Source organism: Heterodontus francisci, chromosome 29 (assembly GCF_036365525.1).
Source record: "Heterodontus francisci isolate sHetFra1 chromosome 29, sHetFra1.hap1, whole genome shotgun sequence".
Lineage (NCBI taxonomy): Eukaryota > Metazoa > Chordata > Chondrichthyes > Heterodontiformes > Heterodontidae > Heterodontus > Heterodontus francisci.
This window is the reverse complement of record NC_090399.1, coordinates 16,167,703-16,311,881: the sequence shown is the minus strand read 5'-3', so window position 1 is coordinate 16,311,881 and position 144,179 is coordinate 16,167,703. Positions and strand designations below refer to the sequence as shown.

At 48.6% G+C, this 144,179-nt stretch overlaps 1 protein-coding gene across 3 annotated transcripts; it reads right to left on the bottom strand.

Moving 5' to 3' along the window:
* Nucleotides 1-44,602: 44,602 nt before the first annotated feature.
* LOC137346163 (PHD finger protein 1-like) lies at nt 44,603-130,008 on the bottom strand. Of its 3 annotated transcripts, XM_068009514.1 has the most exons (17): nt 129,805-130,008; nt 119,308-119,480; nt 110,030-110,201; nt 108,271-108,481; nt 103,025-103,106; nt 99,686-99,781; nt 95,194-95,291; nt 93,790-93,938; nt 91,442-91,537; nt 78,155-78,223; nt 72,667-72,790; nt 71,539-71,606; nt 68,723-68,872; nt 65,907-66,030; nt 61,055-61,146; nt 57,822-57,914; nt 44,603-45,349 (listed from the first exon to the last, which is right to left on the bottom strand). In XM_068009514.1, exons 4-17 carry the CDS (start codon nt 108,445-108,447, stop codon nt 44,980-44,982), a joined length of 1,788 nt encoding a protein of 595 aa, XP_067865615.1. In that variant the 5' UTR covers nt 108,448-108,481; nt 110,030-110,201; nt 119,308-119,480; nt 129,805-130,008; the 3' UTR covers nt 44,603-44,979. The 3 variants fall into 3 exon arrangements, with proteins under 3 accessions (XP_067865615.1, XP_067865614.1, XP_067865616.1); XM_068009513.1 differs by lacking the exon at nt 110,030-110,201; XM_068009515.1 differs by lacking the exons at nt 99,686-99,781; nt 110,030-110,201.
* Between the last annotated feature and the right edge of the window lie 14,171 nt (nt 130,009-144,179).

The window sequence follows — 144,179 nt, the reverse complement described above, 5'->3', positions numbered from 1 at the left end:
GCAACAAAGTGGGTCACTCCAAGCCAGAATGCTGGAGGTTAAACGGAAAGCCAGTGGATTTAATAGGTCTCCACAAGGGTGGTCCCAAGGAAGATACCCCAGTATAGAGAGTAGCAGGACTGGACAAAATCCCCAAGAGTTACCAGAGTTTTATCCTGGAAGGAACGGTGTCCCCCTACCCTTACCCTGAGATGAGCAAGTCCATTGTACTGCTCAGGGATACAGCGGCCACTCAGTCCTTAATGTTAGAGAACAGCCTAAGCCTTCCCCCTGAAACCTCCATGAAAAGCCAAGGCCATAACCAGTGGAGTGGGAGGAGGTTACCTGTCTGCACCCCGCCATTGAGTCCACCTATGTGCAACCTAGTCTCAGGCCCTGTAAAGGTCGGAATTGTCCCAGAAGTACCGATAGCAGGGATAGACATCCTGCTGGGAAATGACTTGGCTGGTGAGAAGATAATAGCAACCCCTAGAATCCTAGACCTGCCCAGTGAAACCAGGGAAACTGAACAACTACAAGAGCAAGTGCCAGGGATCTTCCCTGATTGTGTAGTGATTCGGTCCCAAGCCAGACAGGCCAGATTAGTTGAAAGGGAACCAGTGCCCCAGCTGGATGAGCCGGAGGTTTGGTTAGCTGAAACTTTCTTTAAGGACCCATCTGAAGGGGAGGAGGTGCTCAGCCGAGCCTCCCTAATTGACGCCCAGCAGGCAGATCCTGAAATAAAGTGCATAGCAGAGACTGCTTGCTCTGAGGCAGAGGCCACCCCAATCCCTGAGCGTTACTACTTATGAGATAGGGTAGTAATGCGAAAGTGGAGGCCTCCTGGGAGACTTGCGGAGGAGGAGTGGACAGTGCTCCACCAGATTGTAGTGCACCCAAAATACTAGCCAGAGATTTTAAGGATAGCCCATGCTATCCCGATGACTGGACATGTGGGTACTCGGAAAACTTTAGCCCGAGTGAGTAAACACTTTTTCTGGCCTCGCCCCTGGTCTGAAGTGACCGAATATTGCAAAACCTGCCATGCTTGCCAGGTTGCAGACAAACCCCAGGCTACAATTAACCCGACACCCCTTAAACCCATCCCGGCATTCAACGAGCCCTTTGGCCAAATATTGATAGCACCACGACCCAGAACCAAGCCCAGTCAACCGAGGGTGGAAATACCTGAGGGCAGCCAGGAGGAGTCAGTCGAGGAGGAGGAGACCCCGGTTGAAGCCCCGGGCTACCAAACTGGCAAACGCCGAAGTCTTAAAAGACTTAACCACCCGGCTGACACACCTAACGCACAAACAGCAGGAGGACGTGTCCACCCTGCTAAAAAAACTCAACGCGACCTGTAAAGATCAGCCAGGGTGTACCACCCTAGCTGATCAGGACATGCCACCGGTCATGTGGGACTCCTGCCGCCTGAGCCCCGACAAGCTAGCCGACGTTGGACAGGAAATCCAGTACATGCTGGATAAGGATGCAGTTGAGCCTGGCCGAAGTGTTTGAAGCCCCCTGTTGTCCTGGTCCCAAAGCTGAATGGACCCTGCGATTCCCCTGCAGACTCCTTACCACCCTGCAGAGCATGGATCTACAGTCCAAGGTGTGCATCTGATCCGTTATCAGACGAGCGCTCATACAGAAAATACAACATTAATGGACAGTCACAAAGTGGAACCAACATACATTGTCCATAATTTTCCAGAGACGTGTGAAAACACTCCGACAAAGGTGGCACTATCAAGGCTTTCCCCAGTGATCCTGACTTGCTGTCCAGTGAAACCATATCTGTAATTAAAGGTGTGCTTCAACAGGACTGAGGGGACCCGTATAAAGAGAGAGTACCTGGAGCAGGAGCACATTCACCAAAAGCCTGCTCGTCAACTATCTGGGATGGAGATGGATCTGAATCCATCAATCAGTTCATCTGGCTTGGTGAATCTGCTTGTACATACAGCCACAGAAAGAGCACAGACCTACCTGAATTTTATCAGAACAGTGTCAAGCAATCAGAACAGAAATTGAAGTCATTAAACCAGGGGACAAATGGGATTTGCTCTTTTCCTGCTAGTTCTGTCACTGTACCTGTACCTGACAATATTCGGGAAGAAATGCTGAAACCAGGAAGGTCTGCTGACAACCTGCCTTCCAGAAATCATTCCCCTGTATTAGATACTAATGTTCTGCAGCTTGGGGAATCCATGTGGCGCTGTATGGATTTCCGAAAGCTGGTCCAAAACTTTAGCACCCGAGCCGCCCCACTGATAGAGGTATTGATACAAAAAGCAAAGGTGATACGGACAGAGGTGTGACAGGAGATGTTTAAAAAATTGAAAGCCATCTTAGTGAATGAACCCATATCAGCTCCCCCAGACTTCAGAAAGCTTTTAAGTACGAATGGGTGGGTGAAAACCCCTTTACTTCTTTACTTCTTTTCAATGAAAAAGATGTAAAGAAAGAAATGAAATAGAATTCATATTTTTCCCCGTGGGGTCAAGGTGTCACGCATGGATGCTGTTACGACCAGGTGAAAAAGTTATCTAGGGATCTTTTGCTGTCTTCACCTGGTCTTATTGTAACAGGGTTTAATTTTAAACACACTGTGTTTTGAGCTCCCCCTTTGTTCACCACTTTACAATTATAAAGCAAAGAAATGAGCACAAACAGGCTTTCTTAGGTTTAAGGAAGGAAAATGAAATTTATTAAACCTTAAACTTAAACTCTAATATGGTTAATGCCTACGGATATACGACGTGCCCACGCTAGTATGCACATGCGATATACACATGCAAATAGGGACAGAAAAGAGCAGAAGAAAATTAAATGGAGAGGTTTGAGGCAATTTCAGAAGAGTTTCTTGTTTACTGTGCTTTGAGCTCACTGTAGTCCTTTTGTAAGTAGTCTTGCTTTTCGTTGGGTTCCAGTATTCTTCTTAAACCTTGTTCACTGTAGGAGACTTTTCTCTCTTGGGGTTCATGTGTCTTCAATGGTTTCCGAAGCTGGTGAGAGCGAGATGAGAGTAGACAGGAGAGAGGTGTTCTCAGTCCAGGAGAAAAGTGCTTTCGGAGTTCAAAATCCCTGTTGGAAGCTTAAATTCAAAAAAACTCCAACAGTCAGTGAGTCATGTGACCACACTGGTCCGACATGTCTGTTTGTGTATTCGGCCATCTTAGCAGATAACCTGGAATGCTAGCCTGTCCATCTTCAACGTCTGGTAATAAAAAGTCCATTGCGGATTAAAGTGGAGCAGGGAATAGCCCCTTTGTCCTCTGAAGTACTTTTCTGTTGATATGCTAATGTCTCCCCAGCCAAAGTCTCCAATTTTTTTTAAAGAAAGTTCTTTCTTCACCAACAATAGTTTAAAATCAATGTTCATGAGGAAAAATTTATTTTTCCTCATTCTTGGCAGATGGGGGGCTTGCCTGACAATGCAAACCCCTTTTGTAAATTTTATTTTTGTGCATTTAAGCATGAATGTCAACCGCCATTTTATCCATCATGTTTAAGTTTGTACTTCTTGTTCCGATTGTCAAATTGGAGGAGAGAGATCATGTATAGCTTGTCCATGAGCCACACTATCCAACCTGCTGAGTTTGCAACTGTAACAATTGAAGGTACAGCTTGTTCAGTTAGACAGCTGCCTTGTGCCACCTAGGGTCACTTCATCCTGAGACATTTCCCTGAAAGCTCTCTGCAAGAAGCAGAACTGTCTTCAAGCTGCATTGACTTCTTTCTCGAAAGCCTTTTCAACAAGAAAAATTAAAGAGAAGCCACACTTTGATAAATCCAGCAAGAAACAAACCAACTCGAAGACGAGCTGCAGTAACAGCAGAAAAGGTCTGATTTCTACTGGTTTCCTCTCCATCCAAAAAGAAGGTGTATTCAGCAGTTTAGCTGTCTCCATTGTCACCTTTGAGAGTGCAAAGAAAAAGAAATTTGCAAGAGGAGATATCTCCAACAGCCCCTCCCCTATTCGGCATTTCTATTCAGTGATCTCCAATCTGTAGATTTTTTTTGATATTCATAGACACTAGTTTTAACTAAAATCCCTATTAGCTAGTAGTTAAGATGAGTTTCTATTTAATAAATGCCCTTGCCTTTTTTTTGCCTTTAACCTTTCCCTGAATGTTTGTAAATGTGCGTGGCGAAGTTAAACCCCCTTCCTGAGTTTAAGAGTGTGTTAATAAACCCTATTTCTTTGTTTTAACTTTAAAATCCATGTTGTTGAAGTGGTCATTTATTATTAGGGTTCAAGGGAGGGAAAGAAATTCAATTACTGATCCATTTACTGACAGGTGGTTGGAATAATGGAAATTTGTACAGAAGAAAAAGTGTTTGTAACACCCTTCATAATTTTAAAGATTTCTATTGGGTCAGCCATCAGCCTTCTCTTTTCTAGAGGAAAGAACCCCAGCCTGCTCAATCTTCCTGATAGTTGTAACCTTTCAATTGTGCTTTCATCCTTGGAAATCCCCATTGCACCTTCCCCAGTGTCTCTAAATGCCTTTTGTAATGTGGAGCTTAGAAGTGTGCACAGTGTGAATAGTTCTTTAAGTGTGTGTACAGTGCTCTAAGTGTGTGCAGAGTGCTCTAAGTGTGTGAATAGTACTCTAAGTGTGTGCACAGTGCTCTGTGTGAATAGTACTCTAAGTGTGTGAACGGTGCCCTATGTATGTGCACAGTGCTCTAGAAGTGTGTACAGTGCTCTAAGTGTATGTGCAGTGCTTTAAGTGTGTGCACAGTGCTCTAGAAGTGTGTACAGTGCTCTAAGTGTGTGCACAGTGCTCTAGAAGTGTGTACAGTGCTCTAAGTGTGTGCACAGTGCTCTAGAAGTGTGTACACAGTGCTCTAAGTGTGTGTACAGTACTCTAAGTGTGTGCACAGTGCTCTAGAAGTGTGTACAGTACTCTAAGTGTGTGAACAGTGCTTTAAGTATGTGCACAGTGCTCTAGAGTGTGTACAGTACTCTAAGTGTGTGTACAGTGCTCTAAGTGTGTGCACAGTGCTCTAGAAGTGTGTACAGTGCTCTAAGTGTGTGAACAGTGCTTTAAGTATGTGCACAGTGCTCTAGAAGTGTGTACAGTACTCTAAGTGTGTGAACAGTGCTTTAAGTGCGTGCACAGTGCTCTAGAAGTGTGTACAGTGCTCTAAGTGTGTGAACAGTGCTTTAAGTGCGTGCACAGTGCTCTAGAAGTGTGTACAGTGCTCTAAGTGTGTGAACAGTGCTCTAAGTGTGTGCACAGTTCTCTAGAAGTGTGTACAGTACTCTAAGTGTGTGAACAGTGCTTTAAGTTCGTGCACAGTGCTCTAGAAGTGTGTACAGTGCTCTAAGTGTGTGAACAGTGCTCTAAGTGTGTGCACAGTTCTCTAGAAGTGTGTACAGTACTCTAAGTGTGTGAACAGTGCTTTAAGTTCGTGCACAGTGCTCTAGAAGTGTGTACAGTACTCTAAGTGTGTGCACAGTGTGTGCACAGTGTTCTAAGTGTGTGCACAGTGCTCTAAGTCTGGTGCGCAGTCTCCGAATACAGGCAGAGGTCAAATGAGGGAAACCCAACTGTGAATTAGCTCAGCTGAGCATAGTGGCCACTCCCCAGGGCTAAAGACATTTAAAGATGGACACAAAGTCATGTCCACATCTAAATTGGCCCAGATTTTACATTCAGCAGCGAAGGAACTCCGCTCAATGTTCAACATGCTGACGGCTGCCCACGAGGTTCGGGAAAGAGACTTGCTCTAATCCAGTGTCTGATGAAACCCAACACCCTGCACAGGACATCTGTGAGCAAGTAACAGTGTGACTCTTCAACCAGCCAGACTGAAGAAGCCTTACACAGACACACAGGGAAGAATTTTACCAGCTCCGTGGCGACAGGCTGGAGGTGGTGGGGAGAGGGTGGGGGGGTGTGATAAAGTGATAAATGTCTTCCCACTGGCGGGCAAATTTACTTGGGGCAGTCGGGCAGCAGGATCAGAAACACACGGAATGGTGAGGGGGCAAAGAGTTAAGGCTGTTAAGCAGCCAATCGGGAGCAACTTTGCAGGACTTTTTAAATTTTCCACGGGATGCCCCATAGAGGGGGCAACAGTTCAGCATCAGGTGAATCTGGGCTGCAAGTGCAGCCATTGATCGCAGCTGCATTGTCAAGCAGGCGGGCTGAGGTTTGACCTAAGTGAATGTTTGTACACCTGGAGGGATTGCAGAGTGTGAGGCCCAAACGGAGGGCCGTTGCTGGAAGGGTGTCTCCCAGGTCAGCGCTAAGGGGGTTGAGAGCCTTTGAGCTGTGAAGGCTGCAAATCCCAATGGGTGCTCTACACTCTGAGTTTGACTCCTTCAGTGAGGAGGAGAGTGGGGGAGAGAGAGAGAGACCGGTGAAGCCACACAGAGTGGGGCTGCAGTGGCCAGAGGAGCAGCCGTGTCATGCGGGTGAGGTGGGAAGTGGATGAGGAAGGTGCATAGGCACAATAATGTGAGTTCATGTCGCAGAAGGTGCTATCCAGCAGAAAGGGTTTACAGACAGAGTCTTGTCTTCATTCAGATACTGGAGCACGCAGTATCTCCAAAGACTGCGTCTGTCCAGGCAATTGGTAGCAGACCTCTGCGGAATGCTGGAGGAGGAGTTGAAGGATGTGGTGGTCACCCATTGCCTGTGGTGTCCGTGGCACTCAACTTATGTGCCTCAGGATCATTCCAGGGATCGCCTGGAGACATCTCCCAGTCAGCAGCCCAACACTGCATCAAGCAGGTGATGGATCCCGTATACCAGAGGGCAGGCTCGTACATCAGGTATCGCACTGATCAGGCCAGTCAGGCCGAGAGGGTGATAGGATTGGGTGCCATTGCTGGATTCCCTCAGGCTCAGGGGGTAATCGGCTGCAGGCATGTGGTCATCAAGGCTAACAAAGGCGCCTTTGTGAACAGGAAGGGATTCCACTCACCGAATGTGCTGAATGCGGCCGTCACAAAAGGATCCTGCGGGCCTGTGCGCAGTTCCCCGGCTGCCACGACTCGTACATCCTGAGACAGTCCCAGGTGCCTCGGCCGTTGAGGCCAGCCGACCGCCATGGTGGATGGATACTGGGTGACAAGGCGGGGGTGGGGGGTGGTGGGAGGGGGGGGGGGGCGCTCTAAAGACATAGCTGCTTATGCCTGTGCGGAACCTCAACATAGAGGCAGAAGACACCTACAACCGCTGGCATGTGACTACAAGGGCCACCATCGAGCATGCCATTGACCTTCTAAAAAATGAGTTTCGGATACCTAGATAGATCTGGGGGAGCCCTGCAATACGCCTTATGAAGGGTCTCACGTATCGTGGTGGTATGCCTCACACTGTACAACCTGCCATTCCAGAGGGCAGCAGCATTGGAGACAGATGACCACATTGAGGGCACTGCCTCCAGGGAGGAGCAGGATGAGTTGGCGTAGCTTTGAGACACGACGGCCAATAGAAATGTACCCATGGGTCCGATGTCCCTGGGCATTGGCACGCGACTCACTCATAAGCACGTATTTCTCCCCAGAGGCTGTTAAACACCCCTGGAGGCAAATTGGTTTCCTCCCTGAGGCTGCCTGGTGGTCTTTCATGAAACTCCACTACCATCTCAGTCATGACATCATTCCAAGGGATACATTCGTCACTGCCCTCATTCTGCGCACACTTTCTCATGCCCTCCAACTGAAGTGTTCACCATCTGGTGACCGTCCACTGGTGCAGAAATGAAGAGATGAACCATTATATAATTCACGACAAGAGCTGTAAAATTGCACAAACGTCTAACATATTGGCATTCAGCAAATAAATATCACCCAGTGAGATCCACCCCCCCCCCCCAGACCCCCGCCAAGTGCTACGAGGTGGATTTACCTTCTGGGTGTCCCGACACGGTGTTCTCCAGGGTCCACCATCAACGCAAGGAAAGCCTTAAGAAGAGCCCTCATAAGCCTCAGGCAGCCACTTTGAGCCTTTCAAGGTGCACCTGCCCTCCCTTGCTTACCTGGAGTGGTTCAACATCTGGCAACGGGTCCTGGACTCTCGCCAAACATCGCTCAATGCAGCTCATGGATGAGGCTCTACTGTCACCACCTCTGTCACTTGCTTGTGCGGGTCTGCACCATGCTCACCAGCTGGCGCCACCCTTTCTAAACACACATCAACGCCCACTGACATGAGTGTATCTGCACCGGTGGAGGGTACGCTGGGCTGATATGACGCTGTCTCCTCAGATGGTGGGTCCCCGAGCGGTCTCCGTCCCTCATCCGCTACAGGACCTGCGGGAGAGACAAGAGTGACGTTAAGGGGTTGCGCTTTCAACCAGCTACAACTGCCTGTCTTTGATCAGGAGCTCCCTGTGTTCATCAAGACCCACAGAGGTGCCACAGCTAATACTCGTCAGAAGGTTTGATGCCCGAATCCATTGTGTTACTCACTCTCTATGCTGTTCCGACTGACCACTCCAGTCAAAGCCCCCAGTCAAAATATACGATTCTGATTGTGGTGGGACCAACGCACTGTTAATTCAATCCTGTCACTCCACAGATTGCCTAACATATCATTTAAAATTTTCCAATATAAAGAAAGACCCAACCAAATTGTACCATCTATTAACCCCCGATGAGGCTAACCAAACCAGTTGTCTTTAAATCAACAAATTAACTCTTTAATTAGAAAAACGAAATTTTTAAACACTATGAAGATATAAACAACAATTAAAATGGAAAAGAAATAGAATCCTTGCAAATTTACAGTCCAATGTTGCTTGAAGTCCTCACAGAATGTTGCTTGAAGTCCTCAGTCATCCGATGAGGGAAAAAAGGTTCTTCCACAGTAGAACAGTCCGTAGTCTAACTTCAGCAGTAGGTGATGCTTTCCTTCTCCAGCAAATTTCAACAATTAACAACTTGCAAACACTTTCAATAGAATCAATCTGACTTTAGAGTTTTTGAGGGATAAAAGATTGTCACAGTCTAACTTCCTTTTCTTCAATTTAAATTACCAGAGATCTCTGGTTTGGCTTGACTTTTTTTAGAATTTTGAGAGCTAATAATTAAACAGACTAAATTTCTCTTCCTTCAGTTTAAATGGTTGAGAGCTCTTTTTCCAGGGGCTGTCATTACAGCTGTCTGTGTCCTCTATGTCTGTGTTCTGTTAGAACAAACTGTCTTCAACTAAAAAGCCAGTTCAAAATTGAATTGTAACAAATGTATTGCTTAATACTCACTCCCAGTGGCTGTATCTATGGTAACGAGAATGCACCCTTTGAATCGCAGTCTCCAAATGGGTGTTTCTAGGGAAACGAAAATGCACCTTCCTATAACTCCTGAGGCTTGCTGATTCTTAAAGCAATACTGATCCTTTGCAAGCCTTAAAGGCAGACCGCATATTCCCCAGAGAAAAACTACCAGGACCATGACAACGGGCTCCACACCCGCCTCGCCCTCCGTGACCAGTCGTCCTGCTGCAACGCATCCTATCTCCAGTGTTTCCTCCTCCATCACCGTCACTACAGCAATGAAGGGGACACCACCTCCCATTTGTCACCGCTCCCTAGCATTGTGAGTGCGCGTCTCCTGCAAATAAATACAGACACAGTGTCACTCTTGTCTCATTGCCTTGTGCTTGACTCTCTGTGCCACTTTATATGTCCAGCATCACAGCACTGGGAGGCCTGCTGCAAGCAGCCACTCAACCTTGTCAATGCAGTGCTCACCTCTGACTGACCGTGGGCCTCTCAACGTGGTCGCTGGTTCCCTGATCATGCCCGGTGCATGGGTCAGCCAACTCGCCTCACGTCGCGTGGACATCATTTAAGACAGGCAGGGCTGCGAGCTTGTAATTATGAATACCACTCACCTTGCCTGACCGTACCAGGTCGTGGAATCGCCTCCGACACTGCAGCCGCGGCTGCTAACTTCCTCAGCCCCTTCCAGCCGTACCTTCTTCATGAGCCTTGCTGGTCTTCTCCTCTTGTCCACTGGAATAAACACCTCTCTCCATTCCCTTGCTGCCCAAACCGTAGAGCCAGCCTTCCTTTGACCCAAGCCATTCCCCCACAGCCTCCCTTGTTCAGCACCCCTTTCAATACCCTCTATGGCCAGGATCTTGTGCAGGCGGTGGGGATTCTGCTGCCAGGCCGAAAAGGTGGAGGGGGGGAGCTCTCGCCTCGGCCTTTTAGTGCTCCGCCCACCCCCCCCCACCACCCTTCCAGACCCCCAGCACGATCCTCAGTTGCTCCGGAGGTGAAGTTACTGGCACGGGATCTCCATCCCTTTAAAGAGGCCCCCTCCCCCCGCTGCTGGTTAGATCCCAGGGGCGGCAGGAAGAGGCTCTTCAGTGCCTGTTAATAGGCCACCTAAGGGCCCCCATTGACCTCTGGGCGGGAAGGCTGCCATTGGCCTATCCTTCCCCCAGCAAAATCAATTCGCTAAAGGGTGGCAATGGGCCTTCCGACCCCTGCCACCCATCGCGATTCTATGGGCCCCCCTCCTCCCGGCCTCCATCTCAGGGGGGCTCATAAAATCCAGCCCTATGTATGCACCCTGAGTAAATGAGGAAGTTGGAGTGAAAGGTCATGCAAAGTTACACATGATGTTCTGTTCGTGGGATGTGGGTGTCGCTGGCCAGGCCAGCATTTATTGCCCATCCCTAATTGCACTTGAGAAGGTGGTGGTGAGCTGCCTTCTTGAATCGCTGCAGTCCGTTTGGGGTAGGTACTCCTACAGTGCTGTTAGGAAGGGAGTTCCAGGATTTTGACCCAGTGACAGTGAAGGTACGGCGATATAGTTCCAAGTCAGGATGGTGTGTGACTTGGAGGGGAACTTGCAGGTGGTGGTGTTCCCATGCATCTGCTGCTCTTGTCCTTCTAGTTGGTAGAGATCACGGGTTTGGAAGGTGTTGTCTAAGGAGCCTTGGTGCATTGCTGCAGTGCATCTTGTAGATGGTACACACTGCTGCCACTGTGCGTCAGAGATGGAGGGAGTGAATGTTGAAGATGGTGGATGGGGTGCCAATCAAGCGGGCTGCTTTGTCCTGGATGATGTCGCACTTCTTGAGTGTTGTTGGAGCTGCACCCATCCAGGCAAGTGGAGAATATTCCATCACACTCTTGACACTCTGGTTAATGGTGACCCCCAGGATGTTGATAGTGGGGGATTCAGTGATGGTAATGCTATTGGACGTCAAGGGAAGATGGTTAATTTCTCTCTTGTTTGAGATGGTCATTGCCTGGCACTTGTGTGATGTGAATGTTACTTGCCACTTATCGGCCCAAGCCTGAATGTTGTTTTGCATATGAACAAGGACTGCTTCAGTATCTGAGGAGTCACGAATGGTGCTGATCATTGTGCAATCATCAGCGAACATCCCCACTTCTGACCTTATAATGGAGGGAAGGATGAAGCAGCTGAAGATGGTTGGGCCTCGGACACTACCCTGAGGAACTGCTACAGTGATGTCCTGGAGCTGAGATGATTGTCCTCCAACAACTACAACCATCTTCCTTTGTACTAGGTATGCTTTCAACCAGTGGAGAGCTTTCCCCCTGATTCCCATTGACTCCAGTTTTGCTCGGGCTCCATGATGCCATACTCGGTCAAATGCTGCCTTGATGTCAAGGGCAGTCACTCTCACCTCACCTCTTGAGTTCAGCTCTTTTGTCCATGTTTGGACCAAGGCTGTAATATTGCATGCTGCTTATGCTGTTTGGCATGCAGGTAGCCCTGTGTTGTAGCTGCACCAGGTTGACACCTTATTTTGAGGTATGCCTGGTGCTGCCCCTGGCATGCCCTCCTGCACTCTTCATTGAACTAGGGTTGGTCCCCCGGTTTGATGGTGATGGTAGAGTGGAGGATATGCCGGGCCATGAGGTTACAGATTGTGGTTAAATACAATTCAAGTGCTGTAGTATGTGCCCATCCAATGACTGGCTAAGTTTAATGTTAGGTTAAAGGTTGAAGTTAGAAAGATAGGAACCAACATAAAGGAGAGTGATTCACGAGAGTAATTTTGGTAAAAGTCCATTTTGCAGCATTCGTGCCCAGTTTCAGAACACCCTGGGACCTGGTCAGTGTGAAGAAATCAGGGGCCAATTTTAACCTAACCTTCCCGGCAGTAAAAGGGCGGAATTGGGGGCAAAGCTGGTTTTACCCCCGCGCACCCCACCCTCCCGCCCTGATTTTACTCTCCGTTGAAGTTAATATCAGACACGGGGTAAAACCGCGGTTCCGCAGGGGAAGTCCCGCCCAGTGAGTTTGGCTGAACCTACCCTCCAGGGGGTTGAAATTGGTCGCGTGAAACGGGAGATGGTGAATCGGCGCTCCCCCGATGGAGGGGTGGTGTAAAACCGGCAGCCCATTCACTCCCCGCCATCCGAAGTCCAACATCAACCTACCCCTTGTTCCTCAATGAGCTTCCTGCGTCCTCACACATAACTGCCAGCATAACCCTCCACTACATGTCAACGTAAAGCCAAACTGTGTCGCACCAGCAGGAAATGGGCAGTGCCAGGGGCTCACAAACTTTCAATGCTGAAAATTTATGCCAAGATAGCGACTTCTACCCTCTGACCCAGAGGTCAGGTAGAAACCGTGGACTATGTACTATGACATTTCAGAAGTGTCTACACATGCGCTGGGACTGCAAGCAAAACAGTACATTGCATGAAGATCTTTGCCTCATTTTCATGGCACATGGTGATGTTTAAATGTTAAGTAATTATTTCTAATTATAAAATGGGCCTTAATGCAAAAACTAGCTAGTGTAGTGTGCCAGGAAAAACTGAAGCATATAAATTACCATTAAATAAGGAAGTTACATTTGTGTAGCGCCTTTTATGCCCTCAGGAGGTCCTAACCCACTTTACAGCCAATGAAGAGTACTTACTTTTGAAGAGTACCCACTGTTGTAATGTAGGGAATGCAGCGGCCAATTTGTGCACAGCAAGATCCCACAAGCAGCACTCTGATAATGACCTGATCATCTTTTTTAATGCTGTTGGCTGTGTGTTGGGGAAGAGATCCCCGGCTCTTTCTCAAAATAGTACCATGGGGTCCTTTACATCCATGTGAGAGTGCGGAATGAAAGACAACACTGACAGTGCAGCACTCACTCAGTAGTTCCTTCTTCCTCCTTCTTAGGCAGTCCCTCGGGAACGAGAATGACTTTCTTCCACTCCAGGGTTGTGGGTCCTTAGGTGTCTGAATAGTCCAATTCTGGATCCGCACACTCTGCCACAGGTGGGGCAAGTGGTGTTTGGTGAGGTGAGTGAATGGAATGCTCGATTTTCTGAATGCTCCTTCTGCTGTTTACACTTGGTCGCTGCCTGCGCATGTCGGTGTTGTTCAAACTGGCTGGCACCATCCCGGATGCTCCTTCTTCATTCTGGGCGGTCTCGGACAAGAGATTCCCATGAGTCAGTGGGGATGTGACATCTTTTCAGGGAGGCTTTAAGGACATCCTTGTAGCGTTTCCTCTGCCCTCCTGGTAACCTCTTACCGTGACAGATTTCGGAGTAGAAAGCTTGGATAGGGAGTCTTGTGTCAGGCATGCGGACGATGTGGCCCGCCCAACATAACTGACCAGGCATGAACAATGTCTTCATACTGGTGATGTTGGCCTGAGAGAGGACACGGATATTGGAACGCCTGTCCTGCCACTGAATTTGCGGGATCTTGCGGAGGCACCGCTGGTGATATCTCTCCGGGGACTTTGAGATGTCTGCTGGACAGTGTCCATGTTTCCGACGCATGCAGGAGTGCAGGTAAAACCAAGGCCCTGTAGACCATGAGGTTGGTGCCAGGTTTGAGGCCTTTGTCGTCAAACACTCTTTTCCTCAACAACCGAGGGCTTCCCTGGCACACTGGAGGCGATGCTGAGTTTCATCGTCGATGTCTGCCCTTGCTGAGAGGAGGTTCCCAAGGTATGAGAAGTGACCCACATTGTCCAGTGGTTCTCCGTGGACCTTGATAACTGTGGGGTGGTGTTGCAGTGCGGGAGCAGACTGGTAGAGGACCTTTGTCTCCCGGATGTTTAGCTTAAGGCCTGCACTGTACTGCACTGCGGGTATTAGCTTCAACTTTGTGCTCAGGTGTCTGGAGTGGGGCAGAGGTGAGAGTGATCTTCATTGAGCCACAGCGGACAATTGTTTGCAACATTAGCGCCTAAACTTTGAACTTGTTTGTAGGATATTATTTGGGGTGGCTATGTTTAAATGGCTCAAAGATTTGTATCCTAACATCCTACATGATAAGATCTAGGCTGCTTATGTGACCAATTGCTCATAGATTGGAATAAACTATTCTGGTGTAATTCCATACAATGGGTTGAATTTTACCAGCCCCTCGACGCCGTAGATCACAGCAGGGGGGTCGGTAACATTCTGTGGGCAGAGACCGGCCGCGACATCGAGAAAGGCCTGCCACAGATTATCAGCGTCGGGGGGACCTCGGTGGCCAATGGACAACTCCGGATTTTTTACTGAACAGGCAGCAGCCACGTGCCGTCCCGTTCACGATTTGAAAACATCGGCAGGTCCTCAGAGACAGTTTCGTGGCAGAAGGTAAGTTCCTTTTCAGGGGTCCCACTCTGCATTCTTAAAGGGAGGAGGGAAGGGGGGTGACGGTATTACAGGGGTCTCACTCTGCACATTGGATGGTAGGAAGGAAGGGGGCTATTCAGGGGTCTCACTCTGCACACTGGAAGGGAAGAGGGAGGGGGGATATTCAGGGGTCCCACTCTGCATACTGGATGGTAGGAAGGAGGGGGGATTACAGGGGTCTCACTCTGCATACTGGATGGTAGGAAGGAGGGGGGATTACAGGGGTCTCACTCTGCACACTGGAAGGGAAGAGGGAGGGGGGATATTCAGGGATCCCACTCTGCATACTGGATGGTAGGAAGGAGGGGGGATTACAGGGGTCTCACTCTGCATACTGGATGGTAGGAAGGAGGGGGGATTACAGGGGTCTCACTCTGCACACTGGAAGGGAGGAGGGAGGGGGATATTCAGGGGTCCCACTCTGCATACTGGAAGGGAGGAGGGAGGGGGGAATACAGGGGTCTCACTCTGCACACTGGAAGGGAGGAAGGAGGGGGGATTACAGGGGTCTCACTCTGCACACTGGATGGTAGGAAGGAGGGGGGATGACAGGGGTCTCACTCTGCACACTGGATGGTAGGAAGGAGGGGGGCTATTCAGGGGTCTCACTCTGCACACTGGATGGTAGGAAGGAGGGGGGCTATTCAGGGGTCTCACTCTGCACACTGGAAGGGAGGAGGGAGGGGGTCAGGGATTACTGGAGGGAAAGCTCTGCAGGCATGAAGGGAGATACTGTGTACCTTCCCTCCATAAACAGTGTACACTCTGTGTTTGTAGGTGTTTGTGTTTGTGAAGGAGCAATGGCATTCCAGTCACCCTGTGTGTGGGGAGGGTGCCAGAAAGGGTAGGAACATGAAGGTTACATGGATGGTGGGGGCAATCGATTCAGCAGGTAGGATCTTGATGTGGTCATGCTGTGCCACTCTGAGTGTTGGCCAAGATGGGCAATGCCTTGGCACGCCACATAGTTGACCTATGAAAGCAGCTGATGTACCCGTCAACACCAATCCCTGCCCTGTTAGGAACCTTCGAATACATGAAGGGTTCAACTTAATTATTCATACAGAAATAGGTATGGCTCATCCTACATTGTATGATCCTCCATTCCTGAGGATCTGTATGCGCCAGAGGCAAAATCAACAGGCTGGTGCGATCCACGTAGAGGCCCTCGGTCGTGAGCAGCAGCCCCAAAGGGGAGCTTTCCATTACGGTTGTCATGCATCTGCAGGCCCCACATGACATGCCATCAGATGTCAGAGCACCAGTGTCAGAGGCATGTATAAAGGGTGGTGATACGTCTCCGTGCCCTGCTCAAGGATGACCTGCAGCCCATGGGCTCCGGTGGACATCCCATGCCTTTGTTCCTCATCGTGGCAGCGGTTCTCAAGCCTGACGCCTCTGCAGCCTTTCAGGGGCCCACCGGAGACCTTTGTGGGGTCACACAGTCAGCAGTGCACCGCTCTATCAGGGAGGTCACCAATGCCCTGCACCAGAGGGTCAGTGAGGATGTCCGCTTCAGGACGGACTCTCACAGCCAGGCCCAGAGGGACAGTGTTCTGGCACCATTGCCGGAGAACCATAGGTTGTAATGTTCATAGACTGCACTCATGTGGCCATCAGGCCTACTGGCAGGCTACCACCTGCAAACGTCACTATTAAAGGAATCCTCTCAATCTAGGTGAAGTTGGTATGTGAACACCGCAGATGCATCATGCAAATCTGTGACCGCTTCTCAGGCAGCTGCCATGATACCTGGGTCTTGCGCCCGTCCCAGCTGCCACCGCTGTTCACTGAACTGGCTCAGATGGAGCGGTGGCTTCTTGGAGATAAGGGCCATTCTTTGCAGATGTGGCTCCTGACACCAGTGAGAGAGTCCACCACTGCTGAAGAGGAGAGATACAACGCCAGCCACTAAGCTACAACAGCCACCATTGAGCAGGAGATCGGCCTGCTGAAAGAGCACTTCCAATGCCTGTTTGGATAGGGTGATGCCCTGTACTACGGGTCGAAACCGCCAGCCCCTTTCTTTGCTGCTCTGCACAACTACGCACCCAATAGGGGCCAGGCCTGGCATGATGAAGAGAGACAGCAACAGGATTCCTCCTCGGACTATGAGGACGCTGAGGACCTACAACATGAAAGACGCATGGGAGGGCAGGTGACACCCAGGCTCTGCACGCAGGGCTATCAGTGAGCCTGGGACGTACGGAAGTGGCTTATCAGACAAAGGCTCTCTGCTCCAGAGGAACTAACATGAGCTCTGCAAGCCACACATCACCCTCGCTCACCTGCTGTGCACCAGTCCACATCTGCAGCATCCCTGTGTAAACCATTAGAGGCAGCAGCTGACTGAGCCAATGGCCATGTCATTGCATCCATGGAGACGCTCATGAGTAATGGTGGCATGGCAGTGATGTTATTGCATACGTTGGCTCTCCTGAAGGGCCAACGGTGCAAAGGGATGTGACATTAGCGCTACATGTTGGTACACATCATTCACACAGAGAAAAGGATACAGGTTGGCGAGGAGCATTTAGTGAAAGATGTATTTACATTGCTGTGACACCCGTGCATTCCCATTTGTGTCAGTGTGTTCTCTGTAACCTCTGTAATAGCTTTTATGGTATATTTAAGTCTTATGTCCTGGAATGTGCAAAATTGAAGATTATTCACCCAGGTGCAGCACGCCTACAAGAAGGATTGTTACACTTGAGTGGGAGAAGAGGATCGCAACTTCACAGGACGCTGGGACACAGCAGGGTAAGTATGTGGCAGCAAAGCAGAAAGTGCTGGGGTAACTCAGCAGGTCAGGCAGCATCTGTGGAGAGAGAAGCAGAGTTAACTTTCAGGTCTGTGAACTTGGACAAGTTAACTCTGCTTCTCTCTCCACGGATGCTGCCTCACCTGCTTTCTGCTTTGCTGCCAGATTGACAGCAACCCCACTCTTCGGCAGTCGGGTAAGTATTTCTTTGACAGCTGTCAGGAAGCAGGTGTGGGGCACTTCAAATAGGGTCCAGCACCTGCTGCCCAGCTGTCAGAACCTCTCTCACCGCGCCGAATGTCCCGCCTCACCCCACATAATATGAGGAGGGCAGCTCGGCTCCGTGATGCTAATGAGCCCCCACGTGTAATATCAGGGGGGCTTTGCAGCGGCCACTAAATGTAGACACCCCGCCGCTCAGGGCAGGCCAGGGCTGGATTTTACCGACACGTCAATGCCGCAGGTCGCGGCGCAGGGGCCGGTAAAAATGCTGCAGGGAGAGGCCTGCATCGACCCGCGACATTGAGAAGGGCCCGCCGCATATTACCGGCAAAAGGGGGACCTCGGTGTGGCCGCCGCACCCACCCCCCAAACCACACCGCCTGGCGGCAGGCCCTTCATCTCCATATGCAGATCGGCACAAAATAGATGCCAAATAACTTACCTGCCGTCCCACGCCGATTTTACGGCCTGCGTTCGGCCTTCGGAGTTCTGAGGCGAGAACCTGGTTGGGAGGGCGGGGCATAACAAAAACGACAGAGTGGGAAGGATGGGGAAGCAAGGAAAATAAATGTAATTGGTTGTGTGAATGGTGGGAAGGAGTTAGAGGCCAGATGTTAGAAGGTGGGAGGGGGGAGAGTTCAGGTATTTGAGAAATCAATGGATGGTCATTTCAGGCAATGAAATGACCATTGGGGGTGGGGTTGGGGAAGGACCTCCATTACATACTTTTCTATTGAACACAAGTCACCTATCTTTTCAATTTAAAGATTGAAATTAATTGTACAGGCTTAAAGCCCTTTAAAAATGGCGCAGAGGCGGACGCTCCATCCCCACTGTTTGGATGAGGCCCCGCATGAACTTTCGCGGGGAGTGCCTAGCGGCCGCTGTATACGGACACCGTGCCGAGTTCAAACGGCGCTGCTGCAGAGCACGGTGCTCGAGTAAAATTCAGCCCTGAATATCTGTGGGTTATCCAGTCTGACACTGTTAATATCTGTGGGTTATCCAGTCTGAAACTGTTAATATCTGTCGGCTATCCAGTCTGAAACTGTTAATATCTGTGGGCTATCCAGTCTGACACTGTTAATATCTGTGGGTTATCCAGTCTGACACTGTTAATATCTGTGGGTTATCCAGTCTGAAACTGTTAATATCTGTCGGCTATCCAGTCTGAAACTGTTAATATCTGTCGGCTATCCAGTCTGACACTGTTAATATCTGTGGGTTATCCAGTCTGAAACTGTTAATATCTGTGGGTTATCCAGTCTGATACTATTAATATCTGTGGGTTATCCAGTCTGACACTGTTAATATCTGTGGGTTATCCAGTCTGACACTGTTAATGTCTGTGGGTTATCCAGTCTGATACTATTAATATCTGTGGGTTATCCAGTCTGACACTGTTAATATCTGTGGGTTATCCAGTCTGAAACTGTTAATATCTGTCGGCTATCCAGTCTGAAACTGTTAATATCTGTGGGTTATCCAGTCTGATACTATTAATATCTGTGGGTTATCCAGTCTGACACTGTTAATATCTGTGGGTTATCCAGTCTGAAACTGTTAATATCTGTCGGCTATCCAGTCTGACACTATTAATATCTGTCGGCTATCCAGTCTGACACTATTAATATCTGTGGGTTATCCAGTCTGACACTATTAATATCTGTGGGTTATCCAGTCTGATACTGTTAATATCTGTCGGCTATCCAGTCTGACACTATTAATATCTGTGGGTTATCCAGTCTGACACTATTAATATCTGTGGGTTATCCAGTCTGAAACTGTTAATATCTGTCGGCTATCCAGTCTGAAACTGTTAATATCTGTGGGTTATCCAGTCTGAAACTGTTAATATCTGTGGGTTATCCAGTCTGAAACTGTTAATATCTGTGGGTTATCCAGTCTGATACTATTAATATCTGTGGGTTATCCAGTCTGAAACTGTTAATATCTGTGGGTTATCCAGTCTGATACTGTTAATATCTGTGGGTTATCCAGTCTGAAACTGTTAATATCTGTGGGTTATCCAGTCTGATACTATTAATATCTGTGGGTTATCCAGTCTGAAACTGTTAATATCTGTGGGTTATCCAGTCTGATACTATTAATATCTGTGGGTTATCCAGTCTGACACTATTAATATCTGTCGGCTATCCAGTCTGACACTATTAATATCTGTGGGTTATCCAGTCTGAAACTGTTAATATCTGTGGGTTATCCAGTCTGATACTATTAATATCTGTGGGTTATCCAGTCTGATACTATTAATATCTGTGGGTTATCCAGTCTGAAACTGTTAATATCTGTGGGTTATCCAGTCTGACACTATTAATATCTGTCGGCTATCCAGTCTGACACTATTAATATCTGTGGGTTATCCAGTCTGAAACTGTTAATATCTGTGGGTTATCCAGTCTGATACTATTAATATCTGTGGGTTATCCAGTCTGATACTATTAATATCTGTGGGTTATCCAGTCTGACACTATTAATATCTGTCGGCTATCCAGTCTGACACTATTAATATCTGTGGGTTATCCAGTCTGAAACTGTTAATATCTGTGGGTTATCCAGTCTGATACTATTAATATCTGTGGGTTATCCAGTCTGATACTATTAATATCTGTGGGTTATCCAGTCTGAAACTGTTAATATCTGTGGGTTATCCAGTCTGATACTATTAATATCTGTGGGTTATCCAGTCTGATACTATTAATATCTGTGGGTTATCCAGTCTGACACTATTAATATCTGTCGGCTATCCAGTCTGACACTATTAATATCTGTGGGTTATCCAGTCTGAAACTGTTAATATCTGTGGGTTATCCAGTCTGATACTATTAATATCTGTGGGTTATCCAGTCTGATACTATTAATATCTGTGGGTTATCCAGTCTGAAACTGTTAATATCTGTGGGTTATCCAGTCTGATACTATTAATATCTGTGGGTTATCCAGTCTGATACTATTAATATCTGTGGGTTATCCAGTCTGACACTATTAATATCTGTCGGCTATCCAGTCTGACACTATTAATATCTGTGGGTTATCCAGTCTGAAACTGTTAATATCTGTGGGTTATCCAGTCTGATACTATTAATATCTGTGGGTTATCCAGTCTGATACTATTAATATCTGTGGGTTATCCAGTCTGAAACTGTTAATATCTGTGGGTTATCCAGTCTGATACTATTAATATCTGTGGGTTATCCAGTCTGATACTATTAATATCTGTGGGTTATCCAGTCTGAAACTGTTAATATCTGTGGGTTATCCAGTCTGATACTATTAATATCTGTGGGTTATCCAGTCTGACACTATTAATATCTGTCGGCTATCCAGTCTGACACTATTAATATCTGTGGGTTATCCAGTCTGACACTATTAATATCTGTGGGTTATCCAGTCTGACACTGTTAATATCTGTGGGTTATCCAGTCTGAAACTGTTAATATCTGTCGGCTATCCAGTCTGAAACTGTTAATATCTGTGGGTTATCCAGTCTGAAACTGTTAATATCTGTGGGTTATCCAGTCTGAAACTGTTAATATCTGTGGGTTATCCAGTCTGATACTATTAATATCTGTGGGTTATCCAGTCTGAAACTGTTAATATCTGTGGGTTATCCAGTCTGATACTGTTAATATCTGTGGGTTATCCAGTCTGAAACTGTTAATATCTGTGGGTTATCCAGTCTGATACTATTAATATCTGTGGGTTATCCAGTCTGATACTATTAATATCTGTGGGTTATCCAGTCTGATACTATTAATATCTGTGGGTTATCCAGTCTGACACTGTTAATATCTGTGGGTTATCCAGTCTGACACTGTTAATATCTGTGGGTTATCCAGTCTGACACTGTTAATATCTGTGGGTTATCCAGTCTGACACTGTTAATATCTGTGGGTTATCCAGTCTGACACTGTTAATATCTGTGGGTTATCCAGTCTGACACTGTTAATATCTGTGGGTTATCCAGTCTGACACTATTAATATCTGTGGGTTATCCAGTCTGACACTGTTAATATCTGTGGGTTATCCAGTCTGACACTATTAATATCTGTGGGTTATCCAGTCTGACACTGTTAATATCTGTGGGTTATCCAGTCTGACACTGTTAATATCTGTGGGTTATCCAGTCTGACACTGTTAATATCTGTGGGTTATCCAGTCTGATACTATTAATATCTGTGGGTTATCCAGTCTGACACTGTTAATATCTGTGGGTTATCCAGTCTGACACTATTAATATCTGTGGGTTATCCAGTCTGACACTGTTAATATCTGTGGGTTATCCAGTCTGACACTGTTAATATCTGTGGGTTATCCAGTCTGACACTGTTAATATCTGTGGGTTATCCAGTCTGATACTATTAATATCTGTGGGTTATCCAGTCTGATACTCTTAATATCTGTGGGTTATCCAGTCTGATACTGTTCATATCTGTGGGTTATCCAGTCTGACACTGTTAATATCTGTGGGTTATCCAGTCTGATACTATTAATATCTGTGGGTTATCCAGTCTGATACTATTAATATCTGTGGGTTATCCAGTCTGACACTGTTAATATCTGTGGGTTATCCAGTCTGACACTGTTAATATCTGTGGGTTATCCAGTCTGACACTGTTAATATCTGTGGGTTATCCAGTCTGACACTGTTAATATCTGTGGGTTATCCAGTCTGACACTGTTAATATCTGTGGGTTATCCAGTCTGACACTATTAATATCTGTGGGTTATCCAGTCTGACACTGTTAATATCTGTGGGTTATCCAGTCTGACACTATTAATATCTGTGGGTTATCCAGTCTGACACTGTTAATATCTGTGGGTTATCCAGTCTGACACTGTTAATATCTGTGGGTTATCCAGTCTGACACTGTTAATATCTGTGGGTTATCCAGTCTGATACTATTAATATCTGTGGGTTATCCAGTCTGACACTGTTAATATCTGTGGGTTATCCAGTCTGACACTATTAATATCTGTGGGTTATCCAGTCTGACACTGTTAATATCTGTGGGTTATCCAGTCTGACACTATTAATATCTGTGGGTTATCCAGTCTGACACTGTTAATATCTGTGGGTTATCCAGTCTGATACTATTAATATCTGTCGGTTATCCAGTCTGATACTCTTAATATCTGTGGGTTATCCAGTCTGATACTGTTCATATCTGTGGGTTATCCAGTCTGATACTGTTAATATCTGTGGGTTATCCAGTCTGACACTGTTAATATCTGTGGGTTATCCAGTCTGACACTATTAATATCTGTGGGTTATCCAGTCTGACACTATTAATATCTGTGGGTTATCCAGTCTGACACTGTTAATATCTGTGGGTTATCCAGTCTGACACTGTTAATATCTGTGGGTTATCCAGTCTGATACTATTAATATCTGTGGGTTATCCAGTCTGACACTATTAATATCTGTGGGTTATCCAGTCTGACACTGTTAATATCTGTGGGTTATCCAGTCTGACACTATTAATATCTGTGGGTTATCCAGACTGACACTGTTAATATCTGTGGGTTATCCAGTCTGACACTATTAATATCTGTGGGTTATCCAGTCTGACACTGTTAATATCTGTGGGTTATCCAGTCTGACACTATTAATATCTGTGGGTTATCCAGTCTGACACTGTTAATATCTGTTGGTTATCCAGTCTGACACTGTTAATATCTGTGGGTTATCGAGTCTGATACTGTTCATATCTGTGGGTTATCCAGTCTGTCACTGTGAATATCTGTGGGTTATCCAGTCTGATACTGTTCATATCTGTGGGTTATCCAGTCTGTCACTGTGAATATCTGTGGGTTATCCAGTCTGACACTATTAATATCTGTGGGTTATCCAGTCTGATACTATTAATATCTGTGGGTTATCCAGTCTGACACTGTTAATATCTGTGGGTTATCCAGTCTGACACTGTTAATATCTGTGGGTTATCCAGTCTGACACTATTAATATCTGTGGGTTATCCAGTCTGACACTGTTAATATCTGTGGGTTATCCAGTCTGATACTATTAATATCTGTGGGTTATCCAGTCTGACACTGTTAATATCTGTGGGTTATCCAGTCTGACACTGTTAATATCTGTGGGTTATCCAGTCTGACACTGTTAATATCTGTGGGTTATCCAGTCTGATACTGTTCATATCTGTGGGTTATCCAGTCTGTCACTGTGAATATCTGTGGGTTATCCAGTCTGATACTGTTCATATCTGTGGGTTATCCAGTCTGACACTGTTTGTTCATATCTGTGGGTTATCCAGTCTGATACTGTTAATATCTGTGGGTTATCCAGTCTGACACTGTTAATATCTGTGGGTTATCCAGTCTGACACTGTTAATATCTGTGGGTTATCCAGTCTGACACTGTTAATATCTGTGGGTTATCCAGTCTGAGACTGTTAATATCTGTGGGTTATCCAGTCTGACACTGTTAATATCTGTGGGTTATCCAGTCTGAGACTGTGAATATCTGTGGGTTATCCAGTCTGATACTGTTCATATCTGTGGGTTATCCAGTCTGACACTGTTAACATCTGTGGGTTATCCAGTCTGATACTGTTAATATCTGTGGGTTATCCAGTTTGATACTGTTAATATCTGTGGGTTATCCAGTCTGATACTATTAATATCTGTGGGTTATCCAGTCTGATACTGTTAATATCTGTGGGTTATCCAGTCTGATACTGTTAATATCTGTGGGTTATCCAGTCTGACACTGTTAACATCTGTGGGTTATCCAGTCTGACACTGTTAATATCTGTGGGTTATCCAGTCTGACACTGTTAATATCTGTGGGTTATCCAGTCTGACACTATTAATATCTGTGGGTTATCCAGTCTGATACTGTTAATATCTGTGGGTTATCCAGTCTGACACTGTTAATATCTGTGGGTTATCCAGTCTGATACTATTAATATCTGTGGGTTATCCAGTCTGATACTGTTAATATCTGTGGGTTATCCAGTCTGACACTGTTAATATCTGTGGGTTATCCAGTCTGATACTATTAATATCTGTGGGTTATCCAGTCTGATACTATTAATATCTGTGGGTTATCCAGTCTGACACTGTTAATATCTGTGGGTTATCCAGTCTGATACTATTAATATCTGTGGGTTATCCAGTCTGATACTGTTAATATCTGTGGGTTATCCAGTCTGACACTGTTAATATCTGTGGGTTATCCAGTCTGATACTATTAATATCTGTGGGTTATCCAGTCTGACACTGTTAATATCTGTGGGTTATCCAGTCTGATACTATTAATATCTGTGGGTTATCCAGTCTGACACTGTTAATATCTGTGGGTTATCCAGTCTGACACTGTTAATATCTGTGGGTTATCCAGTCTGACACTGTTAATATCTGTGGGTTATCCAGTCTGACACTGTTAATATCTGTGGGTTATCCAGTCTGATACTGTTAATATCTGTGGGTTATCCAGTCTGACACTGTTAATATCTGTGGGTTATCCAGTCTGATACTATTAATATCTGTGGGTTATCCAGTCTGACACTGTTAATATCTGTGGGTTATCCAGTCTGACACTGTTAATATCTGTGGGTTATCCAGTCTGATACTGTTAATATCTGTGGGTTATCCAGTCTGACACTGTTAATATCTGTGGGTTATCCAGTCTGACACTGTTAATATCTGTGGGTTATCCAGTCTGACACTGTTAATATCTGTGGGTTATCCAGTCTGACACTGTTCATATCTGTGGGTTATCCAGTCTGTCACTGTGAATATCTGTGGGTTATCCAGTCTGATACTGTTCAAATCTGTGGGTTATCCAGTCTGACACTGTTAATATCTGTGGGTTATCCAGTCTGATACTGTTAATATCTGTGGGTTATCCAGTCTGTCACTGTGAATATCTGTGGGTTATCCAGTCTGACACTATTAATATCTGTGGGTTATCCAGTCTGATACTATTAATATCTGTGGGTTATCCAGTCTGACACTGTTAATATCTGTGGGTTATCCAGTCTGACACTGTTAATATCTGTGGGTTATCCAGTCTGACACTGTTAATATCTGTGGGTTATCCAGTCTGATACTGTTAATATCTGTGGGTTATCCAGTCTGATACTGTTAATATCTGTGGGTTATCCAGTCTGACACTGTTAATATCTGTGGGTTATCCAGTCTGACACTATTAATATCTGTGGGTTATCCAGTCTGATACTATTAATATCTGTGGGTTATCCAGTCTGATACTGTTAATATCTGTGGGTTATCCAGTCTGACACTGTTAATATCTGTGGGTTATCCAGTCTGATACTATTAATATCTGTGGGTTATCCAGTCTGACACTGTTAATATCTGTGGGTTATCCAGTCTGACACTGTTAATATCTGTGGGTTATCCAGTCTGACACTGTTAATATCTGTGGGTTATCCAGTCTGATACTGTTAATATTTGTGGGTTATCCAGTCTGACACTGTTAATATCTGTGGGTTATCCAGTCTGATACTGTTAATATCTGTGGATTATCCAGTCTGATACTATTAATATCTGTGGGTTATCCAGTCTGATACTGTTAATTTCTGTGGGTTATCCAGTCTGATACTGTTAACATCTGTTCGTTATCCACGTTCATGTCTGTGGCTTTTCCTGTCTGATGCTGTTAATATCTGTCGGTTTCCCATTCTGATGCTAATATCTGTGGATTATGCAGTCTGTATCAATATCTGTGGGTTATCAAGTCTCGACTGTTCATATTTGTGGAAAATCCAGTTGTCACTATTGATAGCTTTGGGTTATCCAGTCTGACACTGTTAATATCTGTGGATTACGCAGTCTGTTACTATTAATATCTGTGGTTTATACAGTCTGAAATTGTTACTATCTGAGAGTTTTCCCTTCCGACACTTTTAGTATCAATGGGTAATCCCGTCCATCACTGTTACTATCTGTGGGTTATCCAGTCTGGTAATGTTAATATCTGATGGTTATCCAGTCTGGTACTGCTAATATTTGTAGACTATCCAGTCTGTCACCGTTAATATCTGTCAGTTATCCAGTCTGACACTGTGAATATCTTTGCGTTATCCAGTCTGAAATTGCTTTCGATTAAATATCATGGGCACGCGGCTGAAATTCACCAATGTGTGAACAAAAGACAGACTCGCATTGATTTTGTGCTTTTCACATCCTCAGCATGTCACCAACTGCTTTTCAACCAATGGCGTACTTTTTGAACTGTCATCACTGTTGTAATGTCAAAAACGCGGCAGCAAATTTGCCCATTGTAAGATCCCACAAACGGCAATGTGATCATGACCAGGGATATCGACCAGGGCACCAGGGAGAAATCTCCTCCGCTACTTCCAAACGGTGACATGGAAAAAGACAAACAAGGCCTTGGTTTAATGGCGGATCTGACAGTGCAGCACTCCCTCGTGGCAGCACTGGGAGTGTCAGTCTGGATCACCTGCTCTAATCTCTACAGCGGGACTTGAACTTTCCAACTCAGGGGCAAGAGTGCTCCACCTACCTGGCCGGAACGCTGAATAGGGAATTCCTGAATATGACTGTGCCCTGTTTGAATTAACCCTTCGCGAACCAACTGTTCCAGGCTTCCTGATTCAGTTGGTTTTTTCTTTAAAAAAAACAGATTGGGGCAGTTTTCACCTTCCGTCAGTTGACTGAGGTGCAGAAGGAGGGAGGAAAGGCTGCAGACATAAGGCTTGGCACGCTTTGTAGATGAGCATGAATTGGGGAACCGGCGTAAGGACAGAGACAATGTGTGAGTGGGATTTAAGTGGGTTAGGATGTGACTGGCAGAGATTTGGCAACAATTGACGATATGGTTTCAAGTAGATTGGGCAGAGAGGGAGCGAAGACAGTCAACATTGTGAAGGTAGAAACAGGCGTTCATGGGTGATGGGCTCGATTTAGGTGTTTCCGTCCCCCACCACCCCCACCCCCCGCGCCAGTTTCAAACAGGAAAGCGGCAAGGGTTGGAGTTGGCGGCCAAGGGAGCTGAGAATTCTGGCTTGTCCACATCATAAAGTCAGATGGGCAGGGTGGGGGGAGGTGCGAGATAGTGATGCGGTCGAAGGAAGTGTTAGAGTGACAGAGTCAGGCGCAAGAGGCACAGTCAGTGTGCAAGGAAGAGGCCACCAGGTGGGTGAGGAAGAGGAGAGATGCGAGGATGGATCCTTTGGCAGCACCAGCTGAAAACCTCCGCATGCTTTGCCAACGAGCCATCGATGGGGCAGGAATAGGACGTAGTCTGCATCATGACAGGGCTGTGGAGGAAGAGGGAGAGGGTGACCATTGTGAAGCGGTCAAGAAGGGATAATGTGCCACCCATTAATGTGCCATTATTCACCACGCCCAATTTTCCCTTTCCGCCGACTTCAATTGTCAGAAAAATCAGACAAGATGCATGCTGGGCGGCTGATTTGATGTCGCTTGTTTAAGGCCTCGGCGCAAGGTAAGACAACCTGATCATTGCAGTTGCAGCACGTTGTCCCTTCTTTGACACCTCCTGCTGAAACCCTCACCCATGCCTTTTTACCTCGAGACTCGACTATTCCATTCTGGCGCAGGACCATGATAGGGGTCCCCTTGTCCTTAACTTCCAACCCACCAGCCTCCACATTTAACGGATCATCCTCCCCTATTTCCACCACCTCCAGCCTGATGCCACCACCAAACACATCTCGCGCTCCCATCCACGACACCCACAAACACTCCCAACACCTTTCCCATGACACCTTCCTATATAAGCACATTGCCTCATCAATGACCTTCCTTCAATCATAAGGTCAGAAGTGGGGATGTTCGCTGATGATTGCACAATGTTCAGCACTATTTGCGACTCCTCAGATACTGAAGCAGCCCATGTCCATATGCAGCAAGACCTGGACAATATCCAGGCTTGGGCTGATAAGTAGCAAGTCACATTCACACCACGGGTGGGGGGAAAAAACTGAAAAGTGACGTCACAGGAAAGCTGTGACCTGATTGGCTGGTCGGGAATTTGTACTGAATTTGAAAATAAAACATTGATAAAAATTGATTAAAACACTAATTAACTAATTAATAAGTAGAGTAACTAAACCAGAGGGAGGAGATTACTGTATTTAGTTAGCATTTAATATCTATAGTAGAAATCGAGCACTCGGGACCATATAGTTAATTATAACAATTTAGTAAGGATTTAATAAGTATTTATTTATTTTATATTAACTAACTAACTAATTAGTGCTAGAAATGTCAGTTAGAGGGGTGAAGTGCTTCACCTGTGAGATATGGGAAGTCCGTGACGCTTCCAGCGTTCCGGGCGACTACATCTGCAGGAAGTGTACCCAGTTGCAGCTCATCACAGACCGCATGGATCGGTTGGAGCGGCAACTGGATGCACTTAGGAGCATGCAGGTGGCGGAAGGCATCATAGACAGGAGTTTTAGAGAAGTGGTTACTCCCAAGGTGCAGGCAGATAGATGGGTGACCGCTAGAAGGGGCAGGCAGTCAGTGCAGGAATCCCCTGTGGCTATCCCCCTCTCTAACAATTATACCGTTTTGGATACTGTTGAGGGGGATGGCCTATCAGGGGAAAACAGCAGCAGCCAGAGCAGTGGCACCACGGCTGGCACTGTTGTTCAGCAGGGAGGGACAAAGCGCAGAAGAGCAATAGTTATAGGGGACTCTACAGTCAGGGGCACAGATAGGCGCTTCTGTGGACGTGAAAGAGACTTCAGGATGGTATGTTGCCTCCCTGGTGCCAGGGTCAAGGATGTCTCTGAACGGACAGGGGGCATTCTGAAGGGGGAGGGTGAACAGCCAGACGTTGTGGTACACATCGGTACCAACGACATAGGCAGGAAGAGTGATGAGGTCCTGCTGGGGGAGTTTAGGGAGTTAGGCAGAAAGTTAAAAAACAGGACCTCGAGGGTTGTAATCTCGGGATTACTCCCTGTGCCACGTGCCAGTGAGGCTAGAAATAGGAAGAAAGTGCAGCTGAACACGTGGCTGAACAGCTGGTGTAGAAGGGAGGGTTTCAGATATCTGGACCATTGGGATCTCTTCAGGGACAGATCGGACCTGTACAAGAATGACGGGTTGCATCTAAACTGGAGGGGCACAAATATCCTGGCTGTGAGGTTTGCTAGCGTCACTCGGGAGGGTTTAAACTAGTGTGGCAGGGGGGTGGGAACCAGAGCAGTAGGACAGCTAGTGAAATAAATGAAGGGGAACTAGTAAATAAGGACAGTAAGACTAAGAGGAAGAGCAGGCAGGGAGATGTTGCGGAGAACAGTGGGACTGGTGGTCTGAAGTGCACTTGTTTCAATGCAAGAAGTATAACAGGTAAGGCAGATGAACTTAGAACTTGGATTAGTACTTGGAACTATGATGTTGTTGCTATTACAGAGACTTGGTTGAGGGAAGGACAGGATTGGCAGCTAAATGTTCCAGGATTTAGAAGCTTCAGGCAGGATAGAGGGGGATGTAAAAGGGGTGGGGGAGTTGCATTACTGGTTAAGGAGAATATCACAGCTGTACTGCGGGAGGACACCTCGGAGGGGTCATGCAGCGAGGCAATATGTGTGGAGCTCAGGAATATGAAGGGTGCAGTCACGATGTTGGGGGTTTACTACAGGCCTCCCAACAGCCAGCGGGAGGTAGAGGAGAAGATATGTAGACTGATTTTGGAAAGATGTAAAGGTAACAGGGTTGTGTGGGTGGGTGATTTTAACTTCCCCTATATTGACTGGGACTCACTTAGAGCTAAGGCTTGGATGGGGCAGAATTTGTAAGGAGCATCCAGGAGGGCTTCTTGAAACAATACGTAGATAGTCCAATTAGGGATGGGGCCGTACTGGACCTGGTATTGGGGAATGAGCCTGGCCAGGTGGTTGAAGTTTCAGTAGGGGAGCATTTCGGGAACAGTGACCATAATTCTATAAGCTTTAAGGTACTTGTGGATAAGGATAAGAGTAGTCCTCGGGTGAAGGTGCTAAATTGGGGGAAGGCTAATTATAACAATATTAGGCAGGAACTGAAGAATTTAGATTGGGGGACGGCTGTTTGAGGGTAAATCAACATCTGACATGTGGGAGTCTTTCAAATGTCAGTTGATTAGCATCCAGGACCAGCATGTTCCTGTGAGGAAGAAGGATAAGTTTGGCAAATTTCGGGAACCTTGGATAACACGGGATATTGTGAGCCTAGTCAAAAAGAAAAAAGAAGCATTCGTAAGGGCTGGAAGGCTAGGAACAGACGAATCCCTTGAGGAATATAAAGACAGTAGAAAGGAACTTAAGCAAGGAGTCAGGAGGGCTAAAAGGGGTTATGAGAAGTCATTGGCAAACAGGATTAAGGAAAATCCCAAGGCTTTTTATACGTATATAAAGAGCAAGAGGGTAACCAGGGAAAGGGTTGGCCCACTCAAGGACAGAGAAGAGAATCTATGTGTGGAGCCAGAGGAAATGGGCGAGGTACTAAATGAGTACTTTGCATCAGTATTCACCAAGGAGAAGGACTTGGTGGATGATGAGCCTAGGGAAGGGAGTGTAGATAGTCTCAGTCATCTCATTATCAAAAAGGAGGAGGTGTTGGGTATCTTGCAAAGCATTAAGGTAGATAAGTCCCCAGGGCCTGATGGGATCTACCCCAGAATACTGAGGGAGGCAAGGGAAGAAATTGCTGGGGCCTTGACAGAAATCTTTGCATCCTCATTGGCTACAGGTGAGGTCCCAGAGGACTGGAGAATAGCCAATGTTGTTCCTTTGTTTAAGAAGGGTAGCAAGGATAATCCAGGAAATTATAGGCCGGTGAGCCTTACGTCAGTGGTAGAGAAATTATTAGAGAGGATTCTTCGGGACAGGATTTACTCCCATTTGGAAGCAAATTGACTTATTAGCGAGAGGCAGCATGGTTTTGTGAAGGGGAGGTCGTGTCTCACTATAATTTGATTGAGTTTTTTGAGGAAGTGACAAAGATGATTGATGAAGGAAGGGCAGTGGATGTTATCTATAGGGACTTCAGTAAAGCCTTTGACAAGGTCCCTCATGGCAGACTGATACAAAAGGTGAAGTCACATGGGATCAGAGGGGAGCTGGCAAGATGGATACAGAACTGGCTCGGTCATAGAAGACAGAGGGTAGCAGTGGAAGTGTGCTTTTCTGAATGGAGGGATGTGACTAGTGGCGTTCCGCAGGGATCAGTGCTGGGATCTTTGTTGTTTGTAGTATATATAAATGATTTGGAGGAAAATGTAGCTGGTCTGATTAGTAAGTTTGCGGATGACACAAAGGTTGGTGGAGTTGCGGACGGTGATGAGGTTTGTCAAAGGATACAGCAGGATATAGATCAGTTGGAGACTTGAGCGGAGAAATGGCAGATGGAGTTTAATTCGGACAAATGTGAGGTAATGCATTTTGGAAGGTCTAATGCAGGTGGGAAGTATACAGTAAATGGCAGACCCCTTAGGAGTATTGACAGGCAGAGAGATCTGGGCGTACAGGTCCACAGGTCACTGAAAGTGGCAACGCAGGTGGATAAGGTAGTCAAGAAGGCATACGGCATGCTTACCTTCATCGGTCGGGGCATAGAGTATAAAAATAGGCAAATCATGCAGCAGCTGTACAGAACTTTAGTTAGGCCACACTTAGAATATTGCGTGCAATTCTGGTCGCCACACTACCAGAAGAACGTGGAGGCTTTGGAGAGGGTACAGAAGAGGTTTACCAGGATGTTGCCTGGTCTGGAGGGCATTAGCTATGAGTAGAGGTTGGATAAACTCAGATTGTTTTCACTGGAAAGACGGAGGTGGAGGGGCGACATGATAGAGGTTTACAAAGTTAAAAGTGGCATGGACAGAGTGGATAGTCAGAAGCTTTTTCCTAGGGTGGAAGAGTCAGTTACTAGGGGACATAGGTTTAAGGTGAGAGGGGCAAAGTTTAGAGGGGATGTGCGAGGCAAGTTCTTTACACAGAGGGTGGTGAGTGCATGGAACTTGTTGCCGGGGGAGGTGGTGGAAGCAGGTACCATAGAGACGTTTAAGAGGCATCTTGACAAATAGCTGAATAGGATGGGAATAGAGGGATATGGACCCCGGAAGTGCAGAAGGTTTTAGTTTAGGCAGGCATCAAGATCGGCGCAGGCTTGGAGGGCCGAATGGCCTGTTCCTGTGCTGTACTGTTCTTTGTTCTTTGTTCATCCAAGTGCCAGGCAATGACCATCTCAAACAAGAGAGAATCTAACCATCACCTCTCGATGTTCAATGGCATTACCATCACTGAATCCCCACTATCAACATCCTGGGGGTTACCATTGACCAGAAACCGAACTGGACCAGCCAATAAATTGTGTGGCTACAAGAGCATGTCAGAAGCTGGGAATCCTGTGGCGAGTAACTCACCTCCTGTCTCTCCAAAGTCTGTCTCCCATCTACAAGGCACAAGTCAGGAGTATGATGGAATACTCTCCACTTGCCTGGTTGGGTGCAGCTCCAACAACACTCAACACCATCTGGGCAAAGAAGCTTGGCTGGCACCCATTCACCACCTTCAACATTCACTCCCTTCACATAGTGGCAGCAGTGTGTATCATAGAATCATAGAAAGTTTAAGGCACAGAAAGAGGCCACTTGGCCCATTGTGTCTGTGCCGGCCGAAAAACAATCCACCAATTCTAATTGTGTATTCCTTTACTTTGTTTGACCTCCCCAAATGCATCACCTCACACTTCCGCAGGTTGAATTCCCATTTGCCACTCTTCTGTCCATCTGATCAGACCATCAATATCTTCCTGCATCCCACAGCTATCCTCCTCGCTATCTACAACACAGCCAATCTTTGTGTCAGTTGAAAACTTCTTGACCATGTCCCCTACATTTACATCCAAATTGTTAATATATACCACAAAAAGCAGGGGACCCAGTACTGAGCCCTGCGGAACGCCACTGGAAACAGCCCTCCAGTCGCTAAAACACCTGTCAACAATTACCCTTTGTTTCCTGCTACTGAGCCAATTTTGTATCCACCTTACTGTATTTCCTTGTCAAAAGCCTTGCTAAAATCCACATAGACCACATCAACTACATTATCCTCATCTATCTTCCTTGTTACTTCAAAAAATTTGATCAAGTTGGTCAAACAAGATCTTCCCTTAACAAATCCATGTTGACTATCCTTGATTAACCTGTGTCTTTCCAAGTGACAGTTTATCCTGTCTCTCAGAATAGATTCCAATAATTTGACCACTACTGAGGTTAAACTGACTGGTAATTATTCGGTCTGTCCCTCGCTCCCTTTTTAAACAGAGGTACAATGTTAGCAGTTCTCCAATCCTCTGGCACCACACCTGTATCCAGTGAGGATTGGAAAATGATCAGACCTTCTGCTATTTCCTCTCGCTTCTTTTTACAGCCTAGGGTACATTTCATTCTGCCCTGGCAATTTATCAACTTTCAAGGATGCTAATCCCATTAATACTTCCTCTCTCCCGATGTTTATCACATCCAATACTTCACACTCTTCCTCCTCAACTACAATATCTGCATTGTCCCCCTCTTTTGTGAAGACAGATGCAAAGTATGTGTTGAGAACCATACCAATATCTTCCACCCCTACAGATAGGTTACCTTTTTGGTCTTTTATGGGCCCTACTCTCTCCTTAGTTATCCTCTTACTCTTAATGCATTGATAAAACATCTTTGGGTTCACCTTGATTTTGCTTGCCAATATTCTTTCATGCCCTCTCTTTGCTTTCCTAATTTCCTTTTTGATTTTACCCCTCCACTTTCTATACTCCTTTCGGCTTTCTGTAGTATTGAGTTCTCGGTGTCGGACATAAGCTTTCCTTTCCTGCCTTATCTTACCCTGCAAACTCCTTGACATCTCACCGTTTTTCTTAGTGGAAACATGTTTACTCTGAACCCCTTGAATCTCCCCTTTGAATGCCTCCCACTGTTCTGACACTGATTTACCTTCAAGTAGCTGTTTCCAGTCCACTTTCGCTAAATCACTCCTCGGTTTAGTAAAATTGGCATTGCCCGAATTGAGCATTCTAACTCCTGTTCTATCTCTGTCCTTTTCCATAATTATGTTAAAACTGACTGAATTATGATCACTACCACCAAAATGCTCTCCCACTGCCACTCCTTCCACCTGCCCATTTTCATTTCCTAAAACTAAGTCTAAAACGGCGTGCTCTCTTGTTGGACTTGCTACATAGTGGTTCTCTTGAATGCACCTCAAGAATTCTGCTCCCTCAATTCCTTTCACACTAAATCTATCCCCGTTAATATTGAGGTAGTTAAAATCCCCTACTATTACTGCCCTATTGTTCTTGCACTTCTCAGAGATTTGCCTTCATATCTGCTCTTCTATCTCCCTCTGACTGTTTGGAGGTCTATAGTATACTCCCAGCAGTGTGACTGCCCCTTTTTTGTTTCTTAGCTCAATCCATTTGGCCTCATTTGATGAACCTTCCAATGTAGCATCCCTCCTCACAGCTGTAATAATTTCCTTGACCAAAATTGCCACTCCCCCTCCTTTCTTATCCCCCTCCCTATCGCATTTGAAAACCCTGTAACCAGGAATGTTGAGCTGCCATTCCTGTCCCTCCTTAAGCCATGTTTCTGTAATAGCTATGATATCATACTGCCACGTGTCTATCTGTGCCCTCAGTTCATCTGCTTTATTTGCTATACTCCTTGCATTGAAATAGATACCCTTGAGCACTGCCAAACTTTTTTTTTAAATTCTCTAACCTTTGTTTGCTCTGTCTTCCAGACTCATATTAATTTTCCGCTTTCCATTTTCATTTCTGATTTTGTCCCAGCTGAGTCTACCCTCAGGTCCCCACCCCCCTGCCAAACTAGTTTAAACCCTCTCCAACAGCACTAGCAAAACGTCCCGCAAGGAACTTAGTCCCGGCCCTGTTCAGGTGCAACCCGTCCGGCCTGTACAAGTCCCATCTCCCCCAGAGCCGGTCCCAATGTCCCAAGAATCTGAATCCCTCCCTCCTGCACCGTCTTATCCTTCTATTTCTATACTCGCTTGTATGTGGCTCTGGGAGTAATCCGGAGATTACTACTTTTGAGGTCCCGCTTGCTAATTTCTTACCTAGCTCCCTAAATTCTGACTGCAGGACCACATCCCTCTTTCAACCTATGTCATTGGTTCCAATGTGGACCACGACTGCTGGCTGTTCACCCTCCCCCTTCAGGATGCTCTGCAGCTGCTCAGTGAAATCCTTGACCCTGGCACCAGGGAGGCAACACATCATCCTGGATTCACGTCTGTGGCCACAGAAATGCCTGTCTGTTCCCCTGACTATTGAATCACCTATCACTATGACTCTTCCAGTCTTCCCTGTACCCCCACTGTGCAGCTGCGCCACCCGTGGTGCCATGGACTTGACTCTGGCTGCACTCCCCAGGTGAAGCATCACTTTCCTCAGTATTCGGAACTGAATACCTGTTGGAGAGTGAGATGCATTCAGGGGTCTCCTGCACTACCTGCCTGATTCCTTTTGACTGCCTGGCAGTCACCCATTCCCTCTCTCCCTGCATACTCTTAAGCTGTGGGGAGACCACGTCTATAAACATGCTATCCACATAGCTCTCATCCTCATGAATGCACCGCAGTGTCGCCAGCTGCCACTCAAGTTCCAAAACCCGGAGCTCAAGCTGCTGCAATTGACAACACTTCCTGCACAAATGGTTCTCCAGGTTATGGGAAGCATTCTGGAGCTCCCACATAGCACAGGAGTTGCACACTCGAGGTTGAAGCACCCCTGCCATTCCTTTATTTATTAGTTGACCCTTGGCTACTGCTAAAAAAAACCTTACCAATACTACAACACCTTGGAATTATTAATAAAATCTTACTAGTACTGATAAATCCTACTAATAATCAATACAGTTCACTAGATAAAATAAACCTTACTCACAAAAGATAATACTCACCCGCTACTCACTTCTTCCTTAGTATTAATACTTAATTTTTACTCTTTTTTAGTCTGCCAGTTGTTAAGACGCTATAACCTAGCTTTTTACACACCCACCCTAACAGTGGTGTACTCACCCAGCTATTTACTGATACTCCCTAACAGCAGTTACTCATCAATCAATCACTTTGCAGCTTTCCTGTGATGTCACTGTTCACTTTGTTTTCAAACTCCGGTGCTCCTGGACTCTCTCTGCTGCTCTCCCGGAAGGTAAATGCTCTAGGCCATGATCCTCAAGCTGTATTTAACTGCTCCCCGCTCCGTGTTCCTCCCATAGGTCCACTCCTGTCCGCTTCTCTCCCGGAAGGTAAGTGCTGTCGGCTGCAATCCTCGGGCTTTATTTAACTGCTCCCTGCTCTGTGTTCCTCCTGCAGGTCCATTCCACTGCTTTCCCAGAAGGTAAGTACTGTAGGCCGCAATCCTCGGGCTTTATGTAACTGCTCCCTGCTCCATGTTCCTCCCGCAGGTCTGCTCCTCTCCTGGAAGATAAGTGTTGTTGGCTGCGATCTTCGGGCTGTATTTAACTGCTCCATGTTCCTCCCACAGGTCCGCTCCTCTCCCGGAAGGTAAGTAGCGTTGGCTGCGATCCTCGGGCTGTATTTAATTGCTCCCTGCTCCGCGTTCCTCCTGTAGGCCCACTGCTCTCCCAGAAGGTACCATCTACAAGATGCACTGCAGCAACTGTCCAAGGCTCCTTAGACAGCACCTTCCAAACCCGTGACCTCTACCACCCAGAAGGACAAGGGCAAAAGATGTATGGGGACACCACCAAGTTCTCCTCCAAGCCACACACCATCCTGACTTGGAACTATATTGCCGTTCCTTCACTGTCACTGGGTCAAAATCCTAAAACTCCCTTCCTAATAGCACTGTGGGTGTACCTACCTCACGTGGACTGCAGCAGTTCAAGAAGGCAGCTCACCACCACCTTCTCAAGGGCAATTAGGGATGGACAATAAATGCTGGCCTAGCCAGCGACACCCACATCCCATGAACGAATTTTTAAAAAAATCTAGTGTACTGTATTCACTGCTCACGATGTGGTTTCCTGTACATTGGGGAGACCAAACACAGACTGAATGATGGCTTTATGGAACACTCCATTTAGTTTGCAAGCCTGACCCCAAGCTTCCAGTCACCTGTCATTTTAATTCTCCATCCACTTCCACTCTGACTTCTCTCTTTTGGCCACCAACACCATTCCAATGAGGCTCCAACATAAGCTTGAGGAACTGCACCTCCGCTTTTGATTCAGCACTTTACTGCCTTCTGGACTCAGCATTTCGCTCAACTAGTTCAGACCATAACCGCCCCCTTTTTTGGGGGGGGGGGGATTTCAGCTGTTGATGATTTGGTTTACATCTCCTCTAGACCCATCCTTTGTTTCTTTACTTGCCCTGTTTTCATCTCCTTTGGCTTGCACCATCACTCCTTTTGTCATTAAATCTCTCCTATCAGCCTACCACAGAACTGGTTCCGATGAAAGGTCACTGATCTGAAACGTTAACTCTGCTTCTCTCTCCATCGATGCTGCCAGACCTGCTGAGTATTTCCAGCACTTTCTGGTTTTATTTCAGATTTCCAGCATCTGCAGTACTTTTCTTTAATGTATCCCCAGTGTCTGGTCTTCAGGAATGGCTGGTGAAGGTGCCCGTCGCATTATAAAAGTATCACAGCAGTTGCCAGGATAACTGTACTTGGAAATGGCGGAATGGCAATGGCTGCACTCACGGGGCAGCAGAACACTTTGAGCGAATGACCATCCCTCGCTGCTATTTGGGCCACGTCCTCACTGCTTGGTGCTCCGATGGCCGGTTGGGTAAAGTCCAGAGCCCTTTGGTGCCCTCGGCTCTGCCGACTGCCCTGCCCTGCTGAGATGCATCCATAGGTGAACTGGAGGGGGGTGGGGGGTGAATTTGCCTCAGTGGCAACATTCCCTCTTGCGGGTCAGGAGGTTACGGTCTGGGAATACTGGGCCATCTTCCAGCTGGGATACCCGGGTCCGATGGAAGCCAAGTGGCCATCTTGGACCCCCACCACCACATCAGGCCAGGTCTCCTAACTCCCGGTCCAGATACAAGTCGGAGAATGAGCTAATGGGTGGAAATTCAGTGGGAGAAACGGGTCGCTAGGGAAGGAGGAGGAGTGACTTGACCAGCTCTACTGAGCAGTACCTGATAAAATGCTAGGCCACTGACTATACAGCACTGCAGCGGTGCCCTGCGCATAACCGGAAGGACCCTGGTGCACAGAATGCCAGTTAGTGCCCTCGCTCCTACGCACTATACAGTTACCTTCTGGGTGATGGTTTATGGGCTGGAGTCAAGATGCTCTACAATGCACGGAGGGCTTCTGTGTAGCCTCCTCAATCAATGCTCCTCCGGCATGTCACTGTTAAGAATTGCAGCTTATCGTAGGTCGCTCAGCTGCCATTTCACCCTGCTCATTTACGTCCCGCGTGGTTCTCCACATGAACAGGTCAAGCCGAGCCAACATCAACCCCAAAAAAAGGCAACTGGAACCAAAATCGGCATCGACTGGATACACCCACCTTGGAGCGGGTGCAGTGCAGATTCACCAGAACGTTACCAGGGCTAAAAGGGTGAAATTACTTGGGAAGGTTTAATAGACTAGTTTTATATCCCATTGGGTATAGATTCAGGGGTGATTGAGGTGTCAAAGAGGATTAGATGCTACAAAAATTGGCCATGTGATTGATAGGGACTGGTCAGGTAGAAAAGTGGTAAATGGAATTCAACCCGGAGAAGTGAGGGGTAATGCATTTGGGGAGGGTAATCAAGGCAAGGGAATACACAATTATTGGTAGGATAATGAGAAGTGCAGAGAAGCACAGAAACCTTGGAGTGCATGTCCAGAGATCCTTGAAGGCAGCAGGACAGGGAGATAAGGTGGCATACCGAATACTTTCCTGTTTTGGCCAAGGCATAGTTTCAGGACAGGGATGTTTTGCTGGAACAAAACGGAAAGCTTCCACACCATTCCAAAGCCATCCAATAGAATGAACAAATATAGCAGCTTACACAGAGGAAAAAAAAAACTCCATTTTACAAAATAAATTTTACACAAACAAAACAAAAACTTTATTTTTATAATCTATATATATATTTATATTTATATATATATGTGCGTGTGTGTGTGCGTATGTGTAGAATTTTTTTTTAATGACAGATAATAGCAAAATAATCTTTTCTCCCATAAGGGCCTTAGGCATCTGGAGAACAGATCTGTTGTCGCCTTGGTGTCTGGCCCATTGCACCAACTTTAGGCTTGCATTCAGTTAAACAGCTGATACAGAAACAGACAGGGGTGAGGGATGCGGGTGGATGGGAAAGTTAAACAGCCTCACATTTCAACATCTGCAAAAAAAATAATCTGAACAACGAAAGACCAGCAGCCTAACAAAACCCCACCAATAGCACTGTGGAATTACCCCCAACACCCGTCCCAGTAGCACTGTGGAATTACCCCCTAACACCCATCCCAGTAGCACTGTGGAATTACCCCCTAACACCCATCCCAGTAGCACTGTGGAATTACCCTCTAACACCCATCCCAGTAGCACTGTGGAATTACCCTCTAACACCCATCCCAGTAGCACTGTGGAATTACCCCCAACACCCGTCCCAGTAGCACTGTGGAATTACCCCCAACACCCGTCCCAGTAGCACTGTGGAATTACCCCCAACACCCATCCCAGTAGCACTGTGGAATTACCCCCTAACACCCGTCCCAGTAGCACTGTGGAATTACCCCCCACCTGTCCCAACGGCACTGTGGAATTACCTAACACCCGTCCCAGTAGCACTGTGGAATTACCTAACACCCGTCCCAGTAGCACTGTGGAATTACCCCCTAACACCCGTCCCAGTAGCACTGTGGAATTACCTAACACCCGTCCCAGTAGCACTGTGGAATTAACCCCTAACACCCGTCCCAGTAGCACTGTGGAATTACCCCCTAACACCCATCCCAGTAGCACTGTGGAATTACCCCCTAACACCCATCCCAGTAGCACTGTGGAATTACCCCCCACCTGTCCCAACGGCACTGTGGAATTACCTAACACCCGTCCCAGTAGCACTGTGGAATTACCTAACAGCCATCCCAGTAGCACCATGGAATTACCTTCACCACACGGACTGCAGAGTGAAGGAATCTCCACCAGCGCCTTCTCAAGGGCAACTAGGGAGGGGCAGTAAACGTCGGCCTTGCCAGCGATGCCCAGATCACGAAAGGGAATAAATTCAGACCCAGTGCTGTGGGTATGAGAGCTCTGAACCACCCAGTCCCCCTAGAGCTAAGGTTTCACTTGTTCGTGCAGCAGTTCAGACAGTGCTGCACTGCCGCCTCCTGCTGGCTGCAGTAAATACTACATGGGGAGAGGGGGGGTGCGGAGCGAGGGGAGGCAACCTGCCACAAAATTGCGGGTCGTCCCCCTTCTCTGTAACATGGGGCAAACTCAGTTTCCTGATCCCAAGTCGATCTCCTCCCATAAGGCACAGAGGGGGACGGGGAGAAGAAAAACAAGACTGCGGGCGTGGTAAGACAATACTGCTGCAGAAGCTAACCAGAATGGCGTGGTTATCCTATCAGGAAAGGACGAACAGGCTCGGTGCCTTTTCTCTTGAAGAGAAGGCTGAGGGGTGACCCGATAGATGCCTTTAAAATTATCAAAGGTTTTGATCGGGTAGACATAGAGAGTTTCCACTTGTGGGGGAAAACTAGAACTCGGGACCATAAGTGGAAGATAGTCACCAAAAAAAATCCAATACAGAATTGAGAATAAACTTCTTTACCCACAGAGTGGTTGAGGTGAACATCACAGCTCTATGGAAGCAGAAACTAGAAAAGTACAAGAGGGAGAAAGGAATAGAAGGATATTAGACGAGGAAGGATGGGAGGCATCTCAAGTGGAGCTTAAAGCCAGCACAGACTGGTTGGGCCACATGTTTCTGTGCTGTCTGTTCTCAGTAATTGTACTGGGACCGTCACACTGCCTCGTTGACACAGAGTGTGGTTTGCTGAGCTAACACTGGACCACCAACAGAAAAGCAGCATTGCCGTGACAGCAATGTGCCGAGTGACGCCATTGCAACCCTCCACCACCCCCCCAAACAGCAAATGGGCGAGGGCGGCAAAATCGGTGCACCCAGAGGATTCACTGGAGACTGGATTGCTGCTGAGCGGGAGGGGCCCCTTGGTTTGAGGCATCATGTCGCCCACAGTAGAAATGGATTTTAACCCTTTACTGTCATACCAGCCTCGCCGTCACCAAGGGGGAATCGTTCCCTGAAGAGCTCAGTGGATACGTCTCGTACTTTGCGGAGAAGGGGGCGGGGGAAAACAAAAAAAAGCAGGTGGCTTCATTCTCCACATCTCTACTCAGCGTTTGCAGAGATGAACGGAAAATTCAAAAGGGAGAAGCTAAATAAAGCTGACTGACAGTAAACGTTCTGAAAAACCTCTTGCTCAACTCTTGTACTTTGCACTATATTCTCAACTGCTTCCCCCAGTATCACCGCAAAGCAGCAAATGCTTCAGACTGGCTCGCTGCTTCAAACTGCACTCGGCGGAGAAAGGAACTGAGCGAAAGGGAAGATGAGTCAAGAGGGAAATAGAGATAAATGGACGGAGAGACAAAAAGGGAAATGTGACAGATCGAAAAAGGAGTGAGAGAATGCGAGACAAAAGAAAGACACATGTGCAAGCAGAATGTCAATGCCCAGAGAGAAGGGAACAAGACAGATTATGCAGAAAAAAGTGGTAATGAGAAAGAAAAATTTCACACCAAAAAAGCGGAGCAGAGAGGGGAATGAGAGAGTCAAAGAAAGAGAGGGGAAAGCGGAAACAAGTCATGAGCTGAAGAAAAACACAAATACCTGCAGAACGAGAAACAATGGGAAGGAGAAAAAGAGAAAGACAGAGAATGAGAGAAAGAGGAGAGAAAGCGAGAGAGGGAGAGAATGAGAGAAAGAGAGAGAGAGAAAGAGGGAGTGAAAGAAAGAGAGAGAGAAAGCGAGGTAGAGATAGAGAGAAAGAGGGAGAGAAAGAGAGAGAGAAAAAGACAGAGAAAAAGACAGAGAAAGTGAGAGAGAGAAAGAGAGAGAGAAACAGAGAGAAAGAGAGAGATAGAGAGAGATAGAGAAAGAGAGGAGAGAGAGAGAGAGAAAAGAGGGGAGAGAGAGAAAAGAGTGGACAGAAAGAAAGAAGGAGGCCAACACAGAGAAGGCACACAGCAGAACACAGGGCTATTCAATGGGTGATAATGGAAGAAAGTGCTTTCAAATTCAAAATAAAAGCAAAGATTAATTTACAAAAGGCCGCCGTGGAGTGAGAGACTGGCATAGTCCGACACACACCGGCCAGGAACCCCAGCACAGTCCGACACACACCCGCCAGGAACCCCGGCACAGTCCGACACACACCCGCCAGGAACCCCGGCACAGTCCGACACACACCCGCCAGGAACCCCGGCACAGTCCGACACACACCCGCCAGGAACCCCGGCACAGTCCGACACACACCCGCCAGGAACCCCGGCACAGTCCGACACACACCCGCCAGGAACCCCGGCACAGTCCGACACACACCCGCCAGGAACCCCGGCACAGTCCGACACACACCCGCCAGGAACCCCGGCACAGTCCGACACACACCCGCCAGGAACCCCGGCACAGTCCGACACACACCCGCCAGGAACCCCGGCACAGTCCGACACACACCCGCCAGGAACCCCGGCACAGTCCAGCACACACCCGCCAGGGGCCCCGGCACAGTCCGACACACACCCGCCAGGGGCCCCGGCACAATCCGACACACACCCGCCAGGGGCCCCGGCACAGTCCGACACACACCCGCCAGGGGCCCCGGCACAGTCCGACACACACCCGCCAGGGACCCCGGCACAGTCCGGCACACACCCGCCAGGGGCCCCGGCACAGTCCGGCACACACCCGCCAGGGGCCCCGGCACAGTCCGGCACACACCCGCCAGGGGCCCCGGCACAGCCCGGCACACACCCGCCAGGGGCCCCGGCACAGCCCGGCACACACCCGCCAGGGGCCCCGGCACAGTCCGGCACACACCCGCCAGGGGCCCCGGCACAGTCCGGCACACACCCGCCAGGGGCCCCGGCACAGTCCGGCACACACCCGCCAGGGGCCCCGGCACAGTCCGGCACACACCCGCCAGGAACCCAGGCACAGTCCGGCACACACCCGCCAGGGGCCCCGGCACAGTCCGGCACACACCCGCCAGGGGCCCCGGCACAGTCCGGCACACACCCGCCAGGGGCCCCGGCACAGTCCGGCACACACCCGTCAGGAAGCCCAGCACAGTCTGACACACACCCGCCAGGAACTCCAGCACAGTCTGGCACACACCCGCCAGGAACCCCAGCACAGTCCGGCACACACCCGCCAGGGGCCCCGGCACAGTCTGACACACACCCGCCAGGAACCCCGTCACAGTCCGACACACACCCACCAGGAACCCCGTCACAGTCCGACACACACCCGCCAGGGGCCCCGTCACAGTCCGGCACACACCCACCAGGAACCCCAGCACAGTCTGGCCCACACCCGCCAGGAACCCCAGCACAGTCCGACACACACCCGCCAGGGGCCCCGGCACAGTCTGGCACTCACCCGCCAGGGGCCCTGGCACAGTCTGGCACTCACCCGCCAGGGGCCCTGGCACAGTCTGGCACTCACCCCCCTCCCCCCCACCAGGGGCCCCGGCGCAGTACAGCACACACCCGCCCCCAGGGGCCCCGGCACTGTCTGGCCCACACCCACCAGGAACCCCGGCACAATCTGGCACACACCCGCCAGGAACCCCGGCACAGTCTGGCACACACCCGCCAGGAACCCCGGCACAGTCTGGCACACACCCGCCAGGAACCCCGGCACAGTCTGGCACACACCCACCAGGAACCCCGGCACAGTCTGACACACACCCCCCTTCCCCCCCCAGGGGCGCCGGAGCAGTCCGACACACACCAGCCCCCCAGGGGCCCCGGCACAGTCTGGCCCACACCCACCAGGGGCCCCAGCACAGTCCGACACACACCCGCCCCCTCGGCTCACAGTGCTCACTACAACATCAGCCAGCTCTCCTATAGTTACACTTGCTCTGTGAGGTTAAAGCTGATCGTCAGTCCCCAAGACTGGTTGGCCTGTCTGCATGAGCACCTGCTCCAGGATCCTATGTATAGAGCAAAAAGGGATCAAGCCGGTCAAAGACCTCCAAAGATTAAAAACTGCGTGCGTCTTAAAACCCAACTCCCCGGCAACAATCGCTGCCCGGGATAGAAGGAAGCTGCTTTAGGTTGGCACTTGGCTCCGTGCCCCCCTGCTGCCCGCTGGAAACGCCCAGCCTCCAACTGTGTGCTAAAATATGGAGGAGCCGCCCCACTCCACGAGGTACTGCACTTTGTTGTCCAGCGTGAGCCTGCGGGCAAGGATCCGCACCGTCTCACCCCGTGCCAGCCTGCCCATCGCCCCAAAGTAGCTGCTGACCGACGAACGCAGGTAGGAGAGGGGCAGGTCATCCTCACTGGAGTCGCACTGAGAACGGGCGTCCATCTGATTGTCGGAGCCATCCTCCTCCTCCTCCTCCTCTTCATCGCCGCCCTCCTCCTCTTCCTCCTCCTCCTCCTCCGTCTCGACAGGATCGAGTGGGCGCTCGTCTGCACCCTCCTCGCCATCCGATAGCCGGCCGCCGCTGCCGATGGTCTTAGCCTGACTACCCGAGTTCTCGCTAAGGGAGACAAGAGGAGAAATGGTGATTAGTGAATCAGGATGGTGATAGGGTAATGACTGGCACCGCAACAGATATTAAATACACACACGAGTGTTATACCCCTCTGACACACACTGCATTTTATATACAGAAGTGTTATGCCCCTCTGACACACACTGCATTTTATATACAGAAGTGTTATGCCCCTCTGACACACACTGCATTTTATATACAGAAGTGTTATACCCCTCTGACACACACTGCATTATAGGAGTGTTATACCCCACACTGCATTATATAGAGGAGTGTTATATCCCTCTGACACACATGATCGTATATGTATATATATAATGCACTAAGAACTAGGAGCAGGAGTAGGCCATCCGGCCCCTCGAGCCTGCTCCGCCATTCAATAAGATCATGGCTGATCTTTTCGTGGACTCAGATCCACTTACCCGCTCTCTCACCGTATCCCTTAATTCCTTTATTATTCAAAAAGATATCTACCTTAGCTTTAAAAACGTTTACTGAAGAAGTGTCAACTACTTCACTGGGCAAGGAATTCCATAGATTAACAACCCTCTGGGTGAAGAAGTTCCTTCTTAATTCAGTCCTAAATCTGCTCCCTCTAATCTTGAGGCTATGCCCTCTTGTCCTAGCTTCACCTGCCAGTGGAAACATCCTCTCTACTTGTATCTTATCTATTCCCTTCATAATTTTATATGTTTCTATAAGATCCCCCCCTCATTCTTCTGAATTCCAATGAATATAATCCCAATCTACTCAGTCTCTCCTCATAAGCCAACCCCCTCAACTCCGGAATCAACCTAGTGAACCTCCTCTGCACCCTCTCCAGTGCCAGTACATCCTTTCTCAAGTAAGGAGACCAAAACTGCACACAGTACTCCAGGTGCGGCCTCACCAGTACCTTATACAGCTGCAATATAACCTCTCTGCTTTTAAACTCAATCCCTTTAGCAATGAAGGACAAAATTCCATTTGCCTTCCTAATTACTTGCTGTACCTGCAGACCAACCTTCTGCGATTCATGTACAAGGACACCCAAGTCCCTCTGCATAGCAGCATGCTGCAACGTTTTACCATTCAAGTAATAATCCTTTTTACTGTTACTCCTACCGAAATGAATGACTTCACATTTATGAACATTGTATTCCATCTGCCAGACCTTTGCCCACTCACTCAATGTATCTATGTTCCTCTGCAAAGTTTCACAGTCATCTAGGTACACCACATCCACTGGGTCCCCATTGTCCACCTTGCTCGTAATGTCATCATAGAATTCCAAAAGATTTGTCAAGCATGACCTGCCCTTCATGAACCCATGCTGCGTCTGCCCAACGGGACAATTTCTATCGAGATGCCCTGCTATTTCTTCCTTGATAATAGACTCAAGCATCTTCCCCACTACAGAGGTTAAGCTAACCGGTCTATAATTCCCCATCTTTTGTCTACCTCCCTTTTTAAAGAGTGGCGTCACATCTGCTGTTTTCCAATCTGCTGGGACAACCCCAGAGTCCAGCGAATTTTGGAAAATTACCATCAGTGCACCTGCTATTTCTCCCGCCATCTCTTTTAGTACCCTGGGATGCATTCCATCAGGGCCAGGAGACTTATCAATCCTTAGCTCCATTAGCTTGCCCAACACTACCTCTTCCGTAATAATGATTGTTTCCAGGTCCTCACCTACGTTCGTCTCTTTGTCAATTACTGGCATGTTATTAATGTCCTCCACTGTGAAGACCGATACAAAATACTTGTTCAATGCCTCGGCCATTTCATCATATCCCATAACTAAATTCCCCTTCTCATCCTCTAAAGAACCAACGTTTACTTTGGCCACTCTTTTTGGTTTTATATATTTATAGAAACTTTTGCTATCTGTCTTTATATTCTGTGCTAGTTTTTTCTCATGTTCTATCTTGCTTTTCTTTATAGCTCTTTGAGGTTTTCTGTTGACCTTGAAAGTTTTCCAAATCTTCTAGTTTCATGCTGTTTTTGGCCACTTTGTATGCCTTCTCTTTCAATTTGATAGCCTCCCTTATTTCCTTAGACACCCATGGCAGATTACCCCTTTTCTTCCAGTTCTTCCTTTTCACTGGAATATACTTTTGCTGAGCACTTTGAAAAATTGCTTTGAAAGTCCTCCACTGCTCGTCAACTGTCCCACCATAAAATCTTTGTTTCCAGTCTACTTTAGCCAAGTCCTCTCTCATTCTATTGTAGTCCCCCTTGTTCAAGCGCAGGACCCTGGTATTGGATTTTATCTTCACACTCTCCATCTATATTCTAAATTCAACCATACTGTGATCACTCCTTCCAAGAGGATCCCTAACTATGAGGTCATTAATTATTCCTGTCTCATTACACAGGACTAGATCTAGGATAGCTTGCTCCCTCGTGTTATACCCATTCGCGATGCTGAGGAGGTCGTGGATAGCACGTTTAGTGAATTGGTCACACCACAGATTAGGATTGTTGAGGGAGAAAGGGAATGGGTGACCAAAAGGCAGAGAAAGAGCAGGAAGGCAGCGCAGGTGTCCCCTGCGGTCATCTCTCTCCACAACAGGTATACCGTTTTGGATACTGTTGAGGGAGATGGCTCACCAGGGGAAGGCAGCAGTAGCCAGGTTCATGGCACCGTGGCTGGCTCTGCTGTTCAGAAGGGCGGGAAAAAGAGTGGAAGGGCTATAGTCATAGGGGATTCGATTGTAAGGGGAGTAGATGGGCGGTTCTGTGGTCGAAAACGAGACTCCCGAATGGTATGTTGCCTCCCAGGTGCACGGGTCAGTGATGTCTCAGATCAGCTGCAGAACATTCTGAAGGGGGAGGGTGAACAGCCAGTTGTCGTTGTGCACATAGGCACCAATGATATAGGTAAAAAAACGGGATGAGGTCCTACAAGCAGAATTTAGGGAGTTAGGAGCCAAGTTAAAAAGTAGGACCTCAGAGGTCGTAATCTCCGGATTGCTACCAGTGCCACGTGATAGTCAGAGTAGAAATGAAAGAATAGTCAGGATGAATGCGTGGCTTGAGAGATGGTGCAGGAGGGAAGGGTTCAGATTTTTGGGACATTGGGACCGGTTCTGGGGGAGGTGGGACTATTACAAATTGGACGGTCTACACCTGGGCCGGACTGGAACCAATGTCCTTGGGGGTGCTTTTGCTAACGCTGTTGGGGAGGGTTTAAACTAATGTGGCAGGGGGATGGGAACCAAATGAGGTCAGTAGAGAGTAAGGATGTCGTAACTAAAGCCTGTAAGGAACTAGATAATGAAGTCAGCGTGACTAAGGGAAAGAGTAGGTAGGGAGCAGATGATGAAAGCAAAGGGACTGGTGGTCTGAGGTGTATTTGTTTTAATGCAAGAAGTGTAATAGGTAAGGCAGATGAACTTAGGGCTTGGATTAGTGCCTGGGAGTATGATGTTAATGCTATTACTGAGACTTGGTTAAGGGAAGGGCATGATTGGCAACTAAATATCCCAGGATACCGATGCTTCAGGCGGGATAGAAAGGGAGGTAAAAGGGGTGGAGGAGTTGTATTACTGGTCAAAGAGGATATCACAGCTGTGCTGAAGGAAGGCACTATGGAGGACTCGAGCTGTGAGGCAATATGGGCAGAACTCAGAAATAGGAAGGGTGCGGTAACAATGTTGGGGCTGTACTACAGGCCTCCCAACAGCGAGCGTGAGATAGAGGTACAAATATGTAAACAGATTATGGAAAGCTGTAGGAGCAACAGGGTGGTGGTGATAGGAGATTTTAATTTTCCCAACATTGACTGCGATTCACTTAATGTTAGAGGTCCAGATGGAGCAGAATTTGTAAGGAGCATCCAGGAGGGTTTTCTAGAGCAGTATGTAAATAGTCCAACTCGGGAAGGGGCCATACTGGACCTGATGTTGGGAAATGAGCCGGGCCAGGTAGTTGACGTTTCAGTAGGGGACTACTTTGGGAATAGTGATCACAATTCCGTAAGTTTTAGAATACTCATGGACAAAGACGAGAGTGGTCCTAAAGGAAGACTGCTAAATTGGGGGAAGGCCAACTATACCAAAATTCGGCAGGAGCTGGGGAATGTAGATTGGGAGCAGCTGTTTGAAGGTAAATCCACATTTGATATGTGGGAGGCTTTTAAAGAGAGGTTGATTAGCGTGCAGGAGAGACATGTTCCTGTGAAAATGAGGGGTAGAAATGGCAAGATTAGGGAACCATGGATGACAGGTGAAATTGTGAGACGAGCTAAGAGGAAAAAGGAAGCATACATAAGGTCGAGGAGGCTGAAGAAAGACGAAGCTTTGCAAGAATATCGGGATTGTAGGCACAATCTGAAATGAGGAATTAAGAGGGCTAAAAGGGGTCATGAAATATCTTTAGCAAACAGGGTTAAGGAAAATCCCAAAGCCTTTTATTCATATATAAGGAGCAAGAGGGTAACTAGAGAAAGGATTGGCCCACTCAAGGACAAAGGAGGAAAGTTATGCGTGGAGTCAGAGAAAATGGGTGAGATTCTAAACGAGTACTTTGCATCAGTATTCACCGAGGAGAGGGACATGACGGATGTTGAGGTTAGGGACAGATGTTTGATTACTCTAGGTCAAGTCGGCATAAGGAGGGAGGAAGTGTTGGGTATTCTAAAAGGCATTAAGGTGGACAAGTCCCCAGGTCCGGATGGAATCTATCCCAGGTTACTGTGGGAAGTGAGAGGAAATAGTTGGGGACTTAACAGATATCTTTGCAACATCCTTAAACACGGGTGAGGTCCCGGAGGACTGGAGAATTGCTAATGTTGTCCCCTTGTTTAAGAAGGGTAGCAGGGATAATCCAGGTAATTATAGACCGGTGAGCCTGACGTCAGTGGTAGGGAAGCTGCTGGAGAAGATACTGAGGGATAGGATCTATTCCCATCTGGAAGAAAATGGGCTTATCAGTGATAGGCAACATGGTTTTGTGCAGGGAAGGTCATGTCTTACCAACTTAATAGAATTCTTTGAGGAAGTGACAAAGTTGATTGATGAGGGAAGGGCTGTAGATGTCATATACATGGACTTCAGTAAGGCGTTTGATAAGGTTCCCCATGGTAGGCTGATGGAGAAAGTGAAGTCGCATGGGATCCAGGGTGTACTAGCTAGATGGATAAAGAACCCGCTGGGCAACAGGAGACAAAGAGTAGCAGTGGAAGGGAGTTTCTCAAAATGGAGACGTGTGACCAGTGGTGTTCCACAGGGATCCGTGCTGGGACCACTGTTTTTTGTGATAGACATAAGTGATTTGGAGGAAAGTATAGGTGGTCTGATTAGCAAGTTTGCAGACGACACTAAGATTGGTGGAGTAGCAGATACTGAAGGGGACTGTCAGAGAATACAGCAGAATATAGATAGATTGGAGAGTTGGGCAGAGAAATGGCAGATGGAGTTCAATCTGGGCAAATGCGAGGTGATGCATTTTGGAAGATCCAATTCAAGAGTGAACTATACAGTAAATGGAAAAGTCCTGGGGAAAATTGATGTACAGAGAGATTTGGGTGTTCAGGTCCATTGTTCCCTGAAGGTGGCAACGCAGGTCAATAGAGTGGTCAAGAAGGCATACGGCATGCTTTCCTTCATCGGACGGGGTATTGAGTACAAGAGTTGGCAGGTCATGTTACAGTTGTATAGGACTTTGGTTCGGCCACATTTGGAATACTGCGTGCAGTTCTGGTCGCCACATTACCAAAAGGATGTAGATGCTTTGGAGAGGGTGCAGAGGAGGTTCACCAGGATGTTGCCTGGTATGGAGGGCGCTAGCTATGAAGAGAGGTTGAGTAGATTAGGATTATTTTCATGAGAAAGACGGAGGTTGAGGGGGGACCTGATTGAGGTGTACAAAATCATGAGAGGTATAGACAGAGTGGATAGCAAGAAGCTTTTTCCCCAGAGAGGGGGATTCAATTACAAGGGGACACGAGTTCAAAGTGAAAGGGGAAAAGTTTAGGGGGGATATGCGTGGAAATTTCTTTACGCAGAGGGTGGTGGGTGCATGGAACGCTTTGCCAGCGGAGGTGGTAGACCCAGGCACGATAGCGTCTTTTAAGATGTATCTAGACAGATACATGAATGGGCAGGAAGCAAAGAGATACAGACCCTTAGAAAATAGGCGACATGTTTAGATAGAGGATCTGGATCGGCGCAGGCTTGGAGGGCCGAAGGGCCTGTTGCTGTGCTGTAATTTTCTTTGTTCTTTGTTCTGACACACACTGCATTATATATATAGAAGAGTGTTATACCCCTCTGACACACACTGCATTATATATAGAGGAGTGTTATACCCCTCTGACACACACTGCATTATATATATAGAGGAGTGTTATACCCCTCTGACACACACTGCATTTTATATAGGAGTGTTATACCCCTCTGACACACACTATAGGAGTGTTAACGGTTACTTAACAGCCTTCGCCCACCTCCATGCAGATTTTGTACATGGAAAGCGGGCGTCCTGGAGCCTGGAAAAGCCACCTGTGAAAACCAGGCGGCTGCAATCGTCTGGGGGATGGGTGGGGCGGAGCGTGGGCCCTGCCCAATTGAGGGCCACTCCTGCTAACCCAACACACCCCCTTCCTCCCACCCAACCACCCTTGCCTGGCTGGAACCCGACTGATTGGCCCTGCAGGGCCAGCGGGAGCGGGGACAAAGAGTTGCCAGTAGGAGTCCCGCCTCGGGACAATTAAAGCCTGGGGACCAGTAAAAACACGGGACGGATCCCAACACGAGGCCAAAGCAGGTTCGTCACCAACCTTTCACTTGGTGGCCGGCTCCCGTCCACCCAACGTGAAATGCCGGCCACGTGTGTTAAATAATATATACAGCAGTGCTATACCCCTGGAACGAACAGTGTGTTATATCATATATACAGCAGTGCTATACCCCTGTAACGAACAGTTTGTTATATAATATATACAGCAGTGTTATACCCCTGTAACATGCAATGTGTTATGTAATTTATACAGGAGCGTTATATAACACACTGTGTGTTAGGGGTATTACAGTCCTGTACATATCATATAACACACTGCGTGTTGCAGGGTGTAATACATTATATAATTATATAATGCACTATGTGTTACAGGGTATAACGCTGCTGTAACACAAAGTAAGTGATATAATATCTACAGGAGTGTTTTTCCCTCTAACACACAGTGTGTTAGATAATATATATTGGAGGGTTATACCCCTGTAACACACAGTGTGTTATATAATATATACAGGAATGTTATACCCTGTAACACACAGTGTGTTATATAATATATACAGGAATGTTATACCCTGTAACACACAGTGTGTTATATAATATATACAGGAGTGTTATACCCTGTAACACACAGTGTGTTATATAATATATACAGGAATGTTATACCCTGTAACACACAGTGTGTTATATAATATATACAGGAATGTTATACCCTGTAACACACAGTGTGTTATATAATATATACAGGAGTGTTATACCCTGTAACACACAGTGTGTTATATAATATATACAGGAATGTTATACCCTGTAACACACAGTGTGTTATATAATATATATTGGAGGGTTATACCCTGTAACACACAGTGTGTTATATAATATATACAGGAATGTTATACCCTGTAACACACAGTGTGTTATATAATATATGTAGGAGTGTTATACCCTGTAACACACAGTGTGTTATATAATATATGTAGGAGTGTTATACCCTGTAACACACAGTGTGTTATATAATATATACAGGAATGTTATACCCTGTAACACACAGTGTGTTATATAATATATACAGGAGTGTTATACCCTGTAACACACAGTGTGTTATATAATATATACAGGAATGTTATACCCTGTAACACACAGTGTGTTATATAATATATACAGGAATGTTATACCCTGTAACACACAGTGTGTTATATAATATATACAGGAATGTTATACCCTGTAACACACAGTGTGTTATATAATATATACAGGAGTGTTATACCCTGTAACACACAGTGTGTTATATAATATATACAGGAATGTTATACCCTGTAACACACAGTGTGTTATATAATATATACAGGAATGTTATACCCTGTAACACACAGTGTGTTATATAATATATACAGGAGTGTTATACCCTGTAACACACAGTGTGTTATATAATATATACAGGAATGTTATACCCTGTAACACACAGTGTGTTATATAATATATATTGGAGGGTTATACCCTGTAACACACAGTGTGTTATATAATATATACAGGAATGTTATACCCTGTAACACACAGTGTGTTATATAATATATGTAGGAGTGTTATACCCTGTAACACACAGTGTGTTATATAATATATGTAGGAGTGTTATACCCTGTAACACACAGTGTGTTATATAATATATGTAGGAGTGTTATACCCTGTAACACACAGTGTGTTATATAATATATACAGGAGTGTTATACCCTGTAACACACAGTGTGTTATATAATATATACAGGAATGTTATACCCTGTAACACACAGTGTGTTATATAATATATACAGGAATGTTATACCCTGTAACACACAGTGTGTTATATAATATATACAGGAGTGTTATACCCTGTAACACACAGTGTGTTATATAATATATACAGGAATGTTATACCCTGTAACACACAGTGTGTTATATAATATATACAGGAATGTTATACCCTGTAACACACAGTGTGTTATATAATATATTCTTCTTTCTTCTTCTCCTGTAACACACAGTGTGTTATATAATATATACAGGAGTGTTATACCCTGTAACACACAGTGTGTTATATAATATATACAGGAATGTTATACCCTGTAACACACAGTGTGTTATATAATATATGTAGGAGTGTTATACCCTGTAACACACAGTGTGTTATATAATATATGTAGGAGTGTAATACCCTGCAACACACAGTGTGTTATATAATATATACAGCAGTGTTATACCCTGTAACACACAGTGTGTTATATAATATATGTAGCAGTGTTATACCCTGTAATACACAGTGTGTTATATAATATATACAGCAGTGTTATACACTGTAACACACAGTGTGTTATGTAATATATACAGGAGTGTTATACCCTGTAACACACGGTGTGTTATATAATATATACAGCAGTGTTATACCCTATAACACACAGTGTGTTATATAATATATACAGGAGTGTTATACCCTGTAATACACAGTGTGTTATATAATATATACAGGAGTGTTATACCCTGTAACACACAGTGTGTTATATAATATATGTAGGAGTGTTATACCCTGTAACACACTGTGTGTTATATAATATATGTAGGAGTGTTATACCCTGTAACACACAGTGTGTTATATAATATATGTAGGAGTGTTATACCCTGTAACACACAGTGTGTTATATAATATATACAGCAGTGTTATACCCTGTAACACACAGTGTGTTATGTAATATATACAGGAGTGTTATACCCTGTAACACACGGTGTGTTATATAATATATACAGCAGTGTTATACCCTATAACACACAGTGTGTTATATAATATATACAGGAGTGTTATACCCTGTAATACACGGTGTGTTATATAATATATACAGGAGTGTTATACCCTGTAACACACAGTGTGTTATGTAATATATACAGGAGTGTTATACCCTGTAACACACGGTGTGTTATATAATATATACAGCAGTGTTATACCCTATAACACACAGTGTGTTATATAATATATACAGGAGTGTTATACCCTGTAATACACAGTGTGTTATATAATATATACAGCAGTGTTATACCCTGTAACACACAGTGTGTTATATAATATATACAGCAGTGTTATACCCTGTAACACACAGTGTGTTATATAATATATGTAGGAGTGTTATACCCTGTAACACACAGTGTGTTATATAATATATACAGCAGTGTTATACCCTGTAACACACAGTGTGTTATATAATATATGCAGGAGCGTTATACCCTGTAACACACAGCGTGTTATATAATATATACAGCAGTGTTATACCCTGTAACACACGGTGTGTTATATAATATATACAGGAGTGTTATACCCTGTAACACACAGTGTGTTATATAATATATACAGCAGTGTTATACCCTGTAACACACAGTGTGTTATGTAATATATACAGGAGTGTTATACCCTGTAACACACGGTGTGTTATATAATATATACAGCAGTGTTATACCCTATAACACACAGTGTGTTATATAATATATACAGGAGTGTTATACCCTGTAATACACAGTGTGTTATATAATATATGTAGCAGTGTTATACCCTGTAATACACAGTGTGTTATATAATATATACAGCAGTGTTATACCCTGTAACACACAGTGTGTTATGTAATATATACAGGAGTGTTATACCCTGTAACACACAGTGTGTTATATAATATATGTAGGAGTGTTATACCCTGCAACACACAGTGTGTTATATAATATATACAGGAGTGTTATACCCTGTAACACACAGTGTGTTATATAATATATACAGCAGTGTTATACCCTGTAACACACAGTGTGTTATATAATATATGTAGGAGTGTTATACCCTGTAACACACAGTGTGTTATATAATATATACAGCAGTGTTATACCTTGTAACACACAGTGTGTTATATAATATATATAGGAGTGTTATACCCTGTAACATACAGTGTGTTATATAATATATGTAGCAGTGTTATACCCTGTAATACACAGTGTGTTATATAATATATACAGCAGTGTTATACCCTGTAACACACAGTGTGTTATGTAATATATACAGGAGTGTTATACCCTGTAACACACAGTGTGTTATATAATATATGTAGGAGTGTTATACCCTGCAACACACAGTGTGTTATATAATATATACAGGAGTGTTATACCCTGTAACACACAGTGTGTTATATAATATATACAGCAGTGTTATACCCTGGAACACACAGTGTGTTATATAATATATGTAGCAGTGTTATACCCTGTAATACACAGTGTGTTATATAATATATACAGCAGTGTTATACCCTGTAACACACAGTGTGTTATATAATATATACAGCAGTGTTATACCCTGTAACACAGTGTGTTATATAATATATACAGCAGTGTTATACCCTGTAATACACAGTGTGTTATATAATATATACAGCAGTGTTATACCCTGTAATACACAGTGTGTTATATAATATATACAGGAGTGTTATACCCTGTAACACACAGTGTGTTATATAATATATGTAGGAGTGTTATACCCTGTAACACACAGTGTGTTATATAATATATATAGGAGTGTTATACCCTGTAACACACAGTGTGTTATATAATATACACAGCAGTGTTATACCCTGTAATACACAGTGTGCTATATAATATATGTAGGAGTGTTATACCCTGTAATACACAGCGTGTTATATAATATATACAGCTGTGTTATACCCTGTAACACAGTGTGTTATATAATATATACAGCAGTGTTATACCCTGTAATACACAGTGTGTTATATAATATATACAGCAGTGTTATACCCTGTAATACACAGTGTGTTATGTAATATATACAGGAGTGTTATACCCTGTAACACACAGTGTGTTATGTAATATATACAGGAGTGTTATACCCTGTAATACACAGTGTGTTATGTAATATATACAGCAGTGTTATACCCTGTAACACACAGTGTGTTATATAATATATACAGCAGTGTTATACCCTGTAACACACAGTGTGTTATATAATATATACAGGAGTGTTATACCCTGTAACACACAGTGTGTTTTATAATATATACAGGAGTGTTATACCCTGTAACACACAGTGTGTTATATAATATATGTAGGAGTGTTATACCCTGTAACACACAGTGTGTTATATAATATATACAGGAGTGTTATACCCTGTAATACACAGTGTGTTATATAATATATACAGGAGTGTTATACCCTGTAATACACAGTGTGTTATAATATATGTAGGAGTGTTATACCCTGTAACACACAGTGTGTTATATAATATATACAGGAGTGTTATACCCTGTAACACACAGTGTGTTATATAATATATGTAGGAGTGTTATACCCTGTAACACACAGTGTGTTATATAATATATGTAGGAGTGTTATACCCCTGTAACACATGTTAAGCACATGGAGAGCATGAGGCAGGGATTTTTGTCCAGTTTAAGGTGAAACCAGTTAATATTTAAAGCAGGGGAATATGTAGGACCATGGTGAGGGAGACTGACAGTGGGATCCATCCCGAACTACTTGCGATGGGCTGAGTGGTCTCCTTTGGTGGCGTTACCTTCCACATTTCAAATGTCTCTTCGGCTCCCCAGGAAATCGGCCCCTGGTTTTTGCTGGTGCGGCAGGTGCAGATGGTTGGGGCAGGTGGAGGGGGGGGGGGGGGGGGTGGGGGGAGGTATTGACAGGGGAGGTGAAATGAACAAACGCAAGCGACTCTCACCCATATTCGAATGAGGACGACGAGGAAGATTCCAGACTGCGGACGGCATTCGAGGACGGCTGAATCGATGCGTACATCATCTTTGGAGGCGTTCTACCGAAAGAGGACAGGAGGGTGAAAAGATCAGTGAGCCTCTCTTCCCTCCCTCCCTACCCCCTGCGCCAATCCACATGCATTTTTACACAGCGAGTTATTATAATCTGGAATGCACTGCCTGGCAGGGCGCTGGCATGGCCCCGATGGGCCGAATGGCCTCCCTCTGTCCTTTAATATTCAACGATCAATGCAACTTGATTTTCCCAGCACCACCCTTCATTGTTCCCCCTCTCTTTTCATGGCTTGTATTTATTTTTATTTATTTATTGATGCAGCACTGAAACAGGCCCTTCGGCCCACCGAGTCTGTGCCGACCAACAACCACCCATTTATACTGATCCTACATTAATCCCATATTCCCTACCACATCCCCAACATTCTCCTACCACCTACCTACACTAGGGGCAATTTACAATGGCCAATTTACCTATCAACCTGCAAGTCTTTGGCTGTGGGAGGAAACCGGAGCACCCGGAGGAAACCCACGCAGACACAGGGAGAACTTGCAAACTCCACACAGGCAGTACCCAGAACTGAACCCGGGTCGCTGGAGCTGTGAGGCTGCGGTGCTAACCACTGCGCCACTGCACTTGGTCTCCCCAGAGCTCTGTGCTCATCCACTGTTTGCACAATCTACATTTATAAAACACTCCTCTTTGCCTTTCTTGGGTCTGAAGTGGATGGTCCTCACACTGACCCGTCTGGAGCTGCACTCGGCACACTTTTGTGCACTCACTTAATCTACGCAAGTTCTTTCGCAACTCCCTGCTCCCGAATCTACACCACTTACTGTCCCACCTAATTTAGCGTCATCATCATCAACAACAACTGGCATTTCTGTCGCGCCTGTACTGGAGCTAAAACATCCCAAGGCGCTTCCCAGGAACATTTTCAGACAAAATGTGACTTTGGGCCCCATTGGAAGACAGTTAAAAACCCAACTGGCTCATTAATATCCCTCAGGGAAGGAAACCTGTTGTTCTCACCCCATCCGACTGAAAGGTGTGGGATCCAGACCCACACCTAGGTGGCTGCCTGTTAACTGCCCTCGGGAGCCACTCAGCTGCATCAAACCACGATCAGCGGTTAAAGGGGCCTTACCACCACCTTCTCAGGGCAACTGGGGTTGAGCAATAGATGACGGCCTCACCAGTGAGGGCCACTTGCCGGGAGCGCGAGGGAAAGGCGGACGTGCATTTCTTACACATAGCGCCTTTCACAGGATGCCCCAACGTGCTTTCTTGCCAATGATATACTTTTTGAAGTGCGGTCCCTTTAGTCATGCAGGCTACCCGTCAGCCAGTAAGCGCACAGCAAGCTCCCACAAACAGCAACGTGATAATGACCAGAAAGTGATATTGATTGAGGGATGAATGACACCAAACTCCAAAATGATGCATCGTGATCTTTTAATCGAGAGAGCAGGCGAAACGCCGGTTAAACATCTCAGCAGAATGATGGCACCTCCAAAGGCTCCCTCAGTATTGCACTGGAGTATCTGTCAGGATTTCCATGATCTGAAGGAGGATTTGAACCCACAACCTTCTGGCTCAGAGGCAAAGTGGGGGGGGGGGGGGCTGCCAACTGAGCCACGGCTGTGTAATGAGCAATAAAAAGAAAACAAATCGCGTACTTGACTGATAAGAGACCGGAAAGAGGTGGCACTGAACAGAGAAAAACCATCACATCAAGGCCGCCCTTCCAAATAAAACCAACACCTTCCCCCTCCCCCCACCGCCACCCCTCCGCTATTTTTCAAGTGGCACATTCCAAATCAAAACACCCAAACCCGCCCCGTTTCCCCACCCAACGTCCCGACACCTCAATCTGTCCCCGCCCTCCCCCTGAAGACGCCGACTCCGTGCTGAGGAACGTTTCCATGGCAACCAGACTCACCCTTGCGGCCTTCCCCGCCACCCCGCTCCGTGCGATATTTTGACGGCGAGGTCGAAACAGCTATTCAACCATGGCGGTGGTGGCGGGGGGGGGGGGGGGGGGGGGGCGGGTCAGTCGGGGCCCGATCCAACGTCTCGCTCGACATCCGCGAACGAGCACTTCCCAGCCAAGTGGCCGGCTCCCTTTATTCGCCCCGGAAACCTAAAGGCACTGAGGCCCAGTGTATCGCCTCTGCCGCCGCCCTGGCTTCGTCCTGCCAACTTTGCGCAGGGAGAGACACCTCTCGGGCGGACGTGAACAATCCCCCAGCCGCTACTTCCAAGGAGGGGAGCGGGGGGGGGGGGGAAGCTCCCCCCAGTGTCCTGGGCCAATATTTATCCATCAACCAACAGCACTAAAAGCATTCTATCTGGTCATTGATCTCCTTGCTGTTTGTGGGATCTTGCTGTGCACAAATAGGCCACCACATTATGACCGCAAGGTACACTTTAGGGCGGCACAGTGGCGCAGTGGTTAGCACCGCAGCCTCACAGCTCCAGGGACCTGGGTTCGATTCTGGGTACTGCCTGTGCGGAGTTTGCAAGTTCTCCCTGTGTCTGCGTGGGTTTCCTCCGGGTGCTCCGGTTTCCTCCCACATGCCAAAGACTTGCATGTTGATAGGTTAATTGGCCATTATAAATTGCCCCTAGTGTAGGTAGGTGGTAGGGAAATATGTGGGAATGTGACAGGAATATGGGATTAGTGTAGGATTGGTATAAATGGGTGGTTAATGGTCGGCACAGACTCGGTGGGCCGAAGGGCCTGTTTCAGTGCTGTATCTCTAAACTAAACTAAACTAAACTTCAGAAAAGTGGCCGGGACGCCCCTTTGCATTGGATTTCCGCTGTCTCCATTAAGAGGGGGCGGGGGGGGGGGGGGAGGTGATGGTCTCAATCTTCCTTTGCAACTCGAACACCAGGGGTCGACCTCGTGGTTCTTTGCACCTCCTCCATGGCTCGATTGTCCACCCACTGTCTTGATGGCCACGGGTCACCTGGTCATTGCACTCCAGCCAGCTCTCCCCATTTTATAATCCCTGGGTAGATCCAACAGAATGAATGAAAGGAAGAGACGTGTGATCCTCCCTCACTATCTCTTCCCGTCTCTACACTCGGCCCAGGCACTGGTCGATGACCGCTGGAGGGTGGGAGAGGGGGAGCGAGTGGTGAAAATGAACATCACGTGTAGAACTGTCCACTTACCTTTCCGTACTCTCTCTGATGGGACACGCACTGGCACTGCCTCTACAGCCTTGGTAGGACTGGTTGGGACTGGAAGGGTTCGCTACCATGTTCTGCAGACACAGAGACACTAACTTGTAAATGTCATTTGTACCCCACCCCCACCACGCGACCCCCACCACTGATCACGAGCAAACGCACGCTATGGCCGCTGGAGGAAGCCAGGTTACGCCACCATCTCAACACCGCCAATACTAGGGACTCTCTCTCTCTCTCTCCCCCCCCACCCCGCCACATGAACCACTCACGCAAACCAAATTGCTCAGGTCTCAGGGTCCCAGTCACCAGCCTCCTCGGGTCCGGACATCGCCAGTCACATCATGCACAGACTGGCAATCTGGAACTCCCTCCCCTCACAAAAGGCTGTGGATGTTGAGGGTTAACTGGCCCCTTCGAGTTGGAGATCAATAGACCGGTGTCGTGTGCGGGTAATGGAGGGAATCGGATAGCAAAGGCAGGTGAATGAACTCGAGATACAGATCAGCCATGATCTCACTGAACGGTGGGACAGAATGAAGGGGCTGAACGGCCTCCTTCTGTTGCTGTTTCCTCACTCCCTTCATGTGTAGACACACACACACACACACAGGCAGACTTTCAAAGTGCAGCGGCAGCGGGAAGGAGCGAGACTGAGTGAGACCGGCAGAGATTAGAAGTGCAGCGGGAAGGAGCGACACTGTGAGGAGTGAGGTGGTCAAACTGCAGGTAATGGCTGCACAGGCAGAAAAGGGATGGGTGACCACCAGATGGAATAGCAGGCGCAGGCAGGGAGTGCAGGAGTCCCCTGTGGCCATCCCCCTCTCAAACAGATATACCGCTTTGGATACTGTTTGGGGGAGGATGACCTCCCAGGGGAAAGCAGCAACAGCCAAGTTTGTGGCACTACAGATGTCTCTGCTGCAGAGCAGGGGAGGAAAAGGGTTGGAAGAGCTATAGTGATAGGAGATTCTATCGTAAGGGGTGCAGATAGGCGTTTCTGTGGCCACAAACGAGACTCCAGGATGGTGTGTTGCCTCCCTGGTGCTAGGGTCAAGGGTGTCTCGGAGCGGCTGCAAGACATTCTGAAAAGGGAGGGTGAGCAGCCAGAGGTCATGGTCCATCTTGGTACTAATGACATAGGCAGGAAGGGAGACGAGGTCCTGCAAAGTGAATAAAGGGAGTTAGGCAGAAAGTTAAAAAGCAGGACCTCTAGGGTTGTAATCTCAGGATTACTCCCTGTGCCACGTGCTAGTGAGGGGAGGACTAGGAGAGTTAGGCAAATGAATGCGTGGCTGAAGAGCTGGTGTAGACGGGAGGGCTTCAGCTACTTGGATCATTGGGATCTCTTCTGGTGCAGAGGTGACCTGTACAAGAAGGACAGGTTGCATCTAAACTGGAGGGGGACCAATATCCTTACGGGGAGGTTTGCTAGTACTACTCGGGAGGGTTTAAACTAGTCTTGCAGGGGAGTGGGACACAAAGCAGTAGTCTCTCCGATGAAATAGTTGAGGCAAATGCAGAGGTTAAAGCAAGCAAGTCCAGTAGGCAGGCCAGGCAGGGGCAGGACAGGGAGCATGGAAGGTCTGGTAGGTTAAACTGCATTTACTTTAATGCAAGAAGCCTTACAGCTAAGGCAGATGAACTCACAGCATTGATCAGTACATGGGATTGTGATATTATAGCTATTATGGAAACGTGGTTGAGGAATGGGCAGGACTGGCAGCTCAATGTTCCGGGGTACCGATCTTTCCGGCGTGACAGCGGTGGAGGTAAGAGTGGAGGGGGAGTTGTACTATTGATTAGGGAGGACATCACAGCAGTACTTCGAGAGGATATCCCGGGGGGCATGTCCAGTGAGGTCATATGGGTAGAACTTAGAAATAAGAAAGGGGTGATCACTTTGATGGGATTATACTATAGGCCTCCTAATAGTCAGAGGGAAGTGGAGGAGCATATATGCAGGGAAATCACCGATAGGTGCAGGAATTATAGGGTTGTAATAGGAGGTGATTTTAACTTCCCTAATATTGACTGGGACTGCCTTAGTGCTAAGGGATCAGATGGGGAAGAATTTGTTAAGTGTGTCCAGGATAGTTTTCTGAAGCAGTATGTGGATGGCCCTACTGGAGAAGGGGCTACACTCGACCTCCTCTTGGGAAATGAGGATTGGCAGGTGGTTGATGTGTCAGTGGGGGAGCATTTTGGGACCAGTGACCATAACTCCAAGATAGTTATGGAAAAGGATAGGACTGGTCCTCAGGTTGAAGTCCTAAATTGGGGGAAGGCTCATTTCGATGGCATCAGACAGGAACTCTCAAAAGTTGAATGGGAGAGGCTGTTTACAGGTAATGGGACGTCTGGCAAGTGGGAGGCTTTTAAAAGTGAGATAGGAAGAGTTCAGGGCTGGCATGTTCCTGTTAGATGGCAGGGCAAGGCTGGCAAGTTTAGGGAACCTTGGTTGACGAGGGATATTGAGGGTCTGGTCAGGACAAAGAAGGAGGCATATGTCAGGTATAGGCAGCTGGGATCGAGTGAGTCCCTCGAGGAGTATAGGGGATGTAGGACTACACTTAAGAAGGAAATAAGGAGGGTGAAAAGGGGCCATGAGATTTCCCTGGCAGATAAGATAAAGGAGAATCCTCAAAGATTCTATAAGTATATTAAGAGTAAAAGGGTAGCTAGGGAGAGAGTAGGTCCCCTTAAGGATCAGTGTGGCAATCTATGTGTGGAGCCACGGGAAATGGGCGAGGTCTTAAATGAATATTTCTCATCTGTATTTACAGTGGAGAAGGTCGTGGAAGCTAGTGAGTTCAAGGGAGGGAACAGCGATATCCTGGAGCATATCAACATTACAAAGGAGGTGGTGTTGGAGGTTTTGAAGCGCATTAAGGTGGATAAATCCCTAGGGCCTGACCAGATGTATCCTAGGATGTTATGGGAAGCAAGGGAGGAGATTACTGGGGCCCTGGCAGAGATTTTTGTATCGTCGTTAGCCACGGGTGAGGTACCGGAAGACTGGAGGAAAGCTAATGTTGTGCCTTTATTTAAGAAGGGCAGCAGGGATAAGCCAGGGAACTACAAGTCGGTGAGCCTCACATCAGTGGTGGGAAAGTTATTGGAAGGGATTCTGAGAGACAGGATTTATATGCATTTGGAAAGGCATGGTCTGATTAGGGATAGTCAGCATGGCTTTGTGCGTGGGAAATCATGTCTCACGAATTTGATTGAGTTTTTGCGGAGGTGACCAAGAGGATTGACGAGGGCAGGGCGATGGACGTTGTCTACATGGACTTTAGCAAGGCCTTTGACAAGGTCCCGCATGGTAGTCTGGTCCAGAAGGTTTGAACACATGGGATCCAGGGTGAGCTAGCCAATTGGATACAAAATTGGCTGGTGATAGGAGGCAGAGGGTGGTAGTGGCGGGTTGTTTTTCAGATTGGAGGCCGGTGACCAGTGGTGTGCCGCAGGGATGGGTGCTGGGCCCTCTATTGTTTGTCATATATATTAATGACTTGGATGTGAATGTAGGGGGCATGATTAGTAAGTTTGCAGATGACACCAAAGTTGGTGGTACAGTGGACAGTGAAGGTTATCAAAGGTTACAACAGGATATAGATCAATTGGGAAAGTGGGCAAGGGATTGGCAAATGGAATTTAACGCTGATAAGTGTGAAGTGATGCATTTTGGGAAGTTAAACCACGGCAGGACATATACAGTGAATGGCAGGGCCCTGGGGAGTGTTGTTGAGCAGAGAGACCATAGTGTGCAAGTACATAGTTCCCTGAAAGTGGCAACACAGGTAGACAGGGTGGTGAAGGTGGTGTATGGCATGCTTGCCTTCATCGGCCGAAGCCGAGTTGGGACAAGAGTTGGGACGTCATGTTACAGTTGTACATAACGTTGGGTAGGCCGCATTTGGAGTACTGTGTGCAGTTCTGGTTGCTGCACTACAGGAAAGATGTGATTAAGAGAGGGTGCAGAAAAGATTCACAAGGATGTTGCCTGGTTTGGAGAGCTTTAGTTATAAAGAGACATTGGATAGGCTGGGTCTGTTTTCCCTGGAGCGAAGGAGGCTGAGAGGGGACATGATAGAGGTATATAAAATTATGAGAGGCATAGATAGGGTAGATATCCAGAGTCTGTTTCCCATGGTCGGGGTGACTAAAACTAGAGGGCATAGATTTAAGGTGAGAGGGAGGAGGTTTAAAGGGTACCAAAGGGGTAAATTTTTCACACAAAGAATAGTGGGTAATATGGAATGAGCTGCCTGAGGAGGTGGTGGAGGCAGGAACAGTCGCGAGATTTAAGAGGCACCTGGACAGGTACTTGAATGAGCAAAGCATAGAGGGATATGGAATTAATGCAGGCGGGTGGGATTGGTATAGACAAGCATTATGGTCGGCATGGACGCGGTGGGCTGAAGGGCCTGTTTCTATACTGTACAACTCTATGACTCTACAACTGCCTTGCATACCTCCTCTCACAACCTCTCCCCTGCTTGCCTACGTGTAGCTTTTTGCTGGTTGAGAGTGTTGAAGGTTACGGAACAAAGCAGTGCAGATCAGCCAATGATCTGATTGATTTACAGAACAGACTGAAGGGGCTGAATGGCCAAATCCTGTTCCCATCTTCCTAGGCATTCCTATTGTCCGCTTCTCTCTGATGTATTTTCCTCAGATGCTCTCCCCCCTCGTCCCTCTATCTGGTGCCCCAGGACTGCCTCTCCTCACCCTCTCACCGATTGCCCTCCCTCCGACTGCGCACACCATTCACACACTCTCTCCTTCTCTCTCTCTCTCGCTCCTCCAGCCCCACCCAGCTCTGGCCAGTTACCTGACTGATGGCTTTCTGCAGCAGTCGGCGAGCTCGCCTCGTCTTCAGCTCGTACAGGTCCTGGGTGTCCCTGTGGCGAGGGGCTCTCTTAGCTTTCAGCTTCTTCAGTCCCTCGAGCTCGGACCTGGAAGGGAGGGGGCGAGGGAGTGGTGGGGGGGGGGGGGGGGGGGGGGGGTGGAGTGCAAATAATATCAAACCCTTTCAGAATCACACCTGCTGAAGAGAGAGTACACAACGTGGCGGGCACCATATGGAGCCAAGGAAGAGAGCCTGGCTGGCAGAAAGGCACACAAGGCAGTTGCATCAGCCTCCCTGCCAACCCTCCTCCCTGGTCCCAACCTCAGTGCCTGCATAAAGAGGGCGTTAGAGCCATTCGGCCTCGAAAGGCAGGGAGCATGAATTATTTTCTTGCGGCCTCAATCCTAATTGGTCATTTTAAGGGAATTGGCAGAAGTAGCAAAGGGGAGACGAGGATTTTTTTTTAAAAAAACTTTAAAGCAGAGAGTAGCTGTGATCTGGAATGTTCTGCCTGAAAGGGCGGTGGATGCAGATTCAATAGTAACTTTCAAAAGGGGAACTGGAGAGTTGTGGGGAAATAGGTGGAAATGGGAATAATTGGATCACTGTTTCCAAGAGCTGATAGAAGCATGATGGGCTGAATGGCCTCCTTCAGTACGGAACCACTCCATGAAGTGGGGGGAGTTTGGCATTAATCTGTGCAGAGCTGCCCCCACACCCTCACTCTTGCCAATACAGCCCCCACAATTTAAAAACTTCTATGGACAAACAGTCGCGACCACCTGCCAAAACAAAGAGTGCTAACCATTTGCAGCAACATCAAATTCAAAGTTGCTGGAGCATCTTAATGGCGCTGTAAACTTTGGACACAAACAACTGCGCTCGCTCACTAATTCACACCTTGTTAAGGGCACCAAACGCAAGAACAAACACAAATAAATAATTTGTTCCCATTACTGCCCCCTTTTTGCCTGCCACCATCATCCCTTTTGTCACTGAATCTACCCTCCACCCCATCACAGACCTTCCCTTTTGTTCGTCACCAGCAACCCCCCCCCCCAACATCCCCCCCCTTTCCCAGCCTCAGTACTCACTTAAAACCTGTTACATCTGCAATTTCTTGCAGTTCTGATGAAAGGTCATCGACCTGAAACATTAACCCTCTCTCTTTCACTCCACAGAGGCTGCACTGACCTGCTGGGTAATTCCAGCACTTTCTGTTTTTTTTTATATATATATTTTAGTGCAACACAGAAGTCCTGGAGGCGGCCAACATCCCCAGCTTATACACACTACTGAGCCAGCGGCGCTTGAGATGGCTTGGCCACGTGAGCCGCATGGAATATGGCAGGATCCCCAAAGACACATTGTACAGCGAGCTCGTCACTGGTATCAGACCCACCGGCCGTCCACGTCTCCGCTTTAAAGACGTCTGCAAACGCGACATGAAGTCCTGTGACATTGATCACAAGTCGTGGGAGTCAGTTGCCAGCGATCGCCAGAGCTGGCGGGCAGCCATAAAGGCGGGGCAGCAGTTGGCAGGAAAAAAAAAAGACAGAAGCGCAAGGGGAGAGCCAACTGTGTAACAGCCTCGACAACCAATTTTATCTGCAGCACCTGTGGAAGAGTCTGTCACTCTAGAATTGGCCTTTATAGCCACTCCAGGCGCTGCTTCACAAACCACTGACCACCTCCGGGCGCTTACCCATTGTCTCTCGAGACAAGGAGGCCAAAGAAGAAGATATTTAAGTGAACAATGCTTGGTTAATATGCAATTATCCTTTGTGTCCTTCAATTCCTCTAATTTGTGTGTGGTTGCAGTTTATACTGACAATGACTGCAGGTTAAATATGGGTGCATATAGTGACAGCACGAGGTACAGGCAGAATGAATGGGTATTTCCCCCTGTCAATCACTCCTGGAGACAGCACTGTTCTGAGTGACTGGGATCGAGTTCACCTCGATAATTTTGTTCGGTAACGGTAACAGTTTTGCAACCGAGGCGCATAAATGGAATTACAAAAACAAATCAGCCAGATTCCACTGAATGGCAGAACAGGTTCGAGGGGGCTGAATGGCCTCCTCCTGCCCCGATGTAATTACCGTCCGCTCACTGAAATTTTCTGGACATACATACGAATTAGGAGCAGGAGTATTTTACTGGGAGACTACTCGCCTCCAACTCATTGCCTCATATCCAATGGCAGTCGTGTCTCCAATGTCCAAGTTCCTCAGCTCTGGAATCCCCTCCCTAAACCTCTCGCCCTCTCTCTCCTCCTTCGAAACACTGCTTAAAACCTACCTCTTTGACCAAGCTTCTGGTCACCTGTCCTAATGTCTCCATATGTAGCTGAGTGTTAAGTTTTGTTTGATAACGCTCCTGTGCAGCACCTAGTACTCGTTGAAATGTGCTGCATAAATACAAGTTGTCGTGAAACAAAAGCAAAGTACTGCAGATGCTGAAAATCGGAAATAAAAGCAGAAAATGCTGGAAAAGTTAAGGTTTCGGGCCTGCGACCTTTCATCGGCAGTGACGGTTGCTGTTAGCTGACACACTGCGGTCACTGTTTTAAAATCACGATCAGCATGCAGTGGGAAACAAGACGACAAAAGGTTGCCCGGCAGAAAGAACATACATGTTATACAGTAGTGGGGCTGCCCCCTTACAGTTTGTATTGTGGGAACACTGTGTTGGCACAAACATGCCTGCTATCTTTGGTGGGGACTGTATATCTATCAGAGCAGTGCTGTGAGTCCGTGTTACATCGACCTCCTGGCCAGGCCCAGTCTGTACCAACCTGTTGGGTGCGTGCAGTGGGCTGGCAGAATTCCCCATCAGCTGGCTGGCAATCTCGCACAGAGTGGCAGTGGGCGGAGGCTGAGGTGGGAGTCTCTCCTGCAGGCCGAAGATACATTTCTTCTTCTTGATCTCCTTCCCGCTCACAAATCTGGAGAGAGACAGAGAGAGGCAGAGGCAGAGGGCGAGAGAGGCAGAGGCAGAGGGCGAGAGAGGCAGAGATAGAGAGAGAGAGGGGCAGACAGAGAGAGAGAGGGGCAGACAGAGAGAGAGAGGGGCAGACAGAGAGAGAGAGGGGCAGACAGAGAGAGAGAGGGGCAGACAGAGAGAGAGAGGGGCAGACAGAGAGAGAGAGGGGCAGAGGCAGAGAGAGAGGGGCAGAGGCAGAGAGAGAGAGGGGCAGAGGCAGAGAGAGAGGGGCAGAGGCAGAGAGAGGGGCAGAGGCAGAGAGAGGGGCAGAGGCAGAGAGAGGGGCAGAAAGAGAGAGAGAGGGGCAGAAAGAGAGAGAGAGGGGCAGAAAGAGAGAGAGAGGGGCAGAAAGAGAGAGAGAGGGGCAGAAAGAGAGAGAGAGGGGCAGAAAGAGAGAGAGAGGGGCAGAAAGAGAGAGAGAGGGGCAGAAAGAGAGAGAGAGGGGCAGAAAGAGAGAGAGAGGGGCAGAAAGAGAGAGAGAGGGGCAGAAAGAGAGAGAGAGGGGCAGAAAGAGAGAGAGAGGGGCAGAAAGAGAGAGAGAGGGGCAGAAAGAGAGAGAGAGGGGCAGAAAGAGAGAGAGAGGGGCAGAAAGAGAGAGAGAGGGGCAGAAAGAGAGAGAGAGGGGCAGAAAGAGAGAGAGAGGGGCAGAAAGAGAGAGAGAGGGGCAGAAAGAGAGAGAGAGGGGCAGAAAGAGAGAGAGAGGGGCAGAAAGAGAGGCGGAGAGGGGCAGAAAGAGAGGCGGAGAGGGGCAGAAAGAGAGAGAGGGGCAGAAAGAGAGGCGGAGAGGGGCAGAAAGAGAGGCGGAGAGGGAGCGAGAGAGAGGCGGAGAGGGAGCGAGAGAGAGGCGGAGAGGGAGCGAGAGAGAGGCGGAGAGGGAGCGAGAGAGAGGCGGAGAGGGAGCGAGAGAGAGGCGGAGAGGGAGCGAGAGAGAGGCGGAGAGGGAGCGAGAGAGAGGCGGAGAGGGAGCGAGAGAGAGGCGGAGAGGGAGCGAGAGAGAGGCGGAGAGGGAGCGAGAGAGAGGCGGAGAGGGAGCGAGAGAGAGGCGGAGAGGGAGCGAGAGAGAGGCGGAGAGGGAGCGAGAGAGAGGCGGAGAGGGAGCGAGAGAGAGGCGGAGAGGGAGCGAGAGAGAGGCGGAGAGGGAGCGAGAGAGAGGCGGAGAGGGAGCGAGAGAGAGGCGGAGAGGGAGCGAGAGAGAGGCGGAGAGGGAGCGAGAGAGAGGCGGAGAGGGAGCGAGAGAGAGGCGGAGAGGGAGCGAGAGAGAGGCGGAGAGGGAGCGAGAGAGAGGCGGAGAGGGAGCGAGAGAGAGGCGGAGAGGGAGCGAGAGAGAGGCGGAGAGGGAGCGAGAGAGAGGCGGAGAGGGAGCGAGAGAGAGGCGGAGAGGGAGCGAGAGAGAGGCGGAGAGGGAGCGAGAGAGAGGCGGAGAGGGAGCGAGAGAGAGGCGGAGAGGGAGCGAGAGAGAGGCGGAGAGGGAGCGAGAGAGAGGCGGAGAGGGAGCGAGAGAGAGGCGGAGAGGGAGCGAGAGAGAGGCGGAGAGGGAGCGAGAGAGAGGCGGAGAGGGAGCGAGAGAGAGGCGGAGAGGGAGCGAGAGAGAGGCGGAGAGGGAGCGAGAGAGAGGCGGAGAGGGAGCGAGAGAGAGGCGGAGAGGGAGCGAGAGAGAGGCGGAGAGGGAGCGAGAGAGAGGCGGAGAGGGAGCGAGAGAGAGGCGGAGAGGGAGCGAGAGAGAGGCGGAGAGGGAGCGAGAGAGAGGCGGAGAGGGAGCGAGAGAGAGGCGGAGAGGGAGCGAGAGAGAGGCGGAGAGGGAGCGAGAGAGAGGCGGAGAGGGAGCGAGAGAGAGGCGGAGAGGGAGCGAGAGAGAGGCGGAGAGGGAGCGAGAGAGAGGCGGAGAGGGAGCGAGAGAGAGGCGGAGAGGGAGCGAGAGAGAGGCGGAGAGGGAGAGAGAGGCAGAGAGGGAGGGAGAGGCAGAGAGGGAGGGAGAGGCAGAGAGGGAGGGAGAGGCAGAGAGGGAGGGAGAGACAGAGAGGGAGGGAGAGACAGAGAGGGAGGGAGAGATAGAGAGGGAGAGAGAGAAATCAGACGAGAGAGCATGAGAAGAGGAAGAGCAAGATTAGAGAGGATGGTGAGAAAAAAAGAGGGAGAAAAACGTGGGAGAGCGCGGGAGAAAAACAAGAGAGAGAAAATGAGAGAAAAATAAGTGAGTAAAAAACAAGAACAGGGGGGGGAAAAAAACGCACAATAACATAGACAGCCAAAAACTGCAGGAGTAGAAGGACGAGGCAGGGAGGAATGGGGAGGCAGAAATGGACGAGAGGTGGGAGGCAAGTGGAAGAAGGGTGTCAAGGAGAGGTTGGGAGCGGTAGGAGATGGGACGGGGAGGCGTGAGTGGGGCGGGCGGAGGGAGGGGAACACGAGGGAGGGAGGGAGGGAGGGTGAAAGGGAGAGCACAAACAGTGTGGTAATGACCAGCTTATCTGTTTCTTTGACATTGGTTGAGGGATAAATGTCAGCCAGGACACGGCTCAGTCCTGCACTGGGAGTGTCGGCCTGGATTGTATGCTCAAGTCCCTGGAGCACAGTTCAAACCCCCAATCTTTATAGTTGGCCACGAGTTAGAAAGGACTGGTTTATTACCTGTTCCTATGCTTGTTCAGGGCATTCAGTATCTGCTCGTAGCGTTCTGACTTTGAGGCGCCGGACAGCTGCAAACAGGAAATGACACGGGTTAAACAGGAACTACTGGCAAGAGGGACAAAAGAAAAATGGCTCCCTCAATCATAATCATAAAATTTACCTAGAGATATCTCAGCCACTCAAGAGATAGGCGACTGAATACATCATGTCTCAGCTTGCTGAGTGAATAGCCGAGCTGCAGCTGTCAGGAGGGTCCTGTATTCGAACCCCGGCCTGTGTTAGTCAGCGGTTCCCAGCCAGGGCGGCTGCAGCAGGGACATCACGACAGGCCACCGTGGGCCTTCGGTTAGGGAGGGCCGACAAATATTAGCAGCCGGGGGTTCTGTTCCTCGTTGCCTTCCAGCCCCAACCCTTGCTGGAAAGTGGCAAGGTTGTTTGGGTTTAAGGACAAGGGTGGGTGAGGGAGCGAGGCCCCCCCCCCGTGGTCGAATAGCCCACCAGCAATCACTGCCATTACTGATGAGCCAGGGCACTGCGGGCGATCGTGGATCTGTTCCACAGGAACATTCTGCATCTTTGGGAGAGGAACAGAGATGAAACAATGATTCTGTTGCGTAGGGGTGGTGGACTCCACCTCCAGTGGGCACCGACAGATCCTTGGTACTGATCCATGGGTATCAGCAACCCTCATTAACTCTCCCTCTCTCCCCAGAGAGACCACTCACCCACGTACCAGTCCAGACAGTAAGCATCGTCAGGTGAGGATGCTGTAAGGTAGTGGCTTGCCACTGGGCTTGCAGCTCTGCCACCCTCATGTGCTGCGATGCACAGGAATGCAGGCGGGGGGGGGGGGGGGGGGAAGAGAGAGAGCAAACCTGGCCTACGAATGTGTCCATTCCCTCCTCCTGCTCCCCCATCCTTACATGGCTCTGAATTCCTAGCCCTCCCCTCATTCATCCCGCCCAATATTGACTTCAATGGAGAGTAAAACACTGGCATTCCAGCCAATCCCATGGAATTCCCACCCAACGAATTAGGGTAATATTAACCCCCCTCCAATCGGTGCACGATACAGAGACAATCGGGAAGGTCGTCATCCCGAGATCCTGTCACGTGCTCTGCACATACCTGTCCGACGAGCAGGTTGTCCCAGTTTTCATTGGCAAACGCCAGGATCTCTCGCTCAAAGTCAAAGTACTTCCTTCTGCAGCAGGTGCTGAGGTGATAGAGGACCAGGTGGGCGATGTCGACCCTGAAAAAGGCAGAGTGTCGGAGTTTAACTCACGGCCAACCCAGCCAAACCCCTCCCCCACCACCCCCACTCTGTCCATCTGATCGAACCCCGGCTTAAAGGGTCTTCAAACCAAACTTAACTGTATAACCTGGAAATTAAGAACTCCTGAGGGAGGTACAGGAAATTTGAGTCGAGAGGGGAAATAAAGGATATGGGGATAGTGCGGGATGGTGGAGTTGAAGTAGATCAGCCATGACCTTGTTGAATGATAGAGCAGCTTGAGGGTCCGAATGGTTTCCTAAATCTTACGCATGTTCTCACAAAACTGGATGAGCCCAGGATTGGCTGTAGCTCCTGCAGTTTTCCTTCTTTTATTTCACCCAGACCCGGCATCATGCCTAATTCCAGAACTGGGAGCCACCAGTTCTGTTTTCTAGTTTGTTGGGCTTCCCAGTTCATTGCCATCCCGGGGTCCTTTTCCATTTGAGCGAGGGATGCTCCGATCCTGGGATCCTCTACATTAGCAGCCTGCATAGGGGCGAGGTGGCTGCTGTAAAGATGGAATACCTCACAGATCCCAGTCAAATAGGGAACGGGCGGGAGAGGGGGTGGAATTAATAATTTGTCCAGGAGCCCCACTCACCAGTTTCCCCCATCCGTCTCCCGAGCTGCAGCTGCTAATATCTGAATTGCTCGGATGGAGGGGTGGGTAAGGAAGCTGTTAGAAGCTCATCGGTACCTGGCACACCGGTAGAGTGAGATGCAGTGTCGCCCGGTGCTGTCCCTGGCTTTTGCCCAATGGCGGCTTCTTGACCCAGCATCCATAGCAGCAGAGAAAGCCCTCTATCCCCGCACAGAGCCATGCAAGCATTCAATCCCAGAGATAGAGCACGTTCTCTGCCGCTATGGATGCTGGGCAAAGAACTCCCCATTCTACACGAAGCCATTTCTTTCACCTGTTGCCATCCATATGCTGAACTCACAAAAGGACTTGGTGCATTGTCCGCCATTCACAAGTTTCCCTAGTTTCAAGGAGCAGCTAGTGTCTGGTGTTACGGGAGTTATTTGGGCCTGTCAATAAGTGCCTATTACTTGCAGGTGTCCAGTTTTTGTTCGGACTAGATAGGGAAGGACCCATTTCCCTTAGTGGAGAAGGTCAACAACTAGGAAGCATAAATTTAATGGAGTTGTTGGGAGGATTGGGCGGGGGTTGAGGAGGGTAGTGGGGGTCTGGAAATCACTGAAAGGCTGGTAGAGGCAGAAACCCTCATCGCATTTGAAAAAACACTTGGATATGCACTTGAAGTGCCGTAACCTACAGGGCTACGGACTAAGAGCTGGGAAGTGGGATTGAGCTAGATAACTCTCTTTTGGCTGACACAGATATGATGGCCATGTAGAAAATACTATTGAGAACCAGGCTGAAGAAAGAAGGTCCAGAAGGGAAGTGAAAAAGCAAATAAAAGCAAAGGGAGAGCATGAAAAGAGACTGGCAGTTAGCATTAAAGGAAATCCCAATGTTTTCTATAGGCATATAAATAGTAAAAAGGGTGGCAAAAGTAAGAGTGGGGCCGATTAGGGACCAGAAAGGAAATTTACACATAGAGGCAGAGGACATAGCTGAGGTATTAAATGAATACTTTGCGTCTGTCTTTACCAAGGAAGAAAATGCAACCCAGGCAATGTTGAAAGAGGAGGTAAGTCAAACAGTCGAGGGGTTTAGAATTGATAAAGAGGAAGTATTAAATAGGCTGTCTGTACTTAAAGTGGATAAAGCACCAGGGCCAGATGAGATGCATCCAAGGATACTGAGGGGAGTGAAAGGGGAAATCGCAGAGGCACTGGCTATAATGTTTCAGTCTTTCTTAGACTCGGGGGTGGTGGCAGAGGACTGGAGAATTGCAATCACTACACCCTTGTTCAAAAAAGGATGTAAAGATAAGTTCAGCAACTATAGGCCAGCCAGTTTAACTTTGGTGGTGGGAAAACTTCCAGAAAATAATTCAGGACCAAATCAATAGTCACTTGAACATATGCAAGTTAATTAAGGAAAGCCAGCATGGATTTCTTAAGGGAAAATCGTGTTTAACTAATTTGCTGGAGTTTTTTGAGGAAAATAAGAGAGAGGATTGTTGTGGACAATATTGTTGATGTGGTGTACCTGGACTTTCAAAAGGCATTTGATACAGTTCCACACAACAAACTTGTAGCTCATGGAATAAAAGGGAGGGTAGCAACATGGATACGAAATTGGCTGAATGACAGGAAACAAAGAGTAGTGGTTAATGAATGTTTTTTGGGCTGGAGGAAGGTTTGTAGTGGAGTTCCCCAGGGATCAGTGTTGGGACCCTTGCTTTCCCCGATATATATTAACTACCTAGACCTTGCTGTACAGGGTACAATTTCAAAATTTGCAGATGATACGAAACTTGGATTCATTGTGAACTGTGAGAAGGATGGTGTAGGACTTCAAAAGGACATAGATAAGTTGGAGGAATGGGCAGAGAGGTGGCAGATAAAGTTCAATGCAGAGAAATGTGAAGTGATTTGTTTTGGTAGGAAGAACATGGAGAGACAATATAAAATAAAGGGTACAATTCTAAAGGGGGTGCGGGAGCAGAGGGACCTGGGTGTATATGTGCCCAAGTCATTGAAGGTGGCAGGACAGGTTGAGAGAACGGTTAATAAAGTATACAGTATCCTGGGCTTTATTAATAGAGGTATAGAGTACAAGAGCCAGGAAGTTATGTTGAACTTGTTTAAGACACTAGTTCGTCCTCAGCTGGAGTACTGCGTCCAGTCTGGGTGTCGCACTTGAGGAAATACATGAGGGCTTTGGAGAGAGTACAGCAAAGATTCACGAGAATGGTTCCAGGGATGAGGAATTTCAGTTATTAAGATAGATTGGAGAAGTTAGGACTGTTTTCCTTGGAGAAGAGAAGGCTGAGAGGTGATTTGATAGAGGTATTCAAAATCATGAGGGGTCTGGACAGAATAGACAGAGAGAAACTGTTCCCACTCGTGAAAGGATCGAGAACGAGAGGGCACAGATTTAAAGTATTTGGTAAGAGAAACAAAAGTGACATGAGGAAAAACTTTTTCACACAGCGAGTGGTTAAGGTCTGGAATGCGCTGCCTGAGAAGGTGGTGGAGGCAGGTTCAATTGAAGCATTCACAAGGAAATTAGACAGTTAAATGAAAAGGAAGAATGTGCAGGGTTATGTGCTGGGAGCAGTTGAGGTGAATGAAGTAGATGCATTTAAGGGAAGGCTGGATAAACACACAAGGGAGAAAGGAATAGAAGGATATGGCAAAAGAATGAGATAGAGAAGGGAAGGTGGGGGGGGTGGAAATGGCATGGAGCAAAAACACCGGAAGAGGGCCGAATGGTCTGTTTCTTGTGAGATTCTATGTAGAATGTGTAGGAACGAAGTGAAATTTAGGGGGCACAATAGCATAGTGATTGTGCCACGGGAATAGTAATTTGGAGGCCCAGGACTGAGGTCGGAGATATTGAATTCAGTTTGAAAATAAAACAATTTGGAAGCAGAAAGCTGGTCTCAGTAAAAGTGGCCCTGAAGCTGTCAGATCATCACAGAAACCCAACTGGTTCACTAACACCCCTTCCGGGAACACAAGCTTCCATCCTTACCCGGTCTGGGCCTACGTGTGACTCCAGTCCCACACCGGTGTGGTTGACTCCTAACTGCCCGCTGAAGCGGCCTAGCAAGCCACTCAAACAAAAGCAAAATGCTGCAGATGCTGGGAATCTGAAATAAAAACAGAAAGTGCTGGAAAATGCTGATGAAGGGTCACCGACCTGAAACGTTAACTCTCTGCTTCTCTCTCCACAGATGCTGCCAGGACCTGCTGAGTATTTCCAGCACGTTCTGTTTCTATTACAGCAAGCCACTCAGGGCCCTCCACAACATTCTCAGGGTTAACAAGGGGCAGGCAATAAATTCAGGCCTTGCCAGTGACGCCCACATTTTGGGAGAACGTTTTTTTTGGTTTATTTTTTTTAGTTGATTCTGCCTGTACTGCCTTCCGAGTTTGCACTTTTAGCCCCTCGAGCCTGTCAAAACATTCAACGAGATCATGGCCGATCTGTGATCTAACTCCACATGCCCGCCTTTGCCCCACATCTCTTAATACCTTTGGTTCACAAAAATCTATCAATCTTCGACTGATCTAGCATCAATTATTGTTTGCACAAGAGAGTTCCACACCTCCACGCCCTTTGGGCTGAATCTTCGTGTCTGCCACCGACGTTGGCGGCGGGCGAAAAAAAAAAGCGGCCCGCATCATGCGGCGCGCGGCTCATTTAAATAACCGGGGCTGATGCCATTTTGAAAGGGATTTCAGCCCGACCGGGAAATGTAAATATTTGAAGATAAAGGTAATAAAAAAATAAAGAAAGACGTTGCTTCTGCTCCTCTCCCAACTCTCCCTAATAACAATTAAGTTAATTATTTGCCCCCCTCCCCCCACCCAAACACATACCTCGTCCATCTGACCTTCCCCCACCCCCCGCCCCCGTAAACCGCATCAACTTTAAACTCCGACCCTTCTCACCATCCCCTACACCACTGATGTTACTTTGACCCCGTTTCCCCCCTCTAACCCCCGCACTGATAAACATACCTCCTCCCCCACCACCCCCCCCCCGCCACCGCTCCCCATCAGCGTGCAGCCACTTTTCCCTGGACGGGGATCCGAAGGCCCGGGAGTTCCGGCCACCGGGCCGACGATCGGAGCAGGAACTCAGGCGGCGACGCAAGTATCATTTATTCATTCATTTTCATTTATTTAAATATTGAAATGGAGTCCCGTCACCACGTGGCCGGGGAAGCAGGGCCACCACGAGGCCTCACCGCCCCCGGTAATATCGGGCTGGGCCCTCCTAGCGTTAGGGTGCGTGGCGGCCCTCTCTGGTAGGCATCCTCAGGCACCCCCCCCCCCCACCCCGCCATGGATACCAATACCTGAGGGGGAACAGAATTCCGCCCTTTGTGTGAAGTGTTTTCTAATTTCACTCCTGAAAGCCTGACCTATTATTACCTCTAGGCCTAGACTCCCCAAACTGTGGAAATTGTTTCTCTTTATCTACCCTATCAGTTCGCATTAATACCTTGAAAAATGTAGTCAAATTACTCCTTAACCTTTTAAACTCCAGGGGATATAAACTTAGTTTGTGTAATCTTGCCTCGTAATTTAACCCTTGGAGTCCAGGGTATCTAGCATTCTGGTAAATCTACACTGCATTCCCTCCAAGGCCAATACATCCTTCCAAAGGTGTGGTGTGTAACTGGTGGTTACTAGTGTGTAACTGATCTTTATAAAAAGGCGCACACACATTGTGGTTAAGGACACCGTACTTACCATTCCAGGGGTAGTCGTTTCACATACTCCGCCCCACCAGTACAGACACAGCACACGAACAGGTAAAACCTATAAATTCAAAAGGAAGGACAAATATTAATCAGTGACAGTAATACAGCTCTTAGGCGCAGAGCACAAATTTCCCACCTGTTAATACACTATGTCACGGTCCTGTAGTTTTGTTGCCTTAGAAACAGCCATTCGGAGACTGCGATTCAAAGGGTGCATTCTCATTACCATAGATACAGCCACTGGGAGTGAGTCTCATGCGATACATTTGTTACAATTCAGTTTTGAACTGGCTGTTAGTGGAAGACAGTTTGTTCTAACAGAACACACAGACACAGAGGACAGCTTGTGTTAGCGCCTGGATAAAGAGCTCTCTACCATTTAAACTGAAGGAATAGGATTTTAGTCTGTTTATTATTCTCTCTCAAAATTCTAAGAAAAAGTCAAGCCAAAACATAGATCTCTGGTAATTTAAATTGAAGAAAGGGAAGTTAGACTGTGACAATCTTTTATCCCTCAAAAACTCTAAAGTCAGATTGATTCTGTTGGAAGTGTTTGCAAGTGGTTAACTGTTGAAATTCGCTGGAGAAGGTAAGCAACATTCTGTGAGGACTTCGAGCAACATTGGACTGTAAATGTGCAAGGATTCTAATTTTTTCTACTTTAAAAGTTGTTTATATCTTCATAGTGTTTAAGAATTTAGTTCTTCTAATTAAAGAGTTAATTTGTTGATTTCAAGACACATTTAAAGCCAAACTAAGATGAAATGAAATAAATGCAAAAAAAAAAAGGATTGTGAGAAGCAGAGTTAACGTTTCGGGTCAGTGACCCTTCTTCGGAACTGACAAATATTAGAAATGTAAAAAGAATTTTTCACAATCCTTTTTTTTTGCATTTATTTCATTTCATCTTAGTTTGTTCAGTTTGCTTACCCACTGTTTTTTTTCATGTTTGCACTTGCTGCTGTTCAATATTCAGTCTGTTAACACCTTATCTGTACTAATGCTTTGTCTTTCAACACACCATTAACATATTGTTTGCCTATGCTCCATGACCTTTTGGTCATCTATGCGGCCTTGTCCAATCTGCACATTCTCCTTTGTTATCTCTTGCCCCACCCCCGCCTCACTTGCTTAAAACCTTTTACATTTCTAATATTTGTCAGTTCTGAAGAAGGGTCACTGACCCGAAATGTTAACTCTGCTTCTCTTTCCACAGATGCTGCCAGACCTGCTGAGTGGTTCCAGCATTTCTTGTTTTTATTGCTTAATACTCACTCCCAGTGGCTGTATCTATGGTGACGAGAATGTACCCGTTGAATTGCAGTCTCCAAATGGCTGTTTCTAAGGCAATGAAAACACACCTTCCTATAATTCCTGAGGCTTGCTGGTTCTTAAAGCAATACTGATCCCTTGCAAGCCTTAAAGGCAAATCACATATTCAGAAAAAGAAAAGCTACAGGACCATGACAACTAGGTTGATAATAGTCACTTGAACAGGAGCTGGGAGTGTTTAATGGGACAGTGTAGAGGGAGATTCACCCTGTATCTAACCCATTTTTTTTCAACAGCAAGTGCTCCAAACTCTCCAGCCAATCCCGTGCTGTACCTGTCCTGGGAGTCAGAGTTATGCAGCACAGAACCAGGCCCTTCGGCCATCGTGTCTGTGCCGGCCATCAAGCACTTAACTATTCTAATCTCATTTTCCAGCACTTGGCCCGTAGCCTTGTATGCTATGGCGTTTCAAGTGCTCATCTAAATACTTGTTAAATGTTGTGAGGGTTCCTGCCTCTACCACCCCTTCAGGCAGTGCGTTCCAGATTCCAACCACTCTCTGGGTGAAAACATTTTTCCCTCAAATCCCCTCTAATCCTCCTACCCCTTACCTTAAATCTATGCCCCCTGGTTATTGCCACCTCCGCTAAGGGAAAAAGTTTCTTCCTATCTAACCTATCAATGCCCCTCATAATCTTGTGTACCTCAATCAGGTCCCCCCTTAGCCTTCTCTGCTCTAAGGAAAGAAACCCTAGCCTCTCCAGTCTCTCTCCATAGCTGAAATGCTCCAGCCCTGGCAACATCCTGCTGAATCTCCTCTGCACCCTCTCCAGTGCAATCACATCCTTTCTATGGTGTGGTGCCCAGAACTGTACACAGTACTCCAGCTGTGGCCTAGCTAGTGTTTTATACAGCTCCATCATAACCTCCCTGCTCTTATATTCTATGCCTCGGCTAATAAAGACAAGTATCCCATATGCCTTCATATCCACCTTATCTACCTGTGCTGCTGCCTTCAGTGATCTATGGACAAGTACACCAAGGTCCCTCTGACCCTCCCAGGGTCCTACCACGTGTGTTTGATGGGACAGCGTAGAGGGAGCTTTACTCTGTATCTAACCCTGTACTGTACCTGCCCCAAGTGTGTTTGATGGTATAGTGTAGAGGAAGCTTTACTCGGTATCTAACCTGTTCTTCTTTATCTAAACCCGTGCTCTGGGATGCTTTAATGGGGACAGTGTGGAGGGAGCTTTCTTCTGTATCTCACCCAGTTTTTCTTTTTTTGTTCACTGGCAGCGCTCCCTCGTCCCCACCCTGAGCCGGGACAGTGTAGAGGGAGCTTTACTCTGTATCCAACACCATTTTTTTTTCTTGTGGAGGGGGCCTTTATTCCTCAGGCCCCCTTCATATACATAGTTACATTTTTATAATAACTTTATTTAAAACAGATAAATAAACCAAAAACTCAAATTAAAATGCCATTCTCGGCGTCGACAATACACTCCAGTCCCTGCGGTGCCCACCGGTCACGGAAGGCCTCAAGCATACCGGCAGACACCACATGCTCCTTCTCCAGGGACACCCGGGCGCGAACGTAACCGCGGAAGAGGGGCAGGCAATGGGGGAGGACGGACACCCCGACAGCCCGCAGCCTGGACCTGTGAATTGCCACCTTGGCCAGGCCCAGGAGCAGACCAACGAGGAGATCCTCCTCCCGGCCCACGCCCCTCCGCACCAGGTGCCCAAAGATCAGGAGCGTGGGACTGAAGTGCAGCCAGAACTTGAGGAGCAGCCCCTTCAGATACTCAAACAGGGGCTGCAACCACGCACACTCCTTATAGATGTGAAACACGGACTCGTCCAGGCCGCAGAAAGTACAGGCGGCCTGGGAGTCCGTGAACCTACTTAAAAGCCTATTGCACGGGACTGCCCTGTGCAACACCCTCCACCCCAGGTCCCTGATGTAAGGGGACTCCCGCATAGAGAGACTTCCATCGGGGTTTCCCCTCGCCGCCAGATGGCAACGTGGACCGCCAGGACGTGTCCGGCCGGCTGACGAGGGCGGAGAAGTGGAGAGTGTGCAGGAGCAGCCCGGACATGAAACCCCTCCACGCCGATCGGAATGGCATGGAGGGCATTTCCGAGAGGCGGCTCGGGTTGTGCGGGACTGGCTCCCGAGGAGGGTTTCAGGGCCTGGGTCCGATGAGCAGCTCCGGCCAAGCGGGGGTCAGCTCGGCCAGAAGCGCTCTGTGCTGCCGAGCCCCCTCGCCACCTGCAGTGAGGGGCGTCCCTGGTGTTTTGGCAACTCCTCTGCCTGCCGGACCGTCCTGGAGTCGGCCGCCCGGACAGCTGAGGCGCTCTCCTCCTCCAGTAGGGGAGCGCCCTGACTGGAGGCAACCATGTTCCAGACTCGGAATAGATTAAGGTAAAAGACAGGCAACTCCCTCAGAGAGGCGCGGCTAACGGACTCCACCGGGAGCTGCGTGTCATCTTGAAGGCAGTGACACTGGCAGAAAAAATACGTCGCCAGCGCACACCATCTAGGAGGACGCTCGACGTACAGGTATCTCTGCAGGGTCCGAAGGCGGAGAGTCGCAGCCTGGGTGTGGACGCACACCAGCGACTGGCCGCCTCCTCAATCGAGAGACTCAGGACCGCGGCAGAGACCCAGTGTTTCCTCTTGCCCCAGAAGAAATCGACGCGTTTCTTCTGGATCTTGGTGGCAAATGCAGGGGGCAGGGCCAAAGTGACCAACCGGTACCACAACATGGAGGCCACCAGTTGGTTTATGACCAGGTGCTCGACCCCTGTAGGAAAGCACTCGGAGCAGTCCTGTCCAGCGCCCCAGCCGAGCGGTGACTTTCGCCTCCAACTCCTGCCAGTTTGCCAGCCAGGCTTCCTCAGCGGGGCTAAGGTGGACTCCCAGATAGAGGAGGTGCGTGGTGCACCACTCAAAAGGTGTCAACTCCTCCGGCAGGGAGTCCACCCGCCACTGACCAACCAGGAGTCCGGAACATTTCTCCCAATTGATCCTCGCGGAGGATGCGGCAGAAAAGGTCTGCTGGCAGTTGCGCATCCTCCGCAAGTCAACGGGATCTGTGACCGCGAGGAGCACGTCGTCGGCGTAAACCGAGAGGATGACCCACATGGCCGGCTCGCACAGAGCCAATCCCGTCAACCTCCTGCGAAGCAGGCACAGGAAGGGCTCCACGCAGATGGTGTACAATTGGCCGGACATGGGGCATCCCTGACGCACTCCTCTCCCAAAGCGAAGGGGCGCAGAGTCCCGAAAAGGTATTCGTGATCCACCCTGTCAAACGCCTTCTCCTGATTGAGGGAGAGAAAGTCAACTGACTGACCAGTCCTCTGGGAAAGATGGATTAGGTCCCGGACCAGGTGGATGTTGTCTTCGATGGACCGGCCCGGGACCGTGTCGGACTGGATCATGTGGGCCAGCACGGAGCCCAGGCTGGTAGACATAGCCCAGGCAAAGATCTTATAATCCGTGCTGAGGAGGGAGACCGGATGCCAGTTTTTAAGCAGGCGGAGATCGCCCCTCTTCGGCAGCAGGACGATGACCGCCCTGCGCCACGGGAGGGGCATCACCCCAGTCGCCAGGCTTTCCCCCAGGACCCGCGCGTAATCGTCCCCCAGGGTGTCCCAGAATGCCCTGAGGAACTCTATGGTCAACCCGTCCAGCCCCGGGAATTTGCCGCTCGAGAGCTGGTGGAGGGCGTCGGTCAGCTCCGCCAACGTGAGCGGAGCCTCCAATCCTTCGGCGCCCTCCGGGCTGACTTGCAGCAGGTCCTCCCACAAAACTCTGCGCGCGTCCTTGGTGGCTGGATCCGGACAGAACAACGCACTGTAATAAGTACGGACCAGGAGGCCCATTCCCTCAACGAGCTGCTTACAGAACCCCCGCCATTTTTCCAGCTAGTAGAAGGGTGAGGCGCGGTCCAAATCTTCCAGGATCTGGATCCGCGACCTCACGTACGCACCTCGGGACCCTATGAGCTGCAGGTCCCTCAGCGCGCCCTTCTCCTTATACGCCTGCCACAGGGCCGGGTCCGCGACGGCATGACCGAGGTGGAACTCGGTTGAGCACCTCCCTCTCGAGGCACCCAATCTCAGCTTCCCACCTCTTGGTCGACCCCTTCGCGTACTCCTGACAGAAGACGCGGATGTGAGTCTTGCCCACATCCCACCATAGCCTCAAGGAGGGGAAGCCCCCCTGCTTCCTTCTCCAGTCGGCCCAGAATCGACAGAACGAGTCCTGGATTCGCTCGTCCTCCAGCAGCCGGTTGTTAAAGTGCCAGTACACGGACCCTGCCCGCGTGCGGAGCGGAGTGAACTCTGCCCACACCAGGCGGTGGTCCGAGCACGGCACCAGCCGCGTGGAGGCTGCCGAGACGCGGGAGACGTACGCCTGCGAAAAATAGAGATGGTCGATTCGCGACCCTCCTCCTCCAGACCTCCACGTGAAGGCGCTGGAGTCGGGATGGAGATTCTGCCAGACATCCACCAAGTTAAGGGAGCTGATCAGTCCCCTCAACCTCTCCATCAACGCTTGGCCGCGCTGGGGACCGGAGCCATCCCCCACCTCGAGGGTGCAGTTAAAATCCCCCCTGAGGAGCTCAAGAGAGCGGACACTTCTTCAAAGAAGCGCGCTTGCAATGCGCCGGGCCTGGGCGCGTACACGTTCACAAAGTGGAACGGCACGCTCCCCAGGCGAACGGCGAGGTGGAGCAAGCGGCCCGGCACTAGCTCCTTGACCCCCAAGATCTCCGGCTGAAAAGTCGGGGCCAACAAGATAGCCACCCCACTAGAAATAGGGGTGAGGTGACTCATGTAGACCCCACCCTGCCACTCCAGGAGCCAGGTGGCTTCGTCTCCCGGAACGGTGTGGGTTTCCTGCAGAAAGCTCACCGCGTATCTCCCTTCCCTGAGGACTGAGAGATTGTGAAATCTGCGGTGACACCCCCTGCTGCCGTTGATGTTGAGGCTGGCTATGGTTATCTTCATGTCAATGGTACTTAAAACCCGTCACCAACACCTCACTGTGAGGAGGGAGTGGAAGTGCACCTGGCCTTCCACTCCCCCAGCAACCCATCGAGGAACACATTAAAACGGCGCCTCTCAACCAGTTTCACACTCGTGCACTTGCCCACTTTCTTGAGGGCGGCACGGACGGACTGAATGATCAGCGCCAGACTCGACCAACAGCCCAGGGCCAGCCGAACTTTATCGCGGCAACCCCTGCAAGCCGTGAGGAAATCCCAGCGTTCCGCCGTGGGGATGAGAGGAGACTTGGGAGGCACGAGGGACTCCACCACCTCACTGGCAATGGAATCAAGGTCATCCTCCGTGTCCCACACCGAGTCCCCATCCTCCTCCGGGTCGTCACCGCCAGCGGCCGACACACCCACCACACACGTCCCGGCCGCGGCAGCTGGTCCCACCTCAGTCACGATCCCAGCCCCAGGATCGATGGCGGAGGAGTCCTCTCTGGGTTCTACTGTAAAACTAGAGCCTGTGGGTGCCAGCGGTTCAGAAACCCCCTCCACCCCCGTCCCCAGGCCAATGAGTGGCCCAGGGGAGACGGAAGTTCCCGACTCTGGAAATCGAGCCAGAGCCGAGACCGGAGGTGGAGAGAGGAGGCCATCTCCCGCTCCGCCAGCACCCACAGGCCCAGCAGATGGGGCAACATTTTCGGTTATAACCGGGTCGGGTGTCTCTTGGTTGTGAGTGGATTCTGGCTGGGAGGGCCAACCCTTTGGGGCCTCGCCCTCCCCTCCACTCCACTCAGCGCACCCGACCCAATGGCAGTGGCAGAATGAGCAGCGTCCCCAAGCTCCCCCACCACAAGCAGGCCTCCCACCCCCTTCCATCCTGAGGGATAGGGAGCTCCTGCCCAGACTTTGCAGCCTTGATGTTGGTGGTGGCAGGGGGAACCTCCCGCAGATGGTGCAGGTGGGGGAGGAGGAGCTCATCAGGAATGAAGGGCGGGACGTTTGACAACATTATCCGCTGCGCAGTGGCCCCCAGAGGGTCCACTGGCAGGAAAGTCCCACCCACTGTGAGCCCCGTACTTAGGGCGAGGGACACCGCCTGCTCAGTCTTCAGGAAGAACACAGCCTTCCCATACATCTTTGAGGCTGCCACAATGGCCGAGGGGCCGACAACCTCAGCCATTGCCTTAACGCAAGCCTCAATAGTCATGGTAGGGTGGGTGTAACTCTTCACCCCATGCTCTGTTGTCAATATTCTAAATGGTGATGGGGCCACAGGAGCAGCTGCTGCAGCATTAGGAAGGCCCCGCCACCGAACAGGACTGTGAAGCCTTGGGGTAGAAGAGTCACACCCACCGTTGAGAGAAAAAAAAATAAAAAGATCAAAAATTGAAATCGAGAGAAAGGAATAACAAATAACGAATTATCCCAAAAAGCAAAAACTGGAGGGTATGGCTAGGGAGAGAGGTTGAACGAGAAGAGGGTCAGGAGGAATCAGTCTCTTTGCCAGTGTTAAATCAGGCAGTCCTTTTTCTGGTCTTCCAGTTGGTGGTGTTATGTCCAGCTATCCCAGGCTAGCTCGTTGGGGTGGGGAGGGAGCTCCTATTCAATGCTGTCCCTGTCCAAACAAGCAACCCCACCCAAGGTCTTCCGGTCTCTTCCTTTCACTCTCCCCACAACAATCAATGAAAGGGGTACAAAACCCAAACTCACAAGAGCTGTCAGTTCTTCTTGCCTCCTGCTTTCTTCTTACAAAACGACAGATGGAAATCCTTAGTTTCAGTCTCTCCCTGTTGCAGCAGTCACACAGCCTCCAACTTCCAGCTACCAGCCTCTGCACACAGCAACAGCCAGCTGCACCTCATTGATGCACTCAGCACCTCCAATTAGCCAGCAGCCAACCCAGTGCTGTACCTGTCCTGGAAGTGTTTGATGGGACAGTGTAGAGGGAGCTTTACTCTGTATCTAACCCCAGTGCTGTATCTGTCCTGGGAGTGTGTGATGGGACAGTGTAAAGGTAGTGTTAAAGATAATCTCAGTAGTCAATGTTGGAGCAACCGAGCACATTTTATAGGTTGAGAGTCCAGAGAAAAATCAACTTGTTGATTTTATTATCAGAAAGTACAAGAAAGTTATAGTCCATAAGACTGACAGGAGGATATTATTCAGGTACGCCTTTAAATCTAACCAATCCAGGCTAGCTCTTGGCACAGAATTACTGCAGCTGAGTTTATTTATACACATAAATGGACATTGCTAAATGAAGTGTGCTGAAACTATCAATTCGGAGATTGTCTTCTGATCACTGTGTCACATGCTGCAACACCAGCAGATAGCAACATTGCACCATGTACATTCCAGTCCCACTGGAATATGTTCTTCTGTAGAAGTTAGGACAATTTTGCACAATTATAAACTTCAGGCATTAACAGAATAATAGTGGTCTCTAAACTGGCTAAAGGTTCCATCATCGAGAAGTGGTCTCTGCTGTGCATAGTAATTGTGGGCATTCTAATAGATTTTCCAGTTAATCAGCCCTACATTTAGGCCGGAATTCTACGCTGGGCGGACAGGAACCGGACTCCGACGTAAATGTCGGTGACGGACCTGTTTCTGCCCAGCCTGGGGATCCGTCCCGAGGCGGGACTTCCAACCACTTGAGGAAGGAGGTCCCGCCTCAGTGAGCTGCCGGCCAATCAGCGGGCCGGCAGCTCTGTGACTCAGCAGCGCCACCGGGATTGGTGGCCACTGCTGGGACTGCAGCCCAGCCGACACCATGGATCCGCGAGAGTGGGTAAGTTTGGATTGCTTCACCGGGGGGGGGGGGGGGGGGGTCAGTCATGCCCTGGCGCTAGGGTGGTCATTTGCAGTGGGGGGGGGGAGGGGGGCGTCTTGGATCCCAGGGGGCACGGAAAGGCCGACAGCTATCGCTGGGCGGCCTTTCACTTTCCCAGCTCACCCGCTTGCCACAGGTAAAATACCCGTGGAGGCGGGCGAGGGCCCTAAGTGGCCATTTCCCCCACCACCACCACCACCACCCCCCCCCCCCCCCCCCCCCCATGCCTGACGTCCGTAAATTTGTCCGGAGGCAGAATCGGGGCGGGTAGACCTCCCAGAGCCTGCCGCTCAATTTTACGCCGCCCCCACGCCACCATCCAACCCGCTGGGGCGGCGTAAAATTCCGGCCTCAGTAGGGTAAGGATTAAAGTACTTGGCAGTGTATATGCTGTCTGCGGTTCCTGTTTATTCAGAGAGTAAGGATTAAAACAATGGTCTGCCTTTGTTGCCTGAAGTCTCTCTCTATTCAGCAGGGCAGGAATTAAAGCACTAGGCAGTGCCTTTGTTACCGCCAGCTCCTTGTTTATTCAGCCGGGTAAGGATCAAAGTACTCGGCCGCACTTATGTTTCTTGCAGCTCTGTTTATTCAGAAGGGCAAGGATTAAGGCACTAGGCAGTGTATGTGTGCCTGCACTTCCTATATTTTCAGCAGGATAAGGATTAAAGTACTGGTCTGTGTATTTGTTACTCGTCATTCATGATTTTCTTTCAGCAGGGCTAAGGCTAAACATGATGGCACTACACTATTGAGTTGAAAGATCAGGTTATCTGAAGTTCAGGATTTGTTTTTGTTCCTCTCAGGAGTGAATATTCCTCGATCCTTCCAGGAACTGAGCATGGCCAACGAGCAATGCCAATTGACAACTGTGCTGCCTAGTATTACTGCATTTCTGCCCCAGTGACTCATCCGCATATAGTGGGCTAACCGGCTAGGAAATTCCCAGGTACGTATCATTGGACTTAGCTGATCTGAGTTTGCAGGGGAAATTGGAGAGGAATTTTCTTCCCCTAATTTCCCTCAGGGTTTTTTTTAAAAAAACATGCATTCCCATCCCCCAAGACTACATGGCGAGTAGGGAACATAATGGTGAAGCATTAGGCAGCATAACTGCATGGGGGTAAGTTACGGACCAGCTGGTTTATTCCTGTCCAGCATTCCCGCATGGATAATCATCCTGAGTTTCAATAAACATCAGCGCCCCTTGAGCTAGGGAAGAAGGAAATCATCCAAGGTTCCCAGTGCTAACTGCCGCTCAGTAACTTTTAGGGAAGGTACGTGCGTGCTGGAGGGGGCTGGTCTATTATTTCCCCTCCGCCCCCTCAGTTAATCAGCCCACTAATATGCATTGCCTTGGCTCGCACAACCTCACGGCAACCTAAAATGCTTTACAGCCAATGAAATACCTTGGAAGTGAAGTGAAGTTGTAACGTAGGAAACAATGCAGGCAGTTTGCACACAGGGAGCACTGCCTGAGAAGGCAGACAGGGCCTCAGTTCAATGTTTCGTGCAAAAGAATGCTATCCATTCCCAGAACGGCAGGGTCACCATTTATTGCCCATGCCCCGAGACAGTGACGGTGAGCTGCCTTCTTGACAACTGCGTGGGCTTGCTCGGACAGATTAAGAGTCAACCACATTGCTGTGGGTCACGCGTAGGCCAGACCAGGTAAGGAGGGCAGATTTCCTCCCCTAAAGGGCATTAGTGAACCAGGTGGGTTTTTATGACAATCATAGGCACCATGACCGAGACCAGCTTGTTAATCCCAAATTTATTTAAATTCCCCCAGCTACTGTGGTGGGATTTGAACTCATGTCTCTGAATCATTAACACAAGCCTCTGGATTACTCGTCTAGCAACACAACCACTATGCCGCCGTTCCCAACCTCTGACAGTGCAGCACTGAGGGAGTGCTGCACTGGGAGTGTCAGCCTAGATTATATGCTCTTAACAGTCTATTAATGATAGAGACTTGGGTGTTGTACAGCGCGTCTGCGGCACATGGAAACAGACTTCGAGCACAAGCGCCCTTTGACAAGAGGTCAGGTTTGTGATAATACACTACTTACCTCCTAAAGCAGTTGGAAAATAGGGCAGAGCTTAATGAATATCTATTTGCAACTGTGATTGGAGGCAACGGGTATAGATGATGATTCCTGTGCCCTGGGTAGGCAAATGGATGGTTGTTGGAGGGCATCAGACCAGGGTGGATTACCGGAGATGCAAATATGGAGGGAAATTATTTTGAGTCATAGAGTCATTTACGGCCAAGAAGGAGGCCATTCGTTCCATCGTGCCCAGGCCAGCTCTTCATGGAGCTATGCAGCCAGTTCCACCCCCCTGGCTCGACCCCATAGCCTTGCAAGTCTACGATGGACCTTTGCTTGAGCATTTTTTTGGGAGTATTCAGGCATTGTCACTAAGATCGTTCTACAGGTAGTGCAGAGCCCACTGTCAACTGCACATGGTCTCTTGAGAGCAGGTCCCTCAGGGTGATCTATAGATGGGGCCGAGCCCATGGCAGGGCAGATTCCTGATGATACATGGAGGGGCCGGCTACTTCCGAGAACATAGGGGACGGCAGCATATTGGTAATGTTACTGCACTAGTAACCCAGAGACCCAGACTAGTGCTCCAGAGACACGAGTTCGAATCCCACCACGATTTTCCCCGGGGGAAATTTTAATTCAATTAATGTAATACATCTGCAATAAAATGCTAGTCTCGTTAACAACGATCATGAAACTACCGATTTGTCGTAAAAATCCGTCTGGTTCACTAATGCCCTTCACGGGAGGATATCAGCCGTTCTTACCTGGTCCGGCCTAGGCGCGACTCCAGACCCACGGCAATGTGGTTGACTCCTGAGTGCCCCCTGAAATGGCCGAGTGATCCACTTGGTTCAAGGGGTGGGCCATACATGCCGGCCTTGCCAGTGAGGCCCACATCCCAAGAACCAACCCAAAAAAACCCCCCCCAACTAAATTAGAACCCTCCAGTCTCAGAGGACATTTTATACAAAGCTGCACAAGGTACTGAATGAGACAGAGGGAGCAACACTTTCAGGCACACAAAGACAAGAGGACACAGGAATAAAAACAGAAAGGTGCTGGAAATACTCAGCAGGTCCGGCAGCATCTGCAGAAAGAGAGACAGAAACAGAGTTAACGCTTCAGGTCGATGACCCTTCATCAGAATTGAGCAAAGTTCGAAATATGGTTTTAAGTGGGTCAAGTGGGGGGGGAGGGTGCAGGGGTTGGGGGGGCGGGGGAAGAAAAGAACAAAAGGGAAGGTCTGTGATGGGGTGAAAGATGAGAGACATTAAGTGATAAAAGTTGGGAAAGAGCCAAAGGGAGCAATAGCAAGACAAGTAAGGAAACAAAAGATGTGTGCAGAGGAGGTGTGAATGGCAGAGTAATGAAAAGCTGCCTTTCGAAAGAAAAAAAAAACAAGAGAAAACAAGATTAAATTCGAAATATGCAAAGGAAAGGAAACAAAATGGAGGGCAGAGATTATGGTCATCGGATATGGTGAATGTTTTCTTTTTATTCATTCATGGAATGTGGGCGTCACAGGCCAGGCCAGCATTTATTGCCCATCCCTAATTGCCCTCGAGAAGGTGGTGGTGAGCTGCCTTCTTGAACCGCTGCAGTCCATGTGGGGTAGGTAGACCCACAGTGCTGTTAGGGAGTTCCAGGATTTTGACCCAGCGGCGATATATTTCAGCGAGCTGAAACCTGAACATCGGCTTTACTCTCTCCACAGATGCTGCCAGCCCCGCTGAGCATTTTCCAGCATTCTGTTTTTATTTCGGATTTCCAGCACCTGCAGTATTTTGCTTTTGCAAGACGACACAGGGTCAGGGCTGCAAAGGGAAAATTTCAGGACAGTTGTCGGGAACTTCGGAAGGATGGACGAGGGCAGCACGCAGCGGACTGCGCGGTAACAGAAAGACGGTAAACTGGGCATTCCAGAAAGAGGAGATCAAGTGGGTCAAGCGCCTTCTACACTGGAACTTAATTTATAATCCTACGTTCTCAGCACATTGTAAACACCCTCACTCACAGAGGCAGAGGGACACAGGGCACGGGTTTCGTAGCACTGAACATTACAGGTGTAAAATGAAGGCGGGCACAGTAACGCGGCCCAGCGATCTCACCTGTCTCCGTAGAGCAGCGGCTTGCTCAGGCACTGGGTACAGGCCTCGTGGAACCAGTGCTGACACCGACAGCACTGCAGCATCTTCAGATTCCACCTTCGGGGAGAAACAACATGTCTTTATTCACAAGACCTCAGGATGCCCCAAAGGTACAACAACATAATCAAACAGGCAAATGGAATGCTGGCTTTTATATCTAGAGGACTACAATACAAGGAGGTAGAGGTCAAGCTTCAGCGATAACAGAGTCCTGGTTAGACCACACCTGGAGTATCGTGAATGGCTCTGGGCACCACATCTCAGCGAGGATACACTGACCTTGGAGGGTGTGCGGGGTCGATTTACCAGAATGATACCTGGACTCCAAGGGTTAAAATACAATGGGGGGGATTAAACAAACGAGGATTGCAATCCCTGGAGTTTAGGTGGTTAAAAGGGTGATTTGATTTGACGATTTTGAAATATTAACGGGAACAGATAGGGTAGAAAGAGAGAATCTTTTTCCTCAGGTTGGGGAGTCGAGGACGAGCGGAAAATGCACAATTTTCAAAAATTAAACATTTTTTTTAAAAATTAAAGCCGGACCGTTCAGGAGTGAAATTAGGAAGTGCTTCTGCACGAACAGGTAATTGATGCTAGATCATTTGGCGAAGTTAGATCTGAGATCGATAGATTTTTGTTAATCTGAGGTATTGAGGGATATGGGGGAAAAGGCGGGTATGTGGAGCGCGGTCACAAATTAGCTGGGATCTCACTGAGTGGCGGACCCAGCCTCGTGGGACGAAATGGCCTCCTCCTGCTCCCTTGCTCATTACGTCCCTCTCTTCCCGAACGGGGAGAATCCCTTCCTCCGGTGACAGATCTAAAGCCTCCAAGTCCAGTCAGTGAGCCAGACTGCCTGATCCATTGGCCCTTGAAATACTGGGCTACGATCTTCCAACTCCAGGCCCGTCATCCTGGAGCCAACCCAGCCCCAGAGAACTTTACAAGCCCCGGACTCAACATTTGAGTTCAGCAACTCGATTCAGCAAATGGCTCCCATTTTCTCAAGGCCCATTTTTTTTTTGTTTATTAACTTGTCCCATTACCATCCCCTGTTGCCTTGCACCTTTAGTCATGAAGCACCCCTTGCCCTCCACCCTAACCCTTTTTGTTCTTTTCTCCCCCCCACCCCCTCTCTCCCGTTATCCCTTCCTCTATACTTGCTCAAAACCCGTTACATCAGTAACATTTTCCGGTTCGAATGAAAGGCCATTGACTTCAAACGTTAACTGGGTTTCTCTCTCCGCAGCTGCCTCCTGACCCGCTACTTCCAACAGTCTGTTTTTATCCCTTGTTTATAGCTCCTCCGTGGAGTGAGATGTCACCAGTCAGTCACTGGCGGTGATGCACCTCTAACGAAATGCAGAATTCCTCAATAAAAATTTACAGAGGGTTATTTTGTTAGATTCGCTAACTGTACATCTGAGACAAACGCCAGGATATCAAAACAAACAACAACAAAAATCAGCCGGGATTCATGCTGCTAATTAGCGCAGAATCACAGAATCACACAGCACAAAAGGAGGCCATTCAGCCCATCGTGGCTGTGCCGGCTCTCTGAAAGATCTATCCAATTAGTTCTGCTCCCCTGCTCTTTCTTCATAGCCCTGCAAATTCTTCCTCTTCACCAATTCCCTTTTGAAAGTTACTGTTGAATCTGCTTCCAATGTCTTTTCAGGCAGCGCGTTCCAGATCACAACAGCTTACTTTGTAAAAAAAAAATAATAATAATTTGCCCACACTCCCCATCCCCACCCAGTCACATAGCCGGCTCACCCTTACAATCTAGACTTAACGTGTGAGGAATGAGATAACTGAATGCGTTTGGGGAACTGCACTCGCAACAAGAGTCAGGGCCTTCAGTAGAATCAAGGGAGAATGAGGAGTTGGGGGGGTGGGGAGAGCTGGAGCGGAGGTCGATCAGCCATGATCTCACTGAAAGGCGGAGCAGGCTCGAGGGGCCTTGTGGCCTCCTCCCCTTCCCATTTCTTACGGCAGGGAGAGAGAAAAGACAGAAGGAACCGTCACATCTCAGGCTTAAATGCATCACACTTGAAATCACAGCTTTAACTTTAACAAAGATTTAACAAGTGTTTTATTAAAGTCTTCTGTCGTGTTCTGTTACCATTGCAGCAAAGTCGATCTGACCTTACAACAACCCCCAGGTCAGGTGTTTTCCCCAAAACACAAAGCTACTTTCAGTTTCCCTTCCAAGTCCCATATATTCTGTAATACTGAAGCCCTCACGGGCAATCATGACAGAATCAAGCAGGCTTTGAGGCAGGTAAGGTTGATGAAATACTTACTCTCCAGGGCCTCCGCAGTAACAGTAACATTGCTGCTGATTGGAGAGATGCTGGGAATCCCATTCTAGTGACTTGAGCTGGTAGGGCAGCACCCGTTTCATGGCCTGCATGGCTTTGGCATATGGTCCCTTCTTTAAGGCCCCGCCTTTCTGACGGAAACATTAAGCACACGCACACACAGGTTTATAACTTAAGCACACACGGAATACTAGAGATTTCACACGCAGCTCTCCAACAGTCAAACGGCTTCGTTCCAATTCAATCTCACTCAGACCCCAGCAGATGCAAATCAGTCCCAAAAGGCAGAAATCCCAATGAATTCAATCCCCATCCATTCATTCCCATTCACAGAAGAAAGCCCCTCCCATGCTCTTCCAATAATAGGAATCCCAATGGACTAAATCTCCTGCAATCCCATTACTGGGAATTAATTAATTAAAGCCCCTAAACATTCTCCCCACCACTAGTGGTCTCTTCCCGTTCACTCCTGTTTCGAAGATTCTCAATGGACTCATCCCTCTTCCTGCTCACTCCCATTAACAAGAATTCCCATGGACTAAAACCTCTTCCCATTCAAAGTCCTTCCCATTTACTCCCAACAAAAACCAAAAAAAAAAAACCATTGGACCCAAACCTGGGAAGGAATGAGAATTGGTGATATGTTGTCCTTCTATCTTTACTGTGCCTTGCCCACATATCAGGATTATAAACGTACAAGACACAAAACTTCCCCCGGTGACTCAATTCTTAATGACACCAAATAAAGTCCAAGTAAGCTGTGGAAATCTTGACGGTTAGTGAACGAGGGGCACCAAGACTGTGCTACACCAAGCTCTGTTCATCAGGTTAGAGAGTGGGATTATCAAAACAATTCCACCGAGGCTCTAAGTCTCGGCACCTGTAGAATGGCCCCCACCCCCCCCCCCACTAGAAATTGCGTAGAAGTGTCTATCAGGCAAGGATAGGTTTCGGCTCTGCTGTGATCTCCACAATGTTAGACAGCCTATCAGCACATCATGTGCTCGTGCACAAAGAAGGGTCCTGTGTGCCAGGGTACCGGGGGGAACCTGTATCTCTGTCTCAGGCAGTTTGGTCAGGAGTAGAGGGCAGAAAAAAAATGTGAAAGGCAGATTACAATCGCTGCCACATCCTGGTTCACTTGTGAGGTTGGCACAGACCCTGGGGTATGGCATCCAACCGTCAGCCAATTATAGGATAGCAGGTCATATCTAAAGGCACCGCTGTCTGACCCATCGAAGGGGCTTTCACTACAAGCGTAGGAGAGAAGAAACGTACCAACACCCCAATGCGTTAACCTCCATTTGCCAACGCAAAAGGTTCCCAGCCCCTTGTCCCCCTCCGACACTGGTGTCACCGAAACCAACCGACACACACTGATCTTACCTTGGTGGCTACGGCAAAGACACACGAACGGCAAATCCACGAAGTCGGGACTCCTATGTCAGCCTCGATCTTGGGCGCATGGCACTTCTGATGGTACCCTAACAGCATGAAGACAAAGTCGTTCACATCACGCCGAAGTATTCGATGCCAGCTGTGGCTCAGCAGGTAGCCCTCTCCCCTCAGAATCAGAAGGTTGTGAGTTCAAGTCCAACTCCAGAGATTAAGTTCGAGGCTGACATTCCAGTGTCAGACTAAGGGAGCTCTGCAGTGTCAGAGATGCCATCTGATGGACAATATATTAAACTCTCCATTTGGGCATTAAAAAGATCCCATGCCACCACTGTGAAGTAGAGCAGGGGAGTTCTCCCCAGTGTCCTGGCCAATATTTAACCCTCAACCAACATCACTAAAATGATGAACTGCTCATTGCTGTTGTGGAATCTTGCTGTGTACAAGTTGGCTGCCGCCTTTCCCTGTATTATAACAGTGACTACACTTCAAAATATCATTGGCTATAAAACGCCTTGGGACTTTTTAAGATTGTACAAGGAATAATAGAAATGCTAATTCTTTACTTAGCGAACAAGAGTCAACACTGTGACTCCTTAAACTATAAAGGCCAAGATCATAAAAGCCTGTGGAGGGGAGGAGCTGGGCAGTATAATGGCACTTCTTTAGACACTAGCTTTAACCTCTGGGACCTCTAGGTTCAGGTTTAGCCTTGACTGATGGGCTACCAGGCTCCCCAATCTACTGATTGCAAGGATCCAAGCGCCAACAGGCAAGAGGGTAGTCTTCGGAGGCCATCACTGAGGCAGAGTCAAGGTAGCTTAGCTTTTGGATCTGGCTGTGCCCCTATTTTAATCTAACCCGCCCAACACAGCACAAGGTCAGGGCTAACAGGCCTCTGACCTGAACCTGCCCCTCCTCCCCTCGCTTGGGTTAAAATTGGGGCTCCAATCTCAGAGACCTAAAATATCCCATTCACCTGCGCTAATGTCCTCACCTCGAAAAGCACAAGAAAGGGGAACACGAGGCCAAAAAAAACCCATCTGTACAGCTGATATTGCTCCCATATCTAGGGCGGGGCCTTTCAGCCAGCTCCTCCCCACCTCGGACAGGATAGAAGAAAAAGTTTCTTGCCTGATGTGTAGCTTCTTCTTGCACTTCTGGTTCAACTCTGACCTCTCTAAGCGATAAACACACTGTCTTGTACTCTCGCCCACCCCCCCCCCCCCCCCTGCATCAATGCGTCGGAATCAAAGCTCACCGGATCAGGCTCTGAACTGCTTCCCTTCCACAAGGCGTCAAAACCCCTGCAACGTATTACCTCCCTAGGTCTTCCTCGTCTCTTGCAATCTTCGGGCTTTTCAAGGTCAAACTCTGCCTCGTCATTACTTTTAAACTTGCCTTGCCTCTTCTCCTACTTCCAAACGTTGAGCCAAAACAATGACTGAGCCGAGATGATCTAGAAATTACCCTGGGCGGTATCAGCAGGCCAACACTCAACATTCCTCTCATTCAACATCGCTCCGGCTACCAATTCAATGCAGCTGTAACCCTGGAAATGCCTGGATGCCTTTGTTGAAATCGGAGAGGAGAGTGTCACGAGTATCATGACCCAAGTCTTGAGCCCAAAAATCCAAGCGGACACTCCCAGCGCAGTGCTGAGGGAACGCTGCACTGTCGGAGGTGCCGACTTTCGGATGAGTCGTTAAATCGAGGCCCCTGTCGGCCCGGCCAGGTGGACATAAATGACCCCGCGGCAGTATTTCAAGGAACAGCAGGGGAGTTATTCCCGGTGTCCCGGCCAATATTTATCCCTCAATCAACATCGCAAAAAACAGATGATCTGGTCATTGTCACATTGGTGTTTCTGGGAATTTGCTGTGGGCAAATTAGCTGCAGTGTTTCCTGCATGGCAACAGTGACTAAACTTCACAAGGTACTTCAGAGGCTGTAAAGTGCTTTAAGACACCGGCTGGTCATGAAAAATACTATCTAAATGCAAGTCTTTCTTTTCTTTTGCCTGCCTATGAATACTGCCAACAAGAACTTCCATGTTAAATTCCCTGCATTTTCTGAAGGAAAAGAAAAATCTTTTGAAGTTGGAGACAAACACTACACAAAAACATAATTGCCAAATGAACGTGCATTGGACCTCCTATCCAATCTGATAATGGCTGCTCCCACAAACTAAAGAATGACATGGGACAGACGCATCATCAGCACCAAGTTAGTTAAAGTGAGTTAAACTCATTAACCAGATTTGCGGTTGCACCAATTTGAGTTTTCCTATTTTTTTTTTTTAAAGGGAGCACCTATGATCATTATATTAAAAATTCACAATGATTGGTCAGTTCACTTCAGCAATAACGTTGTCCTAAGAGACACCACTCGTGAAGGTAGGTGAACATACTCTGTCGTTGATGGGGATCTTTTCATAAATTCATGGTAAAGATGGTACCTGTGGGAACGACAGCCAGTAACCAATCCTCTGTTATTAGAATGGCTATAAGGCTTTGTGGTTGAATAAGGCCTGCATAGAATGAACTCCCAACACTTTCGTTAGTTGCTTTCAAAAGGGAATTGGATAAATATTTGAAGGAGAAAAATTGCAGGGATATGGGGAAAGTGGAGATAACTGGGTTGCTCTTTCAAAGGGCTGGCACAGATCCGATGGGCCAAATGGTTTCCTTCTGTGCTGTACCAATCTATGATGGTATCAGAACCCGCTGCTAGCCAACAAAGGAAAGGCTTCATTAAGCAACATTCACGCCACACAAGTGCCGGGCATTGACCATCGCCAACAAGAGAGAATCTAACCATCTCCCCTTGACATTCACTGGCATTACCATTACTGAATCCTCCATTATCAACATCCTGGGGGTTACCATTGACCAGAAACTGAACTGGAGTAGCCACATAAATGCTGTGGCTACAAGAGCAGGTCAGAGGTTAGGAATTCTGCAGAGAGTAACTCACCTCCTGACTCCCCAAAGCCTGTCCACCATCTACAAGGCACAAGTCAGGAGTGTGATGGAATACTCTCCACTTGCCTGGATTGGTGCAGCTCCAACAACACTCAGGAAGCTCGACACCATCCAGGACAAAGCAGCCCGCTTGACTGGCACCCTATCCACCACCTTCAACATTCACTCCCTTCACCACTGACACACAGTGGCATCAGTGTGTACCATCTACAAGATGCACTGCAGTAACTCACCAAGGCTCCCTCGACAGCATTTATTGCCCATCCCTAATTGCCCTCAAGAAGGTGGTGGTGAGCTGCCTTCTTGAACCGCTGCAGTCTTTGGGGTAGGAACACCCACAATGCTGTTAGGAAAGGAGTTCCAGGATTTTGACCTTGCAAACCCATGACATCTACCACCTCGAAGGACAAGAGCAGCAGATGCATGGGAACATATCCACCTGCAAGTTCCCCTCCAAGTCACACACCATCCTGCCTTGGAACTATATCGCTGTTCCTTCACTGTCGCTGGGTCAAAATCCTGGAACTCCCTTCCTAACAGCACTGTGGGTGTACCTACCCCAAATGGACTGCAGCGGTTCAAGAAGGCAGCTCACCACCACCTTCTCACAGGCAATTAGGGCTGAGTAATAAATGCTGGCCTAGCCAGCGACGCCCACATCCCATGAATGAATTTTTTTTTTAAATTCAATCGGTGGGGTCTGGCTGTAGACAGGAAAGGGGGAACAAGCTCGATGAACCCTACTCCTGATAATTTCCCTGTCCCCCCTTTATTGCGTTCTCCACGAGGCCCACCTCTCACTCGGCTTGCTGACGGCGAACAGTTCCTTCTGCACAGCAAGGGTCCACAAACAGAAATGAGTCTGGAGGCCAGTTGACTGGTTTGTAGTTGTCCAAGTCAAGAAGGGGAAACGTGAGCTTCTTCGAACACTGGCACGGGACTCTTAACGTACGCCTGAGCAGACAGGCGAGGCCTCGGCTTAACACATCACGCCAGAGAGCACAAGGGAGCGAAAATCATAAATGGCTGGCTGCACTGTAAGGTCAGCCTGGATGCTGCGCTCCAGTAGTGGAGTGAGGCCGGACAGCTACCATGTGAGCCAAAATGGCACTCGTCATTCATAATAGCAAGCTTATTTCTCAATGATTTAAACTCAGTTTTCATCCATTCTCATTGGGAGTTTTCTGTGCATAACAGTGAGAGCGTGCGGGCAGCAGAGCAAGTGAGGAGACAACGTGAAAGGCATTGGGTGGTGGGAATACAGAAGAGATCAGATAGTGAAAAGACACAAAAAACAGAAATGAACAGCAAAAAGAGAAAGCCAGCTGACAAGCTAAAGTCTGAAAAGTAAACTAAAGAAAAGAGAGAGAGGGAAAGACAAACTGACCAAAGCACGAGACAGACTGTAAACAATTCTGAGCTTTCGAGTTAGAAGCAATGCTACAGCAGCTCAATAACAATCGATTAGTCTGAAGGGAGCCCTGGGCAGCTGCCCCTACCTTGCTTGCACTTTGTACAGTTCACAATCTGGTTGCCATGGCTGAGGGTGGCATCTTTGCAGAGGCAGCAGATGTGCTTGGTCCCCGGGAGGGCGGCTGGAACCAAACAGAGAGCGATTTTAAATCACGGTGCGTCACAGCGGACCAGACAGCGAGGTCAGCAGGTAAACAGGAAGCTTCAGTCCGGGCACTGCAGTTACCTTCAAAGCAATCAGTGGAGATGGTGGTGTAGTGGCAATGTGACCGGACGAGTAATCCAGATGCACCAACTAATATTCTGAGGACGTAAGTTCAAATCCCACCACGGCAGCTGATGGAATTTAAACTCAATTAATTAATAAATCGATAATAAAAAGCTAGTCTCGGTATTGGTGATCATGAAACTACCGGATTGGCGTTAAAAACTCATCTGGTTCACTGACGCCCTTTAGGGAAGGAAATCTGCTGTCCTTACCCGGTCTGGCCGACATGTGACTCCAGACCCGCAGCCACATAGCTGACTCTTCAACTGCCCTCTGAAATGGCCACGCAAGCCACTCAGTTGTGCCAAACCGCTACAGAAATGTTGGACTGCAGCAATTCAAGAAGGCAGCTCAACACTCACATCCTCGTGAAAGAGGAGGTAGCTCAGACACTGGATGGGCTAAAAATTGATAAAGACGAGATATTAGAGAGACTGGCTGTACGTAAAGCTGGTAAGTCACTAGGACTGGATCAGATGCATCTGCAGATACTGAGGGAAGTAAGGGTGGAAATTGCAGAGGCACAGGCCATAATATTCTGCAATCCTCCTGAGTTACAGGGATGGTGCCAGAGGAGTGGAGCATTGCAAATGTTACACCCTCATTGAAAAAAGGGTATAATGATAAGCCCAGCAACTACAGACCAGTCATTTTAACCTCGGTGGTGGGAAAGCTTTCAGAAATCGTAAGCCAGGACACAATTCACAGTCACTTGGACAATTGTGGATTAACTAGGGAACGCCAGCACGGATTTGTTAAGGGCAAATCGTCTTTAACTAACTTGATTGAATTTTTTGATGAGGTAACAGGGAGGGCTGATGAGAGCAATGTGGGAGATGTAGTCTATATGGATTTCCAAAAGCCGTTTGATGAAGTGTCACATAACAGGCTCGTCAGCAAAGTTAAAGCCCATGGAATAAAAGGGACAGTAGCATGGATACGAAGTTGGCCGAGTGACAGGAAGCAGAGATAGTGGAGGAGAACGGTTGTTTTTTCTGGACCGGGGGAAGGTAATAGAGTGGGGTTCACCAGGGTCAGTACTCAGCCCACTGCTTTTCTTGATCTATATTAACAACCTGGACTTGGGTGTCGAGGGCACAATTTCAATATTTGAAGATGACACAAAACTTGGCATTATCGAGAACTGTTGGGCAGATGGTGATGAACCTCAAGAGACAGGCTGGTGGAACAGGTGGACACGTGAGAGATGAAATTTAATGCAGAGAAGCGTGAAGGGATACATTTTGGTAGGAAGAACGAGGAGAGGCAATATAAAGGATACAATTCTAAAGGGGATACAGGAACAGAGGGACCTGGGGGTAAATGTGCACAAATCGTTGAAGGTGGCGGGGCAGGTTGAGAAAGGCATACGGGATCCTGAGCTTTATAAATGGAACCAGAGAGCACAGTGGCGCAGTGGTTAGCACCGCAGCCTCACAGCTCCAGGGACCCAGGTTCGATTCTGGGTACTGCCTGTGCGGAGTTTGCAAGTTCTCCCTGTGACCGCTCGGGCTTTCGCCGGGTGCTCCGGTTTCCTCCCACAGCCAAAGACTTGCAGGTGATAGGTAAGGTGGCTGTTGTAAATTGCCCCTAGTGTAGGTAGGGAATATGGGATTACTGTCGGGTTAGTATAAATGGGTGGTTGTTGGTCGGCACAGACTCGGTGGGCCGAAGGGCCTGTTTCAGTGCTGTATCTCTTAAAATAAAAAAAAAATAAAATTTAAAAAAAGCAAGGAAGTTATGATGAACTTTTATAAAACACTGGTTTGGCCTCAACTGGAGTATTGTGTCCAATTCTGAGCACTGTGCTTCAGCAAATATGTTAAGGCCTTAGAGAGAAGAGTGCGGAAAAGGAATTGTTCCGGTGATGGGGAACTTCAGTTACGTGGACAGATTGGAGAAGATAGGGCTGTTCTCCTTAAAGAGAAGGTTGAGAGGGGATTTGATAAAGGTGTTCAAAATTGTGAGGGATCTGGACAGAGTAAATAGGGGAGAAACTGTTCCCAGTGGCAGAAGGGTGGAGAACCGGTGGACAACAATTTAAGGTGATTGTCACAAGACCCAACAGCAACATGAGGAACATCTGATTTTACGCAGCGAGTGGTTAGGATCTGGAATTCATTGCCTGAGAACGCAGGTTCAATCGAGGCTTTCAAAACAGAACTGGATAATTACCTGAACTGAAAAAAATTTGCAGGGCTATAGGGAAAAGCTGGGGGGGGGGGAATGAGACTTGCCGAGTTGCTTTTGCAGACAGCCAGCATGGACGAGACAAGTCAAGTAGCCTCCTTCTGTGCTGTAACCATTCTATAATTCTATAACAGACAGCGTTACAACGGAGAGTGACACAGCGTGGGTGGGGGTATAACCATGTTAGAGTGAGGTCATCACACGGAAGGACACCACATTCCCAAAGACTCGGTGCTGGACATCCTGGAGAGCTGTATGTTGAGCATCTTGGGGAGTTAAGGGCTAATAAATTGAACTTCCTTGGAGGAACAGACGTTCCAATATAAAGCAGATGGCTGCCGTGTCACAGGAGGAAAGCTTGGCCAGACTTTTAGCGTCTTGAGTGTTATATACAAGAAATGCCTGTGCAAGAGAACACGCGACATCAGCCAAGAGTGGTTAAGGTGTAACTTTTACTGGCTGAGATATTTAAAGGGATCCATTAACTATAATGTAGAAAGACAACAGTTAACAAAGCCTAATCCTCAGAGGATTCCCGAAAAGTCCAGTCAGGAAGACTTGTTTGAGGGAAGTAGCTTCAGAGTAAATAACTAGAATTGTTTACATGAATGGATTGTTTCCAGAATTCAGGAACAGATACGTCTTGAGTCTGTATCTGTAACATGTACCTTTGCTGCAGGCAAAACATGATGTATAAAAGGAGCATCAATTTCAATAGTTTTTCAGAGCACTTACAAGGCAGACGACAAGTCAAAATCTGTGTCTGGTTAGGCCGATCACATACACTCGATATCAATAAAGTCTGTTCTGTGTGCTTCATCATCAAGTGTCTCGTGCTTACTCGAAAGGTGAACCAGAGGAGGAAGGAGACTGACTAACAGCTGAATGTTAACACCCAGATACTCACGGGGATAAATGTCTTTCAACAACACCCAGAACTCAGAGTTGTCCTCAAACTGAACGAGGCAGGTCTGCTTCCACCGGTCAATCTGAAAGTTGAGGAAGCAGAAGGGAAGAGTAAGAGTAAGGCCGTGAGTTGGAATCCAACAAGTCCAAACAGCTGACGCGTGGGTTATCCCACAGAACCCTCTTAAAGCTTCACTTTCAACACGAGTAGAAATCAGGTAGAAGATAGACATGGACAAAGAAAGGCACTTGGTACCTGCCTCGCACACTCACTCCCTCCCCTCCATCCTTCTAATCCATCCCTTCTTCCCCCTCCATCCATTCCACCTTCCTGCCCCTCCAGGAAGCAATTCCAAACACCCATCATGGCATCCAGACATTTTTGCTCTTCTGCTCACAGTCCAATCCACATCTTGATCACTCTTCCAGCCCACATCAGTGGTTGGCAAACTATTGGAAAAAAAATTCTGAGGGACAGGATTAATCTCCACTTGGAGAGGCAAGATTTAATCAGGGATAGTCAGCATGGCTTTGTCAGGGGGAGATCGTGTCTAACAAACCTGATTGCATTTTTCGAGGAGGTAACTAGGTGTGTAGATGAGGGCAAAGCAGTTGATGTAGTCTACATGGACTTCAGTAAGGCTTTTGATAAGGTCCTGCATGGGAGATTGGTTAAGAAGGTAAGAGCCCGTGGGATCCAGGGCAATTTGGCAAATTGGATCCAAAGTTGGCTTCGTGGCAGGAGGCAAAAGTTGATGGTCAAGGGTTGTTTTTGCAAGTGGAAGCCTGTGACCAGTGGTGTACCGCAGGGATCGGTGCTGGGACCCTTGCTGTATGTAGTGTACATTAATGATTTAGACATGAATACAGAAGATATGATCAGTAAGTTCGCAGATCACACAAAAATTGTAGTGTCATAAATAGTGAGGAAGAAAGCCTTAGATTGCAGGACGATATAGATGGGCTGGTACGATGGGCGGAGCTGTGGCAAATGGAATTTAATCCTGAAAAGTGTGAGGTGATGCATTTTGGGAGGACTAACAAGGCAAGGGAATGTACAATGGATGGTAGGGCCCTAGGAAGTACAGAAAGTCAGAAGGACCTTGGTGTACTTGTCCGCAGATCACTGAAGGCAGCAGCACAGGTAGATAAGGTGGTTAGGAAGGCATATGGGATATTTGTCTTTATTAGTCGAGGCATAGAATATAAGAGCAGGGAGGTTATGATGGAGCTGGATAAAATGCTAGTTAGGCCACAGCTGGAGTACTGTGTACAGTTCTGGTCACCACACTATAGGAAGGATGTGACTGCACTGGAGAGGGTGCAGAGGAGATTCACCAGGTTGTTGCCTGGGCTGGAACATTTCAGCTATGAAGAGAGACTGGATAGGCTAGGGTTGTTTTCCTTACAGCAGAGAAGGCTGAGGGGGGACCTGATTGAGGTATACAAAATTATGAGGGGCGTAGATAGGAAGAAACATTTTCCCTTAGCGGAGGGGTCAATAACCGGGGGAGCATAGATTTAAGGTAAGGGACAGGAGGTTTAGAGGGGATTTGAGGAAAAAAATGTTCACCCAGAGGGTGGTTGGAATCTGGAACGCACTGCCTGAAGGGGTGGTCGAGGCAGGAACCCTCACAACATTTAAGAAGTATTTAGATGAGCACTTGAAAGGCCATAGCGTACAGGGCTACAGGCCAAGTGCTGGAAAAAGAGACTAGAGTAGATAGACTTGATGGCTGGCACAGACACGATGGGCTGAAGGGCCTGTTTCTGTGTTGTGTAACTCTATGACTCTAAATTTGCCACTTGCCTATTCTTAAAAAAAAACTGCGTCCCGATCAGGCTCTCATGACTCATTTTGAAGCAGTATTTTATCTTCTCCATAACCGTCTGCTACTTTCAATACTTCTACAACCTGCCGCTCAGCTGCTTCCTTTCAAAGGAAAAAAAGTCCAAGTTTCTCCAACCCTTCTGGTAATCTGATGCTGAGCCATTGGAAGAGACTTCTCCACCTCATCATCTCAGCATGACTCCCTCTAACCTGCACAATTCTGGTTTAGCCATAGAGCTCAGCACCAGACTTCCCATATTGACTGTTGTTCTGGACTCTTCGTGAACAAAGGGACATACCCTTAAAAATTAGAGCTGGGCAGTTCGGGGGGTGATGTCAGGAAGCACTTCTTCACACTGAAGGGTAGTGGAAATCTGCAACTCTCGCCGCCAAAATATATTGAGGCTGGGGTCAATTGAACATTTAAAAACTGAAATTGATAAGATTTTTGTTTAGTCGGGGCATTATGGGTTACAGAACCAAGGCGAGTAAAGATATAGATCAAGATTAAGATATCGATCAGCTGCGATCGAATGAAATAGCCGAACAGACTCAATGGTCTGAATGTTAAACATGGAGTCCATTAAAAGCACATTTTTTTCTTCCTAAGCTCTTCAGACCATTTCCATCGTTCCTCTGTTTCACCAAGTCGTACAGCACAGGTGGCCATTCAACCCACTGGGCATGTGCTAGCTCTTTGAAAGAGCTGTTGAGTTATTCCCATTCTCCTGCTCTTTCCCCCGATCCCTGCAACCTTTTTCCCCCCTTCACGTATTAATCCAATTCCCTTCTCAAAGTTACGACTGAATCTGCTTCCTCCACCCTCCCAGGCACCACACTCCAGGACACGACGATGCACTGTACACAAAAAAACCCGGCTCATCTCCCCTCCGATTCCCAACTCTCCTGACAGCGGAAACAGTTTCTCCTCATTTACTCAATCAAAACCCATCATGATTTGAAACACTTCTTATAAATCTCCTTTTAACCTTCACTGCACCAAGGCGAGCAATCCCAGCTTCTCGAGTCTCTCCATGCCCCTGGTACCATTCTAGTAAATCTCCTCCGCACCCTCTCAGAGGCCTTGAAATCCTTCCTAAAGTGCGGTATTTGACTATATCGGTTAGCGGCCACGCCAGATTCAACTGCCTCCAATCCTTAGCTCCTCCTCCTTCTTACTCACCCCTCGACAATTTGGTATCATCTGCAAATTAGACCCAGTTCGTGCTGAGCTCCTGAATCCTAGGTCTGCAGTTGTGAATTCAACACGGCAGAGGGCTCGATGCTGACCAATAAACGCGGACAGGATCACCCGCAATTTGAAGCCAGTGAGCGGATCTGTGCACTCGGGTTCATCTCACAAGGGAACAGGGCACGGAACTAGAGGAAAAATCCCGGACATGCCGAAGTCAATTCCAATTTCCATGCCAACCTTCCTTGTGGCCTGAGCAAGACCGACATTTGTGTCAAGTGCTGCTGGGTTACAGTACCCGTTCATAAGCAATGTAACAAATCGCTGATCTCATTTGCACCTTAGGGACGGCGGGTGGTCACTGAGGGAGGGAATCAGACAGGTACCACAAGGAGGCTACGGGGCCCCTCCATTCTGTGTCACTTGCTATCCATTTAGTTCAGATAGTGCTGTCATTGCGTTACAGGACACATAACCAAAAAGCCCGCACTAATAACCCAGAGACTCTGCAGTCAAACCCCACTACCCCAGTTTGACTATTTGAATTCAGCTGAAATAAAAACAGGGTGGCATCAGTAAACGCAACCACGAAGGTGTCAGATTTTCGTTATAAACCCACTGGTTCTCTTAGGGAAGGGACCCTGCCGTCTTTACCTGGTCAGGACTATCGGTGACTCCAATCCCCTTGACAAACTGGGTGACTCTTAACTGCCCTAACTCAGTTCGATCAAACTGCTACAACTGTTGTTCAAGAAGTTTTGTTGCCTCCTTCTCAGGGAAACTGGACGGCCACATTCAAAATTCCCTGTTCTTTCTCTTTTTCTAACTTGCATCCACTTCCTTTTTATTTTATAAAAAGCTTTTATCGATTCTACATGCAGCAGAGTTTCTGCTCGGGACATTCCTTAATCTTAAATTCATACTCCAGATACCAACTAACTAACAGAAATACTCTGTGCCTTATTTACTTCGTCTTATAACTCTGAACGCCTTACTGAGATCTTTGCTCAAATGAAATCAGATCCAGTTTCTTCTTTTTTTTTTAATATTTCCCATTGGGATGTGGGCGTCACTGGCTAGGCCAGCATTTATTGCCCATCTGTAATTGCCCCTTGAGTAAGTGGTGGTGAGCTGCCTTCTTGAACCTCTGCGGTCCATGTGGGGTAGGTACACCCGCAGTGCTGTTAGGAAGGGAGTTCCAGGATTTTGACCCAGCGACAGTGAAGAAACGGCGATTTAGTTCCAAGTCAGGATGGTGTGTGACTTGGAGGGGAACTTGCAGGTGGTGGTGTTCCCATGCATTTGCTGCCCTTGTCCTTCCAGTTGGTAGAGGTCGCGGGTTTGGAAGGTGCTGTCGAAGGAGCCTTGGTGCATTGCTGCAGTGCGTCTTGTAGATGGTACACACTGCTGCCACTGTGCGTCGGTGGTGGAGGGAGTGAATGTTTGTGGATGGGGTTCCAATCAAGCGGGCTGCTTTGGCCTGGATGGTGTCGAGCTTCTTGAGTATTGTTGGAGCTGCACCCATCCAGGCAAGTGGAGAGTATTCCATCACACTCCTGACTTGTGCCTTGTAGATGGTGAACAAGCTTTGGGGAGTCAGGAGGTAAATTATTCTTTATTCCCTTCTCTCTCACTCCTGGTATTACGTAGTATTTACAGCTCAGAAACAGGCCACTCGGCCCAACATGTCCACGCCCCACACGAGCCTCCTCTTACCCATCGTCATCTCACCCCATCACCATAACCTTCTATTCCTTTCTCCCTCACGTACTGGTCTAGCCTCCCCTTCAATGCGTCCAAACTATTCACCTGAACTACTCCGTGTGGAAGCGAATTCCACATTCTCAACATTCTCTGGGTAAAGAATTCTCTCCGAAATTCCCAGTTTAATTTATTAGTGACTATCTGATATTTCTAGCTCCTAGTTTTGCTCTCGGCCCCCCCAAGTGGGACACCTTCTCCACACCCTATCAAACCCTTGCAGAATCATAAAGGCCTTGATCAGGTCACACCTCAGCCTATCTTTTTTAACCCCTCCCCTCCCCCCCCCCCCCCCCGAGAGATAGGAAACACCTTCCGGGTTGTGAACCTCAGCTACACCCATTTCCGTGAGATGAGACAGGGAGCTGCCACAGTTGAGCGAGTCCTTGGAGGTGAAAGGTCAGGGTTCCTAAACAGGCATCTCTCACCCCCCAGCACAGACATTACCCAAACAGACCCTCACCTTCCGGATGTTTCCCAGGTACAGTAAACCATCAGTCCATCGGGCCAACACGTCCTGACCTTCCCATAGCCGCAGCTTGGCGCTGGTCCGGTTTGCTCGTGCTCTCGGCTTGCTTGCTGACGCCCGACGGCTGCTTCTTTTGACCTTTGAACTTTTCCCCACAGGCCCACCCTCCATGGTGTTTGGCGGGGGTGCTGGGGCACACCGTTATCTACAGGGAACAGAGAGAAAGCAGGTCAGAAAAGGAACAAAACAAGGAAGTCACAAGACCAGCGAGACCCATTGTGGTAGGAAGACGTGAGGGAAGGGTTTAAACATGCACAGAGGTGAAATACTCCTCGCCCTTGAATGGTTAGTGTCGCCTCTGCTCCGGGCCCCTCCGTGGAGGTCTCCGGGCCGGGGACGCCTCCGCTCCGGGCCCCTCCGTGGAGGTCTCCGGGCCGGGGACGCCTCCGCTCCGGGCCCCTCCGTGGAGGTCTCCGGGCCGGGGACGCCTCCGCTCCGGGCCCCTCCGTGGAGGTCTCCGGGCCGGGGACGCCTCCGCTCCGGGCCCCTCCGTGGAGGTCTCCGGGCCGGGGACGCCTCCGCTCCGGGCCCCTCCGTGGAGGTCTCCGGGCCGGGGACGCCTCCGCTCCGGGCCCCTCCGTGGAGGTCTCCGGGCCGGGGACGCCTCCGCTCCGGGCCCCTCCGTGGAGGTCTCCGGGCCGGGGACGCCTCCGCTCCGGGCCCCTCCGTGGAGGTCTCCGGGCCGGGGACGCCTCCGCTCCGGGCCCCTCCGTGGAGGTCTCCGGGCCGGGGAGTCCTCCGCTCCGGGCCCCTCCGTGGAGGTCTCCGGGCCGGGGAGGCCTCCGCTCCGGGCCCCTCCGTGGAGGTCTCCGGGCCGGGGACGCCTCCGCTCCTGGCCCCTCCGTGGAGGTCTCCGGGCCGGGGACGCCTCCGTTCCAGGCCCCTCCGTGGAGGTCTCCGGGCCGGGGACGCCTCCGCTCCAGGCCCCTCCGTGGAGGTCTCCGGGCCGGGGACGCCTCCGCTCCAGGCCCCTCCGTGGAGGTCTCCGGGCCGGGGACGCCTCTGCTCCTGGCCCCTCCATGTAATCAGACAAGGGGTAATTAGATTTTATGCACACTTACAGGGGGGCTAATTTTAACCTCTCTCACCAAGCAGGAAACAGGGCCAACTCTGTTTTTACAACCACCCACTTTTACTCTCTGCTGAAGTCAATGTCGAGCGGGGTATAAGACAGACGTGCCACCCGATCCCGTGGAATTCCTGCCCGCCCAGCCAGACAGATTAAATTTACCACCATCAGATCCAGTTGCACAAGGCTGCGTGGAAAATATTGGCAATCCATGCTATTTTAAGACTATTCTGGGATCGTTCCATCCAATACAGCTGTTCCAAAGGCAATCTGTGAGCTTTCTTTAAAAACTGAGGCAGAGCGAGCAAACGAAAACCAGCTGTGCTGCACCAAGATCAGGCAAACGCAGAAGACGTAACCTCCATGAGGCCGAATTGTCAGTGCACGCAGACAGACAGATAGAGACACCCACACAGACAGAGAGACAGACAGAGAGGCAGGCAGAGACAGAGACAGAGAGGCACAGACACACGCACAGAGGAGAGTCTGCTACTAAGTAATGGTTTGTGCTGTCCAATGTGAGCACAATTGCTAACCACTCATACAGGTTTTTTACCACGGCCTATTGCAAAACAACTTAATGAATCGCTAAATACATGAAAACACAATTATTTTACCACTTACATCCTGTTACCAACTGTTCTCCTTTTAATTCTCTCCATCTTGAGTTTTTCTACTCATGAAAGCATGGGCAAAAGAACGAACTTGCATTTATATAGCGCCTTTCATGACCTCAGTACATCCCCAAAGCATTTTACAGCCAGTGCAGAACTTTTGAAGTTAGTCCCTGTTGTACCTGTAGGGAGCACGACAGCCAGTTTACGCACAGCAAGATCCCACAAACAGCAATGTGACGACGAGCAGATAATCTGTTTTTATAATGTGACTTGTGGAATAAATGCTGGCCAGGTCACCAGGGAGAGCTCCCCTGCTCCACTTCGAAAAAGCGTCATGGGATCTTTCACACCCACCCGAGAGAGCAGCCGGGGCCTCGGTTTAACATCTCATCGGAAAGACGGCACCGCCAACAGTGCAGCACTCCCTCGGTACTGCACCGGGAGGGTCAGCCAGGATTTTTGCGTTCAAGTCCCTGGAGTGGACTCGCTTTACAAACTACTCTTGGAGGAGGTGCTGAAGAGCGGATGGGAGTATGGCTGGGCAGAAGGCGGGGGGGGGGGGCAGGGATCGCATATGTTTGATGGCTGGGCAGAAGGCGGGGGGTCAGGGATCGCATATGTTTGATGGCTGGGCAGAAGGCGGGGGGGCAGGGATCGCATATGTTTGTATGCATGAAGAGGAAAACTTGGCGGAGGCTGTAAGGTGTGTGTGGGGGGTGGGGGGGTGGGGGGGGGCTGCGGTGTCAGGCTGTTCCACCTTGACTGGAAAGAGGAGGTGGTGGGTAATCATATTGATCTCTGACGACAGACAGGGGGCCTTCTGTTTCACTGTAAATGGGAAAAAAAAGTTAATAAAAAAAAAGTTAATTTGCTCCTTTGTACACAACCTGTCCAGTGGCTTGAGCTGAGGTGAATGAAAGGGTTAATCTACAACCTTCTGACTCAGAGGTGAGAGAACTGCCACTGAGCACAGTAATTAAACATGTTCTCATATCAGGCACTTTGTGTCAGTGTAAAATATTCTCAGGTCAGGAACAGCACGGGGTTAGATACAGAGTGAATCTCCCTCTACACTGTCCCCATCAAACACTCCCAGGACAGGTACAGCACTGGGATTGGCTGGTCAATTTGGAGCACTTTCTGCCAGCACTCAGGGGGAGCAGCTGCACCTGTGTTGCAGCAATTGCAGAGTGGAGAGTGGAGACTGCAGCAACTGGGGAGAGGAGAGTGGAATAACTGCAAAGAGGTGACTAAAGAGTGGAGACAGCTGTATTTACTGTGGAACTGTTACACTTTTTCAACGATTAAGAAGACCTGCAAGTCATTTTGGAGAGGTGGGTGTTGGAGCACCAGAGAACTGTTGGTTGTTTGGACTGTTGGGGGAGGGAGAAGGCACCGGAAGATCCAGGGGTGGGGCTGCCAAATTCTATAGGGAGCCCCTGTACTAACTCTTGTGTTTATCTGCCATCCTGCACAAAAGGGGCTCCCTCCCCACCCCCAACTGTGTGGCTCGGGACGGCTGGAGCTGCCCGGCTGAAGAAAATCCTTACACAACAACAGAAAAGGGAGAGAACCGGGCGGCTCTAACCGACCCGGGCGAAGAACCCTCCCCTAACTGGAAGAGTGGAGTGTCGACTCTGCAGGAAGGTGCTCCAACCACCAATTGAAGTGTAACATCCTTGCAGCTGTTCTCTCTCTTCCATCACTCGGCCACCTATCCTCTCCTCGTCCTTTTCAGCCCTATCCTCCTCTATTCCCATCACCCCCTCCCCCATCATATTGTTTGTGTTTAAGAAAACTGTCGTGTGCTTTGTTTCTTGGGGGTGGGCGTAGCTCTGCGACCCCATGGCAAGCCCCTCTTCGCCGGTGGCGGGGCCTTCCCGTTCATATGCTGCTGCGGCTGCTGCAGCTGCACCTGTTGCCCCGTCACCGTTTGCTTTATTAACAACGAAGCATGGGGTCAAGAGCTACGTCCACCCGAACATGACTATAGAGGCATGCGTGAAAGCAATGGCCGAGGTTGTCGGCCCTTCGGCCATTGTTGCAGCCTCTAAAATGTACGGGAAGGCAGTGTTTTTCCTGAAGACCGAGCGGGCGGTGTCCCTGGCTCTGAGCAAGGGGCTCACCGTGGGCGGGACCTTTCTGCCAGTGGACCCCCTGGAGGCCACTGCGCAAAGGCTCATTTTATCCAATGTCCCACCCTTCATCCCTGGTGAGCTCCTCCTTCCCCACCTGCACCATCTGGGGGAGGTAAAGACGGGGCTCACCCCAGTCCCGCTCGGTCTTCGGGAGAACAGCCTCCGACACGTCTACTCCTTCCGCCGCCAGTTATTCATGCGGCTGGCGCGGGAGGAGGTGACAGAGAGCCACTTCAATGTAGAATTCCAGGGGACGGCCTACCGCGTCTTCTGGACCTTGGACGGGGTGCGGTGCCATGTCTGTAAGGGGGTGGGGCATGTTCGTAAGAACTGCCCCAACCTCCCGGCTGCCAACTCCAACTCAGCGGCCCAGGGTGGCGACGCTGCACCTCCTCCCACCCCCACTACACCACCACCAGATACCATTCAGTCGGTACCGGAGGCTGTGGTTTTCATGGCCTCCGGCAGGGAGGGGGGTGACCGTCCAAGTGGAAGGAAGGCGCGGAGGAGAAATAAACATCGAGAGGCGCGTCCCCTGGATATCGTGACACTACCCGAGCCTGAGCTCAGCCCAAGGCCCGATCTCGGGAAGTCAACTTGCCCCAGGGCTGGGCTCAGGCCCAGGGTGAATAAAAAAAAGGAGAGTGTGGAGGTGGAGGCCTCTGATGATATGGAGGTCTCTGAGCCTCCGCACACAACTGGGAAAAAGAGGAGAAGGCACCCCTCCACAGAGGTAACAAGGGGCCCTGAGGCGCAGGGCCCATCTGTTGGAGGGGAGCTGTCTCCTGTTTCGGGTCCCCAGGTTTCCCCTACCGCCACCACCAAGGCTGCAAAGTCCGGGCAGGTGCTCCCTATTCCTCAGGATGGAGGGGAGGGGATGGCCCCGGTACATGAGGCCCCTCCTGAAGGAGTAAGTGGGGCCCTGCTTGTGGTGGGGGAGCCTGGGGAAGCCGCCCATTCTGCCACTGCTACTGGGTCGGGTGTCCTGAATGAAGGGGAGGGCGAGGCCCCAGAGGGTCGGGCCTCCCAGCCGGAGTCCACCACCAACCAGGAGACACCCGACCCAGTTATAACTGAGAATGCTGCCCCACCTGCTGGGCCTGTGGGTGCTGGCGGAGCGGGAGATAGCCTCCTCCCTCCGCCTCCAATCTCGGCTCCGGCTGGTTTCCCGGAGTCGGGAACTTCTGTCTCCCCTGGACCACTCATTGCCTTGGGGACGGAGGTGGAGGGGGGTCCTGAGCCGCTGGTGCCTACAGGCTCCAGTTTCACAATAGAACCCAGAGAGGACTCCTCCGCCATCGATCCTGGGGGTGGGATCGTGACGGAGGCGGGACCAGCTGGCGCGGCCGGGACGTCCGCCCCACAGTGTGTGGTGGATGTGTTGGCCGCTGGCGGTGACGACCCGGAGGAGGATGGGGATTCGGTGCGGGGCACGGAGGATGATCTTGATTCCATCGCCAGTGAGGTGGTGGAGTCCCTCGTGCCTCCCACCGAATCTCCTCTCATCCCCACGGCGGAACTCCGGGATTTCCTCGCGGCTTGCAGGGGTTGCCGCAATAAAGTTCAGCTGGCCCTCGACCGTTGGTCGAATCTGGCGCTGATCATCCAGTCCGTCCGTGCCGCCCTTAAGATAGCGGGCAAGCGCGCGGACGTGAAACTGGTTGAGAGGCGCCGTTTTAATGTGTTCCTCAATGGGTTGCTGGGGGAGTGGAGGGCCAGGTGCACTTCCACTCCCTCCTCACAGTGAGCTGTTGGTGACGGGTTTTAAGTACCTTTGACATGAAGATAACCATAGCCAGCCTCAACATCAACGGCAGCAGAGGGGCTCACCGCAGATTTCACAATCTCTCAGTCCTTAGGGAAGGGAGATACGCGGTGAGCTTTCTGCAGGAAACCCACACCGTTCCGGGAGACGAAGCCACCTGGCTCCTGGAGTGGCAGGGTGGGGTCTACATGAGTCACCTCACCCCTATTTCTAGTGGGGTGGCTATCTTGTTGGCCCCGACTTTTCAGCCGGAGATCTTGGGGGTCAAGGAGCTAGTGCCGGGCCGCTTGCTCCACCTCGCCGTTCGCCTGGGTAGCGTGCCGCTCCACTTTGTGAACGTGTACGCGCCCAGGCCCGGCGCTTTGCAAGCGCGCTTCTTTGAAGAAGTGTCCGCTCTCTTGAGCTCCATCGATAGCGGCGAGTGCATCATCCTCGGGGGGGATTTTAACTGCACCCTCGAGGTGGGGGATCGCTCCGGTCCCCAGCGCGGCCAAGCGTCGGTGGAGAAGTTGAGGGGACTGATCAGCTCCCTTAACTTGGTGGACGTCTGGCGGAATCTCCATCCCGACTCCAGCGCCTTCACGTGGAGGTCTGGAGGAGGGGGGTCGCGAATCGACCGCCTCTACATTTCGCAGGCGTACGTCTCCCGCGTTTCGGCGGCCTCCATGCGGCTGGTGCCGTGCTCGGACCACCGCCTGGTGTGGGCGGAGTTCACTCCGCTCCGCACGCGGGCGGGGTCCGCGTACTGGCACTTTAACAACCGGCTGCTGGAGGACGTGCGATTTCGGGACTCGTTCTGTCGATTCTGGGCCGACTGGAGAAGGAAGCAGGGGGGCTTCCCCTCCTTGAGGCTATGGTGGGATGTGGGCAAGACTCACATCCGCGTCTTCTGTCAGGAGTACGCGAAGGGGTCGACCAAAAGGCGGGAAGCCGAGATCGGGCGCCTTGAGAGGGAGGTGCTCGACTTGGAATCCAGCCTCGGTCATGCCGTCGCGGACCCGGCCCTGTGGCAGGCGTACAAAGAGAAGAAGGGCGCGCTGAGGAACCTGCAGCTCATAGGGTCCCGAGGCGCGTACGTGAGGTCGCGGATCCAGATCCTGGAAGATTTGGACCGCGCCTCACCCTTCTTCTACTCGCTGGAAAAATGGCGGGGGGTCCGTAAGCAGCTCGTCGAGCTGCTGGCCGACGACGGATCCTCCATCACGGATCCGGAGGGAATGGGCCTCCTGGTCCGGACGTATTACAGTGCGTTGTTCTCTCCGGATCCGTCCAGCGAGGATGCGCGCAAAGTTTTGTGGGAGGACCTGCCGCAGGTCAGCCCGGAGGGCGCCGAAGGATTGGAGGCTCCGCTCACGTTGGCGGAGCTGACTGGCGCCCTCCACCAGCTCTCGAGGGGCAAATCCCCAGGGCTGGATGGGTTGACCGTGGAGTTCCTCAGGGCGTTCTGGGACGTCCTGGGGGACGATTACGCGCGGGTCCTGGGGGAAAGCCTGGCGACCGGGGAGATGCCCCTCTCGTGGCGCAGGGCGGTCATCGTCCTGCTGCCGAAGAGGGGCGATCTCCGCCTGCTTAAAAACTGGCGTCCGGTCTCCCTCCTCAGCACGGATTATAAGATCTTTGCCCGGGCTATGTCTACCCGCCTGGGCTCCGTGCTGGCCCACATGATCCACCCCGACCAGTCCTACACGGTCCCGGGCCGGTCCATCCAGGACAACATCCACCTGGTCCGGGACCTGATCCATCTTTCCCAGAGGACTGGTCAGTCGGTCGCCTGTCTCTCCCTCGATCAGGAGAAGGCGTTCGACAGGGTGGATCACGATTACCTTTTCGGGACTCTGCGCGCTTTCGGACTCGGGCCGCATTTCGTGGCCCGGGTCCGACTTTTATACGCCGCCGCAGAGTGTCTAGTCAAAGTTAACGGGTCCTTGACGGCGCCCCTTCGATTTGGGAGAGGAGTGCGTCAGGGGTGCCCCATGTCCGGCCAATTGTATACCATCTGCGTGGAGCCCTTCCTGTGCCTGCTTCGCAGGAGGTTGACGGGATTGGCTCTGCGCGAGCCGGCCATGCGGGTCGTCCTCTCGGCTTACGCCGACGACGTGCTCCTCGCAATCACAGATCCCGTTGACTTGCGGAGGATGCGCGACTGCCAGCAGACCTTTTCTGCCGCGTCCTCCGCGAGGATCAATTGGGAGAAATGTTCCGGACTCCTGGTTGGTCAGTGGCGGGTGGACTCCCTGCCGGAGGAGATGACACCTTTTGCGTGGAGCACCACGCACCTCCTCTATCTGGGAGTCCACCTTAGCCCCGCTGAGGAAGCCTGGCCGGCAAACTGGCAGGAGTTGGAGGCGAAAGTCACCGCTCGGCTGGGGCGCTGGACAGGACTGCTCCGAGTGCTTTCCTACAGGGGCCGAGCGTTGGTCATAAACCAACTGGTGGCCTCCATGCTGTGGTACCGGTTGGTCACTTTGGCCCCGCCCCCTGTATTTGCCACCAAGATCCAGAAGAAACTCGTCGATTTCTTCTGGGGCAAGAGGAAACACTGGGTCTCTGCCGCGGTCCTGAGTCTCCCGATCGAGGAATGCGGTCAGTCGCTGGTGTGCGTCCGCACCCAGGCTGCGACTCTCCGCCTTCGGACCCTGCAGAGATACCTGTACGTCGAGCGTCCTCCCAGATGGTGTGTGCTGGCGACGTATTTTTTCCGCCGGTGACGTATTTTTTCCGCCGGTGTCACTGCCTTCAAGACGACACGCAGCTCCCGGTGGAGTCCGTTAGCCGCGCCTCTCTGAGGGAGTTGCCTGTCTTTTACCGGGATCTTTTCCGAGTCTGGAACATGGTCGCCTCCAGTCAGGATGCTCCCCCCGCCGGCGGAGGAGAGCGCCTCGGCTGTCTGGGCGGCCGACTCCGGGGACGGTCCGGCGGGCGGAGGAGTAGCCAAAACCCCCGGGACGCCCCTCACTGCGGGTGGCGAGGGGGCTCGGGAGTGCCGGACCCCCGCTCGGCCGGAACTGCTCATCGGACCCAGGCCCCGAAACCCTCCTCGGGAGCCGGTCCCGCACAACCCGAGCCGCCTCTTGGAAATGCCCTCCGTGCCATTCCAATCGGCGCGGAGGGGTTTCCTGTACGGGCTGCTCCTGCACACTCTCCACTTCCTCGCCCTTGTCAGCCGGCCGGACACGCCCTGGCGGTCCGCGTTGCCATCTGGCGGCGAGGGGAAACCCCGATGGAGGTCTCTCTACGCGGGAGTCTTCCCCCTTTACATCGGGGACCTGGGGTGGAGGGTGCTGCACAGAGCAGTCCCGTGCAATAGGCTTTTAAGTAGGTTCACGGACTCCCAGGCCACCTGTGCTTTCTGCGGCCTGGACGAGTCCGTGTTCCACATTTATACGGAGTGTGCGAGGTTGCAGCCCCTATTTGAGTATCTGAAGGGGCTGCTCCTCAAATTCTGGCTGCACTTCAGTCCCACGCTCCTGATCTTTGGGCACCCGGTGCGGAGGGGCTTGGGCCGGGAGGAGGATCTCCTCGTCTGTCTGCTCCTGGGCCTGGCCAAGGTGGCAATTCACAGGTCCAGGTTGCGGGCCGTCGGGGGGTCCGTCCTCCCCGATTGCCTGCCCCTCTTCTGCGGTTATCTTCGCGCCCGGGTGTCCCTGGAAAAGGAGCATGCGGTGTCTGCGGGTACGCTTGAGGCCTTCCGCGACCGGTGGGCATCGCAGGGACTGGAGTGCATTGTCGACGCCGAGAATGGCATTTTAATTTGAGTTTTTTGTTTATTTATCTGGAAAAAAAAAACGGTGTTAGATACAGAGTAAATCTCCCTCTACACTGTCCCCATCAAACACTCTCAGGTCAGGGACAGTACGGGGTTAGATACAGAGTGAATCTCCCCCTACACTGTCCCCATCAAACACTCTCAGGAGAGGGACAGTACGGGGTTAGATACAGAGTAAAGCTCCCTCTACACTGTCCCCATCAAACACTCCCAGGGCAGGGACAGCATGGGGTTAGATACAGAGTGAATCTCCCTCTACACTGTCCCCATCAAACACTCCCAGGACAGGTACAGCACGGGGGTTAGATATAATAAAGCTCCCTCTTCACTGTCCCAGTGTATCTTCACCCAGCTTGAGAACACTACTCTCTTCTATACATTATGTTTCTTCCCTACTGATCCTTGATCTTGCAAGGTTAACCTGAAACAACGAGTAACTACTGGGACATTGTGATAGCTAAAAAGTTATTTGACTGGTCAAATCTCTTCAGGCCCTTTAAACCCATTTTAATCCAGTTTGGCAGTACACAGCCAGCTCCTAGCAAGAGATTAACCCATTCATTCACCGCATCCCATGACCCTGGGCAGGTTGCCCACAATGGGACAATGAGTGAGTGGGCTAATGCATGGCAGATGCAGTATAATGTGGATAAATGTGAGGTTATCCACTTTGGTAGCAAAAACAGGAAGGCAGATTATTATCTGAATGGCTACAAACAGAGAGGGGAATATGCAGCGAGACCTGGGTGTTCTGGTACACCAGTCGCTGAAGGTAAGCAGCAGGCGGTAAAAAAGGCAAATGGTATGTTGGCCATCTTGCGAGAGGATTCGAGTACGGGAGCAGGGATGTCTTGTTGCAATTATACAGGGCCTTGGCGAGGCCACACCTGGAATATTGTGTCCAGTTTTGGTCTCCTTATCGGAGGAAGGATGTTCTTGCTATAGAGGGAGTGGTAGTAATCCAGATGCCCAGGCTAATGCCCTGGGGACACGGGTTCAAATCCCACCGCGGCAGCTGGTGGAATCTGAATTCAATTAATTCATAAAAATCTGGAATTGAAAGCGAGTGTCAGTAATGGCGCCATGAAACCATCATCAATTGTCATAAAAACCCACCTGGTTCACTCATGTCCTTTCGGGGAGGGAATCGGCCGTCCTTCCCTGCTCTGGCCTACATGTGACCCCTGACCCACAGCAATGCGGTTGACCCTTAACTGCCCTCTGAAATGGCCGAGCAAGCCACTTACTTGTCAAGGGCAATTAGGGATGGGCAAAAGATGCTGGCCTTGCCAGCGACGCCCACACACCATGAGAGAATACTAAAAAAAAACTTTCAGGAGAATGTCAAGGCCTTGGAGGAGATTTACTAGAATAGTACCAAGGATGAGGGGCTTGAGTTACATGGAGACGCTGGGGCTGTTCTTACGGCACAGAAGGTCAAGGGGTAATTTAACGGAGCTGTTCAATTAGCTGCGACTAGTTGGCCAACTTTTCTCAGCATAATGGGCCAAATGTCCTCCTCTTGTACTGTACGAATCTACGAGGTGCTGTATCAGAGCTTGACATTCGTTCAATGACATAACCCGCCCAGAAACAGTAGGCAAAGGGGCACTTACACTGAGGTGCAGATCCACTGGGTTAAAAGAGGGGGTCCACCAGAGGTCCAAAGATGTCCTGTCTTCCCTCAGGTTGGCATCTAGCAATGGGTCCTTCGCACAGTACGCAGTGCTGACCGTGCCACAGTGAGTACATTACGTGGTACAAAACAGGGCGCTCCCAATGCTCAAAGCTGTGGAGAGTAAACAAGCTACGTAAACACAAATGGGAGAACGGCAAAGGAAAACAAGAGTCGTACCTGATAGATCCCAGCGCATGCCTCAACTCTTGCGCTAAATGAACTGAGTTAATCCAAATTCTAGTCGCCATATTAAAATGAAGAGGTACTGGAGAAGGTGCAGAAAAAGGTTTACGAGGGAAGACTTGAACAAGCAGGGGCTCTTTTCCCAAGAAAAGAGAAGACTGAGGGGGTAACCAAACAGAGGTCTTTAAAATTAGCGAAGAGTTTGATAGGTTAGATGTCTCCACTTGCGGGAGATATCTCAAAAACTGTAGTCACTAATAAATCCGATAGGGAGTTCAGGAGAAATCTCTTTACTCAAGAGAGTGGTAAGAATATGGAACTTGCAACCAGAGTGAACAGTATTTAAAGGGAAGCTAGACAAGCACATGATGGAGAAAGGAATAGCAGCACACGTTGATGGAGTTAGATGAAATAGGGTGGGTAGAGGCTCACCAGCAGCATAAACACCAGCATAGATCTGTTGGGCCAAATGGCCTGTTTCCACACTGCAAAGTTTTACGCATTTCGACACAAAGGTTGGGGTGCCAGAGATACACGAACTTGTTGGTTTTACCAACAGACAGAAAATGCAAGCGAGTTACACGTCTATACACTTACTGTAGTAGGATATCTAATGGGGGCTTGCCTTTAACTCTCATCAATCCAGACACACAATTACCGATAGCAAGCTTATTGAGGCATCTAAATGGACAATGTCAGATGACTTGCTCGGAACCTATCAATTCTGAGATTGTCATCACATGATCTTTGAGTCTCACACTACTACACCAGTAGGTGGCCACCTTGTACCACATTCATTCCAGTCACACTGGACTGTGCCTTTTATGTAGATGACAACTTAAATTTTCCATAGTTATAAGCACCTTCACACAAAACAGCGACGTGGGAAAGGGCAGATATTCTGGTTCAGGAATAAAAGCAGAAAGTGCTGGAAATACTCAGCAGGTCTGGCAGCATCTGCGGAGAGGGAGTAGCAGAGTTAACGTTTCATCAGAACTGCAGTTTCTGTTTTTATTTCAGATTTCCAGCACCCCGCAGTATTTCGATTTCATTCAGGTTCAGGTGTTGGCCGAGAGACGGGAAGCTGGCCGAAACACCGGGAAGAACACCCCTGCCCTTCTTGGAAATAACCCTGCGCTATATATATATATATATTCTTTTCTTTTGGGCCTCCTTATCTCGAGAGACAATGGATACGCGCCTGGAGGTGGTGGTATATATATATATATATATATACATACATATACATATACATATATATACACACGTCCGCCCAAGGAGGGTGGACGAGGCCTCAGTTTAACGTCTCACTGCACAAACGGCACCTCTGACGGTGTACCGCACCCTCGGCCCTACACTGGGAGCGCCAGTTGAGATCTTAGTGCTCGGGTCTCTGGAGCAGGGGTTGAACCGGTAACCTTCGGACTCAGAGATGAGAGTGCTACCCGCTGAGAGGCGGCTGATACAGGAAAGCACACGAGGCGGACATCACCTTCACTGTAAACATAGTCATCTGGACGGAGCAAACCTGCGAGTACTCCAGCGTGTGTACCTGCACACACGCGCATATACGCCTTGGGCCATTAAGGTGGCATCTCCAGGCGACTATTTCCTCAGACAGTATTTGTTAATGTGAGAGTTACTGTTTCGTGACAGTTTTTTTTCCCCTCTTGTTTGTGAAGGAGGCAGGCCTTCTCAGCTACACTGACCACATCTTGAAACCAGTCCAAAAAGTCCCGAGTCTTCGATTCTCCCAGGAATTGCAGACACTTTCTCTCTCTCTCTCCTGTCCTCACCAATTCCCAGCTTTGACTTGCAAAATGGGGAGTATTTTCAGACTCTCCCTCGGAATGAAGAGCCTTGCAGAAGCCCTCGAAACAGTCTGGGGCCTACTCCTAAGGCTTCACACTCCCTCTCACTCTTCTTTTGGGCCTCCTTATCTCGAGAGACAATGGATACGCGCCTGGAGGTGGTCAGTGGTTTGTGAAGCAGCGCCTGGAGTGGCTATAAAGGCCAATTCTGGAGTGACAGGCTCTTCCACAGGTGCTGCAGAGAAATTTGTTTGTTGGGGCTGTTGCACAGTTGGCTCTCCCCTTGCGCCTCTGTCTTTTTTCCTGCCAACTACTAAGTCTCTTCGACTCGCCACAATTTAGCCCTGTCTTTATGGCTGCCCGCCAGCTCTGGCGAATGCTGGCAACTGACTCCCACGACTTGTGATCAATGTCACACGATTTCATGTCGCGTTTGCAGACGTCTTTATAACGGAGACATGGACGGCCGGTGGGTCTGATACCAGTGGCGAGCTCGCTGTACAATGTGTCTTTGGGGATCCTGCCATCTTCCATGCGGCTCACATGGCCAAGCCATCTCACACATACATGTAAAGCCAGGTTAATTTCATTTTACTGAGCACACTGCTCAGAGAGCTTTCCAGAAAAAAAAACACAATCCTTGAAGGTACATTTTTGGCTTTCTGCCATTTCACACTTGTTCCAAAGGGGAATTTGAGTGTGCGTCTGTGTGTGTGTGTGGGCAGGGGACTGGGGGCGATGTCTGAGAGCGTGTGCTCATGTGTGTGAGCATGCTTATGTCTGTATGAGTCCAGCCTTTTGGTACTGTAAATGCAATAGAGCAGGACACGCCTGTGCTCATTGGTAATGAATTTGAGATTCACCCCTTCACAAACAGCTCCAAAAAAAAAGCTCCAAATACAAAGCGGAAAATGCAGAGGGCGGTTCCTGCAGAATCCCAGAAAAGCTTGTCGAGCCAGATTTACAAGCAGCCAGAGTTGTGGCAAACGAGAAACTCATTTAAACCTGCTGGAAACCTGTGTTCCTCACAGCAAGCTATCAAACGCCATCACACTTCACTAAAAAAACGAGCCCTGTCACGGTCAAAGAGTGGCCCTCAACAAGGCGGTGCAGAGAGAAACAAATTTAACCCTCTACCTGCTCAGCTGCAATTGAGAAATAAATAACTCACATTGAACTGGCCATGGTTGCCGTGGAAACTCAAACCGTACATGGAGGGCAGGGGTGAGGGGGAAAAACGTGGAAGGCCGCCACAGCTGGTGGGTCATCCTGATAGTTTAAAAACAATCAGATACTTTCATAGGATCTGTCCCAGCAGTTCAGTTTGTAAATACGACGCACAAAGTTAGCCCGGCCACGAAGGCCTCAGGCTCCATTCCTGACCTGTGCTAAGTTAGGCCATATCTCAACCAGGCTTGTGGTCAAGGCACTAGGCCAGTGGTCGAGGTTGGGGGGGAAATCAGCCAGGGTTCCTGCTCCTGATCATTACTAAGCGGTGACCACGCACAACGCACGTCCGCAGAGTACTGCCGAGGTCCAGCTTCACACATCCATTATTGGGGTAAAACCTGACTCCATACCTCAGCATGAATCAGGCCAAGAGGAGGGATAGTGGGGATGGGGAGGGGGGTGTCCAGAACTGACAACTGCTCATCACCCTGGATAGAAAAAAAACCCCCATAAATTCCACCTCCTCACACATGTCCCACAATTAGCCTGCTGACTTAACCAACCCTAAATCTAATTTCACTTCCACCACAGCAGAGGGTGGAGTACCTCCACAGGGGTACGGTAGCATGGTCATCAGGTTACTGATCTAGTAATCCAGAGGCCTGGACTAATGATCCAGAGTCGGGGCATAGAGTATAAAAATTGGCAAGTCATGCTGCAGCTGTACAGAACTTTAGTTAGGCCACACTCCGAATATTGCATGCAATTCTGGTCGCCACACTACCAGAAGGACGTGGAGGCTTTGGAGAGGGTACAGAAGAGGTTTACCAGGATGTTGCCTGGTCTGGAGGGCATGAGCTGTGAGGAGAGGTTGGATAAACTCGGATTGTTTTCACTGGAACGACGGAGGTGGAGGGGCGACATGATAGAGGTTTACAAAGTTATGAGCGGCATGGACAGAGTGGATAGTCAGAAGATTTTTCCCAGGGTGGAAGAGTCAGTTACAAGGGGACATAGGTTTAAGGTGAGAGGGGCAAAGTTTAGAGGGGATGTGCGAGGCAAGTTTTTTTTTTTTTTTACACAGAGGGTGGTGAGTGTCTGGAACTTGTTGCCGGGGGAGGTGGTGGAAGCAGGTACGATAATGACGTTTAAGAGGCATCTTGACAAATACATGAATAGGAAGGGAATAGAGGGATACGGACCCCGGAAGTGCAGAAGGTTTTAGTTTAGGCAGGCATCAAGATAGGCGCAGGCTTGGAGGGCCGAATGGCCTGTTCCTGTGCTGTACTGTTCTTTGTTCTTATTTCAAATCCCACCATGGTAGTTAGGGAATTTAAATCCAATTAATTAAATAAAACCTGGAACTAAAAAGCATACTTAAGAGCATAAGAAATAAAGCAGGAGTCGGTCATTTGGCCCCTCGAGCCTTCTCTGAACTGCTTCCAATGTAAGTATATCCTTCCTTAAATTAGGAGACCAAAACTGTACACAGCACTCTAGGTGCGATCTCACCAATGCTCTGTACAGTTGGAGCAAGACTTCCCTACTTTTAAACTCCACCCTATGCAATAAAAGCCAACATTCCATTTGCCTTCCGAATTACTTGCTGTACCTGCTGCTAACACTTTGTGATTCATCCCGCTGTACCGCAGCATTCTGCAGTCTCTCTCCAGTGAAATACCATTCTGCTCTTCCAGTCTTCCTGCCAAAGTGGACAGCCTCACATTTTCCCACATTATACTCCATCTGCCAAATTTTTGCCCACTCACTTAACCTATCTATATCTCTTTGCAGATACTGCGCCCTCCACACAACTTGCTTTCCCACCTATCTTTGTATCGTCTGCAAATTTGGACACAATACACTCGGTCCCTTCATCCAAGTCATTAATAGAGACGGTAAACAGTTGAGGCCCCAGCACTGATCCCTGTGGAGCTCCACTAGTTGCAGTCTGCCAACCTCAAAATGACCCATTTATCCTGACTCTTTCTTTCCTGTTAGTTAGCCAATTCTCTATCTATTACCGCCACCCCACCCCCGCCAGTACCATGAGCTCTTAACTTCCCTCAGTAATTCCCTCAAGTCAGTGGCTCACCACCACCTTCTCAAGGGCAATTAGGGATGGGCAAATAAATGTTTCCAGTTTCCACCTTCTGGTGGAAGTGCTGCGTTCTCTGCGGGACAAAGGATCCTGCCTCACGCCATCTTGAATTAAGAGCACGCCGAGAGAGGAGAAAAGGTCATTCGGCCTATTGCGCCAGTCCCTCTGGTGTTCCAAATGAACCAGTTCTGGACCCAACCGCACCTTAAACTGCATCAAACGTTTTGACTGCTCCACCTAACTTTGAAGTTGATTCCAAATGTTGAGGTAAAGAGCTCAGTTCCAACGGCTGTTTCGGATTTGCGTTCCACTACTTTCAAAACAACGCCAGTCTCACAGGCCTGACCCTCTCTGGATTCACCCGAGCGATACCGGTTTATCGTTTATATACCGCAGTAAAGCTCAGCTTTGAGCCACTTGCTCCAATCTGCAGGACTTGGGCTCCTCTCGTCTTTCTTTGTGCCACGTCTACTATACATCTGGGATCAGTCTTGCTGTTGCTCTGCGTGCCCCTTCAAAATTATTGATCCAACTATTGTAAATTTTTGTTAGACACGCAACAACAAATTGCATTCATATATCGCCTTTAGTGTGGTCAAACGTCCCAAGACGCTTCACAGCAGCGTTCATCAAACAGAGTCTGGCACGGAGCCACACAAGATCTTCGGACAGGCGAACACAAACTTGGTCTAAGACGAGTGCCTTAAAGGAGAGGAGGCGGAGAGGTTTAGGGAGGGAATTCCAGAGCTTGGGGCCCAGGCAGCTAAAGGCACAGCCACCGATGGCGGAGAGCCTAAAATCGGAAGTGCACAAGAGGCCAGGATTGCAGGAGGAGTGCAGAGATCTGTGAACACACCTTGAGCTAAAATCACAAGACCGTTTCCCCTTAAAAGGGAAGGGCCTTTAAACAGTTGAGAGATTCAGCAAGTTTCCCCGTCTCCCGCTGCGCCCCCCCCACCCCACCTTCCAGCGGTGACTCCAATTCTGCAAACCCCACAAAACAGGGGCAAACCCTTCTTTAAAGGGCCAGGTGGATTGTAATCAACTGCGTAAGCCTCCGCACGTCTCTTGGAGCCTGACTATGTGTGGGGGGGGGGGGGCAAGTGCTCCCACACTTAATATCCGGTACCCGAAGAACATTCATCTCGGCCACGTCAGTATAATTTACCCCTCGGTGTTGTACAGCTCTCTCTCTCTCTCTCTCTCTCGACACACAACCGGAGTTAGCAGGGCAAAGCAAGCCTCTCATTTTACCACGGTTCATGTACAAATGCTCAACACGCCCACCATTACATGTTCGAACGCAGAGGTGAACAAAGGCAGGACTGATTATTATTTGACGTCTTATACAGCACCTGTTCAATAACCACCACCTAACAGCAGACTCAGCAACACAGGAGTTGGATTTGGCCATTCACCTGGATCATGGCTGATCTGTACCCAAACTCCATGCAACCACTTTTGCTCCATATCCTGCAAAGCCCCCCCCACCACAACAAAAATCTGTCGATCGCAGCCTTTAAAAATCTCAACTGACCCGTCCAGCCTCCTCAGCCTTTTGGTGCGAGTGAGCTCCAAATTTCAAAGATGCATTGTGTGAAGAAGTGCTTCCTGACATCACCTCTGAACAGTCTTGCTCTAACTTTAAGGCTGTGCTCCCTCCTTGTTCTGGACCGCCCCCAACCAGAGTAAATTGTTTCTCGCTAACCACCGTATCTAATCTCCTAATCATTTTAAACGCGTCAATTCGATTAACCCCCTCAACCTTCCAAACGCAAGGGACTACAAATCTAGTCCGTGCAACCTGTCTGTACAATTTAACCCTTTCAGCCCCGGTATCATTCTGGTGAATCTGCACCTCACCCCCTCCAAGGGCAATATATCCTTCCTGAAGTGCGGGTCCCACAGCTGTACACAATACTCCCGATGGGGGCTGAACAAGATTCTTTAAGACCTGAATCATCACTTCCACCAGCCCCCTCGAGGTAAAGGCCAACATTCGACTGGTCCTATTCATTTCTTTCTGTACCATTAAGCTCTGGGCATAGCTGAGTGCTCCAGCTCAGAACTGAAGTTTAGAAGGTTGTTAGGCTGCAGCCTGTTGACTCAGTAATCCTATCTGTAACAAACTACCAGCAGCATTTCCACGCAGAATCGATGGTACCCTGAAGTCACGTTGCTGCCGGGCTGTCGGGATGATTAACAGGCAACTCTTGTGTTAAACTACGGTCAATGGACACAGAAATGGTCAAATGTTCAAGCCTGAGTCAGCAATTCAATACAATGGGAGTGATTGTAATCTGAGCACGAGGTCAAGCTCCACAGCAGCACATCAAGGAACACAGAGGAGAGTGGAAAGGAAAGTTTAGTGGGAAAAAAAAGCAGGGGTCTGGCACCAACCAAGCTGGGTTGTCAGCGCATGTAGATTGTAGCAAGGAAGGAGGCCAAGAAGCAGGTGAGGAGAAGCTCCCTCTACACTGTCCCATCAAACACTCCCAGAGCAGGTACAGCATGGTTTAAATAGAGTAAAGCTCCCTCTACACTGTCCCACCAAACCCTCCCAGGACAGGTACAGCACGGGGTGAGATACAGAGTAAAGCTCCCTCTACACTGTCCCCATCAAACACTCCCAGGACAGGTATAGCATGGAGTTAGATACAGAGTAAAGCTCCCTCTATAGTCTAGGAGGTGCAGTGCCTCAAAAAATTCTGCCCAGTTACTGAACGGAATACTAAAGATGCAGCAATAATCATGCATTTTAAATATTAGAACCAGTCATGCGTACAGCCTACTCCAGATGACTCAGTCAGTTTTTATACTAATAAATTTTGAATTAGTCAACAATCTAAGAATAATAAAGTGGGAATTGAGTGCTGAATGACTTGAACTATCAGATAATTTAAGTGACTTTAAAATAAGGCTTGGCATTTATGATGAAACAGCTCAATGAAGTTCTGTGTCCAATTAAATCAACCTGGCTGTGTACTCATTCATCTCTGAGGAATTAAGGTAATTGGATACTTAAGATCTCCTTATGTTTTATTGTTGAACTGAGCCTTACAAGAAGGTCAATTATTTGCAAAAAGACGGTTTCCCAAATATAAAGAGGATGAGCTCTAAGGAAAGATTAGAGAGGCTTTCAATGGAAGGGGGTTAGGGGAGGCCATTGATCAGTATAAAAAATGAAATGGTGCAGATAAGTTAAACCCAAAATATTCTAAGTAAATCAGGATGGTGAATCCAGAGGACATCTATAGCTATATACATAACATATTAAGCATCTCGCTGTCAACTTTGCCTATTATACATAGAACTCCCATATGCATTTATCATGGTAACTGCCTATGTAAACTTGTCAGTGTAATTACATGCTCTCCCCTGATGGGGGAATCACAACACTGCTACAATCAGAGATTGCCCTTTTTTTTTTAAAAAAAAAGCTGGTCATCTCAAGATCGGGGTACCCTTCCCCACCTATAATCTACCAATCTCAGGTTTGTAATTTTCAATTGACCTCCAGTCTCAACAGCCTCTTTAAAAGGAGAGATTTCCACTGGCCATAAAGTGAAGAAATGCTTCCTGACATGACCCCTAAATGGCCGAGTTCCAATTTTAAGATTCTGCCTCCTTGCTCCGGAGTTCTCTCCCAACCCCCACCTCCGACAACAGTGGAAACAGTTTCTCTCTACCTACCCTAACAACCCGAATCATCTTAAACGCTTCAAATAAAACACCCCTGAAACTTCTGTGCTCAAAGCAATAGCCTCTGCAGCCAGTCCTCATAACGTAACCCTTTCAGTCCTGTCATTCTGGTGAATCTGCATGGCATCCCCTCCATGGGCAATATATTCTTCGTGAGGTGCAGTGCCCTGAACTGAATCAGTATCCAATCCGTTTCAGGCTCTGAAACATCATTTCCCAAATACAGTCAAAGCTTCTCAAACCACCCCCCCCCCCCCCCCTTACACAGACCGAGTTATGTGCTGCCAAAGTGAATTTCCTGATCAAAGAAATGTTTGCACTGAACCTTTTATTAAATTCAGTGTTAACTACCGACACGAGAGTTGCCAACTCTGGCTGGACATATTCCAGGAGGTCTTCATCACACAATCTCCTGCCTCCAACTGACTCTCACCCCCCTACCCCGCCCTCCAGGCACCTGCCACTGGATGCCAGACGCGTACATCCCCGCGATGCCCCAGTTGGAAAGGGCGAACAGTCTCTTGTTACCCGATCGAACCATTCTGCACTGTCAATAAAATAAAAGTCTTTCATCCATTCACGTACCCCCAACCAACACCCCCTTGACACCTCTCCCCCTCCCATCTCCAAAAAAAAAAGTGTTCTGAAGAAAAGCACACAATCTTTTCCTTTAATGCCCCCCCCCCAAATGAGTGATCCTCCCTGGTTTGCTCCCCACACGTGTCCTGGAGACCAATCCTACGGAGGCTCCGGGGCAATCTGGAACAGCTAGCAACCCCTTTCCGAAGCCCTCACTGAATTCACGTTATGTTTACGAAAACTAAACGGGGGGGGGGGGGGGGAGAGAGAATTTCTGCAGAAGCTCAAACATCTTCCCCGCCCATTCACTGGTGCGACACACAGCTAGAGAGAGAGAGAGAGAAACTAATTAGGAACAGACTCGCTCCTGTAGCACACCCAAGGAGGAGAGGGTTGCGAATTGCGCAGCATGATCCCAAGCATGTTTTTGCCCTGGTTTGACGATCCAGGGAACAGACCTTCCGATGCAGACGGAGGAAATGATACAATGTTGCCGTTTTGCGGATGTAGCAATGATTTCTCATCGATGTCTCCCCCCGTTGGAATAGCTGCAAAGTTCACGTTGTAAATTTCACTGAAATTAACCACATTTGTCGGTTTCCACACACCCCCCCTCCCCTCCCCTCCCCTCACTCCAAATCCTTAAAAAAAAAATTCTGGGTCAGAACTGAGAAGAAATGCCAGTCTCGCAACGCAAAACTGACTGAAACGTTTGGAGGCTGGTTACCTATTAGGACGTGGTGCTGCAAGACTTCTGTCTCTCTGGGTTAACATTAAGAAGTAAAATTGCGCAGTTCCTTTGGTGCAATGTCTGGGCTTTCTCTCTCTCTCTCACAGGTTATGTACCCATCGAAACCCAACCCTTTCCCTAATCTCTGTAAGCACTCACCTGCAAGGAAAGAGGACACGGGCACACACGCACCCCACAATGGACTGCTGCACCTCGTCCCCTGTTGCAGTGTCTTCTTCTTCTCCTCCTCTCTCTCTGTACTTGGCTGCTCTACAGGAAAGGTTCCAACTAAGATAAAAACACACAACACACGTCTCCACCAGCCCTCCCAGTCGCCATCTTCCTGTGACGCAGACTACAGCTAATTTCGGTCCCGAGATTGAAATGCAATGTGTGTGTGTGGGGGGGGGGGGGGAAGTGACAGGGAGAGAAATCATGTAAACAAGTGCGCCTATGTGGCTGATGCCGCCCGGGGCTGCACTGTTGCAGCAGGCTGATACGGTTATGTAATGCGGGCATTCAGTCGAGCGACTTCAGGAAAGGAAACATGTTGGTTGCGAACTATTTTAGATCCAGGTTGTACACTTGAGAGTGCAGATAACTTTCTGCCACCTACATTTCGCCTGCCAAGGAGGGAAAATTAATGAAGGGAAGGGTTTAAAGAGACTTCGATGTCACTTTTTTATTTGGGGGGGGGGGGGTGGTGGTGTCAGAATGTTTCTGCGATTTAATACAGAATCCCAAAGCAGCAAATAAAAAAAATTAGATTATTTGCACAAATGCTAACATTCAGCCCTGCGTGTTTTTTTTTAATGCAAAGGGGACAGTGCAATGAGCGCACAGCAAGATCCCACAGGCGGTAAATGAGACAAATGACAAAATGATCCGGGACATTGTTTGCAGATTCAATAGTATCTTTCAAAAGAGAATTGGATAAATACTTGAAAGGGAGGGAAAGCAGGGCCAGTGGGATTAATTGGATGTCGATATCAAAGAGCTAGCACAGGCTGAACAGCCTCATTCTGTGCCGTCTCATTCCATGATATGCTCATTTTCAGCATGTGGACGGTGCTGACAAAGATAAACCAGCATTTATCGCCTGAACCCTAGTTGCCCTTGAGAAGCTGGTGGTGGGCCTCCTTTCTTGAAGCACTGCAGACCACATGGTGACGGGGCCTCCCGATGCGTTCACTTTGAATAGTGCCCTGGGACCTTTCGTGTCACCATGACCAGGCGGGCAGAACCTCAGTTTAATGTCTCAACCCAAAGACACTGGCTCACTCGCACAGCACCTCTTAACCATGATAACAAATTGCACTTACATATCGTGTTTGATGTGGTAAAACATCTCACAGGCACTTCGCAGGAGTGATTATCGAACATAATTTGACGCCGAGCCACATAAGGAGATATTCGGTAACAGCTGAGCGAAAGCTGCGTCAAAGAGGGTAGGTTTTAAGGAGAGTCTTAAAGGAGGAGAGGCGGAGAGAGAGAGAGAGAGAGAGATGGAGAGGTTTAGGGAGGGAATTCCAGAGTTTCGGGCCTTGGCAGCTGAAGGCATGGCAGCCATACGTGAAATATGCGGCACAGAAGTAGGCCATTTGGCCCAACTAGTCTATCCCACATGAGCCTCCTCCCAACCCTATCCGTCTTTCAGATGAGACGTTAAACCAGGGCCTTGTCCGCTCTGGTGGATGTAAAAGATTGCACACCACTATTTCAAAGAACAGCAGATCTCCCCGGTGTCTCGGAGCCAATATTAATCCCTCAACCAATGTCACTAAGATCCAGAGGATCTGCTCATTAAAACACTGCTGTTTGTGGGATAATGCTGTATGCAAATTAGCTGCCACATTTCCGACATTCCAACAGTGACTACACTTCAAGCCACTTCATTGGCTGTAGATGTCCCGAGGTTGTGAAAGGCACTGTATCATTTGTTATTATTTATTTACAGGGTTTATTGGCAAGGCCAGTATTTATTCATTGCCCATATATCTAATTGCCCTTGAGAAGGTGCTGGTGAGCTACGTCCTCGAACCACTGCAGTCAGTCATGCTGGTTCTTTGGTCCAATAGAGTGGCTTTGCTGGGCCATGACAGAGGGCAGCCAGGGATCAACCACATTGCTGTGGGTCTGGAGTAAAGAATAGGCCAGAACCTGGCACTATTCTCCTCAACTACTCCAAGTTGCAGCAAGTGTTGGATACTATATCCACTCTCTGGGCCAAGAATTTTCTCCTGAATTCCCTATTGGATTTATTAGTGAATATCTTTTATTTATGACCTCGAGTTTTGGAGTTCCCCCATAAGTGGAAACATCTTTTCTACATCTACTCCTTCATAATGCTAACAAAAGCATCTTGGTTTATTTCTGGGTGGGGGTGCGTGGTGCGGCGTGGGGGTAGAGAATTGAAAAGTAGTGAGGTTATTTTAAACCTGAACAGCACCCTGGTCAGGGCACACTTGGAGTACTGTGCACTGCTCTGGTCTCCATACTATATACTACATCGAAGCACTGGAGAAATGAAATCTAGATTTGCAAGGAAGGCACCAGAACCAGGATTACAGTTACTGAGCAAGTTCGGGCATTTGGAAGACTTTAAAATTAAGGATGGATTGGGACGAGTGCAGGTGGAGAGAATGTTTCCATTTGTTGCAGAATTCAAAGCTAGGTGCCATAAATACATGATAGTTACTAAAAAATACAATCGGGAAATAAAGAGAAATTCCTTCCCTTTGTTCAGAGATCGGTTAGAATGTGGAAATTGATGCCACAGGAAGTGGTTGAGGCAAATAGCTTAGATGCTTTCAAGAGGAAACGAGACGAGACATGAGAGAAAACAGGGCTGAGATGAGGTACGTAGAATGGGAGGAGACACACGTATGGTGTAAACACCAGCATGGACTAGTTGGGCCGAAGGGCCTGTTTCTGTGCTGTGCATTCTATATAATTCTGAGTCATTTTATAAATCTCTATCAGGCCACCCCTCAGCCATCTCCTTTTTAGGCAAAAAAGCCTCAATCTGATCAATCTTTCCTGATTTTTAAAAATTTGTTCATGGGGTGTGGGTGTCACTGGCTAGGCCAGCATTTATTGCCCGTCCCTAATTGCCCCTGAGAAGGTGGTGGTGAGCCACCTACTTGGACCGCTGCAGTCCATGTGGGGTAGGTACACCCACAGTGCTGTTAGGAAGGGAGTTCCAGGATTTTGACCCAGCAACAGTGAAGGAACGGCGATATAGTTCTGAGTCAGGATGGTGTGTGACTTGGAGGGGAACCTGCAGGTGGTGGTGTTCCCATGCATCTGCTACCCTTGTCCTTCTAGTTGGTAGATGTCGTGGGTTTGGAAGGTGCTGTTTAAGGAGCCTTGGTGAGTTGCTGCAGTGCATCTTGTAGATGGTACACACTGCTGCCCACTGTGCGTCGATGGTGGATGGAGTAAATGTTGAAGGTGGTGGAGGGAGTGAATGTTTGTAGATGGGGTGCCAATCAAGCGGGCTGCTTTGTCCTGGATGGTGTCGAGCTTCTTGATTGTTGTTGGAGCTGCACCCATCCAGACAAGTGGACAGTATTCCATCACACTCCTGACTTGTGCCTTGTAGATGGTGGACAGGCTTTGGGGAGTCAGGAGGTAAATTATACGTCACAGAATCCCCAGCCCCTGAACTACTTCAAATGAAGTGAGGAGTACGACAAGGCTGGGTACTGTCGCCAAGATTATTCAATCTGTAGACAGAACAAATATTCAGAGAAATAGATGTACTTCCAGGTGTAAAACCCCTTATCTAAGGAAGGATATACTTGTCATAAAGGGAGTGCAATGGAGGTTCACCAGACTAATCCCTGGGATGGCGGGATTGTCTTATGAGTAGAAATTGCAGAAACTGGGCCTGTATTCTCTAGAGTTTCATTGAAACTTACAAAATTCTTACAGGTTGTGACAGGGTAGATGTGGATAGGATGTTTCCTCCGGCTGCTAAGTCTAGAACCAGGGGACACAGTCTCAGAATAAGAGGTAGGCCATTTAAGACTGAGATGAGGAGGAATTTCTTTACTCAGAGGGTGGTGAATCTGTGGAATTCTCTACCCCAAAGGACTGTGGAAGCTCAATCATTGAGCATGTCCAAAACAGAAATCGATAGATTTCTGGATACTAGTGACATCGAGGAATATGCGATGGCAGGATTGACGTATGAGGAGAGATTGGGTCGACTAGGCCTATATTCACTAGAGTTTAGAAGAATGAGAGGGGATCTCATAGAAACATATAAAATTCTAACAGAACTAGACAGGCTAGATGCCGGGAGGATGTTCCCGATGGCGGGGGAGTCCAGAACCAGGGGTCACAATCTCAGGATACGGGGTATGCCATTTAGAACTGAGATGAGGAGAAGTTTCTTCACTCTGAGGGTGGTGAACCTGTGGAATTCTCTAGTGCAGAAGGCAGTGGAGGCCAAGTCGTTAAATATATTCAAGAAGCAGATAGATATATTTCTTAATGCCAAAGGGATCAAGGAATATGGGGAAAAAGCACGAACAGGGTACTGAATTAGACGATCAGCCATGATCTTTTTTCCAATGGCGGAGCAGGCCCATAGGGCCGAATGGCCTACTCCTGCTCCTATTTCCTATGATCCTAAAAATTGGAGTTAAGAATATATCAAATGTGATGACACAAGGCGAGTTGCAGAATCAGAAGAGGCCTTACAAAATATTGTACATCAAGTAAAATCTAAACGTTTAGAATATGGATTGTGTCTGAACACCAAAAAGACAAAAGCAATGGAAGACAGAAGGAATACATTAGAAGAAACCAGAGTGAAGATTGAAGTGGATGGTGTCACACTGGAACGAGTAGATAAGTTTGTCTATTTAGGACAAATGATAACACAAGATGGTCGATGTGATGCCGAAGTCAGGAGAAGGATAGAGATCGCCAGGAGTAACTTTGTGAAGATGAAGGATGTGTTCACAACTAGAAAGCTCAAGCTTTTAACAAGGAAAAAAACTCATAAGATGCTACATTCTATCCACTTGCCTGTACGTCTCAGAAACCTGGGCAATAAGTAAAGATCTATGGAAGAGAATTTTCAATCATTGGTTGGTATCATCTTCTTCCCAGAAGGTTGACTGTCATGGATCTCCACCTCTGTGCTGTCCTTACACATTCTGCACAGGTCAACTGCATCCAGTCCATTATATCTGTCATCCATATTCTTCTCTGCTTCCCTCTCCTATGTTTCCCATTGATCTTTCCTTCCAATCATTGTCTTAGTCTACCTCCTGATCTAATGACGTGACCAAAGTATTGTATCTTTCTCTCTTTGATGTTATGTACTCATTTCCTCTTTTCTCCGGCATTTCCACCACTTTCTCGTTAGTCTTCCTGTCTGTCTAAGATATGCAGACTATCCTCCAATATGTCCACATCTCAAATGTATTCAGCTTATCAATAGTCTCCTTATTTGTTGTCCATGTTTCCGGGACATATACAGTGTACAGTGAATGGCAGGGCCCTGGGGAGTGTTGTTGAGCAGAGAGACCTTGGGGTGCAAGTACATAGTTTCCTGAAAGTGACAACACAGGTAGACAGGGTGGTGAAGAAGGCGTACGGCATGCTTGCCTTCATTGGCCGAGGCATTGAGTACAAGAGTTGGGACGTCATGTTACAGTTGTACATGACGTTGGTTAGGCCGCATTTGGAGTACTGTGTGCAGTTCTGGTCGCCGCACTACAGGAAAGATGTGATTAAGCTAGAGAGGGTGCAGAGAAGATTCACAAGGATGATGCCTGGTTTGGAGGGCTTGAGTTCTGAAGAGAGATTGGATAGGCTGGGTCTGTTTTCCCTGGAGCGAAGGAGGCTGAGAGGGGACATGATAGAGGTATATAAAATTATGAGAGGCATAGATAGGGTAGATAGCCAGAGTCTGTTTCCCATGGTAGGGGTGACTAAAACTAGAGGGCATCGATTTAAGGTGAGAGGGAGGAGGTTTAAAGGGGATCAAAGGGGTAAATTTTTCACACAAGAATAATGGATATCTGGAAGGAGCTGCCAGAGGAGGTGGTGGAGGCAGGAACAGTAGCGACATTTAAGAAGCATCTGGACAGGTACTTGAATGAGCAAGGCATTAGAGGGATATGGAATTAATGCAGGCAGGTGGGATTAGTATAGATAGGCATTATGGTCGGCCTGGCCGCGGTGGGCCGAAGGGCCTGTTTCTATGCTGTACGACTCTATGACTCTACACAACATAGATGAAAAACTGGAAAAAAATAGAGGTCTTTGAAATGTGGATGTTAAGTTGTATGCTTAAAATTCCTTAAACAGACCATGAGACAAATGAAGAGGTGCTTGAAATTGTGAGAGCAAAAAGAATTCTAAAAATGACCCCCAGAAAGGAAAATGTCAGTATTTCAGCCATTTGATCAGAGCTGAAAAGCTACAGAGATCTCTTCCAGAGGGCAAAGTAGAGGGCAGCAGAAAGAGGGGTCAACCTTGACGTTGTTGGATGATGGACGTCACAGAGAGGTTGCAGACGAGCTATAGTGGATGGGTGAAGATGGCGCAAGATAGACGAGCATGACGCACCAAGACAGCAGATCTCCTGGTAGGAGTAGCTACAATCAGCAGCAGCAGCAGCAGCACCAGATATGTATTGATGTGGCTGGTCCAGTTATGTTTCTGGTCAATGGATGTTGATGGTGGGGAATTCAGCGATGATAATGCTGTTGTATGGTCAAGGGGAGGTGGTTAGATTCTCTATTGTTGTATATGGTTATTGCCTACTTGCCACTTATCAGCCCAAGCCTGAATGTTGTTCAGATCTTGCTGCATGTGGGATCAGACAGTTTCATTAGCTGAGGAGTTGCATTGGAACTGAGCATTGTGCAATCGTCAGTGAACATCCCCACTTGTGACCTGATGTTGGAGGGAAGGTCATTGATGAAGTAGCTGAAGATGGTTGGACCTAGAACATGTCCTGAGGAACTCCTGCAGTGATAGGACTGAGGTGATTGGCCTCCAACAACCACAAGCATCTTCCTTTGCGCTAGGTATGACTCCAACCAGCGGAGAGTTTTCCTCCCGATTCCCATTGACTCCAGTTTTGCTCGGGCTCCTTGATGCCATACTCGGTCAAATGCTGCCTTGATGCCAAGGGCAGTCACTCTCACCTCACCTCTAGAATTCAGCAGTTCTGTCCAAGTTTGAACCAAGGCTGCAAGTCTCTGGAGCCGAGTCGTCATGTCAGAACCTAAACTGCCCATCAGTGAGCAGCTTATTGGTGATCAAATTCCTCTTGGTAGGACTGTCGACAATACCTCTTTAATCACTTTGCTGATGATTGAGTGTAGACTGATGGGCCAGTAATTGGTCTCATTGCATTTGTCCTGCTTTTTTGTGTACAGGAGACACCTGGGCAATTTCCCACATTGCCGGGTAGATGCCAGTGTTGTAGCTGTGCTGGAACAGCTTAGCTAGGGGTGCAGCTAGCTCTGGAGCACAGATCGTCAGTAGTATTGCCGGGATGTTGTCAGGGCCCATAGCCTTTGCAGTATCCAGTGCCTTCAGATGTTTCTTGATATCATGTGGAGTGAATCGGATTGGTTGAAGACTGGCATCTGTGATGCTGGGGACCTCAGGAGGAGACCGAGATGGATCATCCACTCGGCACTTCTGGCTTGAAGATGGTTGCAAATGCTTTAGCCTTGTCTTTTGCACTGAGATGCTGGGCTCCACCGGGCTGGGGATGTTCATGGAGCCTCCCATGATATTAGTTGTTTAATTGTCCATCACCATTCACGACTGGATGTGGCAGGACTGCAGAGCTTTAATCTGATCATTGGTTATGGGATGGCTTAGCTCTGCCTATAGCATGCTGCTTGCACTGTTTAGATTAGATTAGATTAGAGATACAGCACTGAAACAGGCCCTTCGGCCCACCGAGTCTGTACCGAACATCAACCACCCATTTATACTAATCCTACACTAATCCCATATTCCTACCAAACATCCCCACCAGTCCGTATATTTCCCTACCACCTACCTATACTGGTGACAATTTATAATGGCCAATTTACCTACCAACCTGCAAGTCTTTTGGCTTGTGGGAGGAAACCGGAGCACCCGGAGAAAACCCACGCAGACACAGGGAGAACTTGCAAACTCCACACAGGCAGTACCCGGAATTGAACCCGGGTCCCTGGAGCTGTGAGGCTGCAGTGCTAACCACTGCGCCACTGTGCCGCCCATTTAACATGCATGGTAGCCCTGTGTTGTAGTTACATGTTCTCTAGTGCCTATATATCCTTTTGGTAATAAGGAGACAAAAACTGTGCCCAGTACTTCAAATGTGATCTAACTAAGGTTCTATCCAAGTTCATCATAACTTCTTTACTTTTCAATTTTATTCCTCTAGAAATGAACCCCGATGGTTTGTTTGCATTTTTAATGGCCCTTTAACCTGCATTGCTACTTTTAATAAAAGCAAAATACTGCAGGTGCTGGAAATCTGAAATAAAAACGGAAATTTCAGGTCTGGCAGCATCTGTGGAGAGAGAAGCAGTGTTAACGTTTCAGGTCTGTGACCTTTCATCCAAGAGCCCAAACACTCCTTCAATTTAGTATACTGTATTCAGTGCTCACAACGTGGTCGCTTCTATTGGGGAGACCAAACGCAGATTGAGTGACTGCTTTGCAGAACACCTCCGCTTAGTCCGAAAGCATGATCCCGAGCTTCCAGTTGCTTGCCATTTCAACACTCCTCTTACGCCCACATTTCTGTCCTTGGCCTGCTGCAGCATTCCAGTGAACAACAACGCAAGTTCGAGGAGCAGCACCTCATCTTTCGATTAGGCACTCTGCAGCCTTGTGGACTCAACATTGAGTTCAACAATTTCAGAGCATGACTAGCCTTTTTTTATATATATTTTTTAGATTTTTTTATCATTTTATTTTATTTTGTTTTTTAACCATGTGCCTGTTTTTCATGTGCTTTTGGACAGAGCTGCTCATTACTCTACCATTAACACTCGCTCTGGACTAATGCCTTGTCTTTCTCCACAAGCATTAACACTCTCTTTGCCTTTGTCCCATGACACCTTTGTTATTTAATCTCTCCTGCCCTCTTCCCTATCACACACCTTCCCTTTTGTTCTCTTCTCCACTAAACCACCACCACCCCCTTCACTTGCTTAAAACCTAATTCTTTTCTAACCTTTGCCAGTGCTGATGAAAGGTCACAGACCTGAAACGTTAACTCTGTCTCTCTCTCTCCACAGATGCTGCCTGACCTGCTGAGTATTTCCAGCACTTTCTGTTGCTACTTTTAATGATTTGTTGTGAATCTGTACCTTTGTGTGTCTACCCCAGGGTTGGCCAACCTTTTCGCGTGGGGGGGGCGGGGGGGGTGGTGGGTGGTCACATTACAATTTTTGTCTTACATGGGGGGGGGGGGGGGGGCCGGTGAGACAATTCCGGAAAGATAAAGGCAGTAAAAACTAATCTTACAATTAATCAAAACAACAACAAATGTGCATTTTTGTGAAGAAGCTTTAAATGGGAAGATTAATTTATTGACTTACTTTCTCATCACTATGTTGGATACTGATTTAGTATAATATCTGGCATTTTTTTCGGCTTGCACAGGTAGTCGATATTTGTCTGCACACCTGTAGTGATGTGGAGTATTCCAGATAGATGTCCATCGGTCAGGAGTGATCTTGATTACTCTCTCTCCCTCTCTGTCTCCCTGTGTTCCACCTCTCTGTGTTGTTTCCCCACCATGTCATCCTTGCTCTCTCTGTCCCCCCCTTTCTCTTTCTGTACCACCCTTTCTCTCTCTGCCCCCCCTCCACCATCTCTCGCTCTCTCTCTGACTCTCTCTCTATCTCTCCCTGTGTTCCACCGACTCTGTGTTGTTCCCCCCTCTTTGTGTTGTTCCCCCCCCCCACCATGTCATTGTTCCCCCCTCTTTGAGTTGTTCCCCCCCCCCACCATGTCGTCTTTGCTCTGTGGCCCCCTCTCTCTCTTTCTCTCTGTCCTCTCTCTCTCTCTCCCTCTTTCTCCCTCCATCTCTCTCGCCCTCTCTCCCTCCATTTCTCTCTCACTTTCTGTCTCTCTCTCTCTCAGTCGCTCTCTCCCTTTCTCTCTCTCTCTCTCTGCCCCCCTCTTTTTCTGACTGTTGCAGAGAGCGGGAGTGATCAGCATAGCAGCTTTGTGGTTGGTCAGTTTTTTTAAAAAATCGAGCTGACTTTCACAGCTGACAGCTGCTGACATTGGGAACAGTGGTTTCCCAACATTGGACAGATTTGGGGTTTTCCAGTGGCCTTTTAAAAAAAGTCGAAAAGCTCGAATCTATTCGAAGTTGGGAAGCCGCTGTTACTACTGTCATGCAGCACCTGTCAGCTGTGAAACTGCCTTGTGTTACGACCAGGTGAGAAAGAGGTCTAGGGTTCCCTTTCAGCCTTCACCTGGTCTTACAGTAACAGGGTTTTATTTTTTAAACACACTGTGTTTTAGCTCCCCCTTGGTGAATCCTTGTTCACTGCTTTCCAATTATAAGGCAAAGAAATGATCACAAACCCACAGGTTTTTTTATGTTGAAAGAAGAAAGATTGAAATTTTACTAAACTTAAACTCCAAATAGGTTAATGCCTGCAGATACACGACACGCCCAAGCTCGCATGCATACGCGATACACACATGCAGATAGGGACAGAAAAGAGCAGAAGAAAAATAAAGTGGAAAGATTTGAGGCAATCTCTGAGGAGGGTTATTTGTTACTGTGCTTCGAGCTTGCTGTAGAGTCCTTGATTGAAGATATGGTCTTGCTTTTCGTTGGGGCCCAGTATTCTTCTTAAACCTAGTTCACTGTAGGAGACTTTTCTCTCTTGGGGTTCATGTGTCTTCAGTGGTTCTTGGAGTTCCGTGAGAAAGAGATGGGAGCAGACAGGAGAGGCTCTTTTCAGTCCAGGAGCCGAGAGCTTTCAGCCAGTTCAAACACTGTCTCTACAATTTAAAAACTCCCCAAGTTGGCCAGCAGGGTAGTCATGTGACTGGTGTAACCACTTCTGGTTCTGTGTATGGTGTGTGTCAGGGAATGGTCCTTTGCCTACAAATACTGTCCGTTAATATTCAGAAATGTCTTTCCGGCCAGGGGCTTGGCAACCCCTTGCATCATGCCTTCTCTTCTACTCAGTAACGATTTGAAATTTAATGTCCATGTGGCGAAATTAATATGCCTCATTCGTGGCAGGTGGGGGCCTTCATGACACCTGTGATGTTTTAAAAAACCGGTCTGAAAGAAGACGACAACGGGAAATTTCTCATCTCTGAAATACACCTGCGGGCCAGATGGACATCTTTGGCAGGCCGGATCCTGGCCCATGGGCTGTATGTTGGACAACCCTGCTCTACCTCATTTAGACTCTTATTTTCCGACGAGTATGTGGCCTCCTTGCTTCTCCTAATTTCACATTAATTTCGCACACTGCATAACACACTAATATAACACAACATTGTTAACACAATATATTGTTGAATGTGTTTGCTTTAAAGTGCACTGTGGAAACTCTCCCAGTCTTATTCCACAGCACCTCCCAAACCCACATCCTCTACCACCTGGAAGGACAAGGGCAGCAAGTGCTTGGGAACAGTATCCCCTCCAAGTCACGCACCATGGTGAAGGAAGTAGAGAAAGGAGGTGGGGTGGCAGTATTGATTAAAGAGAATATTTCAGTTCTGGAGAGAGAGGATGTCCTAGAGGGGTCAAGGACAGAATCGATTTAGCTAGAGTTAAGAAACTATGCAGGTACCATTACACCACTGAGTGTAGTCGATAGGCCACCAATGATTGGGAAAGATATAGAGGGACAAATCTGAAGCTAAGTTACAGAGAGATGCAAGACCTTTAGAGTAGTGATGGTGGAGGCCTTCAATTATCCTAATAAAGACTGGGATAGTAAAAGTGTAAAGGGCAGAGGAGGGGAAGAGTTTCTGGTGTGTGTTCAGGTGAATTTTCTTGATCTGTATGTTTCCAATTCCACAAGGAAGAAGACATTGCTGGATCTGGTTCAGGGAATGAGGTGGGTCAAGTGCATCAGGACTCAGTAGGGGACCATTTAGGGGACAGTGATCATAGTGTCATAAAGTTTAGATTAGCTATGGAAAAAGACAAACAGCAATTTCAAGTTTAAAAAAAAAATAATTGGAGGAGGGCCAATTTCAGTGGGTCGAGAACGGATCTGTCCCGGGTAAATTGGAATCAAAAATGGGCAGGCAAAAGTATGATTGAGCAATGGACTTCCTTTAAAAGAGGAGATGGTTTGGATGCAGTTGAGGTACATTCCCAAGAGGGAAAAAGTGGGCAACCAAAGCCAGAACTCCCTGGATAATGAAAGAGATAAGAGTAAGATGAAGCATAAATAGGGTGTGTGTGACAGATGTCAGGTTGATAATACAAGTGGGAACCATGCTGAATGTAGAAAATTCAGAGGGGAAGTGAAAAAAGAAATAAGAGTGATGAAGAGAGAGTATGGAAAGAGACTGGCAGCTAACAAAAAAATCTAAAAGTATTCTATAGGCATATAAATAGTAAAAGGGTAGATGGAGGAGGGGTGGGGCTTATTAAGGACCAAAAAGGGGACCTACACATGGAGGCAGAGGGCGTGGCTGGAGTACGAAATGAATACTTTGCATCTGTCTTTACCAAGCAGGTAGTTGTCTTAAAAATTGATAAAGAGGAGGTGTTAGAAAGTAAATTAATTAAAATTAAAATTACTTAAAATTGATAGGTCACCAGGACCAGACCGGATACTTCTGAAGATGCTGAGACAAGTAAGGATGGAAATTGTGGAGACGCTGGCCATAATCTCCCAATCCACCTCAGATACAGCAGTTGTGCCAGAGGACTGGAGAATTGCAAATGTTACACTCTTGTTCAAAAAAGGTGTGGGAGGACTCCCTAACCATGCTGTGGGATTATCCCAAACAACACTGTGGGATTACCCTCGAACAGCACTGTGGGATTATCCCAAACAGCACTGTGGGATTACCCTCGAACAGCACTGTGGGATTATGCCCCACAACACTGTGGGATTACCCAACAACACTGTGGGATTATCCCCCCACAACACTGTGGGATTACCCCTCGAATAGCACTGTGGGATGACCCTTGAACAACACTGTGGGATTACCCAACAACACTGTGGGATTATCCCCCCACAACACTGTGGGATTACCCCTCGAATAGCACTGTGGGATGACCCTCAAACAACACTGTGGGATTACCCACTAACAACACTGTGGGATTACCCACTAACAACACTGTGGGATTACCCTCTAACAGCACTGTGGGATTACCCTCTAACAACACTGTGGGATTATACCCCCACAACACTGTGGGATTACCCACTAACAACACTGTGGGATTACCCTCTAACAGCACTGTGGGATTACCCTCTAACAACACTGTGGGATTACCCTCTAACAGCACTCTGGGATTACCCCCTAACAACACTGCGGGATTATCCCCCCACAACACTGTGGGATTACCCTCTAACAGCACTGTGGGATTACCCCCTAACAACACTGTGGGATTACCCTCTAACAACACTGTGGGATTACCCTCTAACAGCACTGTGGGATTACCCTTTAACAACACTGTGGGATTATCCCCCCACAACACTGTGGGATTACCCCTCGAATAGCACTGCGGGATGACCCTCGAACAACACTGTGGGATTACCCACTAACAGCACTGTGGGATTACCCTCTAACAGCACTGTGGGATTATCCCCCCACAACACTGTGGGATTACCCTCTAACAGCACTGTGGGATTACCCTCTAACAGCACTGTGGGATTACCCCCTAACAGCACTGTGGGATTACTCTCTAACAATACTGTGGGATTACCCCTAACAGCACTCTGGGATTACCCCCTAACAGAACTGTGGGTTTACCCTCGAACAACACTGTGGGATTACTCCCTAACAACACTCTGGGATTACCCCCTAACAACACTCTGGGATTACCCTCTAACAATACTGTGGGATTACCCCCGAACAACACTCTGGGATTACCCTCTAACAACACTGTGGGATTACCCCCTAACAACACTCTGGGATTACCCTCTAACAGCACTGTGGGATTACCCTCTAACAACACTGTGGGATTACCCCTAACAGCACTGTGGGATTACCCTCTAACAACACTGTGGGATTACCCCTAACAGTACTGTGGGATTACCCTCGAACAACACTGTGGGATTACCCCCTAACAACACTCTGGGATTACCCTCTAACAACACTGTGGGATTACCCTCTAACAACACTGTGGGATTACCCTCGAACAACACTGTGGGATTACCCCTAACAGTACTGTGGGATTACCCCTAACAGCACTGTGGGATTACCCACTAACAACACTCTGGGATTACCCTCTAACAACACTGTGGGATTACCCCCTAACAACACTCTGGGATTACCCTCTAACAACACTGTGGGATTACCCCTAACAGCACTGTGGGATTACC

Coding starts and splice junctions, on each gene's coding strand:
- LOC137346163 (XM_068009514.1), bottom strand. CDS start 108,447: ATGGAGGGTGGGCCTGTGGGGAAAAGTTCAAAGGTCAAAAGAAGCAGC. Junction 91,538..93,789: donor TACTGCGGAGGCCCTGGAGA/GTAAGTATTTCA, acceptor TTCTCCCCGAAG/GTGGAATCTGAAGATGCTGC. Junction 71,607..72,666: donor ACAACCTGCTCGTCGGACAG/GTATGTGCAGAG, acceptor TCCTGTTTGCAG/CTGTCCGGCGCCTCAAAGTC.